Source organism: Natator depressus, chromosome 4 (assembly GCF_965152275.1).
Source record: "Natator depressus isolate rNatDep1 chromosome 4, rNatDep2.hap1, whole genome shotgun sequence".
NCBI lineage: Eukaryota > Metazoa > Chordata > Testudines > Cheloniidae > Natator > Natator depressus.
This window is the reverse complement of record NC_134237.1, coordinates 132773061-132901783: the sequence shown is the minus strand read 5'-3', so window position 1 is coordinate 132901783 and position 128723 is coordinate 132773061. Positions and strand designations below refer to the sequence as shown.

At 47.4% G+C, this 128723-nt stretch overlaps 1 long non-coding RNA gene across 1 annotated transcript; it reads left to right on the top strand.

The window, feature by feature from the left end:
* The first annotated feature begins 7988 nt into the window (after window positions 1–7988).
* On the top strand, window positions 7989–106382 carry LOC141986878 (uncharacterized). The gene is made up of 7 exons (XR_012639383.1): window positions 7989–8092; window positions 11206–11378; window positions 11547–11675; window positions 22196–22275; window positions 22588–22666; window positions 25154–25264; window positions 106125–106382. It is a non-coding gene; the product is annotated as an uncharacterized LOC141986878 (long non-coding RNA).
* Window positions 106383–128723: the final 22341 nt, after the last annotated feature.

Sequence of the window (128723 nt, the reverse complement as noted above, 5' to 3'; positions counted from 1 at the left end):
GCTCATAACTTCAGGTATAAAAATGACACAGTCATACAAATAGGATGAATACATGCAGAAGAACATAACCTTTGCAAAGATATGTTACATGGCATATCTAGCATAAAACATATTCCAGTTATGTCATATTTACACTCATAAGCATATTTTTATAAAGCATTATGGGGTGCAATGTCACAGATCCCATAAAAGATATTACCTCATCCACCTTGTCACATTTGTCTGGGGCAGAGAATCATTTATTATTTGCTTGCCGAGCAACTAGCACAATGGATGCCAACTGCAGTATTAACGTTACATCACAATTTTTTGCATGGATAGACAGCCCTCAACCAACCCCCCCAAAGTGTCTATCCTGGACATTTAAAACAACAGTTCAAAAGAGGAAAAATCCTGAAATCGTCAAGAGAAATCTATCCCTTCACCATCAGACCTTAGGTGTCAATTAACTTGCATCATCTGTAAGGTTTGTTTGAAAAAGTGTGGATGAATTGCCATCAAAAGCCTCTTGCTCTGGGTGTCCCTAAACCTCCAACCGCCAGACACTGGGACTAGGTGATGGGGGATGGATCACTCAATAATTGCTCTGTTCTGTTCATTCCCTCTGAAGCATCTGGCATTAACCACTGTTGGAAGATAGGATACTGGGCTAGATGGACCATTGGTCTGACCCAATATGGCTGTTCTTATGTTCTTCTAGTAATTATATATGGGGTGTTCCTATGAAGTTTTACCTAAGCCAAGAGAGAAAAAACATCCCCATCCTTAATACACATTACATATTGCGAGAGCAGGCAGAATAATGAGTATTGATAGCAACAGGCTACTACAGATTGGCACCCCAAGCAAATACATCCAAACATTTAACGAGGGATCCATGAATACCATCCCTTTCACCTTGGATAGAATGGGCAGGTAAATCATGGCATAGAGAACAAAAATGAAGTTTGACGGGACAGTGCTAGGTTAAAACATACATTTACATCAACGAGCGGTACAAACTTATGAAAAGTCTCCGCCTCAAAGAACTTATTGTGTTAAGAGCTGATTGTTTACCTAACACACTTGGAAAATAAAAGTATATCAGTCAGTTACTGTTGTTCAGAGTCTCTTTCTAGTCAGTTTTACTGTTGATTCACCTTCTCAGCCCCCTTGGTCTGCATATTTTCTGCCTTGCATAGAAACCGCTGGGGGGCCTTGTCTGTCTGTCTAGCACCATGCACACTGTTCGGTGCTATGCCAGTAACAATATTAGCCACAGTGTTCACACCTGGCTGCCTAAAGTTAAACTCCATAAATACAAATGACCTTATATCAGAAGGGCTGAGTGGCTGTAGCTCCCATTGAAATGAATTATCCCCATTGTACAGATCAGGCTCAAAGAGATTAAGTAAAGGTACCACAAAGGTGGTCAGACACCATATGAGAATCTAGAAAGACAAATGACAAAGTCAAGGATATAAAATTCCCAACTAATTCCTGGTCTCACAGTTAATCCACCAAACCCCATCTGCCCCCAGAAAAAGGCCATAGCAGTTCTCTTGATGAGGATTAATAATAACACAGAGCGTTAGTCATTCATTCACCAATGGGAGGAGTAAAATCCACATCATACTGGATCTGCCCTTTAATTTGGTCCTGCGGTCTATCTAGAACTGGCTCCAAGGCTGCCGGGTCAGAATCTGAATTTTCTCAGGTTTAGGAATGCTCTGATCCAGGCTTTGGTTTTAGCCTGTAATAGATATGGGAGCCAACTGTGGCTTTCAGACTTGGAGTTGGACTTGAGACAAGCATCCCTAAAATTTAAATACCATGCTTGAATCTTGGGCTCCTTTGGGTTCAGGCTGAGTGGCAGGAGAAAAGACTAGGTAATGGCTAAGCTCTGTTTGATTATGCAGGCTACACAAAACCAAACACGCAGAAGGAAAAACCCAAACAAGTCATTAGGCAAACAGTGGAAAATGATCCCAAGTGACAGAGCAACTGAGCTATAATGAGAAAGTGGGGCCAAGTAATGAGAGATGATTAACTCCTAAAGCAGGATTAAGACTGTTAGTATCACTCTGTAAATCAGGACTTAATAATGAAGGTAGCAACATCACTAGACAGTCACCACTAAACTGCGTGTGGGAGGAAGGGCACCCTGAATCTCAGCTGTAATCAAAGCAGTTACATAATGAGGGAGGGGTGGTAGCTTCCACGGTTCTGCGGAGACTTGGCGGACAAGAAAGTGCTGTCGTAAGTTTCACACAAGACTAGGATCCAGTTGTCAACTGAGGCTAGCAATAGTTTTAACTCATTCCCAAAGCAGACTGCAAGCAACTGGAAGCTTGAAGTCAGTGAGGTTAAAAAAGATTAAAAAATAATAATGGAGGAATGGAGTAATTTAGGATAGAGAGAGAAAAAATAAATGATAAAAATGACACCACAAACCCGCCATGGTCAGTCAAAATACAAGTTAATACAAACCGGTAGAATTCTAACTTGACACGGATGTGTGGGTATTTCAAGGTTGCCATTTACTGAGCACCCCCTTGTGGCCGGGAGTGCCTGTGCAGCACCCCTACTCTATTTCCCCTTGGGGCTGGGTTAATAGCCAAACACAGTTTAAAACAGTTCAGTGTCTCCAAAATAACACCCATTACAGCAACACAAAAGTTCATAGACGTCTCCGGCTCTTCTGCCGCACACACAGCTCTTCACGCAGCTGCCAGTCCTGTCTTTCCTAGCAGGAGGTCACCTTCCTGGTTTTCTTCTCCCCGTTTTGAGGGAGAAGGTAGCATATATACCTCAATTGGCTGAGCTTCCCCTCAATTGGCTGAGAGAGAAGGGAGCCCTGCCCACCCTACACTGCAGGGCTCCTGGTATTGGGCCCTTAGAAGGATAGCAGCCTGGCTTTCCCCCATCCAGTTACTAATTCCCCAGGACTGCTTCCTCTCTTCCCACCACAAGGCCATTTCCCACAGTGTCCCTAGAATGGGGTCTCCTGGCCCTTCTAGTCTTAAAGGGCCAGTATACTCCATTACAGGTATTTATACCAGATCTGGCACAATAAATATTTCACATTATGAACAACCCCCCCCCCCCTCCACCCCGATCTTAAAAAAGCATAAAGGCTGCAGAGTCAAGCACTCAGAAATGAGGGAATTCTAGAATTCAGGTTGTCCATGCAACTGTAACCCACATGCTTGCACTGTAGCATTTAGTGATGTATGTAAGGGAAAAAACCAGAGCCCTCAGAACAAAAACAAGACCTATGCATCCTCCCCACTGTGTGCCTACAGACTTGCTACAGCCAGGTAGGTATACTCTGCTGGATGGGCTAGAATCATCCAGAAATTGCATGGGGGAGGGGGGAGCATTAGGTGGGCTCATTAGCTGTTTGAAGCTATTTGGATGATTTCCATTGTGGGCAAGCAGCCTGGTAGGTCACATCCAGAGTCACTGAGAGTAGAACCATGAAGAACATAAGGTGATGGGAAGAAGTTCATAAATGGGAGGAGTGGGAGGACTCAGTGGTAGAACAGCACAAGGAGCAGGCAGGCCTGACTGTGAAGCTTTTGCTCCAGGAACTTTACCAGTCTGTTGGATTAGACTGCAGACTCCCTCCCTTACTTCACTGGAGAAGAAGAAGAAAACTAGATTTGCTGTGGGCTGTCCAAAGCACCCGCTGTTGCTGCAGAACCTCAGAGTTTGAAGGAGACTTCTGGGACAACCACTAGTTTCCCACACTTCAAGGAGTTGGTGACAAGGAGGGTAAATCCTCTTAGGGAAGTGCTCTAGGGGAACAAATGCACATGTGAGCAGAATTCCATTTTGCACTGAACTTGCATAGTAACACATACTAACCCACGGTGGGGAAACCCCTGAACGCATTGGCTTTAAAAGAGTTGTTATTGACAAGTCACAGTTGTGTCAAGGATTATAAATAAAGGGTTGTGTAGCCCTGTAGCTGTAGATTTAGTAAGAGCGTTTGTTTAGAGATTTTATGTTGCTGTCTTCAGACCATAATCTGGGCTGCTTATAAGCCAGCCAGCCAAACAAAACAGTTCTTTCCCTCTCCCTGCCCAGAGAGAGGGAGAAGCAGAGTAAAAGAAAAAAAAAACAAAAGGGGTCTGTTAGGGAGCTTATTCCTTCACCCACTTACTTCCCTGGTCCTTCTCACATGAACAGAGAGCAACAATACCTGAAGTCCAAAGGTGCAAACAATTTGATGTTTATTGGGGTGAACTTCCAGCAAGCATGATTCCAGTTTCCTTCCTTAGTGTCCCCCTTCCCAGCTCTGACACCACAGAGCCTTACCTGTGTCCCTGTTCCCATTCCTGCCCTTAGCTAAACATGATTCCAATTTCCCCACCCCCATTCCCTGTTCCCATTCTCCCCCCCCCCCCACTTCCTGATTGACTGCAGACTATATAGTAAAACTTGAGTTCTGCTTAGCTATACCTTAACCAATCATTTTCCTGAAATTTAACTCACCAATCCTAACATATTGTAACATGATTATTTAACCAATTATATCCCACCACCTTAATTAGTTTACACCCAGCAAAATTAATTATACAGCAGACAGGAACAATCACAGAACCAGACAGAGATTATACAGACAAACAATAGGGAAATGGGGACTACAGTGATAGAACAAACACAGAAATGAGGATTTCACATCCCAGCTATTGATAAGTGAGTTCCTGCCAGACAGGATGCTATCAAACTAAGTTTCCTTTTACACCTTCTAGGCACTTTCCTTTCTCTGGAGGCGATAGGCATTACTAGGACAGGACTATATTCCTAACAGCCCAATAGCACCTTCTTTCAATGTGACTAGGTTGGAATGTGAGGATGTGACCGGTCGCTTCCCAGCTTACGGCTGCCTCTGCTGCTTAGCCAAAGGCCTTAGCCTAAGAACAGGGCCTCAGACTGTCACAGTAAGAGAAGGCCCTTACACCAGCAGACAGTGATTTTGATTCTCTCTTTTATACCTCTATAACTAGCTAAGTGATAAAAATACACCTAAATTCTTAGAGTATAGGCCTTTGCAGACAGGCGTGAATATCTGTATCCTAACAGGGTCAGTCTCTTGATCACCTCTTTAAGGTTTGGTTTATCTGCATGTTCTAATGTCCTTCACCCACAGTTGATACCTGGTCCATACAGTCTCAGGGGTGGCTAGGTCTGTACCCATCTTCTTTTGTTCCAGTCTGTCCCTGTAGCCAGCAGTCTCCCACCTAGTCACCACCCCTTCCTCTAGCAGGCTTTCCCTTTTTAAGCTTTATCTTTGCAGGGAGAGCATCCCTTGCAGGTGTGTTGGGTTAGTGCTGGCTGTGCCCAGAGAACTTGTTAGCTTCCTCGCTTCTAGAGCAGGGTGTGCCCCCTCACACTTTCATAGCAGAGATTTAGCTCCGTATAATAGAGAGACATGTCAAAGTCTGAAAAGAGTAGACACTGGTCACCACACAAAAGTGTGCGGAGGTACAGGAAGAGGAAAGAAATATCATAGCAGATGTTAGCATATCACTCCCCCAGCCCATCACACAGTCTGAATTCAGTCCCCTTGTGCGTATACATTGTGAGCTACACTTTTCAATGATGTGATCACACGCTGTGTTTCCCACAGGATTTCTGGGCAATATTCCTGCCTCTGCTGAATGTTTGGCATCACCACTTTCATGCACTAAGTATCTCATGATGCTTTGGAGAGAATGACCCAGGGATGCTGGCTCTCCTAGGCAGGAGTAACCTCCAGCTAGTATGGATTGTGTGCTCATGAGGGGGGCAGAGAGAGAGGCCAGCCCATGAACACACAACCCGACCCCTGTTGCTCCCCCATGGGAGGGCTTCCTCAGAGTCAGTGCTTAATTTGTAATGAAAGAGGTGCCAGGGCTCAAGCAATTAGGTGCCTGGGGTTCAAGAAATTTTTTTTACATTCATAACCGATGCAGCAAGCCCAGAGGTGCCAGGGTTATGAACTGCCAAGCCTTGAGGTGCTGGGGCGCAGCCCTGGCACAAATTAAAAGCACTGGTCTGGGTGTAGATGGAAGGAGGCAGCAGATTCCTCTTTGACCTCAGTCACAGGCTTCCCGTTCCCGCTGCGTGTCAAGAGGCACATTTGGTTCCTTGGTAGCGTCCAAGAGTGAGGGAAGGAGGGAGAAGGGGAGCTACCAAGGACGAGGCTGTGGCAGACACTAGGGGCTGCAGAGGAGAAGGCTCTCATCCCAGAGAGGGCGAGAGTGCGTGGTGGGACAAGGGGGAGGCTGGCACAAGGATTGTCCCCATTTTACCGATGGTGAACTGAGACAGAGAGAGATTAAGGGCCAGCTTTTAAAAGGCATTTAGGTGCCTACTGGGTTACTCCCATTGAAATCAATGAGTTTCACCTTGGGTGACCATATTTTCCCAAACGGAAAATGGGACACCCCACGGGCCAGCCCGAGGCCCCTCTTCTCCTCCCCCCATGCGGCTGGCCTGAGCCCTCCCTGCCTCCTGCCTGCGTGGGGCTGTCCCAAGTTCCCACTCCTCCCACAGGGCTGACCCAAGCCTCCCTGTACGGGGCCATCCCGAGGCCCCACTGCCACCCACCCACTGCAGGGCTGGCCCAAGCTGCTCTCCCAAGCCCTCCCTCCCTCGTGGGGCTGGCATTGCTGCTCGTCCCCACCACCCTGCACATTCCTCCATGCCCCGCACCCCACTCTTTTTGGCAAAACTGTGCACTTGTCCAGTTTGTTCTTGTGAACTGATCATCAGTTGGCAAGAGCAAACAAGACAAATGCCCAGATTTGCCAGAAAAGTCGGGACAGTCGGGACAGGGCCTAAAAAAGGACTGTCCTGGCTGAAACGGGACTTATGGTCACCCTAGATGCACCTAAATACCTTCGACCATCAGGCCCTAGTGACTTGCTCAATGTCACACAGGGAGACTGTGGGAGAGGCAGGACTTAAATCCACATCCCCCACACCCCAGTCCATTGCCCTAAGTGCTAGTTCATCTTTCTGGCTAGGTACAGGCCTGAACTGCAGCCCTTCAACACCACTCCCTACACTGATGTGCAGCAACAGCTCAGGGATAGGACATGCTGCCTTCTCAAAGGGAGTGGGCAAGCTGCCTGCCCAGGGGCTCAGAGTGCCTTTGGGTTCTGCTAGGCCAGGCGTCACAGCCTGCACTTATAGAAGAGCTTGTTTTGAGTCGCAGTCGCAGGCTAGAAGCCTGATCACAGGACTGGGTCTCACATGCTCCAGGGTTTTAGATTATGGTTGTGTTGGAGACTCTGTGGTCTTCAGCAAATCATGTCACTGCTCCGTGCCTCGGTTTCCCCATTTGTGAGGTGGAGTTAATACTTATATACTTATCCACTTATCCTCAGAGAGGTGTTGGGAGGTTCACTAGGTAGTGTTTGTACCACACCTTAATGAGAGAAGAGGCTATGTAAGAGCTAAGTATTCATATGCCTAATTAAATTAATATCCGTAGGATGATATGGAGGCTGATTTAATATTTGGCACTTATACCCCTCCCCTCCCACAAATATACTACTAGCGAAGCTCAGGGATGAGCCACTTCAGCCCAGGAGGTAATTTGTAGGTGGGGAGTTATGAACAACTGAAAATAGCCTCCACATATGCAGCCCGAGGCCTCCGTGTTGGCCTCCTAGCAGCTCTCCCCAGCCAAGCAGGGTTGGGCTGGCTTGGGATTTGGTTAGGAAATCTCCAAGGAGCACCTGCGTGTTGGTATGGGTGATTCAGAAGGTGGCTCTCGTCCTGCTGTGTCAGCGCTGAACCCGGGCCCAAACATGATAGGAGGGAACACCAGGTGCTCTCTGCCCAGAGAAGAGAGCCCTATAATTTCAGCCCAATGAGTTAGTCTTGATTTCCGTGCTACAGAGATACTGGGAGCTGTTGAAACTCCTGCAACCCTCCCGCCCTCCCCCGGCCCCCGCCTTGAGAGCTGCTTTTGTTAGGTGTGGTTATGATTTATTTAGGCGGTACATCCTAGTGGCGAGGACACGAGACTGGGACTCAGAAGACCTGCTGTCCATCCCCAGCTCTGACACTGCCCTGCCAGGTGACCTTGGGCAAGTCATCTCCTTCTCTATGGGTATGTCTACACTACGAAATTAGGTCAAATTTATAGAAGTCGGTTTTTTAGAAGTTGGTTTTATATATTCGAGTGTGTGTGTCCCCACAGAAAATGCTCTAAGTGCATTAAGTGCATTAACTCAGCAGAGTGCTTCCACAGTACCAAGGCTAGAGTCGACTTCCGGAGTGTTGCACTGTGGGTAGCTATCCCACAGTTCCCGCAGTCTCCGCTGCCCATTGGAATTCTGGGTTGAAATCCCAATGCCTGATGGGGCTAAAACATTGTCGTGGGTGGTTCTGGGTACATATCGTCAGGCCCCCGTTCTCTCCCTCCCTCCGTGAAAGCAAGGGCAGACAATCGTTTCGCGCCTTTTTTCCTGAGTTACCTGTGCAGACGCCATACCACGGCAAGCATGGAGCCCGCTCAGCTCACTGTCACCATATGTCTCCTGGGTGCTGGCAGACATGGTACGGCATTGCTACACAGCAGCAGCAACCCATTGCCTTGTGGCAGCAGATGGTGCAATAGGACTGGTAGCCGTCATCGTCATGTCCGAGGTGCTCCTGGTCGCCTCTGTGAGGTTGATCAGGAGCGCCTGGGCAGACATGGGCGCAGGGACTAAATTTGGAGTGACTTGATCAGGTCATTCTCTTTAGTCCTGCAGTCAGTCCTATTGAACCATCTTATGGTGAGCAGGCAGGCGATACTGATTGCTAGCAGTCCTATTGTACCATCTTCTGCCGGGCAGGCAAGAGATGAGCATGGCTAGCAGTCCTATTGTACCATCTTCTGCCGAGCAGCCATGAGATGTGGATGGCATGCAGTCCTTCTGCACCGTCTACTGCCAGCCAAAGATGTAAAAGATAGATGGAGTGTATCAAAACAAGAAATAGACCAGATCTGTTTTGTACTCATCTGCACACCCCCCTTCGCCCCCCATCTAGGGGACTCATTCCTCTAGGTCACACTGCAGTCACTCACAGAGAAGGTGCAGCGAGGTAAATCTAGCCATGTATCAATCAGAGGCCAGACTAACCTCCTTGTTCCAATAAGAACAATAACTTAGGTGCACCATTTCTTATTGGAACCCTCCGTGAAGTCCTGCCTGAAATACTCCTTGTAAAGCCACCCCCTTTGTTGATTTTAACTCCCTGTAAGCCAACCCTGTAAGCCGTGTCGTCAGTCGCCCCTGCCTCCGTCAGAGCAATGGCAAACAATCGTGCATCTGAGTTGAGAGTGCTGTCCAGAGCAGTCACAATGGAGCACTCTGGGATAGCTTCTGGAGGCCAATACCATCAAATTGTGTGCACAGTACCCCGAATTTGACCCGGCAAGGCCGATTTAAGCGCTAATCCACTTGTCAGGGGTGGAGTAAGGAAATCGATTTTAAGAGCCCTTTAAGTCAAAATAAAGGGCTTCATCATGTGGACGGGTGCAGGTTTACATCGATTTAACGCTGCTAAATTCGACCTAAAGTCCTAGTGTAGACCAGGGCTATGCCTCTGTTTTTCCATCTGCCAAAGGCCGGTTAATGAAACCGACCTCCTAGGCAAAGCGCTGTGAGACCTAAAGAAAAGATGAGAAGTGCTGTGTCAGAGCTGGTGTTGTTCTACTACAACAGGGCCTAGAGATGCCAAGGGAGAGTGCGGCCCTGCTGTGCTAGGGCTGTGCAAACACAGTCAGAGACAGTGCCTGCCCCTAAGAGCTTACGATTTCAATAGACCAGGCAGCCCAAGGAAGTGCCAGCACCCCATGTTACAGATGAGGAACTCAGGCCCCGAGAGAGGAAGTGACTTGTCTAAGGTCATGCAGCACGTCAGGAGCCCAGCTGGAGGTAGACCCCAGGTGTCCGGCCTCCCAGTTCAGTGCCCTAACAGCTGCCTCTCCAAGAGCTGACTGTCTAAATCAGTGGTTCTCAACTGTGGTCCACCACTTGTTCGGGGAAAGCCCCTGGCTGGCTGGGCCGGTTTGTTTACCGGCCGCGTCCGCAGGTTCGGCTGATTGCAGCTCCCACTGGCCACGGTTTGCCACTCCAGGCCAATGGGGGCTGCGAGAAGCGGCACGGGCCAAGGGACATGCTGGCCGCCCTTCCCGCAGCCCCCATTGGCCTGGAGCAGCAAACCGCAGCCAGTGAGAGCCACGATCGGCTGAACCTGCGGATGCGGCAGGTAAACAAACCGACCCGGCGCACCAGGGGTTTCCCTGAACAAGCGGTGGACCACAGTTGAGAACCACTGGTCTAAATAGACAAGACAAAGGGTGGGAGAAGGTAAGTAGTAGTCCCATTTGATGGATGTGGACCTAAGGCATAAGGGCCCAGATCCTCAAAGGTGTTCAGGTGCCTAACTCAATTGATTACAATGGGATTTAGGCACCTCAATACCTTTGGGGACCTGGGCCAGAGAGATTAAAGTCACATAGAGTCTGACACAGCCAGGAGCTGAGTTTGGGTCTCCTGCTTATCCAGTGTCTGAACCACAATTCAATCCTTCACCTCTGCGTGCAGTGGGACAACTGCTTTTATGTGCGTGATTCTATGCCCAGGTAATCTAATGCAGGGAGAAAGCTTTGATATCTTCTGAGATAAAATCTACAAGAGAAGTGTCAGGGATTAGTTACTGGTGGTGTAACTAGGCAACCAGCAGCAACATGTCAGAAAGTAACCAATGTAAGCTCCCTCCGACACACCTCTGTTATTTCATTCACCATCATCTAATGGCTAAGACACACCTGCGTGATTTGTATTTTTCCTGCTTGTGCTTGATGGAGTCTGGACAAACCGGTAGCCTCTCTGTTTATGTAATAATGCTTGACATTTATAATCTGCCCATGGTTTTACGAGCACTTCCTTAGGCTCATAATGTCCCTGCTAGGTATCATGATCCCCATTTCACCTCTGGGGAAACGGAGGCACCAAGGAGTGACACGATGTCCTCAATGTCACGTGGTGAGCTTAGGGTTTGTAACTGAACCAGAGATCAGGGCAGGTCCACCGCCTGGTTTTTTTGCAACCCTTCACGTGGCTCTTGCTGCATCCTTGTCACAGGTCACTGAGCCACGGTCTTTGCCCCTGTCTTTCCGATGAGTGGCAAGAAAGATAATTGTTGATGACATGCACTCCTTTATTCTAGATGGCTGTTCCTGCTTCTACTGCCAGCTGTGGTCTGAGGATGCAGGGAGGACACATGCTGAGAAGAGAAGGCCATCTCCTCACAAGAACTTACTGGCGCTCTGACAAGGCTGCGGGATGGGCAGAGTGGGTGGAACACAGACATCCAGCCCAGGGAGAGGAGCCGGATTCAAGGTCAAATCAGAGCCAGGGCTTGGCAGTCGCTATCTTGGGCATCGTTTTGACAGCAGCTGGGCTGGATCAGGAGAACAAGCACGGTTCTTCCTGGTTCCGAACTGCTGGGGGTGGTTCACACTGACCTTTCTCTCAGGGTTTCTTAAGCCTTTTTCCGTCTTTCTTTAGAAACACAGGAAGAGGGATTTATCATTCAGAGGATATGGCTGCACAGGTGAGAAGACTGGCCTAGAACAGGGACTGGGAGACCAAACGCTTCTGTTCTGTTTCCACCTGTGAGACTTTGGATGAACTCAGGTGTGTGACTGCTCCACTTCTACAAGGGGTATGAAAACATAACTCAGAGGGTTTAATCAATGTTGGAAAAGTAGCTGGAGATCACGGAGGGACGCGAAGTGGTGTTATCCAGGAATTGGAATGAAGGGATCATGATGTTGCCTAATTGCCACCTACTGTCCCTTCTGCTGCACTACAGCCTTTATCTGTGTGCTTATGAGACAAAGCAGCAGGCGGTTCGAGTACCAATTGTGCAGTATGATAGCAACCAAAATATTATGGTCAGTAAGAAATCCAAATCCAATAATTCTTCCAAATAGGTGCCTCGCCGGTTGAGTAGCTGGGGGGTGGATTTGTGCAGCCAAGCTATCCAACCGGCAAAAAAGAAAACCAGCCGCTTTCCAGTGAGCCAGACCATACACAGTGTTTCAATGCCAGCCTGATCCTGGCCAGGGCTTCGGGTCATACATTGTCTCCCCCACCCAGCTGTGTATGTGGCCTCTCTGGCAGGATGGTCTGTTACAGCTGGATTTTTACTCCACACACCGACCCAGCGGTTTGGTAGCTAAGTGGTTAATCTCATGGTGAAAGGTCACCTCCTGCTGCAAATGGGCCCCTGATCCGTTGGGGTAGCACTGTTGGTGTGATGCCGGTCCTGTTGCTCCCTTATGTACTGTTGCCTTCACTCCATCAGCTTGTTAGGCCACCGGCTTGGGGGAGCTTTGACAGCTGACCTAGCTGTTTGTTTGGTTCCCCCAACCCCCTAAGTCTCCATTCTTTCCTCTAGCTAGGGATGAGCAAATGCCATAAACTTGGGTTCAAACATTGGGCTCAGGGTTATACGTGATTCATCCCAGCTGTTTTGTGGGAGGTTAGGGAGCCTCTGAGCACATCTATTGGCTGGAGCCCCACATGCGAGTTAGGCGTCCGAACGCGACCTCCCATTGGTTCGTGGATTGCTCTGGGGCTTAGGTGGGAGAGAGGTGCCTGGGTGCCCAGAGGAAGGCAGCAGCGTGCATGCCCGGAGGCGGGAACCTTTACTGCAAAGCTGAGGGGCTGAGTGAGGCTAGGCACTTTCCGTGATAGGCGGGGTGCCTAAGTACTTTTGTGGCCCCCCTGGAAGTGGGATGGTGCCTGTCACCTCAGCACCCAACACTTGAGATGGGCCTGACCCAAAACTCCAGGTCTCACCTTCAGGGGTGAGATTTTTAGAAGTGTTGAGCATTGGCCTAACTCCGCTCCCATTAGAACCAAGGGTGATCTTGACAGCGCCCATGCAGTGTCCAGCTGTGATCACTCCTGATTGGCTAAGAATTGGGTTCAGCCTGTTATTTTCTTATCCATCTTTCCCAGCCCAGCCAGGCCCCACTTATTTGTTTCTCTCATCCTCCAGTTATGTCCTGGATTCTAAGATCTCTGGGGTAGCTTTTGCCATTGATCATGTTTGTGCAGCCCCTGGCACAACGGGGGCCTGGCCGGATGGAGGCCTCCAGGTGCTATCATAACATAAATGTTAAACAAGAGTAATAAAATTCCCATTGACAGAAGTGGGAGCAGGCTTCGGCCAGGCCCTGAGCACTTCTGAAAATCTTACCCCCCTTGTCTGTAACAGGCTGCACCCCCATCCCAGAAACAACTGCAACCTGCAAGTGAGTATGTATTCCTGCTCTCCTGCTGTGCCTGATCCACTGTGAAGATGAGCCCTTCCCAGGGAGCAATGACTCTTAGATCATGCTGTAGCAGCTCATGGCTTAGCTCTGGAGATCCATTGTTCAAGCTGGCAGCTACCACCTCAAGTGGAGGGTGTTTAGATTCACTCTACTAGGGTTATGTTAGATACATCACCAAAGCAGCTACTTCTCTGGTAACTTCCTGGTACCTGCTAGTTCTCCCCAGTGCATGATTGCCCTTTCAAAAGTACTCTTTCCCAGCCTACCTCTCTCTGGTAGACCCTTTAAATCTGGCAGAATCAAGCAGATGCACTAGAGGGTATATTTGCAAGTGACAGAAGCACCAGCTGGTACGTAGCTCTCAGCACTGGCCAGCATTGAACTCTTGGGTGACCGAGGAGACCAGCCTGCTAATTAATCCATTTGGATCCCCCAGGCAACAGTGGTCGAGGGTTAATAGAGCCATGCACAAGCATCAATAGCCAACATGTAACAGAGAGCCTGATCATATTGTTAAATATGATCTAATTTAAAATCAATTTGAGAAACGTTTTATTCTAAAATGCTTCCCCATTTACATTTAATAAGCCCATTTCATTCCGGAGCCCAACTTGTTTGATAATTTCCCCATTAACAGGAGTATTTCCTCTGATCACACTGCAGCCGTGGCTTTTGGAAGTGATCATCCTATTACTTAGCTCTTTTCGTAATCTTCCAGATGCTTTGTAAACTTTAATGAATCCTTGCAAGACCCCTTAGAAAAAAAAATCATAATTGTGTGGGTGGGTCACTGCTCACTGCTGGATGGAACCAGAACTGCTCAACTGTGTGTCACGAACCCTGCACTGTTAGCAGCTAATGCTCCCTTAACCTGAGTGGTGGACTCTCTGGTTTGGGAGTAGAAGGACCTGAGTTCTGTGTCAGCTGTTGTCCTGAAGTTCCAAAAGGCCCCAATATGTAGTGGTAACTCTGTCCACGGACTTGTAACAGCATTCAATAGAAGTGATAGGCTGGCAGAGTAGGCCCTAGTTGGAATGCAAATAGATGTAGCTTTTGTAAGACAACTGAATGTCACCCACAAGTGACCAGCAGGTAGACGTTTAAGACAAAGACCTTGATCTTGCACCCATTGAAGTCATTGGCAAAACTCCCGGTGAGACTAGACCAGAGGTGGGCAAACTGCGGCCTGCGGGTCACATCCAGCCCGTGGGAGCATCCTGCCTGGCCCCTGAGCTCCCGGCCGGGGAGGCTAGCCCCTGGCTCCTCCCCTGCTGTCCCCCCAGCCCCGCAGCCTCAGCTCTCTGTGACGCCTGAGCTCTGGCCTGCTGCTCCTGCTGGGCAGCGCGGCGGTGTGGCTGGCTCCGGTATGGTAAGGGGGCGGGGAGTGGAGAGGTTCCAGGGGTCAGTCAGGGGACAGAAAGCAAGGGGCGGTTGGATGGGTTGGGGGTTCTGGGAGGGGGGGCGGTCAGGGGACTGGGGATGGATAGGCGTGGAAGTCCCAGGGCGCCTGTCAGGGGGAAGGAGTGTGGATAGGGGTCAGGGCAGTCAGGGGACAGGGAGCAGGGGGGATTGGATAGGGTATGGGTTCCCCGGGGGGGCAGTTAGGGGCAGGGGGTCCCGGGAGGGGGCGGTCAGGGGACAAGGAGTTGGATGGGGCGGGGGTTATGAGGGGGGCTGTCAGGGGGTGGAAGGTGGGAGGGGGCGGATAGGGGGCAGGGGCCAGGCTGTTTGGGGAGGAACAGTCTTCCCTACCCAGCCCTCCATACAGTTTTGCAACTCCAATATGGCCCTCGAGCCAAAAAGTTTGCCCACCCGTGGACTAGACACAGGCCTGTATATATGAAACGTTCCTAGTAATGAAGGCTGCAAGTGTTATCCCCCTGGTAGAGGGGAAACTGAGGCAGAGAGCTGGAGATTTGCACTAACAGAGCCCTGCCTCCTCGGTAGAGGAATATTCCCAATAAAAATGCGATAAGGTCAAGATGCCCTACACAAAATGCAAGATCCATTGACACTCTGATAGTCCAGCATGCTACCCTACTCTAGTGAAATACAATCAGGTAAAACAGGAGGAAAAACCAACTCATCATGTCTGGCTGAAATGATGGCAGAGGCATTTAAAATCTATTATTTTCAATTGACTGTCTTGCTGGGAGACACCCAAAGAGACCGTAAGATGCCATAATTCCACCAAGATGTAGCAGAGACATGAACAAACAGTTCAGCATCCTTTGGAGATGAAGTGGGAGAGGAACTTGGTAACATTCCTCACATCCAGCTCGCCTGCTGGGGAGCGGAATCTAAACACATAAAGAATGCACAGGCATGTGGGAGAGCTGCAGAGGCTAGAAAGAGGCAGAACCTAAGTGTAGGAGACTTATGTGCCTACGTGCTAGATATTAGGCAAGAATGATGCACTGCTCCTGGTCTGATGTGGATAGGGAGGGACTGTGGCTGAATGGTTAGAGCAGAGATTCCTTGGTTCTGCTGTCATTTGTTGCTGATTTGGTTGGTGGTCTGGGGAAAGTTACTGTCTCTGTGCCTCAGTTGATAGGAATTGCCATACCAGATCAGTCCTATGACCCCATAGTCCAGAATCCTGCCTCTGAGGGCAACCAGGAGTGGATGCTTCTGAGGAAGCTGCAGGCTTCTCCATGTGTAAACTCACTGGGTACACTAATTAACTCAAAGGGGTGCTCTGGGGGTTATTAATGCTTATTCAAGACTTTCCCATCCTGCGATGGGAAGTGAGGTCTCTTGGTTTATGCACAGGGCTGGGAATGGGGGATTTCTGAGTTCTAGTCCTGATTTAGTGGCAGCTGGTGAGCCTTGGGGAAGGTGGGGGGTCTTGGAGGCTCAAGCAGCAGCTCCAGCAAAACGGGGCGGGGCGGGGGCAGTTGGGTGCTGAAGGAGAGCCAAGTCTCCGTTTGGTCTGTGGTAAACTCCCGGAAGGCAGAGAACGTCTCACCGAGCCTGCCTGGAGTGCTGTTGAGGGCAAATCTCCATGGGTCCCAGCTGCTTCTTCTCTTGAGCTTTGTTCCTTTGCGGTGGGGCAAGCCGCAGGCTGCAGTGACCATGGAGCGCTCTCATGTGCTGTGCGCTAACTGCCTGCCCCCTGTAGACCCGGCTGGTAGTTTGTGTTGATGTCATTCAAGCCACTGGGATTTTTGCTGAAATGAGCCCAGCATTTGAGAAGCCCTATATTGCCCAAGCACTAAATAGGTACAAAATATTGCCTTTTCCTACGCTTTGTTCAATACTTCTCTCTGCGCTTGGCACTTCAGAGGGATAAACCAGCTTCATACAGCTCCTTGGCTAGATGCCCTAGGCTGAATTTCTTGATCTTGCAGGATAGTTGCCTTATTCTGTTTGTCACAGACATCTGACATCAGAACGCCAAGCCAGAACACAGTGCTGACCAAGCAAGCATGACTGCTGTGAGATCTGTCCTCGGATACTGTCCAACCTCAGGAATTGTTCAGGGAATTGGACAACTGGAAGGGGCGGGGGGGAGGAGGGGTGGAGTGGAGTGGGCTCAGCTCAAACAAGACGTGTTCTGATCATTTCAAGTCACCTGGGTAAGATTCACCAGGGTTTAACTCTTTTAGTGAATAGAATCATGGAAGTTTAGTGATGGAAGGTAAGCCAGCCCATCTCTACCTCAGCAGGCTGGTCCCTACTGTATATTTACTAGATCTACCTGTAGTCTAATGTTAAGTGTCCCAAGCAATGGGGCTTCCAGCACATCCCACGGCAGGTTATTCCACCAGGTATCAGATGCAATCATTAAGAAACATTGTAATAGAAACACCAGAGGATGCTGTGACCAGGATGGATGCAGGTTGCTTGAGCTCTGAAACGGCCCATGGGGAATTCCCAAACATGTCGTCCCCTGAACACCTCCATCCAACCCCAGGAAAACTTGCGCTGACTACTGAAATCCCCCAGATGCCCTCTAGCTCTGCATCTTCCTCTGCAAATCGGAAAGCACCAAAAAACCAGAGGAGATCTGACCCCTCACCCTTTACAAGCAAAATGGTGCCTAAGCTTGATGGAACCCAGCTGATGGCTGTGCTACAACAGGTGACTGCAGAAAATGTTGAAATTAAATCTACAGTTTCCACCTTACAGACCACCCATGAATGAGATTCAGGGTGCACTACACGCTCTGTCGAGACGGATGGGTGGAGCAGAACACACAATACCTGAAGTGGAAGATGACTGTAAAGAGAACAAATGACAGGTTATGAAGAACTGTAATGATATCGAGGCTATTAAGACCAATTGATCTAGAAAGCTGCTCATGATGACGTAACATCAGGATTGTGGGTGTCCCTGAGGAAATAGAGAAATGCAATTCCTCTGAATTTGTCCTTAAACTGCTAAATTGTCAGATCTGCTGGTAGATTTTTGTTCTGATATAGAGTGGGTACACTGGGCCCTTGCCCCAAGGAGGTCAGCTTAGAGCACTGACTGTGAAGTTCCTGAAGTTTACAACTAAGGAGTTTATACTGTATAAATGCAGAGAAAAAAAGGCATTGTTATGGGGAGAACCAACAATTAAAATACTGTTCTTTCAATATTATGCCCATGATGTATGTGGTTGCAATGAGGGCAGCTTTTAACCAAGAAAAACAATTGGCCAGAAAGATGGACTGGAGGTATTTTATTAAATACCTGGCCACATGCCATGTTAAGAATGGTGAGAAGATAGTATCATTCAGTTCCTTTCTTGAGGCAGAAAAATACCTCAAAAATCTGCAAACACCTCCCTTGTAAGAGGAGACATCTATGGAATGATCTGACCATATGAAATGTATGTATTGCTCGATGAGATCTGATATGGCTGCTCCAAACAAGTTGATGGGCGCTAGTTGATATTGATATTTTAGTTCCTTTTCTTTTTTTCTCTATGATTGGGGCTGAAGGGATATTATCAATTTACTTCCTATTGCCTTAACTGATGGAAAAGGAGCATCAGTGTAAAATCTATCATTTGATAAGTAATTATATATAATAAGTGCTTTATTAGATGGTGCTTCCTTATGTACTAATGTATCAAGGTTCTATTGGTAATAGGTGGTTACTATAGTTGAGATATTTGGGGACTCAGAGGCTGTGAGCATCTTCAAATTTCACCTGATGCGTATTTTGGATGCTTTAAACAGATTCTTCTTTTTGATTGTATGTTACTGTAGTGGGGCTGATTGGCTGCCCACAGACCTGGAGTGGGAGGAGTCCCTCATTGAATCCTAGGGGGTGGAGCCACACCACGCTCACCCTTCCCACTGGAAGTTAGTGGGCGGGACTGGAAGTATAAAAGGTGGGCTGGAGAACTCAGTTGGGAGGCTGCCACTGGAGGAGCCAGACCCCTCCTATGAGCTCCTGAGCTGGGAGGCTGCTGCAGACCCCAAGGGAGCCGAGGACTGGTCAGGGCCATTTACAGACCTGAGCACGGAGGAGCTGCAAATGCTGACAGAGGCCTTCTTCCAGGATGACCCTCTCCAGAGCCAGTACCCCGAGGGGGAGTTGGGAAGTGGCCTGGGGTAGCTGACCCCTGTCTGGCTGCAATGCTGAGAGCAAGTGAGTCAGTGTGTTGCGGTCAGGACCCCATGGACCTGGTGGCAGACCACTCTGCCACTGCTAGGGACCTGGGCCGGGATGCAGTGGCGGGGGTGGGCCTGCGTCCCCCCTGCCACCCAAATCCATGTGGGACAGTGTCCCCCTCTCTTAGGCAAGAAGCCTGTGCTTGTCAGCCCTCTGCCAGAGCTAGGAGGCCCCTACTGTTTGCTGCTCAGCCTGTGTGCAGTCCTGAGCCCCTCAGACTCTTTACTGCCCCAACCAGGAACTGGGGGTCCATAACTGTGTTTGTTGTTTGGCCCTGCCCACAGGCCTGAACTCATGTCTCCTGTTGTCCTGCTGATCCCCACGTCAGGCAATCCCTGGAGATGTAGTGGGGTGGATTGGCCACCCACAGACCAGGATGGGGAGGAGCCACTCCCTGCAACTGATGTGTATTTCTCTATCCACTGCCTTTTCTGTTTTGTTTTTTCACTTCTTTAATTCCTCTTTCTGCCCCTCCTTGTTACTCTCCCATGTTGGGAATTTCCTTCCCACTCCTGTAGAATATGTACTGGGAAGCGACACCTTACCCCTGGATTATATAACTTTCGCTGCTTCAATATGCAAGAACAATGTGATGCTCAGGAAAATTTGCAATGTCTCATTTATTCACAAAGCGACTTTACATTTTATCCAGTACATTTTAACAATGGTGGCTCTGATTACCTGTGTCTCTTGGAATATAAAGGGGTTTAATAACCTTATTACAAGGAAAAAATACTCAATGCTTTAAAAAGATATTAACATTGCCATGCTCCAGGAGACACATCTGACAGAACTTGAAGCTTGTGAACTGATGAGGAATTGGATAGGCCTCTTGATTTCTAGTTGCTTTAATTTGAAAGTGAGGGGTGTTGCTATACTAATCTATAAAAAGGTGAAAGTTAGTATTCTGAGCACGGGGTCTGACAGTGAGGGCAGATCTGCTGTGCTCAAGGCTGAAATTGGCAATTCTATAATCATCTTTGCCAATCTCTATGGTCCAAACCAGGATGATCCCAATATTTTTCCTAATTTTTTAGGAGTATTAATGACATGGGCCACCATCCTATTATTATAGCTAGAGAGCTTAATGAAAATCTAGACCCAGTCCTTTATAAATCTTCATCTTCGTATAAAAGCACAAATATTTGTCAGGTACTTCATATATACATGGCTGATCTAGGTTTACAGGATGTGTGGAGACTGGGTAAACCTAAAGCCAGGGACTACAGGTTTTTTTCCCCCACAGCTCATTCAACATATTTAAGATTTGGACTATTTCTTAGCGTTACAAGACTTGATCAGTTCTGTCACCAATTGTGGCATTGGTACTGTTCTATCTGACCATGTGCCTATACGTGTGTCTTTTAGGTTCCCAGGGTATGCACCCCCCCAACACAGAACCAATTATTGCCCAAGTGGCTTTGGGGAGATGGAGTTTGTTAATCCCCAGTTTGTGGGGTAAAATTAATTAATACACTGAACATAAATGTCCTTTCTAGAATTTTGTATGTCTTGGGGGGCTGGGGGGGGGGGTCTCCCTATTTCTATGCCTCAAAGTTATTTTGATAAATTCAATATTTTCAGAGCATTTATTTGGGGCTCAAGTAAGAAACCTAGCCTGGCACTGAACTAAATTACTGCTCCCTCTGTGACTGGGAGGATTTCCATTTTCCCAACTTGGAAAATTATTCTATCTCCTTTCTGTTAACCCAAGCATCTTTTTGACTGTTAGATATGACGTCACAGACTCCACCTTGGATTCTGACTGAATGAGAATTGGTACACCCTCTCCCCCATCAGGCATTGTAGGATCAAATTACTATAGATTTGATGGCTTCAGAGCTCTCACAATAGCGGCTGTGAGGCAAGCTTGGTCAGAGTTGACTAGAAAATTCTGCTCCCATCCACTCCTCTATGTAGAGGTGGCCCTATGGAGCAATCCTAGCCTTAAACTTGGCAAACCTTCATGTGGAGGGATTGGATGGACAATGGAACTATGACTATATCACAGCTAATTGACAATGATACATTGAAACTATTTGTAGATCTTCAGCAACAGTTTGGCTTGCCCTGCTCCAGAGCATGGAAATATCTCCAGTGAAAGCTCTTGCTTATGAATATATTTTGATGGGATGCACTGGGAGCTCCAGAACCTCTGGAACTCCTATTATATTGGAGGAAACTCCCTGGGTTTACTTGCCCAGCGGTAGTATTTGATTTTTCCGGCCCGCAAAACTGCCAGACTAACTTGAGAGTTGCTTGGAGGAGAGATTTGGATACATGGCGCTCTCTGACCCAATGTGATCCAATTGAATCTAATGCTTAAAAAAGCAACTATAGACCTGAGACTACTGCTTATTTTCCAAAAGACACCTTTTTCAATATACTGGTCCCCACATAGACTAATGGTAATGGGCCTCAGAAATGCTGACTGCTGTTGGAAATGTAACTCCTTGGTGCTCCATTAGCTCATGTGTTTTGGGAGTGCCCCTGTATCAAGAATTTCTAGTTTGAGGTGGACCAAGGGCCTAATTTGATATTGGATGCTAAATTGGAGCCCTCCTCCAGTTTCATTCTTGGATATATTCCTGATACCTGGAGGTTACCTGGTAACAAGGTAGCATGGTTCCAATGTACAGTTTTCATTGCTAAAAAATTAATCCTGTAAAAATGGAGAAGTTGATCCCTATCAAAATATTGATACCCGGCTCCATGATGTGGCTGACCTCACAGCTAATGAATTACTGGCCTTCTGCAGAAAGGGAATACTCGAAAAATTCAAAGCAATTTGGGCTGACTTTTTTTTAGAGGTTTATGATTAATGTAGACCCTGAAGATCAATATGTCCCTTCCCCTCCCCTCCCTTTATCCTAAACCTCTTTATTTACTTTGCATATTATAAGAAAGCTGGTATTTTGGTGTTTGGAAAAATAAAAATAATTAATAATAAAAAGAAACATTGTAATAACCAGTCTGATTTCCCCCCTGCTTAATTACATCCTTTTTTTCACCTATACCCCCACCCCTTGCACTACCCTACATGTTCTGTATCTTGCCTGATCCTATGTATTGCCATAATGAATATGTCCTAGATTCAAAAGTCCAGTGTCTTGTTACTGAAAGTCATGCAGTGACTTGAAGCAAGTTGAGAAAAGAATACATGGAACATAGTATGGGGAACAATCCTACATGGTGGGGAGGGTTGCCTATAAGGGACAAACTAATCTAACAGGACTTTCTTCTCTGCTCATTGATTCTCTCCAGGGCAGATCCAAGAGGGATTCTCCAGTGGAGCTACCCTGCAATCTGATTACATGCTTCTCACACCAATGGTGGCACACAGGGTAGGAAAACAGTCTCTTCCATCCCTCTCTGTCATTAGCTGCTGCTTCCATCTGCTCTAAGCAGTTGAGATCAGCTGTTCTGCCCTCCCTGCTAAGGGTTCTCCTTAATGTTTCTCCAGGGAGCCCTAGTTTCCTCATTCCAGTTGGTTGTTGAGTTTAGTGAGTATTGTGACTGCCCTTTCTATCCTTTATGTCCCTTCTTTTGGGAGGTCTCAATGGGCTAGCATGGTGCTGCCTAGGTAGGTGAACTGTTCTATGCTTTGATGTCTTTGCTGTCTAATGTGATGTTCCTGCTTGATGTCTTGGTTTCAGGGATGTTTGTTTTCTGCAAGCTGAGCCAGAAGAGAAAAACACAGCTGCAGGCAGCAAGGCGTACCAATAACCTAAGCAGGTAAGAAGCAGAAAACACTCCACCTTGGGGTTTCTTGTAGCCCTGGCTGCAAATACTGATCTCTTCCCAAGGGCCTGCAGACTAATTACAGTGCACCTGTAAGAGGGGAGGAGGATACTGTACTGAGATAACAAATCCTTGTTGACTTGCTACTGCACGCTTTCATGCTCCTGCGCTCAGACAGCTTGTTAGCCTTCCTAGTAATGATTAGACTTTGCTACAGAACAGAGTGAGACCTTGCCAGAGATTCTCCTAGTGTAGCCTTATAGAATCATAGGATGATAGGACTGGAAGGGACCTCAAGAGGTCATCTAGTCCAGTCCCCTGCACTCAAGGCAGGACTAAGTATTATCTAGACCAGAGGTCTCAAACACAGCCTGCGGGTTGCATGCGGCCGTCGGAGTTATTTCCTGCAGCCACCAAGCTCCCTGCCCCCTCTTCCCCCAGTGTGCCGTGTTCCCACGCCTCTGTCTACCTCCAGGCGCTTCCGCCACCAAACGATTCTTTGGCGGCACTTAGCACTTTCCAGGGGGGAGGAGCAGGGAGCCGCACACTCAGGGGAGGAGGCGGAGAAGAGGTGGGGCAGGGGTGGGGATTTGGGGAGGGGGTTAGAATAGGGGTGGGGGCAGGGCCTCATGGAAGGGGTGGAGTGGGGGGCAGGGCCAGGGGCAGTGTGTGTGGGGTGTCAGTGATGCGGCCCTTGACCCAATGTACTAGGCCTCATGTGGCCCTCATGGTGGTTTGAGTTTGAGATCCCTGATCTCAACCATCCCTGACAGGTGTTTGTCCAACCTGCTCTTAAAAATCCCCAGTGATGAGATTCCACAACCTCACTAGGCAAGTTATTCCAGTGCTTAACCACTCTGACAGTTAGAAAGTTTGTCCTAATGTCGAACCTAACCCACCCTGGCTGCAATTTAAGCCCATTGCTTCTTGTCTTATCCTCCAGAGGTTAAGAAGAACAATTTTTCTCCTGCTTCCTTGTAACAACCTTTTATGTACTTGAAAGCTGTTATGTCCCCTCTGACTTCTCTTCTCCAGACTAAACAAACCCAATTTTTTCAATCTTCCCTCATAGGTCACGTTTTCTAGACCTTTAATCATTTTTGTTGCTCTTCTCTGGACTTTCTCCAATTTGTCCACATCTTTCCTGAAATGTGGTGCCCAGAACTGGACACAATACTCCAGCTGAGGCCTAATCCGCACAGAGGAGTGTGGAAGAATTACTTACTAAATACTCCTGCTAATACATCCCAGAATGTTTGGTGCATGGGTGTTTTTTTGTCTTGCAACAGCGTTACACTGACTCATATTTAGCTTGTGATCCACTATGACCCCCAAATCCCTTTCCGCAGTATGCCTTCCTAGGCAGTCATTTCCCATTTTGTATGTGTGCAACTGATGGTTTCTTCTTAAGTGGAGTACTTATTGAATTTCATCCTATTTACTTCAGACTATTTCTCCAGTTTCTCCAGATCATTTTGAATTTTAATCCTATCCTCCAAAACACTTGCAACCCCTCCCAGCTTGGTATCATCCGCAAACTTTAAGTGTATTCTCTATTCCATTGAAGACATTGAACAGAACTGATCCCTGCGGGACCCTACTCATTATGCCCTTCCAGCATGACTGTGAACCACTGATAACTACTCTCTGGGAACAATTTTCAAACCAGTTTTGCACCCACCTTATAGTAGCTCCATCTAGGTTGTATTTCCCTAGATTGTTTATGAGAAGGTCATGCGAGACAGTATCAAAAGCCTTACTAAAGGCTTATCTGATCGCTGTTAGATCAGTGGGAGTTACTGGGTGTACCAACCTCTTGGGTACTGTACACTTAAATCCAAATAGTTCCCACTGATTGCTACTTCCTGTTCATCAAATACAGATGTTTGATTATAACTATTGTTAAAGCATCTGACTATGTTGCTGGAGTGGTTTCAGAATAAGACTGTGTAAGGACTGGTAGGGCTCAGGCCACTGGTGGAGAATTTAACCTTACATAATGCTTAACGGTAATTGCTGTGCACAGAGCGGCAGCTAGAAACATGCCTTCCCAGCAAGGGCAATCAGCTCAGCTAATGTCTCTGCAGTGCCAACAAGATAGCCAGCTCAGCTGACTTCTCATCACTAACAGGGGGCCAGCGATTGGGGCTTCTGAGCAAGTAGATGCAGCCAGGCCTGCAAACGGTGGTCTGCATTCCTTTTGACACATCAGCCCTCTGATAGAGCTAGGATCTCAGCCAGGGAACTGCTTAGGATAAGCTCTGGGGAAGGATCCCTGACTTGACAGATGCACTCAGAACTGTTACTGTTTGGCCTTCACCTCCGCTAATTACTCAATGTTCAGCCAAGCCTGAGGCAGAGCATTGACCAAAATGTTTTTATGCAACAGCTGAGGCCAGCAGAACCTCTGTAACTGTCCCCTTGTGGCCTTGGGCAAGGCCCTGCTCAGCCTCTCAGCTTCATTTAACCTCTCTGTTCCAGCTTCCTCTTTGGTGAAGTGGGAATAAAAGTACTTCTGGGCCCCACAAAGGAGCCAGGACTAATCGGTTAATGTCTGTACAGCCCTGGGAGGAGGAGGACTGAATGCGAGGGGTAAGTTACCCTTGTCCTATGCCCTAACAACACTGCCATCCTTTGGAAAGTGCCTTGCAATCGACTGATAAACACTATGGGAGATGGGGTTTATTATTACAGACTCGCCCTGACCTCCTTTCTATCCCTGTAAATTGCAACAACCCAATCAATGCAGCATTATCTTGTATAGCACTTTCCATACTCATTCTCCCCAAAGCACTGTACAGAGCTGAATAAGAAATAATAGAGGGAGAGAAACTTGAGTGGTACAAGTAAAGGAGTTGAGGGAGGGCATTAGACAGTATTAAGACAGTTATCATTTCTGTCCCTATGCTGTTTTGCTGCAGGCGTGTGACAGCGCTGAGAGATACAGTTTGAGCCAGCACTCTGGTCACTGTTAAAACCAGTTAGGTTTCCCTGGGGGAAGCCTTATTGGTCAGGTTGCCTGATAACTACCTAACCCTAGTCTGGACTAGTAAATGAACTAATTAACCCATTAACAGGCAAGTGGCTTAAAAAGAGCACTGGAAGGAAGTGCTTGAGAGAGAGGGGAATGAATGAGAGCAGGCTTGGAGAGGTCTGAGTAGAGACTTCAAACCCCATCCCCATAGGAAGAGTTGTGGAAGCACTGATATGTATTGGTGGAGGGATTGAGGCACTGTAAACAAAGTACATGCCACTGTTTACCAACAAGAAGGTCTTAGAGCAGTCTGTTAGTGGATGAGGGGGTGCAGCACAGAACCCCATCGCAACTAGTGTGCAGCACAGCACACTGTCACGTGTTGTGTTCTGCCCCAGAAGTGGCTGCACTTCAGTGCTGGGTGAAATGATTGCTCTGTAATATAACTTGTAGAGGTTGTTAGTAACGTTATTTGGGATGACAGTTACAGGCCAGAATAAGACAATTGTCATTATCATTTCTCTTCACATGAAATCTGAAAGGAAATGAAGAGGTGGAGACAAGCAAGGAGGCTGCTTCAGCAGAAGGGATGATGATTGTGCATTCAAGTCCCTCTCCTGGTGGTAGAGGGAAATGAGTACAATAGTTCCTCTATGGAAGGGTGGGTGCAAAGCACTTTGCATTTCCATAGCCTCTTCTGTCAGAGGATCACAAAATACCATCAGAAAAAGGGAGCTACCTATTTGTCAATTCGCCCCTAGGTGCCTGGCTCTTGAGGATGAGCTGAGCTAAACTTTGACATTTAAGACAAAGGACGCAGCAGTACTTGGGGCCCTGTTACCGAGGAACAAGGTCTGGTGGGGCTAGTGGTGCAAGTGGAATCCATTTCTTACTGGTATGGGCTGGAGGGGAACAGCAGTTAATGGGGGAGCCATGTGACTCCTCCCCGCCCTGCTGGGCAGGCCCCATGCCCACAGCTCCTATGTGCGGTTCTATCACCCCAGCCCTTCCACGCAGGGTCTCCTCTGGCTGTACAGCAGCCTCGCCAGAGGACAGGGCTGTGGGCGGCACAGCTGGACTAGAGGAGCTGCTGGCGTGGGGCCGCTCAGTGGCCCCATGTTCTGCTCCTTTCCCCGCTGTGGTTCCTGGGAGAGGCCTGTGGGGGAAAAGAGCAGAACACCAGCAGCAACTCTGGCAGCTGTAGCACCCCCAGCCCTAGCCTCTGGCGAGACTGCTGTACAGACAGAGGAGACCCTGCGTGGAAGGGCTGAGCTGTGCTGGAGGTCAGGGCCAGCTCTAGGTTTTTTGCTGCCCCAAGCTCAGGTGGGGCTGGGGCTTGCAGGTGGTGCTGGAAGCTGAGGGACTGATGTCACCTTTTCCCAGTGCCTGCAGGGGCTTCCCCCCTGCCCTGCCCGGCCCCGCAGAGAAGCCCCAATATCAGGGGTGGCACAAGGCAGCGCAGCAGCCAGTGCGCAGATGAGGCTGTGCAGCCCTGGCTCCCTGGCAGGACTTGTCCTGTCCTCCCCAGGTAGCAGCTGGGCCCTGGCAGCTCAGCATCCTGGGGCTTCCCCTTCCTGTTGTGGCCAGGGGTAGGGTGCCCTTGCCCTGTCTAAGTGGCACAGCTCAGAGCACAACTGCCCCCCAAAACTGGAGGGCTGGAATGCCACCCCTGGAAATGTGCTGCCCAAGCATGTGCTTGCTCTGATGGTGCCTAGAGCCGGTCCTGCTGGAGGTGTGGGGCCGCTGGGCTCCTCCATTCTGCTCCTGCGTTTTTTCCAGTACGCCATACTGGCTATAAATATCTTGCTGGTATGATGGACTGGACCGCCCTACTTGCACTGCTGGGTAGAGCTCAAAAGCATGAGGTGGTTTGGATACTTTGCATGGGGAATTTTAGTAGCAGAGAGAGGGTTACGTGAAGAAACTGATATGAAATCTAATGCAACAACAGTAAACATAGATTGAGTGGGCTTGGTATTAATCAGAAGAGAATCAGAAAACCAGCCCACAAAAGTCAAGCTGGTACAGGGATACCACCCAAGTATAAGAAAATGCACGCTTCTCACTCCATATAAGGAGAAATGGATGCTTCTCTGGCAAAACAGATGAAATTGCAACAGTTAGCTCATAGGAGGCACCATCCCAGATCAGATGATCTCACCTGCCACCCTGCTTCAGATAGGATTCAACAGTTAGTATCTTGAAAGATGATGAAAATCCCTGCTAATGCACCTACTTAGAGAAGGGCAAATGTAATTTAGTGGACTGAGCACAGAGCCAGGATTCAGGAGTCCTGAGTTCAGTTCCCAGCTCTGCAAGTCAGCTGCTGTATGTCCCGGGGGAAATCATTTCACTTCTTTGTGCAACTCTCCCGTCTGCCCTTTTGTTTTGTCTGTTTAGACTGCAAAGTCTTCAGGCAGGGATAGTTTCTCACTGTGTCTGTGCAGCACCAGCTCAAAAGGCCCCTGATCTCAGTTAGGGTCTCTGGGTTCCCCTTGATACAAATAATGAATATAACTTTTCATCGCTGCTGATTTGAGCTGAGTTAGACCCAGTAATCCTAGAGATGAAAATTCCATTATCAATAACCCCAAAGCAAACTCCTCCCAAAAGAAAGCTTTTCCATGCAAGATACCATACTTACTGTTTTCAATAGCACTTCTCAGAGTGCTTGTAAATGTTCATTAATGAAACCTCACAACCCCCCACAATATTGAGGCACAGAGGTGACTGTCTCGTTGTCATAGTCATAGAGTCAAGAACAGAACCCAGGATGCTTATCCCGTGCCAGTCACTAGCCTTGACTTTCTACTTTTTATTGCTCTGAATTTTAAGGACATAAGAATGGCCATACTGGGTCAGGCTGCTGGTCCATCTAGCCTGTAGTGAGGCAGCAGCCTGACTCTGATAGGCAGGAGTTAAAAGCAGCCAAGCTAGGCTGATTAGGGAGGGGCTGACCACAGGTGTGGCCAGCTCAATCAGGGCCCAGCTGGTCCTGATAAAAGGGCTGTGGGGCTAGGAGACAGAGGAGTCTTTCTTCCTCCCTGGAGGGAGAAGGGCTAGCTGCCTGAGAGGAAGGTACCTGAACTGGAGCAGTGCTGGGGAAAAGGGCAAGAGAAGCTGGGGAACTCTAGCTTGGCAACTCCCCAGGCTGCAGGCCTTGTTGAAGGCTTACAGAGGTACTGGGGCTGCAGAGGGGTAGCTTGGGGATAGGCAAAGGCAGCAGGTCCTAACCCCTTGCCAATGATGAGTAGCCATTACAGACTGTAGTGATTCATCCAGTCCCAGCTTCTGGCAGTTGGAGGTTTAGGGACGCCCACTGTGTGTGGGGTTGCATCCATGAATATCTTGGCTAACAGCCATTGATGAACCTATCCTCCATAAACTTATCCAATTCTTTTTTTAACTCAGTGATACTTCTGACCATCACCACATCCCCTGGCATCAAATTCCACAGGTTCACTATGTGTCATATGAAGAAGTACTTCTTTTTGTTTGTTTCAAACCTGCTGCCTGTTAATTTCATTGGGCAGCACCCCTAGTTCTTGTGTTAATCCTCCACTGAAAACACATTCAGAGCCCATTCATGCTCCAGTCTTGAGTGAAAATTGGTAACTGTGGCTCATTCAAGACTCCTGATCAGTGGATCGACTTTACAAACCACTCTCCATGAAAGCCACCATCTTGAATTGATTCTGTCAGTTTTATTCAGCAACTGTCAGACCACGAAACCATGTCTCTGTAATGCTGAGCTTTCCAAGACTCTCTTGGAGAAGCGCCCACTAAGGTAGCCTCTAGTGGTGTTACCCAGGGTTCTTTCTTACCAAAGCTCTTGGTAACTTTTAATCTGTGCGAAGTGGTGTCAGAAAATAAATCAGGGGAGACACGGCCATGTGACCGATAGATGGCTGGCACAAACAGGACAACATGAGTGCTTTCACTTAGAGCTAAACTTTACTTAGCCTCAAGCACTTACACATGTCCACAACAGGTTAGTAGAACACCCCCCAACCCTCGATAATTACTGAAGCTGAATATGGCTCTCAAGTGGCAGAGTGCCAGTGGGGAACACAAGATTCATCCGGGGGAGAGTCCCTGAAGAGCCCCTTCTGAGAAGTCCTGCTACTTTAAACTTTCCCCCCTTATTTATACATTAAGGGATATGTCATTGTATTACTAAAGAAAACTTGCTAAGCAAGCAGTTTTTAAAGGTCAAGCAAGAGGTTTCCTTATGATGGTCAATTAACCAGATATGTGTTTTGTTTTTTTTTTTTTTTCTCCCCAGAGTGTCCATGCCTTGGGACCCTGACAGACACATTCCTCAGGGTACATTATAGACAAGCTTCCTGTTTTTTCTAAAATACATATATCCAGAATTTCAACATTCTTGGCAGGAAGGGCGTGGGGTCAAGCTGCCCTTTCTGTGGCACCCAAAACCCCCTCCCCTCCTGCCTTGGTTATGCTAAGGCCGCTGCATGACCAATTTGCGGTCTGCTGACTTGACTGCTTTTAGCAATAAGCAATAGTGGTTTCAGGCACTTTACTGTTTTGCCAAAATCTCCCTGTACAGTGAGAGATAAAAGGTTACAATCAAACTCCATTCAAGAGGTTTTATTAACTGGGGGAAAAGGAAGCACTGGAACCAGCTTGCAAAGAAATAGCTCTTCCCACCCAATCCATCTTACTGATCAGCATAGGCTTCAAGCAATGGATAAAATGACATTTGGCCCACTGTAACAACAGCCACTGGAATCATTGGATACTTACTAATCCCTGTCACATGACAGGAGTATTTTGTAATCATCACTCATGCGGGGCCAGACAGTATAGATCAGTCTCTAGTAGCACCTCCTGTCACATCTTTATTACAACCCTGAAGTCTCCCTGAAGTTTCAGTTGGTCATGGGATCCTTCATTTTCCTGTCTGCTGTTAACCAGCGGCCACATACATCCTAGAGGTGGCTGCATTTCAGTGGCTGGTAAAGTGATTTCTGCCCTGTATATATTAAGGGCTTCATCCTACAAACTTATATGTGTGAGTAATATTCATGTGCACAAGTGATTATGGGATCATGCTCTAAGGGTGAGATTGTCAGCACCCACAATCAGGGCCAGATAGTTGCAAGGTCTCAATACATTGGACGGTGAGCTCCATTGGAAATCTGGCTCTTATCTAAGTACCTACATGACAACTGAGGTCTTCTGAAAATCTGGCTCGAAGTATGTAAATGATTTGAGTTTCTTTGGAAGAAGGGCAACATGAGATTATTCTTCCCTTACCAAAAGCACTTGTAGATTTGTCTGCAGTCAGACTCCTTAGTGTTGTATCTTTCTTTGTGTGTTATGTCTCTGTTGGTGTTTGGGACAGAAATGGATTCTAGCCACAAAGTTCAGGTCTGGATCCAAATTTTCCCCTAGTTTGGAGTGTCCAGGTCTGGGTTTTTGTTCCAGGCCCATCTCTAATTTGGATATCACATTTTTAAAACCTTCCTTTCCTCCCCAGAAGATTCATAGCAAGTCATCTCCAGCTCTAGGTCCGAGGGACAAATATTCTGTTGGTTGAGTTCTTCTCCCTCCTTTTCTCTAACTGCAAGGATATGACCCACTACTCTCAGCAGAGTGGCAGTACTTAGCGCTAAAACACTGGCTAAGGTAAGAATTTGGTCCAGATGCCCTAGGACTGCCAGAGGCTCCACAGCTACTAAGAACCTTGGACATACTTCATAAATTCCCTAGGCCCAGGTCTGCTATGTATGCTTTGCCAATGAAGAGGGACTTTACTGGTCTGGAGTTTTTTTTTGTGGAAAAAGAGCTCTAATGGTAGAACATATTACAGAATGTTAAAAATGCTTCTGTGGATCTCAGGCTACGCCTGGTATAACAAAGGAGTCTATTCAAAATGTATTGGATGCCACAAAGGTGGTGCAAGATGGGGGGGCCTTGTCCTCTGTTAGTTCTTTGTGGTGTAACAAAGAAAAAGGAGCCCTGATGCGTATGCTATGGACTGCCAGGTATCTGTGAGATAAGGTGGACGCAAGAGCGGAAGTAGTGGTTGGTTTCAGCAACCAAACCTCAGCTGAAAACTAGATCCTAGATTATGGATCTCCTATGCTGGGTTTAACTCCACCACAAAGACTTTGGCTCTTGAGAGCTGTAGTGGTTACCAAGCGCTTGATTTGACAACAATGGAGGAGCAGGCTTATGCCCGGAATAGATCAGTGATATTCAGACCTGTCTGAGGTAGCAAGGAAAGAAAGAATAGCTTATCAATGTAGAGAGCAATTTATGAATTTGAATAAATGCAGACCCCATTTCTCGATACATTTGGATAAAGAATACTGAGATCAAACAATATTAGACTTCCATTCCACCTGCTTTTCCTTTCCTCCTACCCCGGTCTCCTCTTTCCCTTTTTTGCCTGTTTGTGTATGTCTTTTACTTAATTTTTATTTTTTATTGTTACCCCCACGATACCATGTTATATCTGTGTAATATTGTCTGATTTTGTATTGTCTGGTCTTGCAGCTTTGAGAAAATTGTAAAGTTTTGTTATTGCATAATTTTATTGGCTATCCTGTGAAATGAGCAGCATGTGGTTGACCTTTTTGTATTTTGATTGTTTATGAAAATTAATAAATTAATCACAAAATAGCAGTCCAAAATTTGTTCCTGAAAACCCATTTAGTTATTTCAGTGCAAGTTTGTGCGTGGGCATGCCTATTTGGGAATAAAAGTGGCTAAGCTCTCCTTTGCCATGAGTATGGTTGCCAGGTGTCTGGTTTTTGACTGGAAGGCCCAATCAAAAAGGGACCCTGTCAGATCTGGTCTGCACTGCTGACTGGGCCATTAAAAGTCCTGTTGGTGGCACAATGGGGCTAAGGCAGGCTCTCTACCTGTCGTGGCTCCCAGAAGCAGTGGTAGTCCCCAGCTCCAGCTTTTAGGCGTAGGGGCAGCCAGGAGGCTCTGTGTGCTTCCCCCACCCCAAGCACCAGCTCAGCAGCTCCCATTGGCCGGGAACTGCGGCCAATGGGAGCTGCGGAGGTGGTGCCTGCAGACAGGGCAGCATGCAGAGCTGCCTGGCCATGTCTCAGCGTAGGAGCTGGATAGGGGACATGCCGCTGCTTCCGGGAGCCACCTGAGGTAAGCGCCGCCTGGAGCCTGCACCCCCTCCTGCCTTCCAACCCCCTGCTCCAGCCTAGAGCACACTCCTGCAGCCCAAACCCCTCATCCCTGGCCCCAGCCCAGATCCCACACCCCCAGCCAGAGCCCTCACCCCCTCCCGCACCCCAATCCCTTGAGCCAACCCAGTGAAAATGAGTGAGTGAGGGTGGGGAGAGTGAGCAACAGATGGAGGGGGGATGGAGTGAATGGGGGTGGGGCCTCAGAGGAGGGGCAAGAGTGTTCGATTTCTGCCAGTAGAAAGTTGGCAACCCTAGCCGTGAGGCCTACAAAAAACCCAGTATGGTCTCATTGTTTCTTTAGCCCCTTGTATTCCAAAATAATTGTCCACACACATTAGAACCAGCCTAACAAAATCAGTTTTAATTCACACCTTATCTTATGGGGTGAGTTTGAGTATTTAGACCTGCTTGAAATTACAACACTTTGCTGGTAAAGGCTAGTGCACCTAAAATGTATTTGCTTCCCCAGTCTCTGGTTCTGTGCTAGCTCAATAGGTTGCCACAGCTTTGCAAGTTCTATCATTTCCAACTCCTTCCAAAGGAGCTCGTGCTGAACCCCTATTTATATCTTGTAGGGAGATTATATCTTGTAGGGAGAAGGGGAGTAGATGACTATTGAGCAGGAATGCTCTTACCTCTTTCCCTTTCATGTATAGTCAGTGCAGGTCTAATAGAAGTGCTCGGAGGAGGAACAGTAGAGTCGGTAGCAATGCAATTCCCCCCACGCTACCTACCAATACACTCAGCCTTTAACCCTAAAATGCACACCTCCAAGCAAAGTAGGTAGCTCAGTCTATGGCCTGTTCAGGCCTTTGCTTCTCTGCCATGATTGCTAACAGAGTGTGCATTTTGGGTGTCTTTTTTTTTTTTTATGGGGACGCTGACATACTAGGGACTGGATTGAGACAGATTCATTTCACACAAGCTACTAGATGGCAATAACTTTCGCTCCCTACTGACCTGGCCCCAATTTGTACATAGTGAAAAGTTGTGTCTTCTTATCCAGTCTGCCACCAGATTATCCTGATAGTGAATTGTGAACTCCTTGTTGGCTAGACTTAATGTGTGGGTGCTGGGTGGTATTGGTGGCCTGTGATATGCTGGAGGTCAGACTAGATGATCTGGTGGTCCCTTCTGGCCTTAAATTCTATGGGTATGTCTACACTGCCATAAAACACCTGCAGCTGGTGTCAGCTGACTTGGGCTTGTCGGGCTCCAGCTGCGGGGCTATAAAATTGTGGTGTAGACCTTTGGGCTCAGGTTGGAGCTGGGAGTCTGGGACCCTGTAAGTGTGGTGGGCCTCAAAGCCCGGTCTCCAGCCTGAGTCAGAACATCTACACTGCAATTTTATAGCTCTGCAGCCCTAGTGAGCTGACACAGGCCAGTCATGGGTTTTTTATTACAGTGTAGACATGCACTATGACCCAAGGCTGGGACCCACTTGTAGCTTGTCTACAGAGTGTGCCAAAAAGAAACTAAAATAATCCTTTGCCGTCCTCTAGTGGTCCAATTAAGAAATGTAGTTAGCATTCAGTTAAAGCAGGCAATATTATGTATCTTGTACTATCACACCACAACTTATTGCATAAATCTGCAGCCTCTACCCTAGGAAAATGTCTACTCCATGTAGCTGAAGAAATCACTGTGAGCCAGCCATATTCCCTTTGTCTCAGGTCCTGGCTAGCAGGGGAACACTGGAAAATATTATTTTCCTTTCCTCTGCTGGTCGGACAGCAGCAGAGGCATTTTAATGAAGCACATGGTGTCTGGGGGAGCTGAGGTCCTGGGACAGGCTGCAAAAGGGGTTTTGCAGACCTCAGTCCTCACAGAGAAAGGATGGCCCAGTGGTGAGTGCACTAGGCTAGAATTTAGGACAGTAGGTTTAAAATCTCTGCTCTGCCACAAACACCCTGTGTGACCTTGGGCAAGTGGTTTAGGCCTAGATCCTCAAAGGTGCCTAACTCCCATTGAAAACAAAGACCAGTGGGAATCCGGGCCTTAGTGTGTCTGTCTCTGTCTCTGTTTCCCATCTGTACAATGGGAGAATAGCACTGCCCTGCCTTGCAGTGGATAAATAGATGAAAGAGTGGGAGGTAATGAGGAGCCATGGGTGATTTCTAACCATCTTTGTGGTGGGCATTAGCAGAGCACAGAAAGTTGATGTTCAAGTTAGATGATTTTTTAAAAAAAAATTAAAACCTTCTCCCCCTGCTCCTTCCACCCCAAAAAATGGCCTAGCTCCAAAACAAAAATTTTTTCATTTTTAAAATGACACTTTTTTTGTTCAATGCAGAAAGAAAACATTTCCTTTCTGCCTTCAGGAATCCAGGGCATGGGGTGGGGGACGATTTTTTTCATTAACTCCCTCCTCCCCCGAATTTTCAAACTTAAAAAAAATCTTTTAAAACAACAAGGGATTTATATTTCCATGACCACCGCACCCCTGTTTTTTGCCTAGCACAAATACAATGAAGCTTCCCTTGGCCCATATCAGCTACCAGTCACCAAGACCCCCTGTTATTCTAGCTGCCACTTAAGGTCTGTCTACACTGCAATTAAAAAAAATAGAGGCACCCCCAAGACTCAGAGCCCAGGTTAGCTTACTCAGGCTCATGAGGCTCAGGCTGCTGGGCTAAAAATTGTGGAGTATCTGTTCGGACTAAGGCTGGAGCCTGGGCTCTGAGACCCTCCTGCCTCACGGGCTCTCGGAGCCTGGGCTCCAACTCTAGCCCGAACATCTACGTTACAATTTTATAGTCCTGCAGCCCCCGCCCCATGAGCCCAAGTAACCTGACCTGGGCCAAATGTAGCTGTGCCACAGATCTTTTATTGCAGTGTAGACGTTCCCCCTAGAGTCCTGACTCTCACAGTCAGACTTGGCCCCTAGTGACTCCCCCTCCCATGTAGACAAGCCTTTGGTCCCATCTGTTTTACTGTGTGACAGGGGGATAATTTCCTTACAGGAGGCCTGTCCCTGCTGGCCTGGAAATCACTGTATTCAGGGTAGGCAACTGTGCTCCTTCCTCACGCCACCGGGCGAGCGTAAATCCCAAGCTGCGGAAGTGGGCTGTCTGCTTCGTTCAGATGTGAATGCTTCACATGTTGTACGGATGGAATGGGGGGCAGGGCACAAAGATTCAATGGCAGTTGGGGGGCTGTGGGGTGGCATGCTGGGGGGTATGGTTCTATAGCAGTTGGGGGGGCTGTGGGGTGGTCTGTTGGGGGGTATGGTTCTATAGCAGTTGGGGGGGCTGTGGGGTGGAATGTTGGGGGAGCTGGGCATAGTTCCAGAGCTGTTGGGAGAGGGCTATGGGGAGGCCCAAACAGTCCACATAAGTTGGGGGGGGTGGTGTCCCATTGCTCTATGGCAATTGGGATGCTCCATGGTTCTGTCACCCCCTCCTGTTCACCCTCCCAGTATTGGATTGTTCAAGATTGTGTAAAAAGCAACAAGGCAGACTTATCCTACTTTGAGTGTCTGGGCCTGAGGATCCTCAATGTGCTCTGCACTGCATGGGTGGAACCTTGGGGCGCCCCATAGTTCTTTGGCAATTGGGGGCTGGAATGTTGGGGGCCTCATAGTTCTATGACAGTTGGCAGGGCTGTGGGATAGAATGTTGATTATGGGGCGGGTTCCATGGCAGTTGGGAATGGCTGTTGGGTGGAATGTTGTGTGGGCCTTGGTTCTATGGCAGTTGGGAGGCAGTGGGGTAGAATGCGGGGGGGCCCATGGTTCTTCGGCAGTTTGGAGGGCTGTGGGATGCTATGCTGGTGGGGGGTAATGGTTCCATAGCAATTGGGGGTTGTGGGGTGGAATGATGGGGGGCCAGAGTTTCCAGCTCAGTTAGGAGGTGTCTATGGGGTGGAATGTTGGGGGTGCACAATTCTGTGATAGTTGGTGATCTGCGGGATGGTATGTTGGGGAGATTATAGCTCAATTTGCAAATGCACAATATTTCAGTAAATTGGATGCATCCTTAGTTTTTTGGCAGCTAAAATTAACGGAGAAAGCTCAAAACTATGCACATTTAATACCCCATTTAGAAGATACAGATTCTTACACTTACCCTTTGGCATAGCTTCAGCACCACAAAACCATACATATGATCTATGAACGTATTAACAGTGTTGACACCTGAATGGATGGCATCATTATCTGGGGCTCAACAAAAGAGGAGCATGATCGTAGGCTTCAGGAAGTCCTGCATACAACTTGAGCTGAAAACCTCAAACTAAATAGGGAGAAATGTGTTTTAGGGGTTACAGAACTGGCTTATGCTGGGGACATTATTTCCAGTGAAGGTGCAAAATCTGATAAGAGGAAAATTTCAGCCATTGAAATGATGCCATGTCGCCAGTCAAAGAAAGATGTCCAGTGGTTCCTAGGAATGGTTAATTACCTTGAAAAATTCATACCTGATCTATCTACCAAAGCAGCGGCTTTGAGAGAAAACTCCTTGAGAATACAAATGAATGGTGTTGGGGTGCAGAACAGGAGGAATCATGGTCAAGTTTGAAACAACAACTGATACAATAGCTAGTGTTGAAGTTCTATGCACCAGGAAGGCCTATTAAAATCTCAGCACACGCTTTGCAGTCTGGGTTAGATACAGTGTTTTTACAGAAGCATGAGGATTGTTGGCAACCAGTGGCATGTGCATCCAAATCACTGACTGAGGCAGAAACCAGATACACACAGATTGAGAAGAAGCTTTTAGGAATATTGTTTACCTGTGAGAGATTCAATCAGTATATTTATGGCCGGATAGTGGAAGTCGAAATGGACCACAAGCCCCTTGATATGGTTATTTAACAAACTGCTAAATGACTATACCTTAAGGATTCAGAGAATGGTGATAAAGCTGCAAAAATATGATTTGGTTGTGACCTAGATGCCTGGTAAATTCATGTTCACTGCAGATGCACTTTCCAGAGCAGTGACTCCCACTACGAAACCAGAGAAGACTTCAGAGATAGAGCCTATGTAGATATGATTGTAAAGTCAATTCCCTTAGCTAATAGGAAACTGTAACAAATAAGAGGGGAAATGGAGAACATGAATCAGGGATCCTTAGAGACAGTGGCCCCAGAACAGTGGAGCCAGGGGGCCATGGCCCTCCCACTTTTTGAAAGTGGACAGGCCTGGCCTGTCCACTTTTCATCACGGTGGACCCCTTCCCCTCCTCTTCCCCCTTCCCCTCCGCTTCCCGCCCAGGGCAGATGGAGGTGGAGGGTCCGTGCCAGCTCCCCACAGCTGCCTGCATGGTGCTTACCCCAAGCTGGTTCTGTCCAAGGGGCGGGGCCTTGGAGCTGCAGCCCGGCCATGGTAAGAGCTGCTTGGGCAGTTGTGGGGAGCCATGGTGGACCCTCCACCTGCCCGTGGTGCCGGGGCCCTGAGCAGCCTCCGGCCCATGTCCCCACACCCCAGGCCCTCCGCCCAGGGCAAATGGAGGGTCCATGCCATGGCTTCCCACAGCTTCCCGCGCAGCTCTTACCATGGCCTGGCTGCAGTTCCGAGGCCCCAGCCTGAGGTAGGTCAGGGTAAGAGCTGGCAGGTAGCTGCGGGGAGCCTGGGTCCCTCCATCTGCCCTGGGTGGAGGGCCTGGGGCGTGGGGACCTGGGCAGGGGGCTGCTTTTGGCCCCTGGGTGGCCTCCCCGATCCTGCTCTGGCTTCTGGCTTGGCTGGGGTGGGGCCTTTGGTGGAAGAGAAGTGGTGGGTGGGGCCTTGGGGGGAAGAGGATGGGCCCCCTGGATCCCTCACTTTTGGGATGTCTCTGCCACCCTTGCTTAGAGAAGTGATAATGAAAGGGTGGCCTGAACAAATAAGCAGTTATTCTCCAAGTATAAGAGACTATTGGACCTGCAGACATGAACTTACTATGATAGATGGGGTGATTTTCAAGGGCAGTAAGGTTGTAATTCCAATGAGCCTCTGAAAAGAAATGCTGCAGAAGATCTACGAGGGTCATTTAGGACTTGAGATGTACAAATGACAAGCACGACACTGGGAAAGGGGGTGGGATATAAGTGTCTTCTCTTCCCCACTAGAAGATGACTAGAAGATCAGAAAGGGGATGACTAGGGCTGAGCAAGAATGACATGGTGCTCCCAGCAGAGAGGGACGTCTTGGCTGGGAAGTAGGTCTAGAGATAGGTAGGGCAATAAGGTGCCCTTGGAGGGGTAATTACAAGCTGGACTCTAAGTGGTGCTGGTGAGCTCTGCACCAAGGGAATGAGAGTGATTTAACCTGGAAGTGAAGGGGGTGGTCTGGGACAAATGAAGCAGTGTAGGCTTGGGACCTTGAATAGGCACTGCGTAATGTTTAGGGGGCCCAGGCTGGTTTGCAGAGAGAGCGAAAAGAAGCCCCACAGCTCTTTATTCTCCTGCCTTAGAGGAGGGAATGGTTGCACAGACACTTGAGGTGGGGGGCTGTGGCCTCATGGAGGGGTGAAAGACTGCTGGGGGACTCTGTAGGAGTAGCTGTGGCTCAGAGAGGGCCAAGAATGGCTTATTAGAGCCCTGTCTTGTTTGAGAACCTTGCTACCCTAGAAAGGGGGATACTACTACTTTAGGTGGACGGTTGAATTGCCCTGTCCCCAGAGGGAGAATGTGGACTGGTAACGACACAGCTACACCTAATGCTGAGTTAGGGAAGGTTCCTGTCACACAGCTTAGGCAGACAACACAAACACATGGGATGCTCGGCAGAAAACTGTACTTTATGACCTTGATTTTATATAGAATGAAATGATGGGCTGGGCTTGCAGGGTGCAGAGAAAAGTGAGCTTTGAGGAGGGATTTCAGAACAGGAGGGATGGGTGCCTGCCTGGTACATTGGGGTGAGGGGGGGAGTTCCCAGCAGCATGGAAGAAAGCAGGCAGGGTAGAGTGAAAGGAGGTTTGGTGGGAATTGCTGGCAGAGACAAAAGGGTGAGGGGAAGAGATGCGATTAGGCCTGGAGAGGTAGCTGGGGGCAGAGCTGTGCTGTGAAGGTATTTAAAAACAAAATAAAGCCACCAAAGAAGTGAAGCAAAAAATCTGCCAAATCTTTGGTCTGAATCCCAGATAGCTCTGGCTAAAGGGCCTAGTGGAAGGTGAAAATGTCACTGGACGCAGCCTAAGACGCAACTTGCACAGGATATTGTTATTTAGAATCCAAAGAGCCCCATTTCCCCTGTCTTCCTTCCTATACACAGGAGCTGTCCTTTCTCCGTACAGGATTTCCTGGAACAATTGATGCAGCTGTCTCAACAACAACACCAACACAAGAACTATATTAAAGGGAGTACGAACTGGAGATGGGGGCGATGGAGCCCCAGGTCACGCACAGGGAGTGTTGCCCTACATTCCCTTTAAGCAGACTTCAAATCCAGCCCTTTCTCTCAGCTTTCGAGCCAAGCTCAACATAAACAAACCAGTTCATATGGAATAAATGTCAATGCCACAGTTCAGGAGGCTCCGTTTGTTTAGCAGCGTTTTTTGGGGATGGGGGTGTAGTGGAGGGAGCAGCTGCCAGGCCTGGAGCATGGAGATAGGGAGATCGATTAAATGTTTGAAAATGTCATTTCACCCCAAAGGCTCGGGAGAAGCAATTAATAAGTTCCACTGATGCCAGCGCACACTGATGCATGCTGTGTGCACTGCTGCTCTCTAACTCCACTTCAGACGCAAATGCTCAGGGTGAGTGTGTTTCACATTGACTCCTGGAGATTGATGGCACGTGCTCTGGTTTGCTCTTGTGTCTGTGCAGTGTGTGCTGCCCTGTCCTTAGGGGAGATACCCTTAGATCTGCGCTCCTTACCTGCCTTTTCGTGGGCAAACAGGCTTGGTTTGTCTCTGGTCCCAGGATAAATTTAATCTGGATAGCTTCGTTTGCTGTAGCCTTGAATTAGCATATAAAGAGTTACTTTCTCCCAGATCACAGGGTAAACATCTTCTGCCTAATGTGTCACCCTCTCTCTTTATTTTCTAACTGTAAAAGGGTCGTTCACCCATTTCCCAGTGATTCACCCCTTTGAACAGCAATTTGAACTCTTGCACCTAAGTGATGCACTGCAACTGGAATGTGCTCTGATTCAAGGGGAATGAAGGCCATATAAGTACCTGGCTGGATAGATAGACAGAATGCTCTGTGAAACAGGTGTGTTTCAGAAGGAAGATGTCATGGGTAGCCTGGCCCTTTTAAGGAAAATCTGGGCCCTGGCTACCCGCAAGGAGATCATTTAAAGGGAGTGAGCCCATCTAGGCAGTTAACTGAATAATGAGCACTTGGGCCTGATGAAAGGCCATCAGGGCTCAGTTGCAGAGAGGTGCTCCTCGAGAGAGAAGTTATCTGAGACCCTAGCAGGAGAAGGACTGGAGCCTGTCAACTTCTCCAAGCTGACAGGTGAAAGCAATGAGTATAAAAGGGGAAAAGCTGCCTGAGGCCTACAGCTGGCCTGAAGCATAATCCTGCTCTGGGAGGAGAGCTGGGGGACTCCTGGATTAAGAAGAGGAAGACTCCTTGATAAACCAGCTGCATGAGGAGGGCTGACACCTGAACTTTGGAGAGGTTGCTTGTCAGCATAAGTCCAGGGCTGAAGAAGTATTGAATCTGAGGGGCTGATAAGGATGGATTTTCCTGGTAACTCTGAAAAATGAGCTAATAAATGAGACCATGTGCACCTTATTCTCAGTTCCTGGATCTGAGTAAATTATTGCAAGACCACAAAGAGAGGAGGAAGGAATCCAGCTGGTAAAGCCACACTGTGCCACAAAGGGATGCGCTCAAGGGTGCCACCCTGTGACAAGCTGTACTACAAGTGGAATTCTGAGACACCCTCCCATCAAGAAGGGATGCCCAAGCAGCACGGTGCAGGTGTCTTCCTTGGTAGTGACACATTTACCCTCCCACGTCAGCATATGGAGGGGCAACCAGAGTGGCAGCAGTTCCAGCTCCAGTTTTTGGGAGTGCCCAAAAGCAGGAGAGGCCTGTGGAGGATGTTCAATGAGAGGTGAGAGTTGATTGTCATTGACAATAAAAGAGACAAAGGTACCAGGCTGGACCAACTGAATGAATTGACTGCGAAGAAGTGGGGCATGCAGGATGGGTTTGCCCCTGTAATAACAAAGATGATAAAGATGGCCCGGTTGCACTGAGCACTAGAGGAAGTGGGGGGAACTAAGCGGTTCAAGACACCGGACCACAAACTGCTGAGGTTCAGTCTATTGTGAAGTCTGAACAAAGGACTGAAGGGATCCAGTTTGGGCAAGGAAGGATGATGCCCCAGGGGCAGACTGTTTTGGTTGTGGGGAGAACTGGCACATAGAAAGGTGTTTTTCTGCTAAGAATTTCAATGTTGGGCAAATGGGCTGTAATTATGGGGAAGCTGGAGCCTACAAGCATAGATGAATAGGGGATAGGCAAGGAAATAGGCTGGGGGTATAAAATTGAAAGTGGGAGGACGGCCAGGGGTTTCACTCTTCCCATTGGTTAGGGAAGATACCCTGACACCACTTTCAGCCCCAGAGGGTGAGAGGCTGGGGAACTCAAATAATCTCCTAAAGGAACTAGGTCAGACCCAAGACCCAAAGCTATTCTGTTCAAGAGGGGTTCAAGCAACTGCCCTGGGGGATGACAAGATCTGGGTGTAATGATGCTGGTTCTGGTGGTACCCAATTGAGAGTGCCAATTCAGGACAAATTGCTCAAAGCAGGGCAGTTACAGAAAAATGGAAAAATCATGGAGCAGGTCCTCAAAGAATCAATCCTGAAGCACTTACATGAGAGGAAAGTGATCAGGAACAGTCAGCATGGATTCACCAAGGGAAGGTCATGCCTGACTAATCTAATCGCCTTTTATGATGAGATTACTGGTTCTGTGGATGAAGGGAAAGCAGTGGATGTATTGTTTCTTGACTTTAGCAAAGCTTTTGACACGGTCTCCCACAGTATTCTTGTCAGCAAGTTAAAGAAGTATGGGCTGGATGAATGCACTATAAGGTGGGTAGAAAGCTGGCTAGATTGTCGGGCTCAACGGGTAGTGATAAATGGCTCCATGTCTAGTTGGCAGCCGGTGTCAAGTGGAGTGCCCCAGGGGTCGGTCCTGGGGCCGGTTTTGTTCAATATCTTCATAAATGATCTGGAGGATGGTGTGGATTGCACTCTCAGCAAATTTGCAGATGATACTAAACTGGGAGGAGTGGTAGATACGCTGGAGGGGAGGGATAGGATACAGAAGGACCTAGACAAATTGGAGGATTGGGCCAAAAGAAATCTGATGAGGTTCAATAAGGATAAGTGCAGGGTCCTGCACTTAGGATGGAAGAATCCAATGCACCGCTACAGACTAGGGACCGAATGGCTAGGCAGCAGTTCTGCGGAAAAGGACCTAGGGGTGACAGTGGACGAGAAGCTGGATATGAGTCAACAGTGTGCCCTTGTTGCCAAGAAGGCCAATGGCATTTTGGGATGTATAAGTAGGGGCATAGCCAGCAGATCGAGGGATGTGATCGTTCCCCTCTATTCGACACTGGTGAGGCCTCATCTGGAGTACTGTGTCCAGTTTTGGGCCCCACACTACAAGAAGGATGTGGATAAATTGGAGAGAGTCCAGCGAAGGGCAACAAAAATGATTAGGGGTCTAGAGCACATGACTTATGAGGAGAGGCTGAGGGAGCTGGGATTGTTTAGTCTGCAGAAGAGAAGAATGAGGGGGGATTTGATAGCTGCTTTCAACTACCTGAAAGGGGGTTCCAAAGAGGATGGCTCTAGACTGTTCTCAATGGTAGCAGATGACAGAACGAGGAGTAATGGTCTCAAGTTGCAATGGGGGAGGTTTAGATTGGATATTAGGAAAAACTTTTTCACTAAGAGGGTGGTGAAACACTGGAATGCGTTACCTAGGGAGGTGGTAGAATCTCCTTCCTTAGAGGTTTTTAAGGTCAGGCTTGAGAAAGCCCTGGCTGGGATGATTTAACTGGGAATTGGTCCTGCTTCGAGCAGGGGGTTGGACTAGATGACCTTCTGGGGTCCCTTCCAACCCTGATATTCTATGATTCTATGATTCTACAGCCCAAGGCTGGGGTTTCTATGCACACCAAGGCAAACTAGACCTGCCAGAGAGAACTTTGGTTTTACCCCACTGGTTAACCACAAGTCACACAAGCAATTTCCTTAGACACTCCAGTTTCCCTGTATCACCACCAGTGCCACTCATTATGGGGACAAATGGTTATGAAAACCAATACCCCAGTAAAAGAAAAAATGTTCTCCCAATCCCAAAGGACCAAGCCCCAGACCCAGGTCAATATACAAGTCAGCTCTTACCCACAAATCGTGCTGTTGCCAATCCTTTAGAATCTAAACTCTAAATGTTTATTCATAAAAGGAAAAAGATATAGATGAGAGCTAGAATTGGTTAAATGGAATCAATTACATGCAGTCATGGCAAAGTTCTTGGTTCAGGCTTGCAGCAGTGATGGAATAAACTGCAGGTTCAAATCAAGTCTCTGGAATCCATCCACAGCTGGGATGGGTCATCAGTCCTTTGTGTAGAGCTTCTGTTTGTAGCAAAGTCCCTCCCGAGGTAGGAAGCAGGATTGAAGACAAGATGGAGGAACTGCAGCAGCTTTTTATAGTCTCTTGCCGTGTGGTCCCTGCTTTCTTTGTCCCAAAGACAAGCTGTCCATCACATGGCATGAAAAACCTCAGAGTTCCGTCCATAGGCATGTCCCTGCCTGCCTTGCTGAGTCCCAAGGTGTATCTGCCTTCTCTCAATGGGTCAACTGGATAGCTGATGGTCCTTAGTGGGCTATCAAGCAGGCTAAGCAGAGCTGACACCAGCTCGTCTGGGGTGTCACCCAGAAGCATAGCATAAGTTTGAACTACAGACAGTATAGAGCCAATACTTATAACTTTAAGTACAAAAATGATACATGCATACAGATAGCATAATCATAACCAGCAAACCGTAACCTTGTCTTAGACACCTTATTTGACCCCCTTTATACAAGATTTGGTGCCACTACAGGACTTTTCTTGCAACAAAGATCTATATGGTCCCAGTTCATGTCAATAACGTCATGCTGGGGTTGAGCATGCCAGAAAAAAGATAGTCCTTTAATCACGAGATCTGAAAGGCCAGGGAAATGCTAGCAACAAGAACTGTGATATGGCTGTCAAAACAATTCAATAGACTTCAGGTTTGGAGACTTTCTACCAGCAGATTGGACAAAGAGTCAGGAGGCCCAAATCTAAGAAATGAGGTGGAGGGGCTGACCACACAGTGGGAATGAACCAGGCAAATAGAAGCAGTCCTTGAAAGGGCAAAGTAGACATGGGAAAATGAATATGCGAGGCTGGCCAATGAGATTAAGATGCCTCTACCTGGGAAGGAAACACTTCACACTCAGGGAAGGAAGTAATTTGAGCCAGCAGATAAATTGGCAGGCGATGACCTAGGAGCCCAATTGCAGATGACGCGGTAGTTATTGTAGGAAGTGACATGCCAGAAATTGAGTCTCTCTCGTCTGTCCTCTGAACCAAAGAGGCCCAACTTCTTCTTCTTAGCATATGCACAATGTGCCTCAAGTGGCATGTGATCAGGATTCATCACTGAATTTGGTCTGTGATTGGATCATTAGCTTTCCCAGCTCGGCCCGGGTACTGATGGGGAATGTGATGTGAATGCTGATTCATGCCTCCGAGGACCAGCCTAAAACACTGGATTCCAACACTCTGAGGAAGTTCAGATCCGCATCTAGACCTGATCTTCACTCCTGCATCTTCTATATAATGGGCCAAACTCAAACTACAAATCTAAATATCCTCAGAATTTGGGAAATTTGGGATCTTGGTCTGAACTTTGTGGCCTGGGGCCCATCTCTCCTCTACACTACCCCACACTTCTCTATAAATAGTGTTTAGGCTTCCGGAGGAATTCTCAGTGTGAACTAAGATGGCTGCAATTTGTGGGGTTTGCTGCCACAGATCCTTATTCTGGTATAGGGAGAACTGACAAAAATCCCAGTGAGAGACTGGGGGTGGGAAATGTCTTCCCTGCAAAACCAAAAGAGAGCTGCTATTTAGCTGTCAAACACTGGGTGAACCTTAAGGCTTCCATTTTGGCTAAAGAGAGACGAGTTAGGCTCTCTTCTATTGTTTAGCAAGTGGTTCAGACTACGCAGTCACGGCCTGGGTGCAGCCTGCTGATCCCACACTTGGTGCTACAACTACATGGTGTTTGGTAAACAGGATGTTGATATTCTTAGCTTTCCTGTCATCAAGCCTAATAGGAGCTGTACAATGGCAAGTCCTCTTGGCTGCTCCTGGCAGTTTCAGTATGGAAAGATACAGGGTCGATTTCAATCTGTTGATTTCTTCGGTCTCAAAGCTGCAGGTGGGCATTCCCAGAGGTCCTCTGCCAGATTAACACTTCATTTTCCATCCCACCCCAGACTCTGAATCCCTGCCCAAGCCTGGGAAAAACAGAATTGGAACTTGGCACAGAGAAACAAACCAATCCTGAAATCGCTCCAGCCAGCGTTTGCTATAGACAGTGTGGAATGATGCTGGAAGTCTCCACCAGGCCCCTATAGATTGAAACAGAGGGTGTGTCTTGCAAAACACACCATCTCCTTATCTGTGGTATGATGAGTTGGCTCCATTATGTTGGCTCAGGAGGGATGGCAGACGCTGACTGGAGCATGGGGAGTAGTCTGTGGTCTGGTGGGCTTTCCAGAATGGAGCTGAGGGCAACATGAGGGGAACTTGCCCTGCCTCTGCCCATGCTGTCTATGGGGATGAGGATCACCGAGCTAGAGCTTTGGGTCCCAGGCAGGCACAGGCCAGGGATCTCACAAAAACTGTGCTGAGAATAGCTGAGCAGGAAACAATTTTCCCATCCTGTGGGAACTTTCAAGAAAAATAATAATAATTTTTCCCATCTCAAATCAGAACAAAAAACTGAAATCTCAAATTTTTTTAACCTAAAATCCAAAAAAAATAATAAATACAATTTTTGGATCCAATCCATCCAAATATTTTGTTTTGATCATTTCAGAATGTTTTACTTTTATTTTGATCTTCTTTCATATTTCTTACTGTCAATTTTCTTAAATTTAGCAATGAAACATTGTTTCAATCAGAAAACTGGAACTTTTTGTTTGCAAAATATTGAAATGACAATTTTGAAAGTTTTTTGCAAATTTTTTTTCAGTGATATTTGTCAAAATTGACCCTTTCCCATGAAAATATTTGGTTTTGCCAAATCCGCACTTTACATTGAAAAACCATTTCATCAAAAAATTGCCACTAAACTCTAGGGCTTAGCTCCTGGAGGTGGACTCTCTGGTCAACTCTGGGGTGGCAGTGATAAGCTCACAGTGACCTACATCTTTGTCCACCCTTTGAGCATAGCTGGGTGGAATGGGGAGAAAGTCAAACGTACAAACTGAGAGATCCTTGATGGTTTGAAAACCTCTTAGAGGCTGGGGAGAGGGAAGAGTGATTGGAATACCTGGGTGTTCATTAGGAGTGGGATTTTCAAAAACTCTTATGTGATTTAGGAGCACAAGTCCCATTGCCTTTCAATCAGACTTGTTCTCCACAATCACTAAGGCCTGGTCTACACACAGATTTTGTTCTGGTATAACAATTTCAGCATGGGGATGGGGGAGGTGATTTTTCTTATTTACTGATATACTTATGCCAGGAGAACCCCTAGTGTGGACACACTTTTTTATATAAAAAGAACAGGAGGACTTGTGGCACCTTAGAGACTAACAAATTTATTTGAGCATAAGCTTTCGTGAGCTACAGCTCACTTCATCGGATGCATTCAGTGGCTTTCCCCTGAATGCATCCGATGAAGTGAGCTGTAGCTCACAAAAGCTTATGCTCAAATACATTTGTTAGTCTCTAAGGTGCCACAAGCACTCCTTTTCTTTTTGCGAATACAGACTAACACGGCTGCTACTCTGAAACCTTTTATATAAAGGTGTCTAATACCCATATAGCTTATTTCCTTTTCCATATGGGAATAAGCTATCCTGCTACAAGCACATTTATACTGGTATAACTGTCCGTGCTAGAGGAGTGGCAGGGGTGAAATCAGTGTTTTCATAAATTAGGTTAAAGATTGAGCCCCACCATTGAGAAAGTATATAAAATTAGCTATAGTGGCATATGGCTCTTAGATTAGTTTTCCTTTCTTTCCCCCAGATACAGCCAGATCAGCTGGAGCCACTGGCCTGCAAAAACCTCTCGGTCATCAAATGGACCCTTCAGATACCAGCCAGACAGCTAAGAAACTTGAACTCCGCTCATAAGATGCAAGGGGAAACAGTGACTGTTTGGAGGTTCAGTTTTGTGTTGACTTGTGTATTTCAGATTGCTCAAAATGAGGTTGTGCAAGAAGGCATAAAACAGCATAGTGATCAACTGAGTTGTGAGCCTCAGCAAAGAAACAAGCCATTAATCCAGCTGAGCCATAAAAACCTGTGGTCATTAAAGAGCCCACAGCACCTTTTAGAAGAGTTGGGGTGTGACTGAGTGCACCCCAGGATTCACACCCTAAACACTATTGTCATAATCTCTGATTATTAGCCTTAGCTCTCTCATCTAATTTCCAATGGCAGGCTGCTGATGTTATCAGGCAGGCAGGAGGTCATGGGCAACTGGATTGGTGCTTCTGTGGCCTCATTTAACTGTTATCCACCTAGGGAATCATTTAAACAGAGAAAACACTTAGTCATGAAGAAACTCTACGCCCACCCCCACTCTCCCAGCTGTCTTACTTCAGTAAGAACAGGGAATGGCAGTCCCTCAGTGGGGCCACAGGGAGATCCTCCCTTTTTAAAAAACTTGGCTGGGCAGTGGGGACACTTGAGAAGAAGAGGTTTATTTTGCAGGGCTTCTAGTCCTGCTCTTGGCATCACCTGCCCTAAATGTTCTCCAGGAGAATGTCAAATCTAGTCTAAATTCTTAGGCACATGCCAAGCTTTGGGAGTGTTTACAGGCAGCCTGTGCAGTCTAGGATGCGTGAGTTCATTGCTGTGATACAGGCTAATGACAAGTATTGTGTGTGTATTGAAGGAGGGTTATGAGACATATCTGAAGGGTGAAAAGCTCTCAGAAGTTAGATTATGAACCCGTTGTTCGAACTGATGAGCAATTACCTGCTCCAGTTCGCCATTAACTCCAATGCAACTCCTCACGTAAGTAGCCGCTCATCTGGGAGTTCACACTCTGGCCCTAAGGAAGGACAATTGTTCAGGATGGTTATAACTAGGAGTAAGGGGATTAAGTTGAGCAAACCAGTACTGAATATTAATGATGAAATCTACTCGAGTGATGTACTTAATGCACTGCTGCATTTACGCGATACCCTTAAAACTGAATTGGACAAAGCACTGTGGAATTCATTGAAGGGATCAATCCTGCACTGTTTGGGGGAATAGACTTAAGACATAGGGCCCTGTCTTATGCGCCATATGAAGGCAAAATGACAATGGGAGTACCAGCCTGTGATCTGTGACGGGTGCCTTCCCTCTCCAGTGTCTGGCCTATACTTGTGTCTTCATTATGTTAACTTCTTTGGGTCACCACTAAGGTTGTGGAGCATCTAGGTTGTTCTTCTAAGCACAGCCTGTCACCTCTGATTATGGATCTCTGAGTCTCTAATACTCCTGGATGAGTGCAGCAGCAATGGCTGTGCTGCAGAGCTTCCAGGGTCACCTGGCAACACCGAATTCACCATCCATACAATGTTTTGTATCCGTGATCACGGGGTAAATACTCATACTTTGGGGTTTTAAGTAACTGCAACTTTGCCTGCTGTTTGACAGAGAGAAACAGAACAGATTCCAAACTGGCTAATAGGCAACTGATTAGAATTAATCTGTGACCCTTCATCCATGGTTCTCAAAGCACATCATAAACACTAACTAGATGAGTCTGACAGCACACCTTGGAGGCAACTATTATTCCTATTTTACAAATGGGTAAACTGGGCATGCTAACCAGCACTGTCCCATCATTTCTGTGTGCTCCCCCGTCTGCTTGTTGTATGCGACTAGTGTCTCTTGTCTTATACTTTGATCATAAACACTTTGGGACAGAAATCATCTTTGTTCTGTGTTGTCCAGTGCCTAGGACAATGGAGTCCTGGCCCATGACTGGGGCTTCTAGGTGCTATGATAATGGAAATAATTAATAGTTACGTGATTTGCCCAACGTCACTCAGCAGGTCAGTGACAAAGCTGGGATGAAACTCAGAAGCACTGACTTCCAGCCCCCTGTTCTAGTCAGTAGGGCTCAGATCCTCAAAGTGTTTAGGCACCTAGCTTCCATTGGCGTCTATGGCATCCACATAAAGTGGCGGGATGTGCAGATCTCGTAGAGTGTGCAGTGATCAGATACTGTTGAATGAGCTAAAGAAAGAAATACATAGTACAGGGCGGATCAAAATTGCAGGTGATATTTGATTAGGAAGAGTTGTTTGTAAACACAGAGGAAGATGGAGGCTGAATCCCAGAGGATCTTGGAGAGATTAGAGGAAGGGGATGGGATTCATTTAAAGCAATGCAGAGGAATGCCAAAGGGGGGACAAACATCTGAACACTAAGCCTGTGTGGAAGATATGAGATTGGTGGGCTAGCTATGGTAGGAGCTATAGAGTGTTGTATACATGGTCAGTCAGATAAAGGGCAAGGTGGGACTCTGCCCTCCCTGTACACCAGTTGCTGTCCTGTAGGGGGCACTGAGGGAACACACATGCTGTTTCTGAAGCACAGGTGAAGGATGTGGCTGAGTGTAGTGTAAAGGTCCAGCAATCTTTTGAGTATCACTGAAAATATTAGTAGCAAAACTGTGACCTACTAACCCCTTGGCTCACTGTCCGTGTCTTGTTCAGGCTGAGTTCTGTAATCCAGGTACAGCAGCCATGTTCTGCTTATCTCTTGGATGGTGGTTGGAGAACGTCTATTACTGGGATGGCTCAGGGCTACTTAAAGGTTCGTCCTGGACCAAAGAGGAGACCCCACTAAATAATTAGTGTTGGCAAAATTGGCTGCGTGTTTGCTCCCCTCCAGCTGGTGCCTTCCACAAACTTGGTCTAATGAAAGTACAATGAGTCACTTGACAAAGACAAGAAGCACCTACAAAGGGTGTGTGACGGGACTTGGGCTTTTGAGTTTGGTTAGTCTGGAAACCTTAGAACAGTCTTGGACTAGGTTAGCAGGGAGTGTCCCTCTTCAGGACAGGCAGTGTCTTCACTGATATCTGCAACACATCATGTACTCCCTGGTATTATAGAAATAACAAAACAGAGAACCATGAGCTTGTTCCCATTGAACTCAACAGCAAAATTCCCACTGCCTTCCCTAGCAAGCAGGATTGAGCTGGATTTGCATGTCGTAGGGTAAACTGGCCCTTTAAGGGGGTTGGGGCTCAGCCTTATTCACCTGTATCAGGTTTATACAATCTCCCCAGGTGGAGGGAATGAGTCTAAGGGTCCCGTGGTGTGGGGAGCATGTGTCTAAGAACAGCCCGCTGGGAGATCTAAGAGCAGCCTTTGGTCAGTCAGGGCTGATACTGCAGGGAGAGCAGACCTGGCTGTGAGTGGCCTATTAAACAGCAGGAGACCAGCCAGGAGGTCTAGGCTGGGCCCTGGGAAGATATCCTGGGAAGGATAGTCAGAGCCATTTGAGTTGTGGGATAGACAGCTCACTTGTGTAGGGTCCCAGCTTAATTTGTGCCAGGGCTGAGCCCTGGCACCTCTAGGTTTGGCAGTTCATAACCCTGGCACCTCTGGGTTTGCTGCATCAGTTATGAATGTAATAAAATGGCTTGATCCCCACCACCTAATTGCTTGAGCCCCGGCACCTCTTTCCTTATAAATTAAACACTGGGCAGGGACCCCAGTACTGCAACTCTCAAAAGTTCAAACCCATGAGGTGTTTTTTTTTTTAAGGTTATCATTTGTTTTTGGTCTTTCTTTTGAGGTTTTTGAACCCCCAACTCCTCACCCCCCTTTTGTATGGGTCTATGTGTGAGATAGCTATGGGGTTGCCAACTTCCCCAAGTCTTTAGAGTAAGGTCCCATTGGCCCCTGCTGCAGGAGCTCTCGTGGGTTGCTGGATAGTGCAGAGCTTCCACCTTCTCCGCCACAATCTATTTATCCTTCCACCTTTCAGCCCAGTAATTAATTATGAGCCCCTCATCAGTTCTTGACCCTCAGCCCTACATCTGCTCCTCCTGTTTTTCCAGAGGCTTTCCCCACCCTCCGGTCTGGAGGACTAACCATGGTGGGTCCTCTTCTGCCCCCTTCCAGGCCTGAGATAGGGGGTGCAGCTCCAAGAGGTTTTTCACACTCTTCCCCCATCCCCGGCCTGGTGTTGCAGGGATGCAGTGGGGAGGAGCACACAAAAGACTGACCCACTATTCAGAGGATGAAGGAGAAGATCTTCCCTGAGCTGCTGGGGTTTTTCTGTTCCCCACTGTCCCTCCTATGAGAATGGGTAGGGGAAGGAGGAGCCAACACCAAAAACTCCTCTTAGCTCCAGAGTGGAGTGCTGCCTCCTTCAGTAGCCCTGATTGGTTACTTTTCCCCAAGAGGTGGGGATGTGGGGAAGGCAGCCAATCATTGCAGGTTTTCCAGTGGGCATGGCTGGACCTTCTCTATCATCACCAGAGTGGTTCCAGCTGTGGCCAAAATTACCTTCCTTCAAAGGAAATCATGAGAGTTGACAATGCTTGGACACGTAGTCAAGTGTGGATGCAGATTGCCCCATGCTGCCACCCTTGCCATCAAGGGGAAGAGGGGATTGATTCCTGCCAACAAAGGCTGGAAGTTGAGCCCAAGAAAAGGCTGTTGTGGAAGAGGACAGACCCTGTGAAGAAGGGCTGTGCCTGGCAGGAGTTGGGTGGAGGATTGGCTTTTCTTTTTGTTTCCTTTTGGATTCCAGTTGTCTCTGGATGGGGTGGACTTTCACAACTTACTTGGAAAGCAAAATCAGCTCAGAGCTGGTGGTCGACCATTTGAGAGAGGGAAACTGAGGCAGTGGATGGTCCCAACGCCAGACTGGGTAAGTCCCATGTCCACTGGATGAATGTTTCTCTTTCACTAAGAGTGCGGCTGGCATATGTAGTCTCCTACCGGTTTTGCCCCACAGCAATAGGGTTCACATAAGCCAGACCTTAAAGTACAGCCCAACCTGCAGAGTTTTCTCTTGACTTCCTTGATGATGACAATTAACCTGATTGTTGTGACTTCCATGGCTGTTTGCTCTGGCTGCCCTCACAACCAACAAAGCATGGGGGTGACAGGACCCTCTGGAGAGAACTTTGCCCAGTACGCTCAACAATGGGCTATCAATCTGAAAGGAAGGGGCGCTGATTAGATTATTTTAGTCGTGTCTGAGGTTTGTATTGGCATCACTGCAAGCCAGACAGATCCATTTGGCAGAACTGCAGGAAGCACCTGCTGTCTGGGTTAGGTGTTTTGCTGTTTGTGTTTATGTGATATGGATACCTGCCCCCTTCCTCCCTCTGTGTTTAATTAAGTGATCTTCTGGAAGCCACAGGCTAATAACTGGAGTAGTAGTATATTTATGTCAATCAGCCTTTACCACAACGCACAGAGAAACAAAGGACCCAATTCTCTTCTCACTTATGGACAGATCCAAAGCCCATTGAAGTCAGTGGAAACTGGTGTAAATTGGAAGTAACTGCATAACAAGCCAATGGAATTACATTGGTGAAAAGGTAATGGGCTGGATTCTGCTACCCTTGTGTTGAATAAATACTTTACTCTTGGAGTAGTCCCATTAAAATCAATGGAATAAGAGGCTACTGAAGGAGTAAAGGTGGCAGAATCCAGCTCTGTGTAAGTTAAAGGTGAATTGGGACCAGTTATGTGATTACAAGAACACAGTATAAACCAAGAATGCACATTAGTTTTTTTCCTATAAATTTCAAACTACATGGGGTTCCAAAGGACATTCATCTGCTGCCTTCCTGGTCAATGCAGTATTAGATAATGACCCATAATATTGAGACGCCTGGCTTGCTTTCTTCTGACTCTTCCCAGTACCTGTATTAGATTTCTCACAGCATGAAGTCCTGATTCTTTTGTTCTAGCTCACTGGGGATTTTCAATAAGTCTTGGAGCACTGGGGAAGTTCCAGAAATCTGGAAGAAAGCTAATGTTTTGCCAATCTTTAAAAAGGGTCAGTGGGATGACCTGGGGAATTATAGGCCTGTCAGTCTGACATCAATCCCGGACAAGATAATGCTGAGGCTGATACGGGACTTGATTAATAAAGAATTAAGAGGAGGATCATGTAATTAATGCCAATCAATTTGGGTTTATGGAAAATAGATCCTGTCAAATTAACTTGATTTTTTTTATGCAATTACAAGTTTGGTTGATAAACGTAATAGGGTCGATGTAATAGACTTAGATTTCTGTAAGGTGGTTGACTTGGTACCGTACAACACTTTGGATTAAAAGGCTAGAAAGATATAAAATGAACATGGCCCATGTTAAATGGATTAAAAGCTGCCTAACAGATAGGTCTCAAAATGTAATTGTAAACAGGGAAACATCACTGAATGGGTGTGTTTCTAGTGGGTTCCCACAGGGACTGGTTCTTGGCCCTATGTTATTTAACATTTTTATTAATGACCTGGAAGAAAACAAAAAAATTATCACTGATAAAATTTGCAGATGACACAAAAATTGGGGGAGTGGTAAATAACAAAGAGGACAGGACACTGATACAGTGATCACTTGGGAAGCTGGGCGCAAGCAAACAATAAGCATTTTAATATGGCTAAATATATACACCTAGGAACAAAGAATGCAGGCCATACTAACAAGGTGGGAGACTATCCAGAAAAGCAGCGACTTTGAAAAAGATGTGGGAGTTGCGGTGGATCATCAGCTGAACATAAACTCCCAGGGCAACACTATGGCCAATTTTCAGAGTAACAGCCGTGTTAGTCTGTATTCGCAAAAAGAAAAGGAGGACTTGTGGCACCTTAGAGACTAACCAATTTATTTGAGCATAAGCTTTTGTGAGCTACAGCTCACTTCATCGGATGCATACTGGGGAAAGTGTAGAAGATCTTTTTATACACACAAAGCATGAAAAAATACCTCCCCCCACCCCACTCTCCTGCTCGTAATAGCTTATCTAAAGTGATCACTCTCCTTACAATGTGTATGATGATCAAGTTGGGCCATTTCCAGCACAAATCCAGGGTTTAACAAGAACGTCTGAGGAGGCATGAAACAGACATGAAAGTTGCGATATTACAACAAAAAAACTTCAAATCCAGACTCCAGCGAGAAACTATTGAATTGGAATTCATTTGCAAATTGGATACAATTAACTTAGGCTTGAATAGAGACTGGGAGTGGCTAAGTCATTATGCAAGGTAACCTATTTCCCCTTGTTTTTTCCTACCCCCGCCTCGTTCCTCAGACGTTCTTGTTAAACCCTAGATTTGTGCTGGAAATGGCCCACCTTGATTATCATACACATTGTAAGGAGAGTGGTCACATTAGATAAGCTATTACCAGCAGGAGAGTGGGGTGGGGGGAGGTATTTTTTCATGCTTTGTTTGTATAAAAAGATCTTCTACACTTTCCACAGTATGCATCTGATGAAGTGAGCTGTAGCTCACAAAAGCTTATGCTCAAATAAATTGGTTAGTCTCTAAGGTGCAACAAGTACTCCTTTTCTTTTTACTATGGCCAAAAGGGCTAATGTGATCCTGGGATGCATATAGACAGGGCTCTCAAGTAGGTGTGGAAAGGTTCTTTTATGTGGCGGTTCAATGATGAGACAGAACACAGATTTATTCAAGCAAGCAAGCTGGTCAGCTGAAATGGGCTGCTGCCTGTCAGCTTTCCACCTTCCCTTTTATTATATTTCTCCCCCCTGCGCATTACCTACTTCCACCGCAAAGAGACACAACAACGGAATGCATGACTTTGATTAATATTCTTATTTTTCAGCCTCTATCTACTACAATCCTAATTCTCAGGCCTTGAGGCCAGGCCAAGGAAGCTTCCCACGATTACTGTCCTTTAATTAACTTCCCAGGGTTCATATCTGGTCCTCGTCCTTGGACAGAGCAATGTGTTGCTCCTACACAACGGTCAGGGTGTGCCCTGACTGTTTCCAGGTGGATGGACTAAACATGAGCCTTCATCTCCCCGTTTTTTGTTTAATTATACTCGGCCATCTCATGGTAGCCGTCAATTTGCTTTTGCAAGCAATTTAACTCCCAAACAGACAAGGACATAACTCGGGGAGCTTGCCAGGGCGAATCTCTACAAAGCCTTAGCAAAGAGGGAATACATTGTACACAGCAGCAGCAAAAAATAAGCCCAATGATTATAAACACAGCATAACCAAAAAGTTGTCGCAGCCAGCCTAGAGATGGCTTGTACTAGTGCAGTTAACCACACGCGCACAGGTGACATCGTTGGCCCCGGCCGGGTACGGTGTGTGGAGGGATATAGCCGTGTGAGGCAAGGTATAGTTGGCCGGGCCCCAATTAGCCATGCCAGAGTACTGGGAAGAGAGATTCGCGTAAGCAGCGAGCATCGTCTCATTCCCTATCTCCTCAGGGTGATGACATACTGGAATAAGGCATGTACCTAACAATTCTCCGGCTGCTACAGAATCAGACAAACAAAAGTGGGTAACATTTGCTATTGAAGCCAATCTTTCCCATATGTTATATGTCATTCGGGCCCGTAACGGGGGAAGCGCTTCCGAGCCAACCCCTACAGGAAATAGCAGGCACAAAAAGCATACAATCAGTACAGAGTTAGCAGTGATTTGGGCGAGAATCGCCACAAACAAAGTCTCAGGAGTCTCTGGCTGTTGGTTTGCTGCCAGTCTTCGTTGAGCCGCCGCGACCAATGCTTTTACTGCTCCCCATGTCACGGGCTGGCTTGGGGCGCTACGCCTCTTCCGTTTCCGTCCTGCCGTTGTTGACCCGGGAGGCACCGCGTTCTCCTCCAAGGTCAGCTGAAACTCCAGTATGGGGTTCGGCAGCCCCTGGCGCCATGCCATGCTGTTTCAGTGCCGGTGGCACACACCGGGCTGGAACCCACAACGGTCCTGCAGGGAGAGACACCGCAGCATATCCCCGACCCCAAGTGATTAGAGGTACTGGGCCCAGCCACTGCGGATCAGGCAGCTGACGGTAAAAGACACGCGGTCTTTGCAGTACCTCAGATTTGTGAAAATGCCGATCCGCGGGGGTCTGCTGATCTGCGTTCAGCGTTAAATTATTTAAAGTAAACAAAAGGATATGCATTTGTTGTTGAATGTCTCCTAAGGTTCGGAGACGCAGCTCCCCTTGTTTTAATTGTTTATCAAGCAAGGTTTTGAGCGTGCGATTGGCACGTTCAACAATGGCTTGGCCCGTGGAATTATAAGGGATCCCGTGTTTAAGACGGACGTCCCATCGGGCACAAAAGGTGGAGAGGGCTGTGGAGCAGTAGGCTGGGGCGTTATCTGTTTTAATCTGGCTTGGGCGACCCATAACAGAAAAACAGGCTAGCAAATGGTGAATCACTTTGGCAGTGGCTTCCCCACGCTGTGGGGTTGCCCAGAGAAATCCCGAATAAGTATCAACAGAAACATGTAAACAGGAATAGGGGCGGAATTGCGGCACGTGAGTGACATCCATTTGCCACAGCTGATTCGCTGCGGTACCTCTGGGGTTAACGGCATAAGAGAAAGTAGGAGCAGCAGCGGCACAGTGGGGGCAGGAACGAACAATGGAACGTGCATGATCAGTAGGAATGTGAAACTGCCGGGCCAAAACAGAGGCAGACTGATGAAAAAAGGCATGGCTTTCAATGGGGTCAGAAAAAAGGGAATTTACCTGACCACGTAGCGTGCGATCGGCGCGCGCATTGCCCTCAGTGAGTGACCCAGGCAAAGGGGTGTGACTGCGAATGTGAGCAACAAAATAAGGAAAATTACGAGTGGAGATAAGATATTGCAAAGACAAAAATAGGCGAAGGAGGTCCGCATCGACCTGAGGGGTAATGAGGGCAAGGGGTAAATGATCAATCACTTGATAAACATAATGGGTGTCCACAATTAAATTAAAGGGACAATCAGCAAAAAGTTGAAAGGCCAAAATAACAGCAGCCAGTTCCGAGCGCTGCGCGGAACGCTGAGGCAGTGTAAAACGAGAATGCCAGCGAGGGGGGTCACCGGATTGATAGGTGACAACACCTCGATGTGGAGAGCCATCAGTAAAAAGAGTAACAGCAGAAACAATGGGTTGAGAGTGGCTAAGACGATGAACAATTAGAGGCACCTTTTGGGTAATTACCAACCGAGGATCTTTTGGGGGATTATAAGAAATTTCTCCCACATAATCACAAAGAGCAACCTGCCAAGCCAAAGAGGTGTGGCACAAGGAATCAAATTCACTACGGGACAAGGGGAACACAATATCAACTAAATCAGTGCCAGTGAGTTGCACTGCACGGTGGCGGGCTTTACGAACAAGATCAGACAGGGCATCTAGATATGGGTAAATATTCCGAGGAGGAGTGGAGGAGAGGTACAGCCACTCTATGATAGAGACGGCTGTATTCGTACGGGGTACAAACAGAGCCGCAGTGGGCGTATGAGGGGTGGCAAGAAGAATCAACCGTAGGGGACGGACCTCAGGGGGTCTGTCCACAAACTGCTGACTCAATGCTGCATTAATTTGTCGAATGCAGGCAATGTGCTCTTCAGTGATGGCAATAACTGCACCCGGTGCTCGGGCTCCACGTAGGAGCTCGAACAACGGCTGCAGCATTGAGGTGGGGAGACGAAAATAGGGCCGAATCCAATTTAAATGACCCAAAATCTGTTGTAATTTAACAAGGGTTAGGGGTTGAGGTAGAGTTAGTGCCGGACGAACCGGAGCAGCATAGGTTTGTAAAACCTTATGGCCGAGGTAGTGGTAGGGATAAGAGCGTTGGATTTTTTCTGGTGCCACCAACAGGCCATTTTGGCCGAGAATTTGAGACAAAGAGTCAATCTGTTGTTCCGTGACCTGGGGACCACTAAGCAAAATGTCATCCATATAATGGTAGACCTTTAGCATAGGGTACCGGGCACGAAAAGGGGTGAGGGCCCGATCCACAAAAAGCTGACACAAGGTTGGACTATTTTGCATTCCCTGGGGTAAGACCTTCCACTGATACCTTTGAGAGGGTTGCTGATTATTATATTGTGGCACCGTAAACGCGAATTTTTCGCGATCTTGTGGGCAAAGGGGGATGGTGAAAAAACAATCTTTTAAATCTAACACACAGAGCTGATCGGTTTGAGGAATTAAATTTGGATTTGGTAAGCCAAACTGCAAGGGGCCCATAGGTTGGATGCGTTTATTTATTTCCCTTAAATCATGTAACAGCCGCCAAGCACCAGATTTTTTCTTAATAACGAACACCGGGGTGTTCCAGGGACTAGTAGAGCTCTCCAAGCGCTGTGCCTGCAAATGCTGCTGCACAAGCGAATGAAGTGCTTTCAGCTTTTCTAGAGGGAGGGGCCACTGGTCAATCCAGACAGGCTCTAAGGATTGCCATACCAAGGGTAATGCGGAGGGCAATGTGGGTGAGGGAGGGTTTTGAGCCATCAGATATTAATATCGAGGGTGGTGTCCAGCTTTGTAAGTAAATCACGGCCCCAAATATTGAGGTGGACAGGGAGCACAAAAGGGCGGATAGTAGCAAGGGTACGGCCTCCCGGTTTAGAGACTGTGACCCAAGACAAACTCTGTCGCCCGGGTTTACTACCCCCGATCCCCCACAACTCTTTAGAAGGAACCGTAGGCCAACTAACCGGCCACTCCGGATCACGAATCACCGTAACGTCAGCTCCAGTGTCCACCAGCCCTGTGAAGGGAACATCATTTAAGAGAAGTGTTAACTGAGGTTTCAAGGGGCGGACTGACATTGTCAGAGCAACAAGTGGAGAGGACGTGCTGTGAGACGGCGAGTGAGACAACGTTGATCCAAAGCCGCCTCCGCCCCGAGTTCGATCCTCGGCAGCTGGCACCTGATAGGGGACTAAAATCAATTGTGCAATTGATCGTCCACGCGGGAGCGACTGTGGAAGATGAGTCCACACCTGAACCTTAATAATGCCGGTGTAATTGGCATCAATGACCCCGGGGATGACAAAAAAGCCCTGTTTCCCAGCATGAGAGCGAGGGAGAACGAGACCCACAAAGCCGGCAGGGAGAGGTCCCGTCACCTGGGTAGGTATGGCGCAGACCTCCCCTGGCAGCCGAAAATCAGTGTCCTCCTGCATGATCAAATCAAGCCCTGCACTTCCAGCAGTCGCCGCCCTCATAGAGTCTATGGATTTTAAGGCAGAGGAACGGTTGTCTGAGTGGGAAACACCCCCGTTTGGCCCTGGGTTCGGGGGGAACCCGTCGCGCGGTTTCCCGACCCGCTACGACACTGATTAGCCCAGTGATAGCCCTTCTGACACTTGGGGCACTTCTTTGAGGGTCGAGCGGGTGCCTTTGATGAGCGGCACTCCCGCTGAAAGTGACCCTCCTTACCACAGCGGTAACAACGCTTCCCCTCCCTCCCGGTTTTTCTCAGGGCGGCAGCCAGAACTCCAGCCTTATGGGCTTGTGTGCCGATGTTCTGGCACGCCCGTAGCATGTCTGAGAGCTCTAAAATTCCAGAGGCTTGCGCCGTCTGGAGAGCACGGCGGCAATCCTCGTTCGCATTCTCAACCGCCATTTTTAACAGGATCTCCTGAGCTGCCGCAGCATTATCCACCTGTCGGAGGATAGCCTCCTGCAATCTGTTGGTAAAATCCAGAAAGGACTCTGATGCACCCTGACGGATACTGACAAAGCTTTTTGTAGGCTTGCCTGAATCCGGGACCTTCCGGAAAGCATGCTGGGCGCAGGTGGAAATGAGGGGGAAGAGGGCCTGAGGGAGTTGAGTCTGCATCTCAACGGTAACAAACTGTCCCTCCCCTGCCAAGTGCTCATAAATAACACCTTCTGCTCTATGAATCTGGGCCTGGCGTTCCGCCTCCTGCCGATACTCACTAAGCCAAATAACATACTGACTGGGTGACAGCATCATGCGCAACAGCGCCTTCCAGTCTTCAGGGATCAAGGAGTACCCACTACCTAGCCCTTCAACGAGACCACGCACAAACGTGCTAGTCAGACCGAACTCGCGAATCGCTTTCTTTATCTCTCTAATCACCGAGTAAGGCAAAGTAACCCAGGTTCCAACCGTGTTGCCCTGCTCGTCATTCTGCCAGGTCACCGGACAAACTGAGACCAGCTCAGCCAGCTCCTCTGCTGTAAGATCTGAGCGAGTCTTCGCTGCGTGAACCATTTGTTGCACCAGCGAAAGCCTCTGAGCAGATGCAGACGACCCCCTGGGGGGCCCCGAAGCATGGGGTCCTAGGGGGGGATGGTAATCACACACCGGCTCCGGCGGGGAAGGTAAGGGAGGCGGTGGTAATAAAGGCACTGGGGGCGAAGCAGGGAGAGGGATGGCTGCAGGAGCCGACGGCGGTGGCGGAATTGGCAGCCCCTCTATTGGCGCGGGAGAAGGTTCTTCCGAGGCGACACACTGTGTTGCATCGGTAGGAGGGGGGGTGGCTGCAGGAGCCAACGGGCGTGGCGAGATCACCAGCCTCGCGAGGGAGGGCCTGTCCGAGGAGACACGCTGTATCGCATCGCGGCAGAGGTGCCAGGCATGTAAAGCCTGCACGGGCGCCCGAGGCTCTTCATGCAATGTCTGGCCCAACCGCTCCCAGTCCGCTAGCTTAAGGGTTCCGGCTTCAGGGTACCACGGGCACTGGGCACTCACCTCCTGTAACAGGAGAGTGAGTTCTCGAGTGGGGCAGTCATGCTGAGCCTTACGCAGCAAATACTGTAGCTCATTGCGATGTTGCACTTGCAAAGCAGAGAGGGAGCTTCCCATACTTACCACAATGAAAAATACTCACCGGGATCCACGAAGCGGATGAGTGACGCGTCTGAAACCCTTGCCGGGCGAGGTGAGTGCTGAGGGCCCCACGTTTGGGCGCCAGTTGTGGCGGTTCAATGATGAGACAGAACACAGATTTATTCAAGCAAGCAAGCTGGTCAGCTGAAATGGGCTGCTGCCTGTCAGCTTTCCACCTTCCCTTTTATTATATTTCTCCCCCCTGCGCATTACCTACTTCCACCGCAAAGAGACACAACAACGGAATGCATGACTTTGATTAATATTCTTATTTTTCAGCCTCTATCTACTACAATCCTAATTCTCAGGCCTTGAGGCCAGGCCAAGGAAGCTTCCCACGATTACTGTCCTTTAATTAACTTCCCAGGGTTCATATCTGGTCCTCGTCCTTGGACAGAGCAATGTGTTGCTCCTACACAACGGTCAGGGTGTGCCCTGACTGTTTCCAGGTGGATGGACTAAACATGAGCCTTCACTTTTACCTCTGCATTTGGCACCTGTGCGACCACTGCTAGAATATCATGTCCAGTTCTGGTGTCCACAATTGATATATTGTCACGGGTTCAGAGAAGAACCACAAGAATGATTAAAGGATTAGTAAACATGCTTTATAGTGATAGACTCAAAGAGCTCAATCTGTTTAGCTTAACAAAGAGAAGGTTAAGGGATGACTTGATTCAGTCTATAAGTACCTACATGGGGAACAAATTAATAATGGGCTCTTCAACGTAGCAGAGAAAGGTATAACATGATCCAATGGCTGGAAGCTGAAACTAGACAAATTCAGACTAGAAATAAGGGGTAGATTTTTAACAGTGAGAGAGTAATTAACCATTGGAAAAATTTACTAAGGGGCAAGGTGTATCTTTCTATCGTTGACCATTTTTAAATCCGGAGCGGATGTTTTTTTAAAAGATATTCTCTAGAAATTATTCTGGGGAAGGTCTCTGGCCTGTGTTACACAGGAGGTCAGACTAGCTGATGGCAATGATCCCTTCTGGCGTTGGCATATATGAATAACTCAAAAGGGGTCTGCATGGTCTTTGATAGTCATAGTATTCTGATCTGTAGCATTCATAGATATTAAGGTCAGAAGGGACCATTATGATCATCTAGTCCGACCTCCTGCACAACGCAGGCCACAGAATCTCACCCACCCACTCCTGTGAAAAACCTCTCACCTATGTCTGAGCTATTGAAGTCCTCAAATCGTGGTTTAAAGACTTCAAGGAGCAGAGAATCCTCCAGCAAGTGGCCTGTGCCCCATGCTACAGAGGAAGGCGAAAAACCTCCAGGGCCTCTTCCAATCTGCCCTGGAGGAAAATTCCTTCCCGACCCCAAATATGGCAATCGGCTGAACCCTGAGCATATGGGCAAGATTCACCAGCCAGATACCTAAGAGAGAATTTTCTGTAGTAACTCAGATCCCACCCCATCTAACATCCCATCACAGGCCATTGGGCCTATTTACTATGAATATTATAGATATTAAGGTCAGAAGGTCATTAAGGTCAGTCCCCTCAGAGGGGATTGTTCATTGTACAGGTGTGTGTGAAGCTTTTGGATGGTACCTAGTATTTACACACTACCTTCTTAGGTGTAGATCTCAGTGCTTCATAGAGAAGGGCAGGTATCGCTAGCCCCACTTAAGAGATAGGGAAACTGACACACATAGTGAAGTACTTGTCGGAGATCATCCAGCAAGTCAATGGCAGAGCTGTAAACAGAACCCAAAGTCTCCTGAACCCAGTACCTATCCACTGGGCCACACTTGCCTTTCAACTATTATCTTCCTGCCAGGACCCGAGTATTGAAGCCAGGACCACCAGCAGCATCCTTAGCTGCTTCACTACAGCTATGTATTGAGCCACTGCCCCGGACCAAGAGCCTAACTGGTAAAGGCCTGCAGGCTCACAGCAGTCACGCCCCAGGTCCCTGATTGGATGGACAGGCAACACTCTCATTGGGTACCTGGACTATATAAAGGCTCCAACAGGAAAAGGAAGCTGTCTGAGCAACAGACCATTGCTGGCTGGTTGCTGCCTAGACCACGTTGCCTGACTCTACCTTGTTGCCCTGTTGCCTTGCCCAATCTCCCTCCCAACCCAACCCCTTGCATTGGATTTTCTGGCTAGTGACCCCTCTGAGAACTCTGACCATTGCCCCAGACTGCCTCTGATACAGGCTGACCTGCTAGCTACCCACACAGACTTGACTACTGCTCTGGACTGCCCCTTAGCCTGCCTCAGCAACCGGGCATTACATTTCCACACTCATCCCAACATTGACTATCATAGTAGACAAGAACTGAACTGCACATAGATGGCTAAAGGCAATCCTGCCCTGTCAGGGTTCATAAATGTGGGCGGAGCTTGCACTGCCATTGTCTGTGCTGTATTTGCTTTGTTGCTCAATAGAGGATCTTCAGGGCAGTCAATCTTGCCCCAGTTGTCATCACTAAGGCCTGTCATCAGAAGGGCTTGGCTCCCACAACTGGGGCTATCTTATCAAAATTGCTCAGTACGTTGTTTGTTGAGCACTCTTGGAAAATATGGCCACTTAGTGTAGATGCCTGAAGGGGAGCTGACCTCTCTTAAAACTGAATTAATCTTTCCCCTTCCTGACATTTGCCTTTCTTCTCAGATAGATTTTAATGCTATGAAGAGATAATGTTTCTAGACTAGCTAGCCTGTTGTCATTATAGGACAATGGTTTTCCTTCTGGGCAGAAGAGAAAAATATTTCAGGGTTTCCAAGCTGGATCTCTTTAACTTCCAACCCACATTAATCAGAAGAGTTTCCCCACACTGAAGGTTGATAGAAATTGTAGCCATTAGTTATAACCACCAGGGTCAGACCTTTATATCAATTTAGTTATCAAATACTGTAATTAAAAACTAATTTATTGCTTTTTACTCTTCCTTAACCCGTCCACTGTTGCCTCACTTTCTTCGTATTTGGGACAAAATTAAGCTCTTGTCTATTCCATGTACATAAGGAATGACTACGCTCATTCAGACGAGTGGTTCTGCTAGTACAGAAACCTTTCTCTGGCAGGTGGCCGGTGCCAGCTGCTTCCAAGGAAAGTGCAAGAACCCTGTAATGGAAAACTATGAAATAACTTACCAAGAGGGTACATTTCTCCTTAGCCTCCATCAGTTAGTTAGTGGCTAGCTCATAGCCTGAAGCATGAGCATTTTTATCCCTTGTAACCCCATCACCTCCTACCTAATGAGAGGTTTCAGAGTAGCAGCCGTGTTAGTCTGTATTCGCAAAAAGAAAAGGAGGACTTGTGGCACCTTAGAGACTAACCAATTTATTTGAGCATAAGCTTTCGTGAGCTACAGCTCACTTCATCGGATGCAGTGAGCTGTAGCTCACGAAAGCTTATGCTCAAGTAAATTGGTTAGTCTCTAAGGTGCCACAAGTCCTCCTTTTCTTTTTGCTCCTACCTAATGTATCTCTGGGTGTTCTCATTATACATATTACACACAGAAATCCTTTCAACGAATGCTAGGATTGCAAAATCAAGCACTCCCAAGTTAGGAAATGCCAGAATTAAGGCTGCCCGTGCAACCTGAATTCACCTCTCTTGTGTGTATGCATTATAATAGTCTTTAATTACATGGTCACATGCTACTTTTTCTACAGGATCCCTGGCTCTAGGCCTTATTTACTGCACACTATTCAAACCCTGCTCTGAAGGTGGAAATATTAATTTCCTTATGGGCTTTTCTATGGTGCTCATTGCTAATAATTGTGACACATCCAAATACTGTAATGAATTTATTTTCACAACATCTCTGTGAAATGAGGGGGTGGTATTAACCTCATTTTACAGATGGGGTGCTGAGGAATAGGGAGATTCAAGTCAAAAGTGTACCCGATTTTGGGTGCCCAATTTGAGATACCGAGGGCCTGATTTTTCAGACTACTTAGCAGTCTGTAGCACTTCAGAGGTTCAAAGCTCAGCTCCCATTGACTTTGGGTGCAGCTGTGAGTGCTCAGCCCTTCTGCAAAGCAGACCCCAGAGTCTGAAGTGGGGCACCCAGAAAATGAGGAACACACAATTAGTGACCACCTGTGAAAAGTGTGGTTTAAACAACCCGCCCAGTATCACACCAGAACTCTGTGGCAGAGGCAGGGATGGAATCCAGGGCCCCATTCAACTGCCTTACCCATGAGACCATCCTTTCTCTTCTTGCAGCCCCCGTCTCATTAGCTGCACACCTTTGGGCTTCTGCAGCAAATGAAGCAGGGGTGCTACAGACAACAGCATCCTTCACTGCACGACCCTGTTTCATCGCCAGCGTTCAGTCCTGTGGGAAAAATAGTAGGTGATCACATAATTAAAGACCATATCATAATGCATACACACAAGGCAGCAAAATAAGGCTGCATAATCAACCTTAATTCTGTTCTTTTAAACACAGGGTTTTTTTTGGTGCCTGTAATTTCCTAGGTTTTCAAAAAAGCAAACAGAACACACAGAAGTTCTCTCATGTGGAATCATACTGACCCCTACATGGTTTCATTAGCAGGGTTGCAACCTTTAGTTCCACCACACAGATCTCTGCCACTTGAGCTAAGAGAGTAACTCAGAGCAGTAACAATAATACCTATACTTCAACAAAAAAACTTCAAAAACTGACTCCAACGAGAGACTGCTGAATTGGAATTAATTTGCAAACTGGATACAATTAACTTCGGCTTGAATAGAGACTGGGAGTGGATGGGTCATTACACAAAAGTAAAACTATTTCCCCATGTTTATTTCCCCCCCCCCCCACTGTTCCTCAGACGTTCTTGTCAACTGCTGGAAATAGCCCACCTTGATTATCACTACAAAAGGTTCCCCCCTCCCCTTGCTGGTAATAGCTCACCTTAAGCGATCACTCTGGTTACAGTGTGTATGGTAACACCCATTGTTTCATGTTCTCTATGTATATAAATCTCCCCATTGTATTTTCCACTGAATGCATCTGATGAAGTGAGCTGTAGCTCACAAAAGCTTATGCTCAAATAAATTTGTTAGTCTCTAAGGTGCCACTAGTACTCCTTTTCTTTTTGCGAATACAGACTAACACGGCTGCTACTCTGAAATAATACCTATGTCTTCTACAGCTCTTTTCATCAAATACCATCCTCTATGTGGACCAGGCACTAGAGGGCGATGAGACACACACACTGGATTTCATAGCTATTTGCTGACGTGGAGGAACATAAAGACTCTGGAATCTTGGGTTCAGCTCCAGCTTCTGGAGGGGTGTGTGTTTTAGAGGGCACAGACCTGTCTGCCACCCTAAAGTCTGCCCTTGTGCTAGTTCTGTCACCCTGCCTTCCAATTCTGATATTGTTACCCTCCCAGTCTCTTGCTCTGGGCTCCTCATCCAAGTCATTGCAGTAAATCGATGTTAAAACAAAGGGAGCTCTCTTTTAATCTGCTCTAATGAATAGAACATTTCTCTGTATTCTGAAGCCACCAGGAATTGGAATTTATTAGTATATGTGGTTCTGAGCACGTTGTCAGTTTAAAAATAAAAAGTACAGAAATATGAGACTGCTGTTCTGGGGGAAGGCAATTTATTCAGCTGCATTTGTACCTTTCCATCTATTCTGTTGCCCCAGGATAGCTTTTAATTGCATCTTAACATGACACAATGTTTTTTGGCAATAAGCTTTCCTGATGGGCTGTTGCTAAGGTGTCATTCATGCTGTAAGGTTGCTGGGAGCTGTGATACACCTTAAAATGAGAAGACTTGGAGAGCGATTGTTTGAAAAATCTACAGACAGGAAAACACCATAAATATTTTGTGAGAATGCAGCCGGTAAGATGTAAATACGGGGTTCAAAAAAGAATTAGATAAGTTCATGGAGGATAGGTCCATCCATGGCTATTAGCCAAGATGGTCAGGGAGGCAACTATGGGTGGCGGGTGAACCCCCGCTTTGGGGAGGATGGTCTGCCAGCCCTACCCTTTCTGCCCAAGGCCCCGCTTCCCTGCATGCAGGAGCCCTGAAACTCCCCTCTTATGCCGTAAAAGAAGAAGCCCTTACTCTGAGGGGCCCCCGCAACCAGAGGAGCCCCGGCCCCCCTGCCCCAGCCACATCAGGCTGAGCCGGCCCTTCCGCCCGCCCCCCCGAGTCAGACGGCCCCAGCACCAGGCCAAGCTGCGAGCCTCCCCGAGCGCTGGGCTGAGCTGCTGTCCTCCCTCAGCACTGGGCCGGGCTGAGCCACTGGCCTCCCCCAGCGCCGGACTGGCCCCAGCATCAGTCGTAGCTGCTGGCCCCCCTGATCCCCGAGTGCCTGCTGGGCCAAGCCGCCGTCCTCCCACCAGAGTTGGGCCAGAAGGGAAATTACATAATCGGGTTATTCTTGCTGTGAAGTATTTCCCATTTGTTTTGCTAAAAGTTCAGTTTTATCTAGCTGAGACTTGGATAAATGGCGGGGGAGAAAGCTATGATTAAACCTCCTTCTCTGGTTGAGTTTCATCCTAAGGTCTCAGATTTGTAACAGGCTACCTGCAGGTTAGATCCTTGTGATTGACAGAATATAGTGAGGTTTTATTTTTGCTCATAATTGACAAGGATTGCAAAAGGCCAAGGTCCTTAGGCAGTGGCGAGGTCCCTGCTCCAGGAATCATTTTGACATTTTCAGCCTTGCTAATTACAGCCTGATTCCTTACTTCCTCTTTTTGGGGGAAGGCTATTAAGAAGGTGACATTGCAGCTATCCTGGGCACATCTGGGTCTCATAGGTTTCTATACTCCTCGTGAATTTAGTTTTATGTATAGGTTTTTAGAATGAGTCATTCTCAGATAATTCCATCTCCGCCTGGTGATGGATACAAGAAAAGTCTGTGCTAGTTTTATTAGATCTGTTGGCAGTATTTGACCCAGGTGATTTGATTGACTTGTCTGCTAAAACTTGTGGGCGTGGCCAGCAAGGCCTTTCAGTGGATTCCTTCCTGTCTGAGACGTGCCAAGGACTCTCACATGCTGGGTTCAACATGATTCTATCTTGCCCCATCCTGTTCGATGTGCACGTAGAGCCATCACAGTGAAGGTGAACTATCTGGGTGTGCAGCATCACCAACGTGAGTGGCACTCAAATCTATACCTTTTCACTCAACCTGGATGTTGTGGGTTCGCTGCTGTCCTGGTGCTTGATGGAACTGGAAGAGAGGATGGCAACAATCTGGTGTTGGCTCAGTCTGGATAAGAGAGAACTGGTGCTGATACAGGAAAGGAGAAGCATCTAAAGGAAAGGACAGAGGCTGTGAGTGCACCCTCCTTTTGGGATATGTACTCAGCATTTGTCAAGAGAAGTTTTTGGTTTTGGGTTTTTTTGGTCCCATCAATGCTCCTGGATTGCTTGGTGACAACCGTGACATGAAGCTCTTTTGTCAATCAGGAGTCTGAGTCCTGGCATCTCTGATGCAGATGTAGACACAGCGATTCATGCCTTTGTGACTTCCATGCAACCCTAGTGCAGGTAGGCTGGTGGTGAGGAGAGCACCTTTGCTGCCTCTCACTCAGTGCAGTATCCCATCCTTGGCCTCTGCAATGGCAGCAGGGTGCCAGCAGTGTTAAACAGCTTCAGCCAGGTACATGACTCTCTTTCCAACACATCCCAGAAATGGAACTTGTGAACCTTCCTCCCCAAGACAAACCACCAGACATAAGCTCCTGCTCTCCCCGAGTCTCCCATGCGGGTTTTCCCTTGGTGGTTCTCAAAGTTCTCAGTGGCATTCCCTCAGCTATGACCATCATACCCCTATTCATGCAAGAGGTTAAAAGCGGTGTATATAGCTTTTAAAAATTCATGAAGCTCACAGAAACCATGATTCCCATGAAAACTGCAACAAAAATACAACCTGGGCTATGCCTGGACTTCTGGCCCAACTTCCTGCCCATAATGATGACCAGCTGGAACAAATCAATGTCCTGCAGACAACACACTAAGTTACCGTATAAATGACCCACAAATAGATGGAACTGGAGCTAGAACATGAACCCTGGTCCTTCCAAAATCACAGGTCTCTAGAGCCAGACGAAAACTCCCTGGCTTGGAAGCAGTTCTAAGTCCGTATTCCTCTAGAAGGCAACAGTGACTAAGGCACACAAGCCCTGAGGCCATGTCAACACCACAAACTTTGGCTGATGCACGTTACATCAGGATAAAGCCACTGAAGTTAGTATATTGCTTATGCGTGTGCATACTTGACTCCTAGCCTTGGGGGTGTGCATACTCACCAGGAGTGTTTGTGTCGATGCACAGGTCGGTGCACCATGGGTAGGTATCCCAGTGTGCAACTCTTCATCATCAAGTGCGCTGTCTTTTGAGAAGTTTTTGCAATGCATGGTTGGGCAAAAATGGTTCACGCAGGAGTGACTGGGAGCAAGGGGTCAACTTCCCAGTATGCAACCTTCTCCATCCCATAATGCTATCTATATCCCATAATTTTGGTGCCTTTTTAAAAAATCCCATGAATCTGTGTAGTCCCCCTCGCTGAGAGAAGCATGGAGCCTGCACAGTTCTGCACAGTTGTCATGAGCATTGCAAGCACAGGACGCACAATCCTCTAGTGTTTGCAGACCCGCAAGAAGAACTGCATCAGAGGGGAACATGACGACTTTGTGGAGGACAGACTACTGTGGGGCATAGCAAAATCCAATTCAAGTTTGTTGGTGGCATTCACAGAGCAGCTGCAGATGGTGGAGCACCACTTCTGGGCCCCAAAAACGAGCACTGACGGGTGGGATCACATTGTAATGCAGGTTTGGGACGACGGACAGTGGCTGCAGAACTTTTGGATGCAAAAAGCCACATTCTTGGATATGTGAGCTGAGCTCGCCACAGCCCTTCAGCATGGGGACACCAGAATGAGAGCTGTGCTGACGGTGGAGAAGCGAATGGTGATTGCACTGTGGACGCTTGCAATGATGGATTGCTATCAGTCCATGGGAAATCATTTTGGAGTTGGAAAATCCACTGTGGGGGCCGTTGTCATGCAAGTGTGCAGGTGTTGCTGACTGGGCCGTGGGTGGTCAGGCCTAGTAGTGAAGGAGAGAGTTCAGCCTACCAGTTAGAGCTGGGTCCAGGATGGGCGGAGTCTAGGAAACAAGCCGAGGCTCAGTATAGGAGGGGCAGAAGCCAAATGCCAGAGCCAGAGGGAGTAAACCAGTCATAAGCCAGAGGCGGAGCCAGAGATCAGTACTGGAGAGACAGAAGTTGAATGCCAGAACCAGAGTTGTAAGTCAGAGGCAAAGCAGGGGGTTGAAGCCACAAGTCTGAAGCCAGAGAGGAGCAGGGGCTGGAGCACATCAGGAGCAGGACTGGAACAAGGGCTGGAGCAAGCAGGGCTGGAGCAAAGGCTGGAATAAGCAGGAGCAGGGGTGGAACAGGTGGGGAAGGGGTGGAGTTGGGGTGGGGCCGGTGCCAGGGGGGCGCGAGCAAGGGCTGGAAGCAGGGACTGGAACGCGTGTGAGCACAGCTGCAGCATAGTATGTGTTGAGCAGCTGCTGATCTGCTGTGGGGGCTCTGATTGTTTTAAGGCAGAGCAGCTGGGCTCACTGGTTGCCCAGCAAGTGTAGTTAGTCAGGGAGCAGGCCAGCAGCTGCTGTTCCTAGCCGGTCTGTTCCCTGCCAGCAGGGCCATGAATCACCTCCTGCTACGCAGGACTGTGACTCTGGGCAATCTGCAAGACACAGTGGAGGGATTTGCAGCAGTGGGGTTCCCAAACCGCAGTGGGTTGATAGACGACGCTCATATCCCTATATTGGCACCAGACCACCTTGCCACAGAGTACATCAACAGAAAGGGCTACTTTTCAATGCAAGTGTTGGCGAATCACTGGGGATGCTTCACCTATATCAGTGTTGGCGGATGAGGAAAGGTGCATGATGCTCGTATCTTTAAGTACACAGGACTGTTCAGAAAGCTGCAAGCAGGGACATTCTTACCCGACTGGCAGATGACCATTGGCGATGTTGAAATGCCAATAGTGATCCTGGAGGACGCAGCCTACCCCTTGCTCCCCAGTTCACGAAGCTGTACACCAACCACCTTGACAGCACCAAGGAGAGATTCAGCTATTGGCTCAGCAGCTGCAGAATGACAGTTGAATGTGCTTTTGGTAGATTGAAGGAATGATGGTGTTTTATCAACAGGATAAGATCTCTGTGAGAAAAACATCCCAATGGGTATAGCTGCCTGCTGTGTCCTGCATGATATCTGTGAGGCAAAGGGGAAAAAGTTGTCGCCAAGGTGGAGGGTGAAGTTTGACCAGCCAGACACAAGAGCTATTAGAAGAGCTCCACACAGGGCTGTATGGCTGAGCGAAGCCCTGAAAGAACAGTTTAACCATAAGCCACTGTAATTCATTATGGTGAACTGTGCACTACCTGGGCCTGCAGTTTGGGGGCCTGTAGCTGGGCAGTTACCCCGCTCTGATGGAAAAAGGCTACGGTGGTTGGGGAAGCAGCCACAGCTGGGGCCACACCCCAATCAGGCCACACCTGGCCCTGTTATAAGGGCTCAGGGAGGAGCTGGGACAGTCTTTCTCCAGACTTAGAGAGAGAAGCACCTAGCTGCCTGGGAGCAAGGTACCTGAAGTGGAGCAGGGCTGGGGAAAGGCAAAAGGAGCTGGGGAGCTCCAGCCTGGCAACTCCCCAGGCTGCAGGCCTTGTTAAAGGCCCAAGGCAGGTACTGGGGCTAAAGAGGTGTAGCCCAGGATTAGGCAGAGGCAGCGGGTCCAACCTTCTTGCCAATGATGAGTGGCCATTACGGACTGCAGTCTGCCCCAGTGAGAGGGGGCTAGATGACGACTGGCAGTAGCCACTGAGGCAATGTGGGGTTAGAGGGTTGGGGGTTCTGGGAGGGGAGACCCAGGGTGTGGGGGTACTGCTGGGGCAGAACCCTGAGGTAAAGGGCACTGGGGTCCTGGGAGGGACACAGGGTCCGAGGCAGGCGAGACACCGGCCAACAGAGGGCGCTCTGGAGTGGGCCATGAGCTAACTCCCAGGATGCTCAGCAGGAGGCGCCGCGGTGGTGAGTCTCGCTTCGCCACAGGGCCTGTAAGGCATTGTGTGGTGCTTGGTGCACATCCATGAATATAACACTGTCAATGCCCCTATTGCTTTTGTAGTTCTCGCTGAACATTTCTGATTCTTACACTGTGTTTGTCACTGATCCTATGAGTTGCGTTGCACTATACAATAACAAGCAAGCAGATGCTTTCACTACTGCTAGGCATTCTGTAGCATATGTCAGGAACTCATAAAGACGAATGATTATCCAAACAATGGAATTTTATTGTGTAACCAGAACACTGCAAAAATTGTGCAATTTAAAAGCAACTGCATTAAAAACTTAATAAATTACGGGAACAGAACTTAATAAGGGGAAAGAACATTCGTGTTAATTTTACCTCTACACACATTGACCATGGCTGCCACAAGTCAGTGTATGTGAAGCTGTGGTTGTCCTTACTGTACCCTGCGGTACAGTGAAGTGGTTGGGGTAGGGTTTGCAGCCCCTGATGCCACATGGGATGATGAGGGACGGTGCTGGGATGTCCTGAAATAGAGTTCTCCATGGACTGCTGTCAAGGTTCCTTCCCCACTCTGAACTCTAGGGTACAGATGTGGGGACCTGCATGAAAAATCCCCTAAGCTTATTTTTATCAGCTTAGATTAAAACTTCCCCAAGGTAAAAAGTATTTTACCTTTTGTCCCTGGACTTTATTGCTGCCACCACCAAGCGTCTAACAAATATAACAGGGAAAGAGCCCACTTGGAAATGTCTTTCCCCACAAAATCCCCCCAAGCCCTACACCGCCTTTTCTGGGGAAGGCTTGATAAAAATCCTCACCAATTTGCATAGGTGAACACAGACCCAAACCCTTGGATCTTAAGAACAATGAAAAAGCAATCAGGTTCTTAAAAGAAGAATTTTAATTAAAGAAAAATTAAAAGAATCGCCTCTGTAAAATCAGGATGGTAAATACCTTACAGGGTAATCAGATTCAAAACATAGAGAATCCCTCTAGGCAAAACCTTAAGTTACAAAAAGACACAAAAACAGAAATATCCATTCCATTCAGCACAACTTATTTTATCAGCCATTTAAACAAAACAGAATCTAACGCGTATCTAACTAGATTGCTTATTAACCCTTTACAGGAGTTCTGACCTGCATTCCTGCTCTGGTCCTGGCAAAAGCAACACACACACAGACCGAGAGAACCCTTTGTTTTTCCCCCCTCTGGCTTTTAAAGTATCTTGTCTCCACATTGATCATTTTGGTCAGGTGCCAGCGAGGTTGTCTTAGCTTCTTAACCCTTTACAGGTGAAAGGGTTTTTCCTCTGGCCAGGAGGGATTTAAAGGTGTTTACCCTTCCCTTTATATTTATGACAACTGCAAAGGGAGGTGAGCCTGTGTTTGTTGAATCTGTAGGTCCACAAGAGCCTGCAGCATCTGTGTTTGTTGCTGGGGAAGCTGCACTATGTCCTGGTGCATCTCCTTCTCCTTTTCCTGCTCAGACTCCTGTCCACTCTTTCCTTCTCCACACAGTCTGCACTATTCACCCTCCAGGCCCTCTGCTGACAGTCTCATGCAGCACTGGCTTGTAGGATCTCACTGAACATGTCATCCTGGGCCTCAGGGGATCAGAGGAGGTGTGTGTATATGGAGCCACCCCTGCAGCTTTACGCCCTGCGCGGCTGCCCCACTCTGCCCCACTATGGCCCTGCAGTTTGGGATGGCAACACCTCCCTGTACTCCTCCCAAATCTGTGGCCTTCTGATATGCCTGACACAGCTCCTTTGCTTTCATGTGGCACTGCTGCTGACCCCTGTTGTATCCCTTCCTTCTCCTGAATCCCCCGTGCAATCTGCTCATAGATGTCCATATTTCTACGGCTGGTCTGTAGCAGTGCCTACACAGCCTCTGCGCTTCCCCACAGGCCCAGGAGATCCAACATCTCCTGTCTGGTCCAGGGCAGAGTGTGTCTGGAGCGTATAGACAGCAAGGTCAGCTGGGCAGTTGCACGCAGCCCTGGAGAGCGGCTAGGTGTACTCGCCAAGCTGAACAATCGGGAAAAGGCTGTTCAAAAATTGGCAGGGCTTTAAGGAGGCTGCGGCTGGTCTCTTTGACCCCTTGGCAGTAAAGTTCAGAATGGTGACCAGAGCGGCCAGGGTTGAGCAATGTGGGACAGCTGCTGGTGGACTGTTAGGATCAGCAGAGGTAATACTGTGTCTACATTCACACTGTGTCAACCTCAGTATATTGACCGTGGCTCAACAGTGCCTGGGGAGGTGGTGTTACTATGGTGCCATACCGGCGCACTTGCATCAGTGAGAGACAAATTTAAGTGTAGGCACATGCACAATTAGGTCAGTGCAAGGCAGCTAACACTGACCTAGCTTTGTAGCGTAGACCAGGCCCGAGCTTATAAGCAGTTCCACATGTTCAATGGGACTACTCAAGTGCGTAAATATTTGCAGGATCTGGATCAATGTCAATACCCTGCACAATGCTGGATGCTTCAGAGGAAGGCTTAAAACCCTTATTGAGTATCTATATGTGCAGTTCATCACCACAGGGGGAAATGTCTTCCTGTGAGCACCTTACTATGCCCTAAAGTGAAAGGGTTGACAGGCCTTGCAGCTTCATCTGAGCTAGGGTGACTGCAGGCGCTACTTTTTATTCCTCAAAATTTTTAATCCTTTCTTGCCACTTATCCAATTCCAGATGTCACTACAAAGTAGGAGATTAAGAGATTATGACAAGTATGTCAGAATACAGGAGGAGATTAAGAGGTCTCGTTAGTGAAAGATAATGATCAAATCAAATGTAGATGTTTGGAAATTGTAAAGGGATACTGACAAGATGGAAACCATAGAGCCGGATGCTCAGCTGGCATAAAACAGTAAAGCTCCACTGACTTTATGCTGATTTACACCAGCTGAGGATCTGACCTCCTATATTTAAAAAGAAGCTAGCATCTTGAAATGTAATCGCTTTAAAAAAGGAGTTAAAGTTGTTTCAAATACTAGAGTGTCACTTTTAAGTTGACAGTTTAAAAAGAACATCCTTAGTCGTGTTGTTAACAACACGACTATGGATGATTAAAGTTGAAAGAACTTGTAAAATCCGACTGACTTTTCCTGCACGGGCTCGATCTGTTTCTTTTTCATATTTCACAGAGTAGACGGGTCAGTTTGACTTTTGTTATAGACAGGATCGCTTTGTGGGTCTCCTGCATTGGCTCAGAACTGTTGCTGCCGACTGAAGTCCGCTTAACTTCCAAAGCTATTTCATTTGAGGTATGTGTTCCTGATAACACTAATTAGGTTTCACATTCAAAAAGAGAATATAAGATTTTACTCAATATCTTCCAAACCCAAACATGTGGCTGAGGGTCCAGGATTCTCAAAGTTACTTAGTAACCTAACTCAGACTGATTTCTATGGGAATGAAGTGCCTAAATGCCTTGGAGGATCTGGGCCTAAATTCCTTGAGTGTAACATTATAGACCGGCTAGCTTCGAGAAACATTCAGAAAAAACACAGAAGGAAGGAAGGAAATAGTCTTTGCTTTAGTTGCTGGTTTCCTATCAGCACTCCCACCTGTAATCCCCTACTTTGGGGATGGTGCCAGAACTGGGGTGGCCAGAGGCTCAGTTAGTGAATTCAATGGGAGTAGGTTTGGGCCTGAAGAAGCTACAGTTGTCAACATACAGGCTAACTCAGCTGTTCTTCAAGCAGTCAGATGGGGTTGGAGTAAAGCAGCACTCTCCTTATATTCTACTTTGCTGCAGGCTGTGCAACCTGGCTCTTTAAAAGGGCTGCCAGATACTGGAAAGGTGGTTTTCTCCCTTCAGCAAAAGAAAAGAGCAGGCCAATCCAATAAGATTATTGGAGCTGTGTGGCCGTGTAATTACATTACTCATGATCAGTCATGTCAAAGGATGACTCACCCTTCACTCCCCTAGTTCATGGTGCTCCTACAGTATCCCACTCATTTCAGTCAGTTCACATGTTGGCTCTTTAATAGTTCCTTTTTCTTTGAATTTCTCCTGGAAAATCATTCCCAACAATTAGAAGTTGCTTGTCTTCCCTTTCCCAGGGTATTGAACCAGTACCCAAGCAAGGAGTTAGACGGCACAGAGTTGCCACCTCTCCAATGCAACTGTAGCATAGTGACCACAGTGCATATGGGGCCTGATCCAGTGTCCTCTCAAGTCAATGGGAGTTTTTCTATTGACTTCACTGGAGGTTGCACCAGGCCCTATATTACTGCTTATTAGTGGCTGGCCTGTAAAAGGAGGAAAATCCTACTAGCAGTGACAGCTGGAGGGCTCCTTTCAGAAGTGCTCTAACACCATGGGGATGGGAAGCATAGATGTTCCTAGATAAGCTTTACTTTTAGAGTCGGAGGTGTCTGGTTTCATCTCTAGTGTGGCTGATCTGTGGTCATGTAGCAAAAAAGCTCAGCGTGCACAACTGGGGCCAGGTTTTAAAGTGAATTCTGCTTTCTTTTAGGCACCACAACAAGTGGCTAGAGTTTCCAAGCAGCTCAGCGTGTTTGGTGCAGAGCCGTTTAGCAAATCTGGCCTTAGTTGTGGATCCTGAGCATTTGGCAATCTGATGCTATAGCTGATCACGGATTTGTTGTGAGGCTCTGACGTGGTCATAAAATGTCCCATGGCACTCTTCAGAAGAGTGGAGGTGTTAGCGGCAACATCCTGGTCAGTCCCCAGGTGGGTAGCTGCATTCTCTCTAGGCACGTTTCCCACGCTTTTTCAGGTGAAGTTGTTCTTCCCTTCAGAGAATTACATAGAAGATTAGGGTTGGAAGAGACCTCAGAAGGTCATCTAGTCCAATCCCCTGCTCAAAGTAGGACCAACACCAACTAAATCATCCCAGCCAAAGCTTTGTCAAGCCTTCACTCTCCATTAACTTGTCATGTTGCTGGCATCCAGTGGTGGTTGCTTTCTACCCTACATGTTGCAGGGTAGCTGAAATGGTGTTCATAGAATCATAGAATATCAGGGTTGGAAGGGACCTCAGGAGGTCATCTAGTCCAACCCCCTGCTCAAAGCAGGACCGATCCCCAATTAAATCATCCCAGCCAGGGCTTTGTCAAGCCTGACCTTAAAAACTTCTAAGGAAGGAGATTCCACCACCTCCCTAGATAACGCGTTCCAGTATTTCACCACCCTCCTAGTGAAAAAGTTTTTCCTAATATCCAACCTAAATCTCCCCCACTGCAACTTGAGACCATTACTCCTTGTTCTGTCATCTGCTACCACTGAGAACAGTCTAGAGCCATCCTCTTTGGAACCCCCTTTCAGCTAGTTGAAAGCACCTATCAAATCCCCACTCATTTTTCTCTTCCGCAGACTAAACAATCCCAGTTCCCTCAGCCTCTCCTCATAAGTCATGTGTTCCAGACCCCTAATCATTTTTGTTGTCCTCCGCTGGACTCTCTCCAATTTTTCCACATCCTTCTTGTAGTTGGGGCCCAAAACTGGACACAGTACTCCAGATGAGGCCTCACCAGTGTTGAATAGAGGGGAACGATCACGTCCCTCGATCTGCTGGCAATGCCCCTACTTATACATCCCAAAATGCCATTGGCCTTCTTGGCAACAAGGGCACACTGTTGACTCATATCCAGCTTCTCGTCCACTGTAACCCCTAGGTCCTTTTCTGCAGAACTGCTGCCGAGCCATTCTGTTCCTAGTCTGTAGCGGTGCATTGGATTCTTCCGTCCTAAGTGAAGGACTCTGCACTTGTCCTTGTTGAACCTCATCAGATTTCTTTTGGCCCAATCCTCCAATTTGTCTAGGTCCCTCTGTATCCTATCCCTACCCTCCAGCGTATCTACCTCTCCTCCCAGTTTAGTGTCATCTGCAAACTTGCTGAGTGTGCAATCCACACCATCCTCCAGATCATTAAGGAAGATATTGAACAAAACCGGCCCCAGGACCGACCCTTGGGGCACTCCACTTGATACCGGCTGCCATCTAGACATGGAGCCATTGATCACTACCCATTGAGCCCGACAATCTAGCCAGCTTTCTATCCACCTTATAGTCCATTCATCCAGCCCATACTTCTTTAACTTGCTGGCAAGAATACTGTGGGAGACAGTGTCAAAAGCTTTGCTAAAGTCAAGGAACAACACGTCCACTGTTTTCCCTTCATCCACAGAACCAGTTATCTCGTCATAGAAGGCAATTAGATTAGTCAGGCATGACTTGCCCTTGGTGAATCCATGCTGACTGTTCCTGATCACTTTCCTCTCCTCTAAGTGCTTCAGAATTGATTCCTTGAGGACCTGCTCCATGATTTTTCCAGGGACTGAGGTGAGGCTGACTGGCCTGTAGTTCCCAGGATCCTCCTTCTTCCCTTTTTTAAAGATGGGCACTACATTAGCCTTTTTCCAGTCGTCCGGGACTTCCCCCGATCGCCATGAGTTTTCAAAGATAATGGCCAATGGCTCTGCAATCACATCCACCAACTCCTTTAGCACTCTCGGATGCAACGCATCCGGCCCCATGGACTTGTGCACGTCCAGCTTTTCTAAATAGTCCCAAACCACTTCTTTCTCCACAGAGGGCTGGTCACCTCCTCCCCATGCTGTGCTGCCCAGTGCAGTAGTCTGGGAGCTGACCTTGTTTGTGAAGACAGAGGCAAAAAAAGCATTGAGTACATTAGCTTTTTCCACATCCTCTGTCACTAGGTTGCCTCCCTCATTCAGTAAGGGGCCCACAGTTTCCTTGACTTTCTTCTTGTTGCTAACATACCTGAAGAAACCCTTCTTGTTACTCTTAACATCTCTTGCTAGCTGCGACTCCAGGTGTGATTTGGCCTTCCTGATTTCACTCCTGCATGCCCGAGCAGTATTTTTATACTCCTCCCTGGTCATTTGTCCAATCTTCCACTTCTTGTAAGCTTCTTTTTTGTATTTAAGATCAGCAAGGATTTCACTGTTAAGCCAAGCTGGTTGCCTGCCATATTTACTATTCTTTCTACACATCGGGATGGTTTGTCCCTGTAACCTCACTAAGGATTCTTTAAAATACAGCCAGCACTCCTGGACTCCTTTCCCCCTCATGTTATTCTCCCAGGGGATCTTGCCCATCAGCTCCCTGAGGGAGTAAAAGTCTGCTTTTCTGAAGTCCAGGGTCCGTATTCTGCTGCTTTCCTTTCTTCCTTGTATCAGGATCCTGAACTCGACCATCTCATGGTCACCGCCTCCCAGGTTCCCATCCACTTTAGCTTCCCCTACTAATTCTTCCCAGTTTGTGAGCAGCAGGTCAAGAAGAGCTCTGCCCCTAGTTGGTTCCTCCAGCACTTGCACCAGGAAATTGTCCCCTACATTTTCCAAAAACTTTCCAAGTGTTGTATATGCAGTGTTCACCAGTTAATACCACAGACCAGTAAACCTTCGTTATCTGAGGTGTTTTTGATGGGTCCTACTTCAGATATAAGAAATAGTGAAGATATCACAGTAAAGTCAAATCGCGTGGAGGTGTAAATGGTAATATTGTTGTTTACACTCTTACACAGATAGTGCTTCTTAAAGTGCTTTAGGAGCTTTGAGAATTAGAGGTGCTATTTATATGTTGGGTGATAAAAGTTATTAACTTTAGTAGATCACTAAAGATATGTATGGGTTTTCCAGGCAAATAAAAGTTATTAGTCCCAAAGAGCTTACATCCTAAATCAGACATAACACAGCAATGGAAGATGGTAAACAAGGGACTATTGAGAGGACCAGGCTTAAAACAGTGAAGACCATAAAACTGAAATGTGTGCTTCATATTGGAGCCTCTCTTTTTCAGTTAGTACTTGGGAAAAGAGTCTGGAAAGATAGCGGGGGACGAAGTGAGCAATGGAAAGTTCACTGAAGAAAGTGAGTTTGGAGGAAGGATTTGAAGTTGCACAGCACACCAAGAGAGGGAATGTGGTCTAGCTGTCAGGGGAGCATGCTGAGAAGGAGATCAAGGGAGCATCAAGCTGAGCCTACTTGACACAATGTGGGGAGTGGCTGGGGATCAAGGGGAAGAGTCTTGGGAAGGAGAAATTGGAAAGTGACATGGAAGAACTCTTGAAACCAGTGCAGGGGCACCACATTCAATAAGGCTGGTGAGGAGGCTGGTTCTAATGGCAGCATGTCAGCCAGATTTGAGGGATTCAGGGTCAGTCTTGGGGGAAGCTGCGAGAGTTTAGGCTATGGATAACCAGGGGATGGGTCAATGTTTTGGCCATGAGGAAAAGTCAGATTTTGAAGGTACCATGTTATGGAGGAAGAATGGGCAGGATGCAGCAACAGCCTGCACTGTTAATCAGAAAACCGCCAGGTAAAGGTGATTCAGATGCTGCCTAGATTTGCTTCCGATTCTCCAAGACAAGCAGCTTCAGATTGAAATTTTTATCTTTCTCTGCTTCGTGTCTTCATTTGAGGCCAAATTCAATAAAACATCTGGCGCCTCCCAAACCCACTTTGCACAAGCCTGGACAGATCTGTTTGTAAATGGATGCGGAAGCAAAGACACTTATTAAAATAATATTTCAGTAGCTGGTGGGACTCGTAACTGTCTAAACCGACGTGTTCTGATTCATCCCAGTCCAACCAAAAGAGCCAGGGAATGGCTTAGAGCAGGTGCTGGCCACCCCACCTGTTCCCTATTTTTAAAACCAAACTGTGAAGCTTCCCATGGGAGAGGAAAGCTTGTGCTGAAAGAGAACCTAGAGGCCAAGGGTTTTCTCTGTGATGAGACGGGAACCTAACTTCTGTCTCCAGGATGCTGGCTAGGGTAGTTCTTACAGTAAGGACAAAAGTGGTAAGAGCTCTTTGCTCCCAGGTCTGAGCAACCTCTCCCTGCTGATCCCCTATTTGTCAGGCATGGTGCCTTCCAAACCAGCATCCTTTGCCTAAGAGGCTGGCCCTCTGCTCTTCCCTTTCTGAGGATGGGCTACCCACCTTCCCCCGCTTATCACTAAGGGAAGTGTTTCCTGCAGGAGAAACTCTTGTGTTGAGATGTGGTGACGTTTTCCAAGCTGGAAATAATTGATGAGCTAGTAAAACTGTCCTGCACTCACTGCCTGCAGGATGTGGGAGTGCCCTGGCAAACTCAGAATGGGTGGCAACTTCCTGCTTTCTTATATGGCTGGTTCAGGGCTCCTGCCCACTCTTAGAAGATGAGCTCCATGAACATGAAAAGGCAGCTGGCACACTCTCTACTCCAGGGATGGGCTTTCAGGACTCACTCTTTGCCAGCTGCTTTTTTGTGCACCTGGCTCTTTCTCCTCCCTGCTCTTCTGGGATGGGCCCAGGAGCACGAAACATCTGTCAGCAGCTTTCTCATGCAGCCACTGTTTTGCTCCTGCCTGTCCCTAGGGCTAGGCTTCCTGAACAAGTTCTTGGCCAACTTCTTCTCTCATGTGGTTTGCCCTCTGCACATGCCGCCATGCTAGAGGTAGGCCTGGGACTCCAGGGGGGTCAGAGAATCCAAACTCTGATTCCAAGAGACTAGACTTGTCTACAGGTGTCAGTTCATCTGCAGGGGACAAGGAGCAAGCTGGCTTGTCAGCTGGAGCTGCGGCTTCAGGTCCAAACTTGACTCTGGGATGAGTCAAGGCTCTGGTTACTGGAGTAGAGAGGCTGACAGCGGGGAGATGTCATGCTTGATCTCTTGTCACATAGAAGGAACTGGATAACGGGTGGCAGATGTGGACAGGAGGTTGGGATTCTTGCGTCAGAGGGGAGGGTTGGCCGGCTGGGAGGCAGACTGGTGCCAGTCATTGCCCTTCTCTCCAGTGTGGGATCCTGGAGCTCAGGATTTAATTCGTCTCCTTGCAGAGGAAGGGGTTTAGTAGGTGGGAGGGGGATGATTCATTTCCTTCTCTTTCATCCCTCTGGGGGCGGGGGATGAGAGTAGAGACCCTTCTGTCACCACAGTGCTCTGACGTTCTACCAGTGCAACCTGCTGTTATAATCCCCAAGCCTCCAGGGCTGCCTGCTCCTGGACACTGCATCCCACAGGGTTTATTGGGCCATGGCTCAGCATCATCCCCACTCTGCCTCCGCAATCGCGCACATCCCCAAGGCCCACATCTCTTTCAAGGTCTGGATTTTCCACCTGCTTATTGTTTGCAGAGACCCAAGGCTCATTACCTTCTTTCCCGTACATTAATGCAGAACCCTGCTGGCCTCCAGCAGATTTCCCACGTTGATTTCACATTCCCCCTCCCCCCTGCTGTATCATCATCTAGTGTGGAATTTTACGGCTTGAGAGATGACTGTCCAGCCCTTTCTCTGTCACCATGTCCTCTCCCCCCCCCCCCCCCCGAGAGTGGCTTCCCCTTCTGTCTGGTGTGGGCTGTCCCCCATCCTCTCATCAGCTGGGTGAGCAGCACATGCACACAGGTCAATCATAAGAGACAGAATTTTATAGCACCTTCCAGGCTGATGCACGCTACCTCCCTAAACAGTACAGAGCACCCATTAGAATGCAGCCACTTCTGGGTGGAGGGCAGCAACTCGCTGCTGGGAGAGAAGGAAACTGGGCAATCCTCTGAGCAGACAGCATGGTGGTATCTTTAGCGGAGCAGACAAGACCTTGGTTTTTAAGGTCTCATCTGAAAGGCTTCTCATACAGAAAACGGTGTGGAACTCAGTTTATTACTGAGGCTACAGGCTGCAATTTGAACCTGTGAAGCGTAGGTATTTAAAACCTGATGTTTGGGTCACTAGACCACCCCCTCTAAAGTCTCTCTGCCCTTAGCTATCCAGTAGCAAAAATACAGATCCTGCCATAGAAACCAGTCTCAAAATCCCATGGGCTTTTGTTGAGTGTCCTGAGTTTGCCATGGAAGGACTGGGTGCTTCATGCCATTCTCCACACTACCAGTAGGAATCGGGGCCCTCAATCTGTGCCATCTGTGTGCACACACATACACACTTGTACAAAGGCTGGTGTTCAGGGAATCCCATAGCCTTAGCAGTAGCAGAGGGACCAGTCAGTGCTTCATGCTAGATAATAGGATTTGCCTCCCATTAACACTGTGAAGATTATATGCATTCAGGCATGCTCTGCTCCTGTAATGGTCTCATGCTTAACATTACATTTCTCAGGAATTGGGTTCAGGCAAAAACACAACTGGAAAATGAAGAGAGTGCCCAGCTAGCCATCTCTGTGACTATTCTGGGCCTCACGTAATCCAACTAAATGACTAAAAGCTTCTCGTTTGGTTCTGTAACATGCTCAAATCAATAGGGTTTTAAGTTAGCCTTCCCTGCAATACAAGAACAAGAGAGAACTCTATGAAATTACAAGGCAACACAGTTGGACAGGAGATACTTTTTACAATATAGTTAAACTATGAAACAGGTTGCCATGTACTGTCAAGGCAAATGGCTTGGCAGATATTAAAATATTAGGCATTTATGATACAAATAGCATCTGCACTTACACTGAATGGTTCTTACAATTTTTACCCTGGACATCCTCAGGCTTCAGGGCATTTGCTCCTCCTTAGCTGGGGTCAGGAAGAATTTCTGCTGTAATACTGTATAAGGTATAAAATGGAGCGTTTACAGTTTCTGAAGCATCCAGTGCTGGGCACTGGTAGAGATGGGATGCTGGCTGGCTGGATAATAGCCTCTACTCCTAATATTTGTAGGGTCTCGCTATCTTAAAGAGGCAATGTCGAAACTAATAAACCCAGATTTTTTACTCTGTTTTTTTCCTAATACTCTAAAATGCAGGCCACTTTTTGTTTGTTTTTATTTATCACTTTTTTTAAAAGAAAAAAGAAAATGCCATGAATCACCCTACCATAACAAACCAGTATGTGCAGCTCTGTCCTCATAATCAACACAATAACAAACCAGCCAACTTACCTGTGTCTCCATGAGCAACCCTACAATAACAATCCAGCACATACAGCTCAGCATAAACCCCTGGCCAGAGAGGGAGAGCGAGCTTACTGCAAGTGTCTGGGGCTGCACCTGCCTCCTCTATGGTTACTGGTTTTGGTTTGGCCCATCCCTGGTGTATGTGTAATGTTGACAAAGCAAGAACGTAACTGGAAGAGTCTTGGAGACAGTGTTCCTGCAGGTTTAACTGCTGCAGTCAGTGAAAAGCATTGACTCAATGACTCTGGCTCAGGGGATTGGTGGTAGAGTATGGGGCCTCTTCCCTATTAGGGTACATCTGCACTTCCAGCTGGCGCATAGATTCCAGCTCAAGGAGACAGCCCTGCTCCAGCTCTGATTGAGCGAGTGTTCTAAAAATAGAATAGAGCTGTGGTGTCGTGAGCTACGGAAGGGACTAGTCACCCCAAGTATGTGCCTACTGTCCATTTTCCAAACCTCATTGGAAGCTATAGCAGTAGAAGTGGGATGATTTTTAAGCACCATACATGTCAATATAATTCTATAACATTAAAGGGTTGACATTGAAGCTATAAAGCCAGTAATTGAAGCCAACACTTACCCCTCATGTGCCTCACTAAATGCAGGTGTCTGAGCTAAATGCATGATTCTTCATGCCTATTCACTGTATATACTCTCATCACAAAAAAGAAGGCATGTTTGTGCAGGTATTAAGACTTGGGTAGTTTATTCAGCTTTCCTAAATTCCCCTTGCAGTTTCCATTGGATACAGGATACTTCTTCACTTCCTGTCTTAACTGCTTAGCGTTATTTGCATTGTTCAACAGCTGCCACAATCTGTCTCAGAGGTGGCTGCATTTCAATGGTGAATGAAATGGGTTGCTGGTTCAACCCAGCCCAGTAAGGGGCTGTGTCAAGCCTGGCTGTAACCCTGGGTGCTTCTATGCTGTGAAGCTGTGTCTCAGAGCCCTGATACCAGCAGCCTGCTCACAGCACAATAGTCTCTCACCAGCCTGGTTTCTCCATGCAGGGTGACCCCAACAGCCCTGAGTTTCCTTCAAACCGTCTCCCCGGTAGTGTCTAGTCCCTCTCCCTGGACCCCAAACCCTTACACATTTGCTGCTCCTTTGAAGAGACAGTACCAGCCTCGTAGCCAACCAGCCAGCACATCCCTCGGCCCGCGCCACTTCCCACAGCCCCCATTGGCCTGGGACGGCAAACCGCGGCCAGTGGGAACTGCGATCGGTTGAACCTGCAGATGCTGCAGGTAAACAAACCGTCCCAGCCTGCCAGCGGCTTTCCCTGGTGGGCCACGGGCCAAAGGTTGCCCATCCCTGGTCTACCTTGTATGTCAATGTCATTTATTGTCTCTCTTTGCTCAATTTACATTGGAGACACATTCAAGCAGGTGGAGCCACATTCCTTTATCTAGGATGGAGTGATTTAAGCCCTGCCTGCCAACCCCCTTTTAAGAACATATTTCCAGCACATATTTATGATTTTGCATATATCATCTGTACACACACCATGCAATAATATTAATACCAGCTGGTGGCCAGTTTGCATGTGATACCTTACATGACACATTTTAGAGACAGATTATGACAACAGTGTGGTGCGGTACACTGAGCTGGTCAGGCCAGCTGAGGATTGCTGCTACCGTCTGGGGAGCCCCTTGCCTTCTGGCAACGGAGCGCTCTTAGTGTCACAGCTGCACACTAGCTGACTCCGTCCCCTCTTAGAATCTGCTTGGCTGCTGGCATCGTGAGGCCTTAGAGAACATTGCTAGCTGCCAGACACATGTCGGGATGGTGGCTTGGCCAACTGGGATAAGGGCAGGAGTTCTATGCATAGAGGGCAGCATAGAAAAACATACACAGAGTGGAGAGACTGTGTGGCTAGCGTACCAGCCCAGGTGCTGAGAGCCCTGGGTTCTATGCTTGCCTTGGCTACTGCTCTGCTGTATGACTTGGGCAAGTCGCTTCCCCCATTTGTCCCTCTGATTTTCCTCCTACCCTTAGTCCCTACTTACACTCTATATAGACAATCTTACTATGTGCACATACAGTACCTAGCACAATTTGGCCCCAACCTTGACAGGTGTCTTTGGGTGCTGCTAGAATATACATGATGTTAGCACTGAGGAGCTGAAAGAACGGTACATGATATGAATTGCCATGCATGGCTTGTTATGTTGCACTCGATGCAATCAAAACGATTTGAAATATAATTTAAACATGCCGCTCCGGCAGGCAGTGTAGCACGATTTAGGTTTTTCGAAACACAAAATGTCCCAGAAAATTTAGCTTTCCATGGTAGCATCACATCCTTTCTAACAAAGCTCTACGGTTCCCAGCACTGATTTGATCTGCAGTGACTGCATTCAGCTTTGATAAGAGACTCTCTCAGTTCGCTCTCTTCTTCTCCAACAAAGAACATTTCTGCCAGAGCTTGGCATGGGTCAGAAAGTATTAGGGACTGTAAAACTTTATTAATCCCTGTGAAGCCTACTAATTTTGAATAAAGGACCACAGAGACTGAGATGCCTTGGGAGAGCAGAAATCATAAATGAAGATCAAAGGCCTAGCAGCCACTTTATAAAAAAAAATCTTGATAAATAAATCTACTTTAGTTGTAGCAGTAATAACGGCTGATGTCGATAGTGCTCTTCATCCAACCCTACAGAGCTGGGAATAAAATTAGACTCCCAGTCCCTAGCTTGAACCACTGCCACATGCTGCCTCCATATGCATCATTTGCAAACATCTGTCCTCTTCTAGGTGCTTGCAGACAGCTCTGTGCAGGGCTAGCGAACAAAAGAGGAAAGGAGGGGGGCGGGGGGAGATGTGCAGATTTTGGGGAACCGGAGAGAATTTTGAGTCGCGTGACACCAGGCTCAGCCGAAGGCAGCTTTATACCGTACCTGATGGCGTATTGGCAACAGCTACGCTCACCCCAGTGACTGGCGGCTGCCTCTGCAGATACATCTGAGACAACTGAACTTTAAATCTCTAGTGCTGGTGCATTTAGCAGAATAAGGCATTTGATTTCCAGCTGTCAGTCCCCATGGGGTTGCCACTGCCTGCTTCCCTGACCCTCCTGCTCTGGAGGAAGCATGTTGCTGTTCCAATTAGCCATGTCTGGCCTGGATTTCTGGCAACATGAATCTGCCCTGAAAGGCTGAGATTTATCCCAGCTGGTTCCATGGAGACAGCCATACGTGGTTATGCAGGAGGTGTTAAACACGACCCCTAGTTAGCCAGCTCAGCTGAAACGCTCTTCCCCCGGTTGCATTCTGCCTAACTCAGGCCTAAGCAGGCAGAACTGCAGCCTGGCTGGGGCTCAAGCGCACAATGCACCTCGCCTCCTAACAAGTCACACATTAGCTGTAATGGCTGAATCTAGGCCAGAGGAGGGCATCAGTGTCAGAGCTGGGAACAGAATTTGGGAATTCCTGGCTCCCAAACCTGAGTCCTGATCACTATGTAACACATCTTCCTGTAGCCCACCCTGTGTACCACTTAAATTCTTCAGTGGATTTCAGGTGTGTGCACAGAAATAAAAATTTGTCCGCTTTTGGAGGGGCACTTTCTGTGCTCCCCGCATCTGGAGGAGCTGGCTCTCTCCTGGCAGCTGTAGGAACTGGCTGTCCGGCCCTGGAGGAGTTCTGTGCCACGGCCCTGCTGATTGCAGAGGCCTGTGCCTTGGCTTGCCCTCTCTTGCGCATGCCCCTGGATTTTCAAAGGGCATCTCCCAATGTGACTCCGAAGTGTATGACTTGAGAGGGAGAGGGGAGTGCAGTCAGATGGGAAATGGAGCCAATGTGAACATCTGGCTGGCCTGCCTTGCCAAGTTTGACACCTAGTATAAATCAAAGATCTTCCTTCCTGCACAGGAAGCCCGGAAGGAACTTCCTGGTGGCATTTTCGTAACTGCTCCTAGGGAACACATCTTCTATCCTCTCCAGTAGAAACTATGTTTTCTCTGGGAAGTTCACACGATTGAAGTTCTTTTTTTAGACACACACTGTTAGAACAATTCCGGCCAGAGGCTGGGAACGGGGATGCTGGTTCCATCACCCTACTGGGTACAGTCAGGGTTGGATTTGTGCATCTGCCACTAATTAGGCTTCCATAGCAAAGAATTTGAAACTGATTACACCACTGACTGCCTGGAGGTAGGAAGAAATTTCCCCCTTGTAAGCAGCTTATTCCATAATTATTAATGATGAGGTTTCCTTTATCTTCTGGAATCTGGTATTAGCTATTGTCAGACAGGACACCAAGTTAGATGGACTCCTGGTCTGATCTGGCAACTGATGTTCCTATGTTCACTGCTTTATGACTCTCTCTTTACAAGCTCAGTGGTTTTTGATATGTACAGTTGCCCTGAGCCACCAGTTGAGATGCAGGCGTGGGAGCATATGTTGAAATATGACCGTATATTAAAGGGGACAGTCTAGTAACTTACATTCATATGTGGGTGTGATGGGGTCCCCACCCCACACAAGGCCTGGAGCGGAGGGGTTAAAGTGGGTAGGCAGGCCAATTATCTGCCCAGACTACATCTGAAGAAGGAGACGGGACAGGCCACTAATTGGAGATGGGCTCAGCTGGGCAGGAAGAGAAGAGGCCTGTATAAAGCCCAGGAGCTGTGAGCAGCAAGGGGCTGCAAGAAAGTAGTCTATAGTCACTCCCTGGGAGGAGGGAGTGTGGGCTGGCAAACACAGAAAGAGAGGGAAGCCCGGTAGGTCGGAAAAAGCGCAGGGAAACAGCAGCAAGGGGTAGCATCATACAGACCGTGGCTGCTTGTTATAGGGTCCCTGGGCTGGAACCCAGTGTAGAAGGTGGGCCTGGGTTCCCCTACCAGGCACTGGGGAGTGGTGCAGGGTGTTGGAGACGCCTGCCAGACAGCTGGTCTGGAAGGACTTTGATTTCCCCAAAAGGGGAGGACCTTAGTGACCTGGCTGGAGGGTCAAGCCACAAACAGGAAGGCTGCACTTCCAGGAGTGAGAAGGGGGTGCAGGGTGAAAGAGATGATGGGTAGAGACATCACCAGAGGAGGGTAGCGCCTGGCTAGAGCTAATCCCCAGAGCTGCCAGGAGGAGGTGCTACCTGCAGTGAGTGGCCTGCATGACTGTGGGGAAATAATTGTTGATGAGGTAGTGTTATCTAGTAGTTAAAACGGAAGGATTGTGAATGAGGACTCCTCGGTTCTATTTCTGGCTCAGCCACTGACTTGTTGTGAGTCCTTGGGCAAGTCACTTCATCTCTCTGTTTCCCCTCTTACCCTCTGTCTTTTCTATTTAGACTGTGAGCTCTTTGGGCCAGTCTCTTGCTGTGTATTTATATAGTGTCTTGCTTAATGGGTTGGGGCCTTGATCTCATCTGGGGCCTCTAGACACTACTGTACTACAAAAACTTAATAATTCCCACTTGTTTTCTGCCCTTGGGCACATCACTAAACCTCTCTGGGCCTCTGTTCAGCCCCAGTTCATAACAATCTTTACTAGAACTGCGTGAATAAGAACATAGGACTGGCCATACTGGGTCAGACCAAAGGTCCATCTAACCGAGCATCATGTCTTCTGACAGTGGCCAGTGTCAGGTGCTTCAGAGAGAATTAACAGAACAGGTAATCATCAAATGATTCAGTGAATACTTTTTGGATAGATTTTGCCTAACTTTCCCTGCTTGTGTCTTGTGTGAGCTGTGTACGCATTTTTTCAACTGTATTTCCTGAATAAATGATTGCTGAGATGAATTCTTGGACTCTTTGATATCCAAATATGGGCTACATCGGTAAATTTTTATTGGACACAGAGGCCACGTGTTGTTGCTGGTGTTTCGATTCTCTGGCTGGATGAATGTAACTCTTTGGTTCAGGCTTATGGTGCAAGTTTTTTTGGGTTTCCACAAATATTCTCTTAAAATTCAGGATTTCCATCAACATTCCCAGTGGTGAACTCACTTGTCAAAATATTCACACAGACAGGGGCAAGAAGATGGGTGAAGTGAATCCAATTGATTATTTTCAAGCAAATAGTCAGAGAGAACTTTCTGTGATGTTCCCTCAGTTAAATAACTACTTCATAAGGGTGGTGGGAGGCTTCATCTACCAAGCATGTAGACGTCCAGAGATGAAAAGCAAGACAGAAGTACCTATTCATTAGGATGAGGCTCTTAACTTTTCCTGTCTGACCTGGCACCATAATTATATCTTCACTTATTAATTACCTTAAGAGCAGCTTTCATCTTCCAGTTGCCTGAATTGAGGGTGCTCCAACCACCTCTCTCCAATCAGCTGTAATAGCAAGGATTAAGGGAGGTCACGAAGAGTGGGAGCTCCTGCCACCAATGAATTCTCTCTCATTTTGAAACATGTTCCTATTCGTATCTTGCCGTTATGATGATTAATTATTGTAAATGATTTATTACTTGTCCAAAGCCCTTGCCAAGGATACTGGTCTGACATCAGATCTTTTCACACTGGGGAAAATATGCAGCCATCAGACAGGAATGACTTCTGGTTGATTCTGTCCTGGCTATGACTTCCATAAAATGTCACAAACATGAAATATAAGAGCAGCTTTGAAGTTAGGACTGTGCCATGTCTAGAAATTAGTAGAACTTTAACTTCCTAGGGAGGTGGTGGAATCTCCTTCCTTAGAAGTTTTTAAGGTCAGGCTTGACAAAGCCCTAGCTGGGATGATTTAGTTGGGGATTGGTCCTGCTTTGAGCAGGGGGTTGGACTAGATGACCTCCTGAGGTCCCTTCCAACCCTGATATTCTATGATTCTGTGATTCCTAACTCTTGCGTTGCCCTTCCTCAGCTGGTCATCTCAGCTGTATAGTACTTCACAATAATTTAGCTCCATCAGAGCAGTTTCTATGGGAAGCAGAACACGGTAATTGCATGCTGCATGACAGATGAGAGGCACCTTACAGCTGAAAGGCCTTAGGCTGTGGGGCAAAAGAAGAGCGCTTTACAAACACCTTTTTTGCATACCTTTAATGGAGGCCTCAGTGACTGCTGCAATATTTGGTTGTCTGTTGTGCAGCCCGTGAGCGGAAGTACTTTACACAACGCACAGTTGACCTATGGAATTCGCTGCCAGGGGTTGTTGTGAGGGCCAAAACTATAATGAGGTTCAAAAAAGAGCTAGATAAGCTCATGGAAGATCGGTCCATCAATGGTTATTAGCCAAGATGGGCAGGGATGCAACCCCATGCTCTGGGTGTCCTTAGCCTCTGATTGCCAGAAGCCAGGACTGGATGACAGGGGATGGGTCACTTGATTGCCTGTTATGTTCATTCCCTCTGGGGCACCTGGCTGCTGTTGGAAGACAGGACACTGGGCAAGCTGCACTGTTGCTCTGACCCAGTATGGCCATTCTTATGTTCTAACTCTTTAGTTGCTGAATTTACACACTATGAAAAGTGCATTCCCGGCAACCCAGATATGAAGTCAGGGCAGCAAACTGGGTGGGTCCCAAAGATGACACAATATCAGTGAATATCAGGGTTGGGAGCCAGTGCTGATTGTGCTTCAGCTATAGCAATCTGTACAAGGAAATCTCGGCGAACTGAATTCCATCAGGAAACCCATGTGCTACTTGAAAGGTTCTTGGAGCATCTTGTGCTGGTGCTTGAAGTGGAGATGTGCAAAGCTCCTGGATAAAGTAGGAACTGGTCCAGAGCTTCATCCATCACAATGATCTGGACTGGACCTCGATGGAGGTTCTTCCTGGCTCCAGGTGAGACAAAGTACAAAGTGATGAAAGACCCCAGGAAAGGCAGTTTCCTCTTCAGAACCTTCTGGCCCAGTGTCATATGCAAGCCTGCTCTTCTGAAATCTCCATCCCTGGCTCCCAGTGCTATCCGGGGCTGCACTCCCCTTTGCCATGCTGTGATCGGAGATGTCATTATCAATAATGCTTGACAGTCACCCAGTGACCCGCCTCACTGATCCAGTGTGGCCGTTCCTCCGTTCCTAGAGAATAGATATAGCCTAAGCTTCCTCCATGCCTCCTCTACAAACTAGAGGGGCCACCTCTCTGAGCAGTAGGGGACCTTAGTCTACGTGGCCCACTGAGTTGTTGGCTTTCTGCTGAGCTTGCCAACAAAGGGGCAGACTATTGCCAAGTGGGATGCTGCTGCTTTGTGATGGGGATGTCCCTCCATATGCGCTGGGCTGAGTTCCCCCAGCTCACTTCACCCAGGGCACAGACCAGATCAGAATTTTGCTTCACGGCTCATTTGGGAGAAACACCCATGGCTTTGTACATTGGCTGCTCTGACCTGGCTGGTGTTTCACCAGCCTAGCAGGTTTTACCTTGCAGCGGGTCACGGGGAAAGAGAACATCCTGGCAATGTAAAAGCCTTCCCCAGAGTGGCTGTAGTGGCACCTTTGCTCTCTCCCCTTAGCCCAAGGGACGTGCTCTGGAACACACACAGGAAAGAGGACTCCATCTGCACCTCGCGCCCAAACTTCAGCCAACATCTGGGATGACTGGTGTTTGTTCTTTGGCTAGTCTGGGAATTCCCAAGCTGCCTACAACAGAGACTGGCCTTTAACTAATGGCTGGACAAATCTTGCGGGGAGTTTCAAGTGGTTGCTTCATGCTGGCATGTGCCACCCATCTAGCATGCTTCATAGGTTCATAGATACTAACGTCAGAAGGGACCATTATGATCATCTAGTCTGACCTCCTGCACAATGCAGGCCACAGAATTTCGCCCACCCACTCCCGCGAAAAACCTCTCACCTATGTCTGAGCTATTGAAGTCCTCAAATTGTGGTTTAAAGACTTCAAAGAGCAGAGAATCCTCCGGCAAGTGACCCGTGCCCCATGCTACAGAGGAAGGCGAAAAACCTCCAGGGCCTCTTCCAATCTGCCCTGGAGGAAAATTCCTTCCCGACCCCAAATATGGCGATCAGCTAAACCCTGAGCGTATGGGCAAGATTCACCAGCCAGATACTACAGAAAATTCTTTCCTGGGTAACTCAGATCCCACCCCATCTAATATCCCATCACAGGCCATTGAGCCTATTTACCATGAATATTTAATTATCAAAACCATGTTATCCCATCATACCATCTCCTCCATAAACTTATCGAGTTTAATCTTAAAGCCAGATAGCTCTTTTGCCCCCATTGCTTCCTTTGGAAGGCTATTCCAAAACTTCACTCCTCTGATGGTTAGAAACCTTTGTCTAATTTCAAGTCTAAACTTCCTGGTGGCCAGTTTACATCCATTTGTTCTTGTGTCTACATTGGTACTGAGCTTAAATAATTCCTCTCCCTCTCTGGTATTTATCCCTCTGATATATTTATAGAGAGCAATCATATCTCCCCTAAACCTTCTTTTAGTTAGGCTAAACAAGCCAAGCTCCTTGAGTCTCCTTTCATAAGACAGGTTTTCCGTTCCTCGGATCATCCTAGTAGCCCTTCTCTGTACCTGTTCCAGTTTGAATTCATCCTTCTTAAACATGGGAGACCAGAACTGCACACAGTATTCCAGGTGAGGTCTCACCAGTGCCTTGTATAACGGTACTAAAACCTCCTTATCCCGACTGGAAATACCTCTCCTGATGCATCCCAAGTCCGCATTAGCTTTTTTCACAGCCATATCACATTGGCAGCTCATAGTCATCCTATTATCAACCAATACCTCAAGGTCCTTCTCCTCCTCTGTTACTTCTAATTGATGCGTCCCCAGCTTATAACTAAAATTCTTGTTATTAATCCCAAAATGCATGACCTTACACTTCTCACTATTAAATTTCATCCTATTACTATTGCTCCAGTTTACAAGGTCATCCAGATCCTCCTGTATGATATCCCTGTCCTTCTCTAAATTGGCAATACCTCCCAGCTTTGTATCATCCGCAGACTTTATTAGCACACTCCCACTTTTTGTGCCGAGGTCAGTAATAAAAAGGTTAAATAAGATTGGTCCCAAAACCGATCCTTGAGGAACTCCACTGGTAACCTCCCTCCAGCCTGACAGTTCACCTTTCAGTAGGACCCGTTGTAGTCTCCCCTTTAACCAGTTCCTTATCCACCTTTCAGTTTTCATATTGATCCCTATCTTTTCCAATTTAACTAATAATTCCCCATGTGGCACGGTATCAAACGCCTTACTGAAATCTAGGTAAATTAGATCCACTGCGTTTCCTTTGTCTAAAAAATCTGTTACTTTCTCAAAGAAGGAGATCAGGTTGGTTTGGCATGATCTACCTTTTGTAAAACCATGTTGTATTTTGTCCCATTTACCATTGACTTCAATGTCCTTAACTACCTTCTCCTTCAAGAATACTTAGAATACTGCTGTCAGCTCCTCCTGCTGCCTGCTCCTGGCAGGTTGGCCCATGGGCCAAAGCCTTCCTTGTGGCTTTGAACATACGCCTAGCTCTCTAACTCCTCCTGTGCCCTGTGATATTCCTGTCCGGCTTCCCTTACTCCTTTCCACCCTTTTCAGCCCCTCTGCCCCTCCTAGCAGCCCCCACTATCCTCCCAGCTGCCTTGAAACATCCACCCGGCCCACCTAATCTCCTTCCTGGTCAGCTGTCCTGCTCCCAGCCAGGGTTGTGTGCAGCATGCTTGCCTCCATCCCAGTCACTCTGGCCTTCCTTCTTTCACTGCTCTTCATGTGTCCCTCCTCCCAGTAGCTGTTGCCTTTGTACTCCCCTTTATCAGTCTTCTGAAGGGGGAAAAAAATCTGCCACAAACACTGAGCTCCTTATGTATTTCAGAGTCAAAATTCCCGACACTCTTCCCCTTTAAATGCTAGCTGCTTTCCAATCTGTTCAGGTTCTTCCAGCCAGAGCAGACTAGCGCAAGCCTGGAGAGCAGACAGGGACCCACACCAAAAGGCTGGATTTTAACAGCCACAGCACTTGAGAGTGCAAAGGCTAGAACCCAAGTATGTGGCTTCCAACTGCAGAGGTGCCCGAGTTTCTTCACGAGCAACAGCCAGTCCTCGGCTTTACTCCTCAGTGTTCAAGCACACACAGAGACAGAGCCAAGAACATGCAATATTGGGTTGCCACCTTTCTAACTGCTGGTAATCAGACTCCCGAGGCACTGCCTCTGTTCTGCCTCTCCTCTGAGGCCCCACCCCTGCTCTGCCTTTTCCCCCCAGGGCCCTGTCCCTGGTAGGAGGTGGCCCCGGCTGAGCAGAGGCTGGCACGGGTTAATGACCTGGCACCTCCCTCTGTCCTGCAGTAATCAGACTTTTGGTTCAGGTGCCATTTAGGGTGGCCAGGTCCCCTTTTCGACCGGACTTTCCAATCGAAAACCAGGCACCTGGCAACGCTAAATGGCACTTAGACACAGCAGCCAAAAACCGGACTGTCTGGATAAAACCTGGACGAGTTGCAACCCTAGTGCAATATTCCAGCTTTATTCCTTCCCCCATATGTGCTGTACTCTCACCAAATAGTTCCTAGACATTGCTCTGCACATAAGCCTGCTATAATGCCCCTTGCTGGGAAGCTGTCCTAACACCCACTGCCTCCTCCCAGTCACATAGACACATGCATACGCAGGACGGCCGGGGTGTGTTTACACACAGTTTAGCCAGCTATTAGTTCTGTTTATAACTCCTCTGAGATGAAGCTAAAAATACATCGAAGGGATCCAAACAAACCTTGATCCAGCCCCACTCTTCAGCCCCAATGGGCTAAAAATAAAGTGACAAGCTTGCTACAAGTGGTAACACTAGCAGTGATCTGAGTTCCTCTGCAGGACACGTCATTGCCACTGCGGGCCCATCTGCACAATGATGTCTGGCTCCCATCCATCTGCCTTAGTGGCAGGCAGTTCACTGGGCTCCAGGTAGGATGCCTTGATCTTCCTTTCCAGAGCAGACCCCTTATCTAAACCACACCTTCCAAAGACCCTTGCTGAATAAACTACTGCTGCATTCCTCTAGGTCACTGCTTCAAACAGCTCTCGGTCAGCGGTTCAAATCCAGCTCCAGGATGACGGTGACCCAAAGTCCTTGGTATCTGACACCTGCGGGGTGGCCTCGGTGAAATGTGTGTGTGTGTGTGTGTGTGGTGTCTCTGTCATTGCTGGAGGACAAATGAACCCACCAGTAAGGGGCATCATTGTTGGCTGTCTCAGTGGAGAGACCAAGGGCTGAGCTGGCATGAAGCTAAGTTGCTGGCATCCCTTCCCCGGAGGGCACAGCAAGCATCTGGGGTGGTGGGTGGAGGGGAGTTTGCTATCACTGCCTTGCTGTATACTCAGGGCTGGTGCCAATCACCAGCCCTAGACTTGCTTCTGAAATGACTTAGGAAATGGATATTAAAAGGACAAAACCTCCTAGTAGCTAGAAGGCAGTTCTGCTGCTAGTTCAAGGCTGCCTTTGTTCATTTCCAGCCCTGCCACAGACGTCCTGTGTGACCTTGGCAAGTCACATGAGCTCTGTGCCTCGGTTCCTCATCTGTGAATTGGGGACTAATACTTCCTGTAGCAGGGTGGTCACCCGCTCTTGCCCTGAAGGGCTGAAAAGCCAGCCCTTGGAGAGGGCTGTGGGCTAGAAGCTGGGCTGAGTGGGGAAGTAGCTGCAGCTGGGCCATGCTCCAGTCAGGGCCCAGCTGGCCCTTATGAAGGCTGGGAGCCAGAAGCTCAGGCAGACTCTCTCTGGCTGGAGAGTGAGCGAGGGCCTGGCCTGACCGTGGGGGAAATTCACCCGGGGGACCTAGAGTGAGGCAGGGCTGGGGAAAGGCCTCAGGAGTCAGGAAGCCCTAGGACAGCAACTCCCCAGGCTACAGGGCCTGGTCCCAGACCAATATAGGTATTGGGGCTGCCTGAGGATGGGTAAAGGCAGCCAGTCCAAACCCCTTGTTGCCTGTGATGATTGGCTTTTACACTGCAGTCCACCCCAGTGTGCGGGGGCTCAATGGTGACTGGCAGTAGCCATGACTGAGGTGATGTGGAGATAGTGGGTGAGGTTTCCCTGGGGTGGGGAGACCCAGGGAGTGGGGGTATTGCCAGGGGGCCAGCACCCAAGGCAAGGGCACAGGGTCCTGGGAAGGACTGGGGGCCGGGGCCAGTGCCTAAGCAGATCACCGGCCTGCAGAGGGTGCTCTGGGCTGGAAATTGAGCTAATTCCCAAGGATGACCAGCAGGAGGTGCTGCTGGGTGAGTCCGAACACTTACACTTCCTTTCTCCCTTGTGTGTGCAGACGCTAAGCTCTTCAGGGCAGGTGCTGTCTCTCACTGGATTGTGTACAATGCCTCGCACAATGCAGGGCTCTGGTCTCAGTCTGAGAACACTTGGTGCTGCTGTAATACTATTAATATTAAAGAGAGCTTGAATTCCCATCCCTTGCCCTGATGGGCCCCGGCTACGGTGAAGCAAGCCAGAGAACATGGTGTATGACCTGTCCACCTCTCTGCTGCTGATTCCTTTCTTGACCCATTGGCAAGTGCCCCGAACGATCTCTGAGCACAGGCAATGCACTGCCTGCCTGCTCCGAGCGACCCTGCCAAGCTCTGTGTTGCCCCAACCTCCTTTTGTCGAGAGCAGCCTTCTAGCCAGAGTCACTTCTTGAATTATCAGCTGGCTTAAGTGGCAGATAAAGCACTTAGTTCATGGGAGGCAATTGAGATTTACACACAGGAGCCCATAACCAGCTTCCTGGGCTTTCTTCCTGTTTGGATTGAAATGAAATGGAGCAGGCACAATAACTCCATCCTGGCAGCTGAGTGCAGAGCCCCGGCCTGTGGAAACCGCTCTGCTGTGCCTGCCGCTCATGCACAATGCGCGCTTTGTGGGGCTGTTCTGAGAACCCGTGGGGCACAAAGGGGCTGCTTCTCTGCATCGCGGAAACTGGCAGAGTTCAACAGAGCCCGTCCTTTTCCTCCCACGAGCCGGTTGGCATGGCCAGCCCTGGGAGTGGTGGCTGTATCACATTGTTGGTTACGTAGACCAATCAGCAATGTGTGATTAATCTCTTATGCCCGTGGTTAGGGAATTTACAGCGGTTCAGAGCGCTCTGTGCAGTGGGTGTGCTCCGTCTGCTAAGCACACTTCCTGTTCTCCTGACTAGTGGTAACCGGGCATTTTGACTAACAATGGCTGTTGGGTTAAAATAAGAGCCAACTTGGACTTCTGCCCATTCCTCATATAGACCCTGAAGCTTTTCTGGGCAAATTGGGGTCCCCCTTTCTAGCTTTATTCCTCTCCCCTGCAGTGAGATCTGGCCTCTGGGACTTTCCTGCCAATAATATTTAGCACTTAAATCACATTTTTCCATCCACAGCTCTCCAAAGGCAGGTGAGATTCATTGCCCCCATTCTTCCAGTAAGGAGGTGGGGCACAGGGAGATGAAGTGGCTTGCCCATGGTTACATGCTGAGTCAGTAGCACAGCCAGAAATAGAACCCAGGCATCTGGCCTCCCAGTTTGGTCTCCTATCCCCTGCCCCTTGGAAATCCGAGATTTTTCCTAATCTGAGGGGGGGAAGCCTCCCATGCTGGGTCCAGGAAGGAAGGGCAGCAGGGCACTTGATGCCTGTTGAGAGGTGATTTGCCCACCCAGCTGTTACTACTGAAACTGGCTTTCTAGCACTGATGGCCCCTCACCTCCCAGTCTCTTTTGCAGTGTTAACTTTGTTGTCCAGGGAGTACATTTTAGAAGGAAATCTATACTGAGAGAATAGCTCAGAAACTTTACAGGGAGCAGGCAGGTGAAAGAGGGCAAGCTGCTGGGAGACCGGAAACCCTGCTCAGCTTTAGGTTTTCTAGCAGGGCTCTCGCTTCTTGTTCTGAAAAACACCCCTCTGTCGGACTGGGACTTTTGTAACTGGACTCACTATTCACCACCTGTTGGGTTGAGGACTGTTTGCACCACAGGGATGAGCTTGTCCTTCCAAAGGCACATGGGATCAGATTTTCTGTACACTGCCAAGCATGCAGGTACATGACACATTCTGATATAAAGCCAATGGCTGGCCCTTTGTGTTTGAGAAATCATAGGACTAGAAGGGACTTCAAGAGGTGATCTAGTCCAGTCCCCTGCATTCAAGGCAGGACTAAGTATTATCTAGACCATCCCTGACAGGTGTTTGTCCAACCTGCTCTTAAAAATCCCCAATGATGGAGATTCCACAACTTCCCTAGGCAATTTATTCCAGTGCTTAACCACTCTGACAGTTAGGAAGTTTTTCCTAATGTCCAACCTAAACTGCCCTTGCTGCAATTTAAGCCCATTGCTTCTTGTCCTATCCTCCGAGATTAAGGAGAACAATTTTTCTCCCTCCTCCTTGTAACAATCTTTTATGTACTTGAAAACTGTTATGTCCCCCTTCAGTTCTCTCTTCTCCATACTAAATTAACAAAAAATTTTCAATCTCTTACCTCATAGGTCATGTTTTCTAGACCTTTAATCATTTCTGTTGCTCTTCTTTGATCTTCAACTTGTTCACATCTTTCCTGAAATGTGGCACCCAGAACGGGACATAATACTCCAGCTCAAGCTGTATCAGTGTGGAATAGAGTAAAAGAATTATTTCCTGTGTCTTGCTTACAACACTCCTGCTAATACATCCCAGAATGATGTTTGCTCTTTTTGCAACAGTGCTACACTGTTGTCTCAGATTTAGCTTGTGATCCGCTATGCCCCCAGATCCCTTTCCACAGCATTGCTTCCTAGGCAGTCATTTCCCATTTTGTATGTGTGCAACTGATTGATCCTTCCTAAGTGGAGTACTTTGCATTTGTCCTTATTGAATTTTATCCTATTTACTTCAGACCATTTCTTCAGTTTGTCAAGATCATTTTGAATTTTAATCCTATTCTCCAAAGCATTTGCAACCCCTCCTAGCTTGGTATCATCTGCAAACTTTTATATACGTACATAAGAACGGCCATATTGGGTCAGACCAAAGATCCAGCTAATCTGGTATCCTGTCTTCCAACAGTGGCCAATGCCAGGTACCCCAGAGGGAATGAACAGAACAGACAATCACCAGGTGATCCATCCCCTGCTGCCCCTCCTAACCTCTGGCAAACAGAGGCTAGGGACACTATCCCTGGTACTCTCTATGCCATTATCTAAATGATTGATGAAGATATTGAACCGGACCCAGGACTGATCCCTGTGAGACCCCACTCAATATACCCTTCCAGCTTGACTGTGAACCGCTGATACTACTCTCTGGGAATGGTTTTCCAACCAGTTACACACTCACCTTATAGTAGATCCATCTACGTGGTATTTCCCTAGTTTATGAGGTCATGTGAGACAGAATCAAAAGTCTTACTAAAGTCAAGATACAGTACATCTACCACTTCCTACTAGTCACAAGGCTTGTAACCCTGTCAAAGAAATCTATTGGGTTGATTTGACACAATTTGTTCTTGACAAATCCATGCTGACTGTTACTTATCAACTTATTTTCTTCTAGGTGTTTGAAAATTGATTGCTTGATTATTTGCTCTATTATTTTTCCAAGTACTGAAGTTAAACTGACTGGTTTATAATTCCCCGGATTGCCCTTATTCCTCTTTTTATAGATGGGCACTACATTTGCCCTTTTCCAGTTCTCTGGAATCTCTCATGACTTTTCAAAGATAATCGCTAATGGCTCCAATATCTCCTCAGTCAGCTCTTTGAGTGTTCGAGGGTGCATTTCATCAGGCCCTGGCGACCTGAAGATATCTAACTTGTCTAAGTAGTTTTTAACTTGTTCGTTTCCCTATTTTAACCTCTGATCCTACCTCATTTTCACTGGCATTCATTGTATTAGATGCCCAATTGCTATTAAATCCAGGCTACACACACTGGCCTGGACTAAGTGATGACAAAGTCTGGGACATTGGGGAAAGGGAGAAGCTTGAGCCTGCCTGACTTCTACACCAGCTCCAGAATGCTCCCCTCTAAATGGAAGAGAGACGACAAGCTGCCACGCCAAATTTTACTGAAAACCTTCCCAGTTCCTGGGAGCAGGGCCTCCCTCTATGACACAGCAGTTGCACTCCAACTCCCATGTGAGCTTGTTAGCAGCGAGTTGCCAAAGTGCTTTAAGAGACTCTGTCAAGTCGATTAGCCCTGATCACCAGCCTCACTTATGTAATGAGTGTGACACACACAGGAGTGCTTGGGAGAGACTGTACTTTAATTGCCAGCACAAGTCACATGACATGTATCAGGTTCTGAAGGCAAGTGCCCCATCATGTACGTAGACAGCGTAATGTTCACTGACTACTGTGGCTTTTATTGCACCTTTAAAGTGTGGTCAGAAAAATGATTTAGAGGTATCGATTGCCACTCGTGTAGACATACTAGTGCTAGCTTTAATCTAGCTAGCATAGGTCCTGGAGCAGCAAAGCGGCAGTACCATCGGGTTCTGTGCAGGCTAGTCCTACAAGTAATTACCCCGGGGTTCCAGGTGGGTTTGTGCCAGACCTAGCTAGGTTAAAGTATTGACATACCCTATGTAAAATGGCACCTTCCTCTTAATTCCCTGCTCCCTGGGTCTCTGAGTCAGATCTGTTTAAGGGACAAATTTAAGGGACAAACAAGTTTTGACAGTTCTTATACACAGCAAAGACGACAAAGCTACAGAAAGCAAGCTGGATTCTAGCTGTCTCGTGCATCAGCAAAACAATTAAATTCTGAGAGTGAGGTATTGCACGGTTTGTATCTCAGGTCACAGGATAAAGCAGCAAGATTGACATTTTAAAAATGAAATCTTCTCCCTAGTTAAATTGAGCAAATGTAGAGCCTGATCCAAATCTCTTTGACATCAAGGAAATTCTCCAGGCATGGTGCAGCAGCTCAGGAAACATGGCTTGGAACAATTTCTTTTGGGCCTCAAATGACAAATGGAGTGCGCTACTACGTTTCCTGTGGGCATGTCTCCTTGTATTTGCTTTGGGGTCAGAAATTTGCTCCTGCTACAAGACACCAAGGGCCTTTTGTAATGCCACACTTCCAGGTGGGTCAGCGGCAGCAGTGATTGATCCTGGGACCTCTGGATCTAAATACCGGATGTGCCTCTTGTCACTGGCTGTGCTAAAAGACTCTTCTGTTAAGCAAGGCTATAACAAGCCATAGCTACCACTAGAGAGGGATAAAGTGCCACACTGAGTGGGCGTAGGTTACATACTCCCCCTGGCTGGGGAAGCTGGTCTTAAGCTTTAGAATTCCCCCTATGAGCCATGTAACAAGCTGGCTTTCTCTCCAGCTCACAAATGAGCCACTGCCATGGTTGCCCCCCCCAGCTGAGTGAGTGGCGTTGCAAACTAGAAGAGGGGGTTGCCCCTCCTACCTTTCCACTCAGTTTGGGGGCCCATCTCAGACAAGGGTGCCATCCTGCCTATCCCCAGGGTGCCAGCAATCAGAGCCTCATGTATCTCTCATGCTGTAAGTACAAAATAATTGCATTTAGAATCCCGTACAAAGTCTGTCTGTGTGTCTGTTTCCATATCCCTCAAGAATTAAACTGTAAGCTCAGCGCATCCATACAGCGAGGGTTGCTAGTTTTGGTGAGATGTGTTTCTGGAGGTTTTATCATGTGACATAATCTTTAATTTAAAAGATTAATCTTTAATTCCTGGAGACTCCAGGACAATCCTGGAGGGTTGGCAGCCCTCCACACAGCTGGAGTTCTGGGAGAGGGTGTGTTTAAGCTACGGGGAAGTCTCAGGGGTCAGTACTGGTAATAGCAGCTAGACATTTGGACTGAGGGATCTCAGCCTCAGAAGGGGCTGGTAGAGAGAGGGTCTGGACCCCAAGAGCGTGCTGAGACACCCCAGCCAGAGGCAGTGCCTTGGGCCTTTTCAGACTCAGAGGCTTAGAAAGCATGTGGACTTAGTGGGGTGGGCCCCAAACACAACACTGTCCAGTTGAGGGAGCTCTACCAGGGCTTTGTGTGTGTGTGAGAGAGAGTGATGGGGGCCACCTAGAGCCCCTGGCATGAGGTGAGGGTAGAGGGGTTGCCAGGAGTCACTGAAGTAGAGGGGTATGGAAGGGTGGCACACATGGATCCTGTAGGAGGGAATGGAGGGAGGCAAGGTGCAGCCCGGGTGACTGCAGTGAGCTCGGCCTACAGAACTTAATAAGTGTGCGACCAGATTCTCTGCTGCCCCCAGTTCCTACTGTGTGTGCAAGGGGAGGGGGCTTTCAGGGAGCTGGCTGCAGTTCCCTGACTCTCTGGTCAGGTCTGCAATTGTCAGGCTGGGGTTTAGAAGCTCCATTCACTCTCAACAGAGACTGCTATAACATGAAATATATGGCAGAATGCGGGTAAAACCGAGCAGGAGACATACAATTCACGCCCAAGGAGTTCAGTCACAAATTTAATTAACGCATTTTTTAATGAATGTCATCAGCATGGAAGCATGTTTTCTGGAATGATGCCCAAGTATGAAGGGGCATATGAATCTTTAGTGCATCTCGCATGTAAATATTTTGTGATTCTCGCTACAACAGTGCCATGAGAACACCTGTTCTCACTGTCAGGCGACATTGTCAACAAGAACCGGGCAGCATTATCTCCTGTAAATGTAAACAAACTTGTTTGTCTTAGCGATTGGCTGAACAAGAAGTAGGACTGAGTGGATTTGTAGGCTCTGAAGTTTTACATTGTTTTGTATTTGAGGGCAGTTATGTAACAAAGAATGTACATTTGCAAGTTGCACTTTCACGACAAAGAGATTTCCCCACAGTGCTAGTATGAGGTGAATTGAAAAATACTGTTTCTTTTGTGTATCATTTGGACAGTGCAAATATTTGTAATAAAAACAATACACTTTGATTTCAATTACAACACAGAATACAATATATATGACAGTGTAGAAAAGCATCCAAAATATTGAATAAATTTCAATTGGTATTCTATTGTTTAACAGTGCAATTAAAACTGCAATTAATTTTTTTGAGTTAATTGCGTGAGTTAACTGCGATTAATCGACAGCCCTAGTTACTACTGCAGTGTACATTTCCTTAAGTGTCTCATTCAGAAAACTATTGGAGAGTTGCAAGCATTTGGTAATGCAGCCACAATCCAAAGTTACCGGACTGCTCCTAACCAATAAACTTTCAATTTCCGACCGGAGCAGAAAGTGCTCTAATCATTTTAAATTGCTTTCTGATGGATGAACGCGCACAAGCCTCAGATTCAGATCCAACGAGGCAAGCATGTGCCTACCTTTAAGCACGGGGCAAAGTACCTTGTTGAATTGGACCCATAGGGTTTAAAATTTGAGGAGTTAAAATTTTGCCCCGGGGGGTGGGGGGGAAGAGCATTAAACTATTGGAACCAATGCAGTGCTATCATGCAGCTCTTCCTACTGACGAGTCTCACACTGCAGGTGGATAGATGGTACCAAAGTTAGTGTGAGCACAGACACTATCCAAGTGTAAAACATTATCCAACACCTGCGGCCAGCCAAACTGACAACAGCTCTCTCAAGTCATATTTGCAGCTTGAGGAAGACAGTGGGCTTGATTCTCCTTTCAACTGCTCTTTTATCAAGGGTTGTGGTGGATTCTCTATCCCTGGCAATTTTTAAATCAAGATTGGATATTTTTCTATCCGCTCTACTCAAGGAATTATTTTGGGGTCCCTTCTGGCCTTGGAATCCATGAATCTATGAAATCTGGAGTAACTTCACTGATTTTAAAGGAGTCATACTGACCTCAAACCAATGTGTGATCAGAAACCAGCCAGTATCTTCTGTTTTGCTTTTGTATCTTATCTACTTCCAATACGTTTGAAATTCAGTTTTGCATTTGGGTCTTGCTGCACGTAATCTTTGATTTCTCAAAGTGGGAGAAAATCTCCCCAAGATAAATATGATTGATCGGTCCTGTGTAGTCAGTAATTGTGGCTGCCAGAGTGGCAGCCCATATACTGTATAAGTTCCGTTTTACACCCATGTGTGTGTCTGTGTGTATGTTAATGTAGCTTACAGGAGGCAGGTTGAGAATTTAAGCACTTTTAACAACAAAAATGTACTTTTGGAGCTAAAAATATGTCCTCCTTGTGGTTATGTCTAAAATTTTATCTCCATTTCCATTCCAAATGATTGATAAACAAATCCCATATAAGACAAAGTGGAATTTCTGACACAGCTTTATGTCCAGTATCTTACAATATATGGCGTTCCAACTTGGCTTTATTTTTAAAAAATCTCACTGAGATCTATAATAGAGGCGGGTATAAGAAGCCCTCCATGCTTGTACCACTGGGATAATACCCACAACACTGCATAGCCGAGGACTAATTAGCTGCAATGTTTTGAAAACTTGGAATGCTAAACAAGTGCTAAGTATTATTACTCAGTAAGTAATTATTCTATATTACTAAAACTTATTCTCCTTCCACTCCCTCTACCCTACTTCTTCCTTAGGCTCTGGATCATCCTCTTAAAACCCGTTTGCTAAGGCACCACCCTTTCTTCGAAGGCCTGATCTATACCTAAAACTTAAGTTGACCTAGTTGCATCACTCAGGACTGTAGAAAAAATTTCACGCCTTCTGCAACGTAGCTTGGTCAACCTAACCCCACTGTAGATGCAGCTGGGTCGACAGAAGAATTCTTCCATCAACCTAACTACCACGTCTCTGAGGGATGGATTTACCGCAGCGACCAAATAAACTTCTCCGTTGCTATAGTAAGTGTCTACGCTTCAGTGGCATAGCTGCAGCTGTGCCACTGTCGCATTTGTAGTGTAGACATACCCTTCATTCAAATCCCTCCTAGAATCTGATGAGTTTGTTGCCTACATGAGTCAATATAAATAAAACTATATCTTTTAAAGAACCATCAAATTGTGCCATGGCAGACCATGAGTCAATAACTGCATAAACTAACTCTCTAGTTAAGTATAAAAAGAATTTATTTGGGCATAAGCTTTCATGGGCTAAAACCCACTTCATCAGAACACGGCTACCACTCTAGATAACTATAGTTACTCTGGCCTTCATCCCCAAAGTATCTGAGAACCTCCTGAATATTTCAAAATAGAAATAACAGCAATCTCTTGCTTTGTTTCCAGCCTGTGGGTGAAATAGATGAATTCTAAATGCAGCAAGGCCCGGGGTCATTCCTATCTCTTCAAGTAGTCTATAATCACGGCCCAGATCCGGTTTCCTGTGCTCACGAGTCCCTCCTCGCTGGTTGACAGCCTCATTGTCCTGGTGGAATGTAGCTGTCTTAGGTGGTCGTGGTTATGGAGGGAGAGTCTATCTCTCTCGTAATTTCATGGAGGGCTTTGAATATCAGGGCAGAAATATGGAATTGGACCCTGTATTCAGTAGGGAACCACTGCAGTGAGCGGAGTACCAGCTTGATGGGCTCATGGTGATCCACGCTGCTAAGTAGACCGGCTGCTGAGTTTTGAATCAGTTGGAGATTTTTCTGCCTGTGAAACTTCCTTCCAAGATACAGTGACTTGCAATTATCATGCCTGGAGGACAAAAGTCCTCTTGAAAACTACCGACAGGTCCAAGACTGATAGGATGAGGTCCCATATTCTGGTCAGTCATAGATGGAAGTGAGCATTTTTTCCTACCACTGCTGTTTGGGCATCCAGTGGAAATGAGGAGTCTAGAAGGATTTGAAGGCTGCAGAATGACTCAATGATTTGAGAGCTCTGGACAGTGGAGGATTCTACAGAGCAGGCAAGTTCTTCAAAGTACTTGTCTATTTTCATCTTTCCAAAAGAGTGTTCTTTCCAAGAGAGAGATTGTAAGCTCAAGGCAGGGACCCAGTCTCTATTTGCTCTGTAAAACCTAGCACACTGCTGGGCATGGTATAAATAAATGATTGTAATAATTGAGTGTTTTCTAGTTGTAATATCGCTGATCATTAGAAGGTGCTACGTAGGTGACTTTGCAAATTCTCTAGCTGAGGGTGCAGGAAGTTAGATCTTGTGCTCAGCTGTACCGTTCTTTAGAGAAGCTGAGCACATCCCCCATTCAAGTTGGTTCTCTCTGTGTCCGAGTCTCCGACTAGCATCGTTTCTTAGGAGCAGAGCTGTTACTTACAGGATGTACCCCCTCAAGCAAAAAACATTGTATGGTCTGAAAACATCATAGCAGTGACGCCTTCTGACCTTTCGTGAGTAGTTCAGGCTTGGAGTGTGGGACTCTGGTGGCCCCTGCATACAGCTACCCTTGACTGGAAGGCCCTTGGATCTCGGAGGGTAGAGAGAGTAAATGGGGAGAATTCTTGGGTCTCCAAGCACAGCAGGATAGATCCCAGCTCTGGGGGCATACGATTAGCATGGGGTCAATTCCCAGCCTGATTCTATTGGAGGCCTCAGCAGTAGGTGCTCTTCAAGCCTCTGGGGTGATTAAAGTGTAAATTTTAAAAATAGGCACAAATGAGCCCAGAGCTCAGAACTAAAGGCTCCCAGTGCTTCCGAGCTGCCTGAAAGCCACAACAAAACCTTTTCTCATCTGCCCCTGAAAAGAAAACCCACACAAGTTCTTTGCTATTCAGACCAAACACAGTGCCAGTTACTCATTCGAGCCTTCTGAATGCTTTCTTTGCTCCCAGCGCATCAGACTGAGCCAACAGTGCAAATAGCAGGGCTGCTGGTTCTAGGTGGGCAGGAAATTAAAGCTGTCGGGGATAGCGTTTTCTAGAACAGGAATAATCAAGGCTCGTCTTGTTTTTTCATAACTGTAAACTGTAGTTAATATGCAAGAGTGAATGTGACGACGTTCTGGAGTTCTGTATTTAGTTTCCTTTTGTGGCTTCCATTTAAAATTTTGGCTCAGTTTGTAAGTCAGAGGCCAGGTGTATTTTAGCATTAGGGTGCTCCATGCTTTTGACTTCAAATGATGAGAGACAAGCTAGCACAGAAGCCATTTATTGAACCCTCCTAAACACCAGGGGTGGGATAAAATGGGATCCAGCTCTGAAGCATGAGGTCTGAAACCATCCACCACTTCAAATATCTCTGTGTTGTATGTTGCCATCATCCATAAGCGAGCAAGGATGGTTTTGTGGTTAAATCACAGGACTGGAAACCAGTGTCTGCAGGCTAATTCACTGGATGACTTTTGTTAAGTCACTTAGCTGTGCCTCAGTTTTCCCATTTCTAAAATAGGCACATTATTACTCCCATACCTCACAGGGATGTTTTACTATTACCAAAGTGCAATGATCTCCTCTGATGGATGAGAGTCTAGAATCAGAATGCAGCAAGCTATTTTCATCTGCCTGATCCAGGAAGGAAAAGAGAACACAGCTATCTTAACCACTCAGAAAGCCTGAAGTTGGGGAGTTGAGGGTGCTCAGCACCACCCATCACAGTGTAGAATCAGACCCTAAACCTGCTTCATGCCAGTTTTGTAAAAACCATTCAGGCTGCCTGGAGCCAGCTCCACCCGTTTATAAAACTAGTTCAAGTAATCTGGTCATCAAACCAGCTAGACCTCTCTGAAAAATTTTCCCTGGAGTAGACCAGGTCTTGAACAACAGAAATGGGCAGTACAAACGGAGTTGCTTTAATTACCACTGAGCACCATAGCATGGCAGTTTACATTACAGTCATGCCCTGTTGTACTAAGGCATTGTACATACACAGAGAAAGGGACAGTCCCTGACAGTGTGGGGGAGGAGAAATAGAGGTGACCCAGCATCACACAGGTCAGAGACAGAGTAAAGACTAGAGCCCAAGTTTCCTGCATCCTAATACTGTGTCCACTTGACCATGCTGACTGCCTCCCTGTGTACAGTGATATAACGTCCCCGCCTTGCAAAGCTCACAAGCTGAAGTAGACTTGAAGAGCCGTGCGACGTTCAAAAGCTTGTCTCTTCCACTAACAGAAGCTGGTCCAATAAAAGATATTATCTCACTCAGCTTCTCTCTCTAATATCCTGGGACCAATACAGCTATAACAACATTGCAAACAATCTGAATAATTGCCAGGAGAGGCCAGCCAAGGTGGATCAAATAAGAACTGATCCAAACTTTCACTCATCTGGGCACCAAATTAAACCTTTCATGACTTCACAAACCCTTCAATTTTATTTATTTATTTATTTTTCCTCATGGAGGTGGGAACAGGGAGAGGCGTCTCCATGTTTTGCTGCATTTCCTGGCTAAATCCAGAAAGTCCCAGAAGTGTCTCAAAAATCCTTGATTTCTAGCCCAGAGAGGACTGAAGAGGGAAGCAGTGTGGGCTTGTGGTTGTGGCAGGGAATGGAAAGGATTTGGGTTGTAATCCAAACTCTGTCCCAGATTTGCTGTGGGATTAAGCTGCTGAACCTCTGTGTGTCAGTTTTAGTTGTAAAATGGGAATTAAACGCTTGCTCACCTTTCTAAACACTTTCGTGTTCTCAGATTAAAGGTGTATGTACAGAAATGCAAAGTATGAGTATTAGAAGCATTGTGACACCTATCAAAGTTCTGCCCTTCTAAAGGCTGACCTATTACTACAGTATGGACATACTTTTTGGACCAGGATCACTATATAAGATCTCACACCATGACGACACTGTCTACACTGCGGCTGATGATAACTCCATTTCATCATTAGGAAATTCCCTGAGAGAAACCATCCCAGCTCTGAGCTGGCTTCGCTGTTTGATCTGCTGCCTTTGCCAGGCACCATGTTGCTTCCCTGTCTATTATGATGGCTAATTGGTGGTGTGCCTAAGCCTTGAAAAGCAGCAGCTTGCTGCTTAGATGTTGTGCTTTTAAATCCCGTCTTAGCGAACAATGCAGGGATTTGAATTTCATGTTTATGAGCGTGGATCATGCTAGCAGGGTTGGTCATGCCAGGAAACTCTTTGCATTTTCTTGGGCAATTTGTAACTCTGGTTCTCCTGTTGGTATCTGCTCTGACATTGCCTTTGTTTGTAGTGGCTACCTCAGAAAAGAGTTATTGCAGTTCCTTTCCTTGCAGCCTGCATGAAGCCGGTTATTTTTAAAGTGAATGTGGTGTTTGCACAACCTGCTGGACTAACATCCCTGCAAGCTGGAGCTCTTTCTACCCACAACAGGCAAAATCCAAGTTTCCTTTCTTTGCTTTGTTAATTTGCTTCATGCTCTCAACTGGACGATCACTAGTGGCGGGGCAGGCTTTGAACTACTAACCTAGGGCTTGAGCCAAAGCTTACTGGCCTTGATGCAAAGAATCCCATTGGGCTATGAGAGAGAGGAAAGACTCCATAGCTCATTCCCCATTCCCTAAGCAAGAGGTTGCCCAGCTCTATCTTGGTGCAGATGACCCGTCAGTGTAGACATTTGTCTTGCGAACAACCTTCCCTCTCATTCACAAACACACAACACCCCTGTGCCAAAGGCAGCAATTGCTTATATGAGGTGTTATTATCAGGACATGTCGTGTATTTTTATCATCTTTAAACCTCCTTCCCTGACCCTGGCCACTCACATGAACTGTTCTATTTTCACTATACCATTCCACCAGCTCACCACAGGCTTAGTGGTAAACACACCCACGCCCTATACGTCATTACTACAGGTGGAACTGCACCAAAGGCAGGGCAACTGGTGGGAGATTTCCCCCCAAAGCCCGTGTAGATATAAGCAAAGGGCAGATACCAGGCATGAGGGGAGAGAGGTGGGCATAGAGACTGAAGACAGTGTTTTGTTAAAGGAGCTAAAAGGACACTGACACAAACCTCACAGGCCCAGTCTAACTCCAAATGAAGTGAATGGGAGTTTTGCCTAAGTAAATACCACAGGATTTGGCCTCTCTGTTTTTTAATTTTCTTCCTGCTGTTAGTCTTATGACCTCAGATAACTAAGGCCTAGACATGACCTTGACCCATGAAGTCCAGATGTTCATCTCTGATTCAGATAGCTAGAAAGATTTTGTACATAATGCTTTGGACTTGAGTTCCACTGGACATGTCTGCATGGATTTGGATCTTACGTCTCTTGGTTCACTGCCACACTGTGGGCATTGGCACTCTAATATCTTAGCTACATCACTATCTGAACTTCCCCAAAACCCAGGGGATGTTTCAGTCCAGGGGTTCGGTTTGGCCGCATCTTCCTTTAAAATGGAGAGAATTTTAAAATTCTAACATTCTTTTTCCTGTTTAGTCGATGTTGTGTCCTTGGTACTTTTCTCTCTGCTTGGATAATGAAAACAGACAAGTCACTTCCACTCTCAGGGTGGTGAAACACTGGAATGCGTTACCTAGGGAGGTGGTGGAATCTCCTTCCCTAGAAGTTTTTAAGGTCAGGCTTGACAAAGCCCTGGCTGGGATGATTTAGTCGGGGATCGGTCCTGCTTTGAGCAGGGGGTTGGACTAGATGACCTCCTGAGGTCCCTTCCAACTCTGATATTCTATGATTCTATGATTCTCACTCATTAGCACAATGTGAAGGAATGTAACTAACCCATGTGGCGCCCCCCATCCCCCCGAGCCATGGATGGAACAATCCAAGCTGAACCAAACAAGTGGGACTGAATGAAACTGAGCAAAGTAAATTTTAGGTTGAATATCGGGAAAAACATCTCAACCACGAATGCTACCAGAGTGTGGAAGAGTCTCCTGAGGGAAATGGTGGAAACCTCATCACTTGGGTCATTTTGCAAACTGGACAAAATGTTAGAGGTTGTACTATAAAGTACAGTCCTGCATCGGCCAGGGACTAGTTGAGGGGCAACATTTCAAATTTAGTTGCCTGAAGTTTAAGACACCTAAATAAATGCCCTGTGTGTTTTTTTGGCAGTGCTCAGCATCTTCAGCTCCCTTTGAAACTAATATGAATGGCAAGTGTTCAACATCTCTGAAAACTAGGCCATTTATTTTGGTATCTCTGTATGGATTTCGGTGTTACCCAGGTTTGAAATCTTTGATCTAGATGACCTAGCTCCCTTCTATCTTTACTAAGGACTTGCTGTGACTGAAAGACCTCTTAACATCAAGTTCGTAGGAGGTGCAGAGTGGTCACAGCTTCTCTTTGGTCCGGTGTGTACATTCTTGTTCATCAAAGAGTTTCACATCAGGTCTTGAATAAAAGCCTGTGTCACTCTCTGGTCATCAAAATAATTGTGAAATGTCTGTACAAATACTATGTAAGGAGTTCTGTGTATATCCTGAAAGGCTGTAGGCTCTGGTCACCAGCAAAGGTGAAAAACTGGTGTTCTTTTGAACAAGAGATGTTTGTTCATCTATCTGTTCACATGTAACCTGAATATTGTCTCATTCACCGTGGGCTTCATGTCACGCGTCTGAACTGAATACAAACAAAGGATAGTGAGAACTTCAGAGAAAGGAACTAAGTGAGAGAGAAAAGCAGTGGGAGGGCTGGGGAATCCCTATCTGGTTGCCACATTTCAAAGGTTTGCTTGACTATATTTGGGAGGCAGAGAAGACCCCCAGGTACGCTTCACTGAGGACATAAAGACAGGTTTCAGAGTAACAGCCGTGTTAGTCTGTATTCGCAAAAAGAAAAGGAGTACTTGTGGCACCTTAGAGACTAACCAATTTATTTGAGCATAAGCTTTCGTGAGCTATAGCTCACTTCATTGGATGTGAGCTGTAGCTCACGAAAGCTTATGCTCAAATAAATTGGTTAGTCTCTAAGGTGCCACAAGTACTCCTTTTCTTTTTGCGGACATAAAAAGGCAACAGTTCTGCTGAATGAAAAAGGGGACTCAGCCAGGCTTGGTTGAAAATGCTGAAAGAACTTTGGGTGAGATAAAACTTCTTTAGCCAGGTTAGCTTGTTAGTTTAGCCTCTAGACAGCATGTTGCGATTTTGTTTGATAGGAAACCATTTGTTTCCTGTATGCTTACTCACTATTAAATGAATCTTTGATAATAAACTTATTCTGTAACTCTGTCAGTGTTGTGGGGTTAAGCAAGATGCCAGCCCTGAGTGAAAGCTCACAAGCTGGTGTGTACTGTTCCTTTGGGAACAGCAGGCCTGGTCATTTGATGAGCATTCATCAAGGGCTGGACCCAGCCCAAGGGCTGGATCAAGGGCTGGACCCAGCAGGAAATGCTCTGATGACTCAGGGTTTGGTGTATGCCTATCGCTACCTATACAGAGAGAGGGCGGCCAGGAGGTCATGCTTGTGTTGCCAGAGGCTGATGGTTTTCAGGGAGCTGATCCACCATAGACACAGCCAAGGCTGCTTCAGGCTAATGGGAGTTGGTGGTGAGGTGCCACATGACCCCACTTACCCCAGGGGGCGTAACACTTGTCTACACGGTGCATTTGTCTGCACCACAGAGGTGTAGATTCTAGTGCGCACCAACTGGCGCATGTGAACCCTGCTGGCATGCGCTGAAAAGTCCCTCGTACCTCTTCATGCGGTACTGTTTGAAACAGGAGTACATTAATGTGTGGTAGGAACTTCTAGTGCATGCCAACCATGCCTACGTGGTCCAGTTAGTGTGTGATACGCTCATGCACACTAGAATTTATACCTCTTTGATGTGGCTAAGCCCCTTAGTTACAAAAGGATTGGTAAGCCATCACTCCCAGCAGAGCTGGGTTTAATGGGGTCCGTCCCTCCAGGCCTTCGCCACTGGAGTATCTCTCTGCTTCCCATTACCTAAAAGAGAAGTGTTCTGTCTCTCCTTTCCCTGCCACCCAGAAGCAGGCTTAGAGTTTATTTAATGAATGACTCTGACAATGATGGGAATGCCTGAGCAAAGAGGTGAGTGTTACACGTATCTCTGAATGCAGCAAGGCTAGTGGTGGGTCTTTTTCTTAGGGTCCTTTCTGCACACTGAAGCTGTTGAGGCTTGAACTTTTTCTCTTGATGGCACCCTTTTCTGCAGATCGATTCAAGTAATGTTGGCAAGCATTTACCTACAATTATCTTATGTTCTATCATTTCAATGTTGAAGTGGAAGAGATGCTGCAGATTCCAGAGGCTGGGTATGCAAAGAGTTATTGAAGATTGCCCTCTGCTCTTTAATCTCTTGCTCCTGATGCTGTTGCCAGCAATTACTGGCATCCCACTGACCCAGACTTGCAAACTCTGAAACTCCATCAAAACAAGGAGAGGCCAGAACTTGGAAGCTGTGATCTGTAGCTCACGAAAGCTTATGCTCAAATAAATTGGTTAGTCTCTAAGGTGCCACAAGTACTCCTTTTCTTTTTGTGAATACAGACTAACACGGCTGCTACTCTGAAACCTAAAAACCATCCTGTCTCCCTTCTCCCCTATCTCATGGAGCTTGCTTATTGCTTTCATGACCTTATGTTTCTCTTCTCTCGCTCTCTCACCAATTTCCCCCTCCCATCTGGCTTCCTGTGAAGCTTTTCAGGTTTTCTTACTTAAAAACAGGATCTATTTTTGAGCGAAAAGTGGGATTATTTTTGCTCAAATATTTTTAAGCAAAGAACTCACTTTTTGAATCTAAGATTTGTTTGGATAAAGATCTTTTTTTTTGCATATTGTGATGCAAACCCAGCTGCTCCAGAAAGACTGTGAGAAAGGAAGTTTCCAGTTGCAAATGTTGATATTTTGTTTTTTCTAACAAAACTTTCTCCTAAAAAACTCGCATCAGTTTTGTCACTACTACCCAAATGTGTGCTGGCAAGTAATGCCTGTGTTCTGAGTCCTATCACATAAATGTAAATGATGACACAGTTGGATTTATTTTGATCTCATTACTCTGAGTGAAGACCTCTACAATATTTAGAAGGGATAGGGTCTGATCATACAGCTCTCCCTTTGATGTTAATAGAGGATGTTTTGCTTGTGGTTCACAAGCATTAGCACTCTTTGTACTCCTATAGACCCTTCCATCTGATCATCTTCAAAGCACCTTACAAGCATAACTGAGTTATACTTATAAGGTTTGGTATGTAAATTTATATTTTTATACGACTGATGGGGAAACTGAGGCATAGAGGTTAAATGACATGCCCCAGGACAGTGTCAGGAACAGATTATGTGCTTTAACCACAAGATCCTCCCTTCTTTGACAAACACTTAGACTTTAGAAGTCAAGTAAACCAAACCCCGTCTATACACTTTGAAATTTCATTCCATTTCAATAACCAGAACTAATCCTAGGGCCATCTTATTCTGCTGCTCCAGAATGTGTGAACCACAGTTAACAGAGTGACATTCCATCACCTCCTTGCCCAAAGAATGGGAGCTTCTTTCTCTGGCTTGGACCGCAGAGGAATGCTAGTTCCAATTTCCTCCTAACTGTACAAAAGATGCAGCATTTTTCTCTGCGGTTTATAAAGCAGCAATGGCCCAGTATTCCCCACAATCTGGCAGAAAGATGCAGGCTCATGTAACTCTCTCTCTCTAGTTGTCATTCATCACCCAAGTCCTCTTCAGGACAACTCTGATTGCTACAGCTCACTTCATCGGGTGCATTCAGTGGAAAATACAGTGGGGAGATTTATATACATAGAGAACATGAAACAATGGGTGTTACCATACACACTGTAAGGAGAGTGATCACATAAGATGAGCTATTACCAGCAGGAGAGGGGGGTGGGGTGGTGGAGAAAACCTTTTGTAGTGATAATCAAGGTGGGCCATTTCCAGCAGTTGACAAGAACATCTGAGGAACAGTGGGGGATGGGGGGGGGGGAATAAACATGGGGAAATAGTTTTACTTTGTGTAATGACCCATCCACTCCCAGTCTCTATTCAAGCCTAAGTTAATTGTATCCAGTTTGCAAATTAATTCCAATTCAGCAGTCTCTCGTTGGAGTCTGTTTTTGAAGTTTTTTTGTTAGCAAGTCAGATACCGGGGGATGGGCACAAAATAAGGACAGAGAGAAGAGATGTGGGATGAAGAGAAATGTAGCAAAGTGAGCCTGGGAGGGAGAAGAGGAAAATGAGCCAGGGACAATAGGAAGCAAAAAAGGGTGGTGTCAAGGCCAAAGGCGGTGCAGTTCAAGGCAGACAGTAAAAGAGACTCCCTCAAAATTAGAAACTAGAACAAAGGAGGAAAAGGACTGTCATTTCCCCCCACATCTTCCAAGATATTATCAGCTCCTGTCTGACCATAACTCCTGTTTTCTCCCCTCCCTCCCTCTCCCACCAGGAAGCGTCTTCAATCCCATTTGTAAAAAAATGAGGAATACTTGTGGCACCTTAGAGACTAACAAATTTTTTGGGCATAAGCTTTTGTGGGTTAAAACTGATGAAGTGGGTTTTAGCCCACGAAAGCTTATACCCAAATAAATTTGCTAGTTTCTAAGGTGCCTCAAGGTCTCCTCGTTTTTTTTTGCTGATACAGACTAACACGGCTACCACTCTGAATCCAATTTGTGACACGCGAAGGAAAGAATTCTTGTCAGACCAACAGAAGTGGAGCAACCAGAACACAATTGCCAATAGAGAATCGAAAGACAAACTGGTTTGTACAGCATGAAGCCCGAGTGGACCATATCTTTGCAGATATTATGTACTATGTGTTGTCTTATGCTTTAGATGCTGGCCAGAATAAACATGCAACATGAAAGATTAGCATCTATCACTAGATTGCAACCACGGTGACACAGCCAGGTCATGTGTGGCCAGACCTAGTCGTCAGAGCCAGAGTTTGCAGTCAGGAGACACGGGACAAGAGTCAGCTGGGTCAGGATACCAGGGTGTCAGAGGCAGGAGACAAACTGGAGGTCATAAACAAGAAGTCAGATGCCAGGAGTCAAGCCAGGGGAGTAGGTAGCACACAATCCAGAACAGAGTAGAGCCCAATTGCTCAGTCAGCTTCCAGGGCCTGCGGCTGTCTTAAGTAGGGCCAGTGGGCCGATCAGCTGCTCTGGAACTCCTCCAACTGGACCTCAGGGGAGGAGTCTCGTACTGGGGCTGGGCTTTCTAGGTCTTATGTAAACTATTGCCAGCAGGCTACTAGGTGGAGGGTTGGATCATAGGTGCCTCCCCTGAGCCTTGTGGGCCTGGGTGTGAGGCCCATAATGCAGGAGATCCTGCTCCCATAGGGCAGCGTTTTTCAAAGTTCGGATTGCGACCCAGTACTGGGTTGCGGCATGTAAGCCACTGGGTCGCTCTGGTCAAGACTGGGAAGTTAAAAAAGTCCTGTCACCGCGCTGCGCCCCGGAAGCAGCCAGCCGTGTGTCCGGCTTCTAGGCAGCGGGGCCATGGGGCTCCATGCGCTGTCCCAACCTCGAGCACCGGCTCCGCACTCCCATTGGCTGGCAACTGGCCAACAGGAACTGGGGGGAAGACGGGGGCAGTGCCTGCGGGCGAGAGTCACATGAAGCCGCTTGCGCACATCTGCCTAGGAGCCGGATCTGCTGCTGGCCTCTTCCAGGGCACAGCGCGGTCCGCGGTGCACCCCGGCTGTGCCGCTGTCCGGGAGCCGCTGGAGGTATGTCGGCACCCCAACTCGGTGCCCCAATCCCCTGCCCCAGCCCTGAGCCCCCCCAAATCTGGAACCCCTTCCCGCACCCCAAAGCCCTCATCCCCAGCCCCACCCCATAGCCTGCACGCCCAACCCAGAGCCCTGTCCCCCTCTGACACCCCAACCTCCTGCCCCAGCCCACAGCCCCTTCTCACACCCTGAACCCCTCATTCCTGGCCTCACCCCCGCATCCCAAACCTCTGCCCCAGCCCTGAGCCCCTCCCACACCCCAAACCCCTCATCCCCAGCTCCGTTGGGTCACGGGCATCAACTGGGTCCCAGTTTGAAAACCACTGCCATAGGGTATAAACCAGCTAGGCATTATTTTCTGTAATTTAAGGACAAGAAAACTTTTAAACTAGTTCAGCAGGAATCAAACAACTGATCCGTGATGGCTCTGTTCAAGGCTTTGAAATTTACTTCTTGTGTTAAGAAAAAAACAATAGTCTTCAGAAAGAGAGATTCTGATCAGTTCTGTAGACTGGTTATTCCTCTTTCTCTTTGCAAAAACTGCAGGCAGCCACTGTTATGTTGCCTGGCCACGTTTACATGTGGAAGGCTTGGCCGGTATAGCTGCATCTGCAAAGGGTTTCTAGTGTGGATGCAACAGTGGATGTGAGATGCTCTCCCATCAACATGGAATAGCTCCGTAACCCTTCTGCCTGTCAGAGGTGGCAGCAACAAGGGCTGGGTTCAGGATCTAGGGGTTCCATTCCAATAACACAATGCAAAACTGGCTCGAGCTCCCACCCAGTGACCTATATACTACCCCCACTGGGCGCCTCCAAGAGGCAATACTTCCCCTCTTGCAAGCACATAGTGTGAGTGTAGCAAAAAGCCTTTTAATACCAGAGAGAAACAATGTGGCATTATGTTGGGGAAACACCACCAACAGGATTCATAACACAACCCATGAGCAAAAAACCCACCCCAAGCAAATTGGGGCGTGTCCTTTCCCTTTGGTTCTTGAGTCCAGCAACTCAAAATCACCCAAAGTCCCAAAAGACCCAACGACCCAAAAGTCTCTGTCCCTGGTCAGGGCAGCTCCAGAGTTCGAAAGTTTATCTGCAGAGTCATACCTCCCAACTTGAGTAGAGATTGACGGGGGGAGAGGAGTGGGGGTTAAGGGGCACCTTACGTAGTCCAAAGCTGATGGCCCCACCTCTCCATGGGGCTCTGCTCTGCCAGCCACTCCATGAGCTGCTCTAGGCATCCAACAAACTGCTCTGCTCCACCAGCCGCTCTGCTCCACAAGCCGCTCTGCTCGCCGTCCCGCAAACTGCTCTGCTCTGCTCTGCTCGCCGTCCCGCAAACTGCTCTGCTCCACAAGCCGCTCTGCTCGCCGTCCCGCAAACTGCAATGCTCTGCTCTGCTCGCCGTCCCGCAAACTGCTCTGCTCTGCTCGCTGTCCCGCAAACTGCTCTGCTCCACAAGCCGCTCTGCTCGCCGTCCCGCAAACTGCTCTGCTCTGCTCGCCGTCCCGCAAACTGCTCTGCTCTGCTCGCTGTCCCGCAAACTGCTCTGCTCTGCTCGCCGTCCCGCAAACTGCTCTGCTCTGCTCGCCGTCCCGCAAACTGCTCTGCTCTGCTCGCTGTCCCGCAAACTGCTCTGCTCTGCTCGCCGTCCCGCAAACTGCTCTGCTCCACAAGCCGCTCTGCTCGCCGTCCCGCAAACTGCTCTGCTCTGCTCGCCATCCCGCAAACTGCTCTGCTCTGCTCGCTGTCCCGCAAACTGCTCTGCTCCACAAGCCGCTCTGCTCGCCGTCCCGCAAACTGCTCTGCTCTGCTCGCCGTCCCGCAAACTGCTCTGCTCTGCTCTGCTCGCCGTCCCGCAAACTGCTCTGCTCCACAAGCCGCTCTGCTCGCCGTCCCGCAAACTGCTCTGCTCCACAAGCCGCTCTGCTCGCCGTCCCGCAAACTGCAATGCTCTGCTCTGCTCGCCGTCCCGCAAATTGCTCTGCTCCACAAGCTGCTCTGCTCGCCATCCCACAAACTGCTCTGCTCCACAAGCCGCTCTGCTCGCCGTCCCGCAAATTGCTCTGCTCCACAAGCCGCTCTGCTCGCCGTCCCGCAAACTGCAATGCTCTGCTCTGCTCGCCGTCCCGCAAATTGCTCTGCTCTGCTCTGCTCGCCGTCCCGCAAACTGCTCTGCTCTGCTCGCTGTCCCGCAAACTGCTCTGCTCCACAAGCCGCTCTGCTCGCCGTCCCGCAAACTGCTCTGCTCTGCTCTGCTCGCCGTCCCGCAAACTGCTCTGCTCCACAAGCCGCTCTGCTCGCCGTCCCGCAAACTGCTCTGCTCCACAAGCTGCTCTGCTCGCCGTCCCGCAAACTGCTCTGCTCCACAAGCTGCTCTGCTCGCCGTCCCACAAACTGCTCTGCTCCACAAGCCGCTCTGCTCGCCGTCCCGCAAACTGCTCTGCTCTGCTCTGCTCGCCGTCCCGCAAACTGCTCTGCTCCACAAGCCGCTCTGCTCGCCGTCCCGCAAACTGCTCTGCTCTGCTCGCCGTCCCGCAAACTGCTCTGCTCTGCTCTGCTCGCCGTCCCGCAAACTGCTCTGCTCCACAAGCCGCTCTGCTCGCCGTCCCGCAAACTGCTCTGCTCTGCTCGCCGTCCCGCAAACTGCTCTGCTCTGCTCTGCTCGCCATCCCGCAAACTGCTCTGCTCTGCTCGCCGTCCCGCAAACTGCTCTGCTCCACAAGCCGCTCTGCTCGCCGTCCCGCAAACTGCTCTGCTCCACAAGCCGCTCTGCTCGCCGTCCCGCAAACTGCAATGCTCTGCTCTGCTCGCCGTCCCGCAAATTGCTCTGCTCCACAAGCTGCTCTGCTCGCCGTCCCACAAACTGCTCTGCTCCACAAGCCGCTCTGCTCGCCGTCCCGCAAATTGCTCTGCTCCACAAGCCGCTCTGCTCGCCGTCCCGCAAACTGCTCTGCTCTGCTCGCCGTCCCGCAAACTGCTCTGCTCTGCTCTGCTCGCCATCCCGCAAACTGCTCTGCTCTGCTCGCCGTCCCGCAAACTGCTCTGCTCCACAAGCCGCTCTGCTCGCCGTCCCGCAAACTGCAATGCTCTGCTCTGCTCACCGTCCCGCAAACTGCTCTGCTCCACAAGCCGCTCTGCTTGCCGTCCCACAAACTGCTCTGCTCCACAAGCCGCTCTGCTCGCCGTCCCACAAACTGCAATGCTCTGCTCTGCTCAGCGTCCCGCAAACTGCTCTGCTCCACAAGCCGCTCTGCTCGCCGTCCCGCAAACTGCTCGACCGTATATCTTCAGGCTCTCCCACTACTTAACACAACACTCAATGATTTTAGCTCTTAGTAAGTTCAGCTCTTTTGTGATTTCAGCTTGTAGTAGGGGAGCCTCAGTGCTGGTGCACCATTGGCCCAGAATGAATTCAGCTCAGCAGCCTGTAACTAGACTCCTAATGGAATCAAAATTAGCTTTGATATTCCATAGTGGAGAGAAGAGGAAATGCAATTAGCATGTAAGGCCCTCACCAGGGGACCCATTCCACCAACTATTAATACCCATCCCTAGCTTTTCTCAATTGACAGAGTTTTGGAACCCATGTCCCTTGCCTAGCGAGTGCTACTTAGTTGATGGCGAGTCCCTCCATCATAACAAAAGGCCAAGTACAGTTCCACTATCCTTGATTCCCATAATCAGGGTAATAACAATTTATTCTTCCTGCCCCAATAACAGAGACACTGGGGATCCCACAGCAGCCAAAGTGACCATTTGGGCAGCTATGGCCTCATTCTAGGCGGGGTGGGTGTGCCTATGCAAATGAGATCGGCCCCTGAAGTTCTTTTCCACAACTTGCCACACCTCACCACCAGATGTCAGGGTGGAGCTCATCCTGACTCTGCTTACAGCTCTAAACAATAGACTGGCTCCCAGCCAGGAAAACTGATTTAGCAGGGGAGAAGGTGCCTTGGCAAGAATGTCACATGGTAGGGGTCTGTGATCACCTGAGGAGGCTGAGCAGGGCATCACCTGACAAAGGGGGCAAAAAGTTGTAAAAAGGGCAGGAGTTGCTCATCTGGGGGCCATTTTTCTCCAGCTCAAGACGGGGGAGAGCTTGAGCCTGAAGCAGCTTGATGAGGCAGGGGACGCTGTCTATCTTCCTGGACACAGATGGTCCCCCAAGGACTTGCAAGGGAAGGGTGAGCTAGTGAGGAGCATTGTGGTTCGGGTGTTTGTTGCTTTCTAAGCAATCTGCACTCTCTTGTGTGCTTTATCTGTAAAGCCAATAATGAGTTAGACTCTAGGCAGAGTGTTGGTGTGTGTTACCTCTTCACAGCTACAAAGTGCCTCTGGAGAGAGTTAAATGCTAACCCAGAAGGCTCACGCCTTGGGGTGAAGTTCTGCAAAAGTGTGTGTCTAAGCTTTGGGGGAGTCTGATGGTCCAACATTGAGCCCAGGGGCAGGGCAGCTGGACAGTGGGTTCCAGTTCTTAGGTGGGGTGCCAGACCCAGGATCTGTGCCCTGAGAGCATGCCTAGGAACCCCAAAGATGGGAGCAGTGGCTAGGTTCTGTTCTGGCTCTGGAGGCTTAAAACACCTGGGGATCCAGAGGTTTGGGTTCCCCGCACAGCAATCCAGTGAGCTACCAGCAGAGTGGGCCTGGCTGGATCTGTGACAAGCATATATGAGCAAAACCGTGTTTTTGTCAGTATAGCTTATTCCAGTTGCCTCTCTCCCCCTTGAGTGAAATAAGCTATCCCGGCTAATGCACAGTTTTGATAGTATCAATGTATCTACACTAGGGACTTTTGCCAACACAGCTATGCCAGTCATCACAAACCGCACCGCATCACGCTCCTGACTGACACACTTGTGCTGGCAAAAGTCTGTAGTGTAGACCAGGCCTTAGTTACTTTGGTTGGATCACAATTGCCACTTCATCTCTCTGAATGAGTCTCGTTGTTGGTGGGCAAATTTTCATTAGTTGGGAAAACAAAATGTATTGGCCGTTCAGCAGCTCTTCACTCACCAGGAGCATAGTGCTAAAGAAGCATTCAAAATGAATGTAGCGGGTCCAGTTCTGATCTCCTACACTGGTGTAAATCAAGAGTAATTCCACTGAAGTCAGAGTTACACTGGTGTAAAGCAAGTGTGAGATCACAGGCATACTCAGTGGGTTCAGATTCTCTTCTCACACTGGTGTTACATCAGTGTAAGTCTGTTGACTTAAATGGAGTTACTCCGGACTCACATTGTTGGAGAATCCAGTCTTGCCACTTACTTCAATGGCAGCAGGATCGGGTCCTAGATAATGAGTACTGAAGGGACTTTAGAAATCTTATTCATTTTCAGCAGTTAAGCTCTTAGTTTCCTTGTTGCCATTCATACAGCTTGGCGATTTGGATCATTCTGTTTCTCACTCATTCACTAACACAAAGGCAGTAAGTGTTTGGTTTTCTAGCCCTGCCAGGGAGTGTTTTTTAAAAAGCCACCACTGCAATCCTATTCCTATTTTTCTTAGTAAAACTTATTGTCCAAAACCACTTGGAAAGCATCCCTGTAATCAAACGAGATCCACGGCTGCTGGTGAAATATTTCATTATGGTGAAGACCTCAGGCCTCACTAATGAAATATTTCACCAACATCAGTTACTGATGTGTCACCAGTGTGAGAAGAGAATCTGAACCTCATGCCTCATTACCTCAGCACGAGTACAGAGGTCTTTGAGTTTTCTGCTGCTGGTTTGAGGGGGTGAGCTAGTCGTGGTCAGTAGTGGTGTAACCTTTTGTGGTGGTGTAGCACAGTGGTTTTCAAACTTTTTTTTCTCACGACCCAGTTGAAGAAAAACACTTATCTCCGTGACCCAAAACAGTAATATCTTCTGACTAAAGTTTTCATAAAATTACAATAAAGGGCAATACATGCTAGCTTTAACCAATTCCCTTAAAGTAATAACTAAAATTAGACATCGTTACTTGTAAACATTTTAAAATACAGTATAAATACAGTAAAAATGACCGATTGAGTTTCACTTTCTTAATGGGACGGGGTGGGCCTGCCTGGTGTTTGTGATCTCGTTCCAGTCTGGATCACAAGATGAAAGCTCTGCCCACATATCGGGTGCACTGTTGAGTCAGCTTCTTTCTTTTGCTTTTAACCTTGTCAAAGTTGAAAATCCCAGTTTGCACATGTAGGTTGTTGTGAACCGTAGCAACGACAGAACGCTAAGCTTACTTAACAGTAGATATTCTTTGAAAACACTTATCCAAAATGATGACAAATTCAATGACCAGTGGCATGTTTGGAGTGTGCTATCACAGGTGAGTTGCCGCAGCAATTTTCCTAGTCCAGGCGTCAAGTTTAGCTCCGTTATTGATTCAGGATTTTCAAAAGCTAAAGGATCTGTCATCCAACGCTTTTCCTTCAAATTTTCAAACCCCTTTGCAGGGAAGTAGGGACTAAAACTATCAGACAGAGCAGCGAGATGTAACTGTATGATACTCCTCATTTCATTCCTTTTTTCCCCCCACTGATGCTGTTCTCAGTATATTGTAACAGCGTTGGAAACATGTAGTAGCTCGGAAGATTACTTTCCAGTTATGCTTGCCACACTGCTAATGACTTTTGTATCCATTCACAGCGTCGAAACAAATCATTGCCTCTTCCTTACAACTTCAGATTAGCTTAAAATTGAGAAAATGTGAGCTAGAGATGACAACTTTATTAACCAGCTGTCATCATCAAACGAATTTGCCAAGTTAGACTGTTTCTCTACCAGAAAAATGTGAATCTCGTTCCTCGTACAGCGTCGTAAGTGCCCTGCCCTGTGACAGCACCCTGCCCTGTGACAGCACCCTGCCCTGTGACAGGAAATGAGTATACTCCACTCCCATTTCTGAGCATAACACTTCAAAAAGCCTGCTGCTCAGTGACCTTCCATTAATGACATTAACAATTTTCACTACTTCCCTCAGTACTGCCATAAGATCTGGGGAAATACCCCAGAGCTTTGCGGTTGAATGAAACAGTGAGAAGGGTGGTGAAACACTGGAATGCGTTATCTAGGGAGGTGGTGGAATCTCCTTCCTTAGAAGTTAAGGTCAGGCTTGACAAAGCCCTGGCTGGGATGATTGAGTTGGGGTTGGTCCTGCTTTGAGCAGGGAGTTGGACTAGGTGACCTCCTGAGGTCTCTTCCAACCCTAATCTTCTAGGATTCCAAACAACACCATTACCAGCTGCCTCAGATATTTTTTCACAACTATTCCTACCTCTCATATTTGCTGCACCATCACTTGTAATTCCTTTGCAATTAGCCCAATCCAATTTGTATTTTCCAACTACGCAGTCAAGTAGTGCTTCGAATATCTGTGCTCCCGTTGTATTGGTTGGTAAAGTCAGGACAGCAAATCTTCCCTAAAGTCAACTTGCGAAACATACCTCACATAAACTAACAGTGTTGCACAATTTGAAATAACAGTACTCTCGTCAAGCTGGATAGCAAAATCCCCTCCTGACTGTAACTGAATAATAATCTGGGCTTCCAAATGCTCTGCAATATCATATATTCGCCAAGACATCGTGTTATCACTGAGAGGAATACTTCTCAATTTTTCAGCAGACTTCTCATCGAAAATTGTATGCATCATATCCAGAGATGCTGGAAGAATAATTTTTTTTGGCAACTGTATGGGCCTTTTTCTCTTTTGCCATATTGTATGCAACCAAATATGATGCCAGTTGTGTCTTACCATTCAAAATAGTCTACCGACCAGGAACTTGCACTGATAATTTTAATTCCCTTTGCTTCCTTTGAAAATATGTAAGAGGCTTATGAGTGAGTTTCCTGTGTTTTCTTTCTAAATGTCTTTTTCACTTTGATGGTTTTAAACTCTCATTTGCAAGCATCTCACAGCAAATAACACAGCTTGGAGCTTGGTTTGCATTAGCGCAATTGATGAAACCCTATTTCAAAAGAGCATCACTATGCTGCTTTGTCCATGATTTGGTTTTCTTTTTAGTAGTGGTTCAGATGAGGTCGACATGGCAGAAGTCTGTCCATTATTACTAGAACTTTCTGTTGCAGACGACGTACTTACACTTTTCATTTTCAGATGTAGATGGATCTGATGACTGTTTCTGAACTTCTTTTTCTTATTACTAAATGATCCATTTTTCAGGATGAAGGTTTGTTGGGTAAGCCTCGCAACTCGAGTCTCCACAACATTAACAAAACTGACAGTGCACGGAAAGCAGTCTCATTAGGTGATTACATTCAAAACAGCTGTGTTGTGTATGTGTGTAGTGCATAAGAAACTCTCTGCAAACAAATAAGTCTGACCAGAAGTAAATAAAACGTCCAACATTTAAACGACTGTTATGTTATTTTAAAACTGTAATGAAAGACATTTTAAGAGATCGTGACATTTTAAATTTGCAGGTGACCCAATCCAGTACTGGGTCATGACCCATACTTTGAAAACCACTGCTGTAGCTGACCAGCTTGTGAGTGTACCCACCACTACCTTCTGCAGTAATGGAATATTGCACATAGAATATCAGGGTTGGAAGGGACCTCAGGAGACCATCTAGTCCAACCCCCTGCTCAAAGCAGGACCAATCCCCAATTTTTGCCCCAGATCCCAAATGGGCCCCTCAAGGATTGAACTCACAACCCTGGGTTTAGCAGGCCAAGGCTCAAACCACTGAGCTATCCCTCCCCTGTGCTCCTTTGCTGGCTCATTGAGGCTGGGTCTACACTTAAAACTTAGTTCAACACAGCAGTGGCACTCAGGGATGTGAAAAATCCACCCCTCTGAGCACGATAGCTATGCTGAGCGAGCCCTCAGTGTGGTCGCGGCTACTGGGATGGAAGAATGCTTCCATCAGTCTGGCTACTGTTGCTCGCGGAGGTGGAGTTCCTACAGCAATGGAAAACCCTCTCTGTTGCTGTCGTCTGCGGCTACACCACAGGGTCACAGTTGTATGGCTACAGCACCCGAAGTGTAGACCTGGGGCTAGTCACACATTTGGTTTGTTCAGCCGCATTCTGAGCCTTATTGGAACAGAAGGTTATAACTAGAGCTGGGTGAAATTCTTTAACGGAAACTTCTTCTGCAAAAAACGTAGATTCAGTGGCACCAAACTAGTCTGAATTCCTGTCAGTTTCTCCACCTCATTCGCCTGGTGGTGGTGGAACAATTTTTTAATTTTTTTTAAATTTGAAATGTTTCATTTCGACATTTTAACTTTTGGATTCAAAATGCCTCTTTTGCATAGAAATTTCCTTTCCTTTTATTTAAACAGTATTCAGAAGGTTAAGAAATGTTCAGAAATTAAATGTTTTGGTTTGGGTCAAACAAACCATTTTGTTCAAGCTCAAACTTTGAATTTTCAATTCACCAACAATTTGAGAAAAATTTGTTTTCAGTTCAACTTGAAACAATTCCCCCCCCTGATTTTCTGTGAACCAAAAAAAGTCCTCTATTCACCCAGCCGTAGCCAAGAGTTCTCTCCGCTCAGAGCAGAGGAGTAAATCCTGGTGTCCTGAAGAGAGTCCATTCAGGTATTTACATTCTGCTTCCTTAGATTCCTCTTTGCCATTTCAATTACACCAGGGCTTCTTCGCTTCTTGTCCTAAACGCTTACACAATGTTGCTGGGCTCTATGAAACAGCTACATTGTTTCACCTCACTGTTTGTAGGAGTGATGGGTGAAGTTTGTGCTTCATAAATGAAAGTTCTTGGTATGTGTCATAGGGATAAATGATGCAAATATAACATGATTTTTAAGTGTGTGTTGGATCCCCCTCTAGTGGCTGGCCACACAGAAGGTAATAACCTGCTACTGCTGTCAGCTAATGGAGTTAGCACTTACAGTGGTAAATCTGTGCTGAAAGTCAAGCATTCAGACCCTGGTGATGACTCATGGCACAAACCATTACAAAAATGCATTGTGGCTAATATATAACTAGCTTTGTAACTGGGCAGCAATATGGGCCTGGATCCTAAGAGAGAACTCAGCACCTCCATTCCCACTTATTTCTTTGGGAGTTGAAGGAAATCTGCCCATCATCAGAGTGGGACCTCTATGAACAATCCATGGAAGTTTTTCTTTCTTACTCTCTTTAAAATAGTTTGCCTAAGATTTAAATTTGTTCTGCCCTACAGTTGAGTTTAAAAAATTAAAATCAATATCAGATATTAAAATTTATATCTTTTAAAAATCTCATGTAAGTAGAGCTGTTTGGGAAAACAGAAAAGAAGTGTTTTCAAATATTTGTGTGAAAATATTCCATTTTTTCACTGAAATTGAATTTCAGTGGAAATTTTCTAGCCAGTTCACCTGCTTACGTGTTGAATAAACTCTTCACCACTTGGGCAGTGAAAGTTGAACTATTCAGCACTATTTGAACATGGATTTCTGTCTGAGCAAAAATGCTGTAATAATAATCTCCCCAAATGCAACGTCCTGCATTTTTCTTTTCTCCTAGAAGTGTCTGTATGTTCAATCCAAATGAAATGGGTGAGATTCATGGTAATTTGGAATTTGTAAAAATACACTGGAATTAATAGAGTTACATTTACTTAAACCAGGTGTGAATTTGGCTACATTCTGTCCTCAAGTGCACCCCTATAATCCCATTGAATTTGCAAAGATTTAAGGGAAGATATAAGTTGTGTATGCTTTATTAGACAGTAGACC